Source organism: Rhinatrema bivittatum, chromosome 3 (genome assembly GCF_901001135.1).
Source record: "Rhinatrema bivittatum chromosome 3, aRhiBiv1.1, whole genome shotgun sequence".
In the NCBI taxonomy this organism is placed as follows: Eukaryota; Metazoa; Chordata; class Amphibia; order Gymnophiona; family Rhinatrematidae; genus Rhinatrema; species Rhinatrema bivittatum.
The window spans coordinates 553,329,029-553,449,414 of NC_042617.1; the positions used below are offsets into that span (position 1 = coordinate 553,329,029).

The window sequence follows — 120,386 nt, forward strand, 5'->3', positions numbered from 1 at the left end:
GCATATAAAATGTCTGTACCATATCTACGTCTCACCTGACTTCTAGTGTATACATATTGAGGTAGATTTTAAAAGATGTGTGCCTGCGTCCATGTGCACGTGCTCATAAATGTGCTGATTTTATAACATGCTTGCGCCAGCGCACGTGTTATAAAATTGGGTGGCTGCGTGCACATGCGCCGATCTTGCAATCCGTGCATGCACGCACAGGCGGCGTGTGCAGGAGGGGTAAATGTTTGCAAATGACGCACAATGATGCAATCGGCCCTTCCTTAGTTCCCTCCCAGTCCACTTGGACTGGGAGGGAACTTTCACACCTCCCCTACCGAAACCCCCTCCCTCTTCCCCTCTCCTCCCTCACCCCCTAAACCCGTCCCAGTGACTTAAATTTTTTTTTATTTACTACTTACTGCTCTCCTGGAGAAGTAGTTTGCATGCGTCAGTCTACTGCTGGCACGCGCTTCCCTGGCCTCCGTCCTATACACACCCCCAGCCCGCCCCTTTCTCAGGGCCCGGCGCTTGTGTGCGATTGCCACTTACGAGTGTGGCTGGGCCCTTTTAGAAAACGCGTGGTTAACGCAGGGCCCGGCCGTGCACATAAGTGGCGATTTTTAGGTGCGTGGCCGATTTAAAATTCGTCCGATTGAGTTCCTTCAGTCTCATCTCGTAGGACTTCTGTACAAACCTTGCACCATTTTGGTTGCCCTTCTCTGACCTCTCTATATCCTTTCTGAATTACAGCCTCCAGAGCTAAACACATTATTTCAGGTAAGGCCTCACCAATGACCTACCGAGAAGCATTATTAACTCTCTTTTTCTATAGTTACTCCGCTCCCTAAGCATCCTCCTGGCTCTGACTACCACTTTATCACATCGTTTCGCTACCATCCAACTCTATCACACCAAGGTCCCTCTGGTTGGTGCACAACAGCTCTTAACCACCTACCACTCCCATTGATCTGTGCATCCCTAGTGCATGACTTTGCACTTTTTGGCATTGAATCTTAACTGCCAAGTATTAGATCACTCCTCAAGCTTTCTTAGATCACTTTTCATTATGTCTCCCCCTTCAGGAGTGTCCTCTCTGTGGCAGATCTTAGTTTCACCCACAAAAAGGCAAAACATTTTCCTCCATCTCCTCTGCAATATCACTAACAAAGATACTGAACAGTTAGAGCCCTAGGACAAATCCATGAGTCACTCCACTTACATTTCTCTCCTCAAAGTCATTCCATTTACCATTACCTTCTGTCTTCTAATCACTACTAGTTCTTTGGATCCACCCATAAGCTATTCAGTTTATAGATGAGCCTCCTATGCAAGACAGTATCAAAAGCTTTGCTGAAATCCAAGTAAACCACATCCAGCACGTGTGCTTGATGTAATTCTCTGGTCACCTATACAAATATATGAGATTCATTTGACATGATCTGCCTGTGCTTTGATTAGACAGGAGATTACTTAAATCTTAATAAACAAAAACCATGCTGCCTTATTTATTTTTAACTTTTCATACCGACGTTCCTGTAAAAAATACAAATCACATCGGTTTACAATGTAACTGCAACATTCGCTCGGGTGCGATACAATGAACCAGGGGAATCAAAATAAAAGAGGCAAGGGGGACATCCATCTATACATCTAAGTATAGATCTATACAAGATCTATACTTAGATCTTGCAATCCACCAGCCTATAGTTTCCAATTTCCTGTTACCACTTTTATGAAGAGGGACCACATCTGCCCTGATCCAGTAATGCGGGACCATGCCTAATTCCAAAGATATATTAATCCTTCGGCTGATGAGCCAGAACATCTCTAAGCTTTCTTATTATCCTAGGATGCATGCCACCCAGACCCATGGCTTTGTCCATTTTCAGATATGGCAGCTATACACAGACACTCTCCTCCGTAAATGGGTTATCTACCCCGGTCTCATGTGTACATCTGACAACTATCACCAGTCCTTTTTTTAACACCTTCTTCAGTGAAAACAGATTTAGCTTTTCTGCTTTTTCCTCATCTTCTCTGAATCTTACAATAGCACCTCTGGCCTTCCTTTTTTCACTAACTTACCTAAGAAAATTTGTCGCTTCATTTTATATTATACATCCCTATTTCAGATGTATGACCACATATGTGATACATAGACCAAACCACGATGTACCCGCTCACTAAGGCATATTTAACCCTGTCTTGGACTAGGTGTTATTAGCTCATACACTATTTCAAGAGCTCAGTTAAAGGGATCCATTTGTGAGTTACTGACGGAGGAGAGGGTACTATTATTATTATTGTCATTTGCATCGTGCTACCAGATGTAGACACATACATAAGAGACATTCCCTTTTCATTGGGGCTTGAAATCTAATCAAGATAGATGAGACAGACAAAAACAAGAGGACTTGAATTAAAACAGCAAAGCCATGATTGGGAAAAACTAAACCAGCTGAGATACAGGTGATATTAATTGAAGAAGGGATAAAGGAAAATTGGTTCTTATCTAATTTTCGTTCCTGTAGTACCACGGATCAGTCCAGACAGTGGGTTGAGCCTCCTTTCCAGCAGAGGGAGACAGAGAAAAACTTGAAGGGTATCCTATATCAGGACAGTGCTCCCCCTTGCGTCCCTTCAGGACAAACATTATCAAAGCAGAAAAATGCAACCTCAACTAGAAATAGGATCAAGCAAGCAAAAATATTTAAATCCAAATTATAACTGGAAAATTTGAAGAAATGCAAAGTAATCGCTCTTATACATGCAATAGATACTTCCGGTGCCTTGCAAATTGGCATATCTGTGAATGAGAGGACTTCGAGCGGCTGACAAAAAGAAAAAGTCAGATTCCCTCCACTAAGAGCGAGCGTCTGGACTGATCCGTGGTACTACAGGAACGAAAATTAGCAGGTAAGAACCAATTTTCCTTTCCCTGTACGTACCCGGATCGGTCCAGACAGTGGGATGTACCAAAGTTTCCCTAAGTACGGTGGGACCCAGATAGTCCAGCTCGAAGCACCTGTCTGCCGAAGGAACCAAAAACTGCCTGCACATCGAGGCGATAATGACGAGCAAAAGTATGAAGAGATTTCTAAGTAGATGCTCGGCATATCTCTTGTGGGGAGACCAACTGGCTTTCTGCCCAAGAGGTAGCCTGCGTTCGGAGTGAACGGGCTTTTAAACCCTCCGGGACTGGGCAGACCCAACAAACATAAGCCAAAGCAATTGCCTCCTTTAGCCAGCAAGCGATGGTAGCCTTTGATGCCTTATTCCCCCTATTGGGTCCGCTCCATAAGACAAAAAGATGATCTGAGACCCGGAACTCATTTGTGACTTCTAAGTATCGCAGCAGGACTTGTTTCACATCAAGGCTCCTTAGGTCTCTGCCTTGTGTGGTCTTCAGTGTCCTCTGGAAAAAAGGCAGGTAGTTCCACTGACTGATTTAAATGAAAGGAGGAAACTACCTTCAGTAAAATGGATGGTACAGTCTTGAGTGAAACACCTGAATCAGAAAAACGAAGAAATGGCTCCCTGCAAGACAAGGCTTGGAGCTCGGACACTCTCCTGGCTGAACAAATAGAGACTAGGAAAACTGTCTTAAGAGTCAACTCTTTGAGCATGGCCCATTTGAGGGGTTCGAAAGGCACTTCGCAGAGGATCCGAAGCACCAGATTGAGAATCCATGATGGACAGGTGGGTTCAAAATGCTTTGCTCTCTTGAGGAACCGAATGACATCTGGGTGGGCCGTCAAAGCGTAACCATCGACCCGCCCTAAAAGGGAACCAAGAGCCAAGACTTGCACCCGAAGAGAATTGAAAGACAACCCTTAGAGGCCATTCTGTAGAAAAGAGAGGTCATAGGAAACTGGGGCCTTGTGCGCCAGGATTCCTGAGTCCGCATACATAGTCTCAAACACTCTCCAAACCCGAATATAAGCGAGAGGTAGAAGTCTTACGCGCGCGCAAAAGAGTGGAAATAAGCTCCTCCCTATAACCTTTCTTTCTCAGTCTCTGCCTCTAAAAAGCCAGGCCGCTAGACAAAAGCGAACCGCCTGATCAAAAAATACTGGACCTTGCCGTAGAATGTTTGGGAGGTGACCGAGGTGGAGAGGACCCTCCGTCGCGAGATTTACTAGATCCGCGAACCATGGTCTTCGGGGCCATTCTGGTGCCACGAGAATGACCGGCCCCTTGTGAAGTTCTATTCTTCTGTGTACCTTCCCCACCAGAGGCCAGGGTGGGAACACGTAGAGGAGTATGTCGTGAGGCCAGGGTAGCACCAGAGCGTCCTCCCCTTCCGAGCCGTGCTCTCTTCTGCAATTAAAGAATCTGGGAGCCTTCGCATTCCTCAGAGTGGCCATTAGGTCTAAGTGGGGCGTGCCCCAATTGCAAACGAGAAGATCCATCGCCTCTTCGGACAACTCCCACTCTCCGGGGTCTAGGTGTTGACGACTTAAGAAGTCGGCTTGGACATTCTCCTTCCCCGCAATGTGGGAGGCTGCCAATCGAGCCAGATGCCATTCCGCCCAGGAGAACAACTTGCTGGCTTCCAGGGCTACTAGACGACTCCTGGTTCCACCTTGGCGACTGATGTAAGCTACTGTGGTGGCACTGTCAGAGAGAACCCGAATCACTTTATGATGGATCAAGAGCAGGAACGTCTTCAGCGCCAGGCGAACTGCTCAGGCTTCCAGGCGATTGATGTGCCATTGAGACTGAGCTGGGGATCATTGTCCTTGTGTAGACTGAGTCTGGCAAACTGCTCCCCAGCTGGAGAGGCTGGCATCTGTCGTAACAATGATCCACTGGGGGGTTTCCAGGTGCATCCCCTTTAGCAGGTGGTCGAGCGAGAGGCACCACTGAATGCTGGAGATGGTAAAGTCCGAGAGCAGTAAAGGCGTCTGAAACTCCTCCGAGACTGGCTTTCAGCGGGACAGTAAAGCTTTCTGTAAAGGACGCATATGTGCGAAGGCCCATGGAACCAAATCTATAGTGGAAGCCATAGAGCCCAGGACCTGCAGGTAATCCCAGGCTGTGGGCATGGAGAGAGATAACAGATGTCGAACTTGAGCCATGAGCTTGAGCACCCGGCCCTCGGGAAGGAAGACTTTGCCCGCGTGAGAACTTCCTCAAAGAATGAAATTGGCTAAAAAAAAACTAAGAACCGCAGGTTCTGCCACCTTCATCTGCTGGAGACAGAGAAATAGTGAAGGGACGCAGGGGGAGCAATGTGCTGATATAGGATACCCTTCAAGTTTTTCTGGCTCCATCTGCTGGAAAGGAGGCTCAACCCACTGTCTGGACAGATCTGGGTACGTACAGGGAACGTTAACTGCATAAACCCGAAAGAAATGAGGCTTAAGAGTCTATATAGAAAAAACAACCAGTGGGGGCGAGGGAAGGGTCCGACTAATTCCTTCCCAAGAAGTTGGACTTGTAAGACTGAGTCATGAAAACAAGCTTGATATTGGTGATTTTAGGAAACATACCACAGCTATCAATGTATTATTTGCAGTGTGATCACAGAGAGCGCTTGCTGCCAATGTTTCATTAGGGTGGTGGGGGGGGGGGGGGGGGGGGGGGAGAGAACAGGACACGACACATTTGATTTAAGCTTACATTGCAGACTTCTTCCTGACCACAGAAAGTAGACCACCACCAAGTTTTCTGTCATAACATATCAACTGTAGTGCCCTGAAACATCTGACAAACATCCATACTCCTACCAAAATACCATATGAGAGGGCTTTATAGCTTTTTTGGCGTCTAACCTACATATTTGCCTAAACAGCATTTTTAGATAGCCTACCCTCCTGCTTTATTGGTCTTACAGCTTTATAAGACAGCAGCTACTTGTCTTAAAGGAATTTTAGTATTAACAGTTTTACTGTGGTGAGAATTCTGCACAACGGCACAACACAGAAGATACACAGAATTCTCTCCTGCATAGTATTTTATGTTTATCAAGCAGAATTTAGCATGGGCACCTGGAAGTGGCGACAGTGTTAGCTAACATGGCCTGGAAGAGGTAGCTTGGTGCATACAGGCTGGAAGGTGGCGACTGCTACTGCCCTGTCCCTTGTTGCTGGAGTGGAGGAAGGAGAGAGCTGGGGGACAGGCGAAGAATTAGGGGTGGGTCAATCTGGAAGGGAGAAAAGTTGTGTGTGCATGTTGGGGAGGTGGGGGAGAGGGTGGAAGAAAGCAAGCTAGGAGAGGAGTTTGAGCCTGGGAAAGAGGGGAGGAAGACAGCAAGCTGAGGGTCAAATCTGGGGAGGGTGAGGAAGTGAGCAAGCTAGGAGTCGGGGAAGGGAGATGGGGGGGGGGGGGGGTTGCAGGACTTTATTATATATCATTCTGCACAAAAAGAACATGTTCTGAATAATATAAAATGCAACACAGAAAAAAAGCTATTACTCAAAGACAGCGATTATAGTATATAAAAATGTTTTAAATAAATAAATACATTGACAAATAAGCATGCAGATTTTTGAAAATAATGGTTGCAGAATTTATTTTTTGGCGTAGAATTCCCCCAAGAGTATCTTTGACTAATGCAGCTGCCAGTTTCAACAAATTCAACACTTAAATGAATCCTGAGAAATCAGTGTGTTTGAAGATTCTGAACGCTCCTTCGATGTCACTATAGACAGACATGATTTAGGACTGCGGTGGTGCTGACATTCTGAGAGTCTTGGATAATCTAAATAATGAATATCACATGACCTTCTGAAAAGTAATCTCAATAAAAACACTTTTTTATTTTTTTGGAAAGGATGTGGTTATCATGGCATGAAATTACCAAACTGGCAAATGTTTTGCCAGTCCCATGCTGTCAATTCCACATTAGTTATGGAGTGGAAAGGTAGACAGGAATAGTTGCTCTCAAGTGCTGCTCCCACATAAGCCCTACTGGTTATTAGTGTAAGTGCTTCTAAGCAAGGAGCCATAAAAGGAGGTGGAGAACAGCAGCCTGCTCCCCCCACAACCTTTTCTACTCATAGTGGCATTTGGCACTATGGAGCAAGATGGAAAGGAGAGGGGGCAGGGTTAGAGAGAGAGAGAGAACAAAGGGGGAAGCAGGGCGGGAGGTGAGTGAAAGACAAAACAATGGGAGGGAAAGGAGAGAGGAGCGAGAGAGAGCAACGGTGAGAAAGAAAGAGCAAAGACGGAGAGTGAACAAAGAAAAAGCAAAGCTTAAAACAGGAAAGGATGCAGAGATTCAGAAAGGAAAGGGGTGAAGAGGGAGAGAAATGGAGAACAAAGGGGGGAAGGGAGCGGTGAGGGGAACCTGAAGCTCCACGCTGCTGCAGGGAGGAAAAGCTGATGCTCAGCACGGAGGAGGAAGGAAGAGGAGCACAAGCAGACGGGGAGGGAGGGAAGAGTAAAAAGGAGACATTTAAGAAAGGAAAGCAGCAGAGCATTAAATATTGCTTTCTGCATTAAGAGTAATTGCCACTTTTACAGTCATGGCGTCTGAATACTAAAACATGGGATTTTACCATGTCTGTTGAAGGAGTTTAGTGTGTTATGTACTAAGCCTCTAATATGGGCCAAAAGCTTTGGTAAACAGCACTACAATAATCACTGTAAATGTATATTCAACTACATTTATGTTCATGGAAATAAGACATGAAACTTTAAACCTGTTACTAGTAATCTGTAACCTATCGTTTAAAACAGCCACCATGCCTGATGACTGGAGGATGGTCATTGTAACGCCAATTTTTTTTAAAAAGGGTTCCGGAGGGGGGTGATCTGGGAAACTAAAGATAAAAGGCATTCTGAAAAACAAAATTATTGGTCATGCAGCTAGATCTGGATTAAAAAGGGAAGAATCAACATGGTTCAGCAAAGGTAAGTCCTGCAAAGCAACTAGATTTTTATATGAAGGTACAAACAGACAGGTGAGCCAGTTGATTCAGTGTATTTGGATTTTCAGAAGGCATTTGGACAAGAGTCCCTCATGAGAGGCTGCTTAAGAAATTAGAAATGCATTGAACTGGAGGCAATTTCCTACTGTGGACTGGTAACAACCTAAAAGACAGAAAACAGAGGGTAGGACTAAATAGTCAGTTTCCCCCAATGAAAAAAAGGTCGCTAGTGGAACACCACAGGGATTTGTGCTGTTTAACATTCATAAATGATCTGGAAAAGGGAACAAGTGGGGCGAATTTTGCAGACGACACAAAATTATTCCAATTGTTAAAACAACAGAATTCGAAGAACTGCAGAAGGACCTTGCAAGACTAGGAAGGCTGGACATCTCAAGGGCAGAGGGCATTTAATGTGGAAAAGTGCAAAGGAATGCACCACCCATGAAAGTTATTCTTGGGAGTCCTTGAGGACAATACATGAAAATCTTCAGCTCAGTGTGTGGCAGCGGCCAAAAAAAAAGCAACTAGAATGTTAGGCGTGAACCAAAAAGGAACGGAAAATGAACTGGAGAATATCATAATGCCTCTGTATTGATCCATAGTGCGACCACACCTTGAGGACTGTGTGCGGTTTTAGTCGCACTATCACAAAAAGAGATTGCAGAATTTAGAAAAAGATGCACATAAGTACAACAAAAATGATAGGGGGTGAAACCGCTCGCCTATGAAGAGATGCTACATAGATTAGGGCTCTTCAGCGTGGCAACGAGACAAGCTGAGAGAGGATATGATAGAAATGTATAAAGTCATGAGTAGGGTGGAATGGGTAAATAAAAAAAATGGTTACTTACCTTCTCAATTAACACTGAAACAAGGGCAGACTCCATGAAACTAACAACTAGCAGATTTAAAACAAATTGGACAAAGTATTTTTTTCAGTTCTCAATTAAGCTGTGGAATCTGTTGCCAGAGGATGTGATCAAGACAACTACCATACTGCGGTTGAAAAGGGTTTTGTACAAGGTTCCTGTAGGAAAAGTCCATACTGCATTTATTAGCCAGGTAGATTAGGAAAGCCATTGCTGTTCCTGGTAGGGATTGACCAGAAAAGATCTATTTTTCCAGGATCTGCCAGGTACTTGTGAACCAGACTGGCCACTGTCAATAGACAAGATGCTGATCTCGATGGACCTTGATGTGACCCCCACAGGGCATATCTTGCGGTTCTTTTGCTATTGAGTCCCTCATCTCTGCGTACTAACCTGCAGGAAATTCAATTGTTTACCATTAGACAACAAAACGTCAGAGATCACAGGAAGTGGTTTGAGGACAAAATGCAGTACAACACAACCCTCTGACTACTACAACTGCGGCATAAAGAGACAGGCAGAATGGAGAGAGAATACTCTCTGGTCATCAGGCCAAAGGAGGATATGCAGGCAGGAGCGTGCAAGGATATTTCACTTCTGAACCACCCTGCTGGGCCTTCCAGAGAGGGGTACATTCTGAACTCAATGACACTATGGTCTTGTGTAAGTAGGGACCTTCGTTTTCAGTTCTAATTTTATTTTGCCTGGGAATTTCAATCTTAGAACAAAAATGAATTCAGTGGGAAAAATGACTCTGATATAACACATAGGAGAAAAATCAGTAAAAAGTCATTTTTCTACTGATTTCTTTTTTGTTCTAAGATTGCAATTCCCAGGCAAAATAAAATAAACAGTGAAAACGAAGGTCCCTATTATAAGGAAATTAAAGATGAGACTGAGGTCCCATGCCATAACTGGCTGAGCTAAATAATAAAACCAGCTAGAAGAATTGATATCTGCTGTGGGATGACTGGGTTTTTATTTAAGAATATTGAGATAAATTTAAACAGGTTGGTTTATGAACTGATTTTTTTTTTAGAAATTTTGCACTTTAAAATGTTTACTTATCTGTGGTTTTCAAAATTTTGCTGTAATTATTTAAATGCACAAAAAAAGATCATTATACGATTATATGAAATGCACGAATATCTAAGTTCAGTAGCACCAGATGATGGTCCTGTACGGAGTAAAACCTAAAGAAAAATGTAAACAACATATACAGCAGATATCAGTTCTAGCGGTTGGATTTAATCATCATCTGGCGGTGGCGTTCTCTTTTCAGTAGTTTCTTGCACTAAGTGTTATTTCTGGTGGAATCATATTAGCAGGGCTTACCACATATTTTTAGCATCCATGGGAAAGATATTGCTGCTTAGTAGATCGGCTCCTACGGTCACCCATGACTGGTTACCCCGAGGTCATCCAAGATGATGATCTTTTCCGTTTGATGACTGCTACCTCTTCCCCTTCAAAATGGCATTTGGCCTTTGGATATGTGCACCCTCAATGCTTGAATTTTTTTAAATCGTGTTTCATCTCGTCTCTCCCTTCTGGCATATCATAGTAAAATAGTAAGTGATGGCAGTGAAAAAACCCAAATGGTCCATCCAGTCTGTTCAGCAAAACGCTTAGGGTTGTAACTACTGATTTTTGCAGGTTACCCCCGCCCCCATACAGAAAAGTTATTGTCGGACACCCCGTTTCATGTCCATCCTCTAGCCACGATGTGTTTATCCTGTGCCACTTTTGAAATAGCCACACTTCTCCTTCCAAATCTTCCCACAATGTCACTCATACAGTGAAGCTGACAGGGACCAACACCGATCACTGCAGCTTTCCACTGTCACTTTACTTTCACCAGAGTGGACACCAACGAGTACCATTTTCTACATCCCGTTGCTCAACCAATTTTGCCCAGTTTGAAATTCTTCTTCATGTAACAGTAGAACCCGTGATTAACTATTTCACTGTTGCCTCTCAAAATGCTATTAGCTGCACACATGAAATGTTGATCCCATCTCATGATCGGAAAGCACTACCGTGCCCTCAATGTATGGATTGTGTGTGATGAGCGCACGAACATGCTGAATCAAAATGCTAGGTACCTGGGATCCTGCCACACACAATTCTTGTGTCGCTATGCTCTCTTCCAATTAGACAAGGGTATGCACAGCCAGGGTTTGCTGCTGGATGAGTATTCCGAATATTGCACAACCACATCTCATCCACATAATAAGGATGCAAAGACACCATGCCTTGCAATGACAAGCCCATTAGGGATGCTATCTACATAGGAATGACACTTACACAGGACCCTCATCTCATCCTTACTGGATCTCTTCCACATGGGCAGGGGTGCCTATATCAGACACAATTGTAGCACCCACCTGAAACCCACAGAAGGTCCAGCATAATACTTATTCCCTTTTGCTTTTCCAACACAATGCCAAATATGGCCCAATAACCATAACAGAAAGGATGTACGAGGCAAACGTAAGTCATGTGTCAATGAGCACACATTTATACCGCTGGAAACTTGGTTCAGGATTTTGAATAAATCAAGTGGTGTCTTATAGTACCCCCCCCCCCCCTATCAAATGGTTAAGATAATGCTTGCATGCCATTTGCTTCATAACATTGTGCTCAGATACTGGATTCCAGCTTATATTAATCTTGCCTGGGATTACCCCTTGACCCTCTTCTGCAGTCCAAGTCAACTCACAAGTAAGATGACAGAAGATTACTTCTCTAAGCATGTGAACTCTTTACATATCTAGCTATTATTTCAGAAGAGGGAAGAAGACACAAAGTAACAGATGTAAAAACTAAACCTTTATTTTTCAGAGAACTGCTGCCCTGCTCTGCCTTCTTCTGAAACAATCTGCAACTTCATGACTTCCAGGGTGATAAAGATCACTTCCTCAGCCTAGGTGGCTGACCACTGGCATTTGGGAGAAAGGAGTAAGCAAGATCCATGCAGAGCTTGTAGCCTGAATGAGATCACAGGGTAATGATGGCAAGGTGGAGAGACACAGAAGTGGAAGAGAAAGGAAGTTAAGTGAAAAAGTGGATTTCACATCTCCTCCACACCTCTCCTCCTTTCCTGCCAGCCATCCTGGCCATGATACAGCTTAAAGACAGTTATGTGCAAGACTCATAGCTTGGTGTGACAAAGTCATATCGACAGTAGGGAACAAACCTCTCCCAGATTTACATGGGTGAGAGGGGGTGTCATCGACTGGGGATGATGCCTACAACTCAAACTCAAAAAGTAGTCAAAGGATGAGAGACAATACAAATTTAAGCTCCTTTAGCAAGATACTGGGTAAGACTGTACACAACAAAAGGTAATAAAGATCAATAGAGAAAGTGAAGCAAGTCACACATGGTCACTGTGTTCTATTGTTTTTAACCTGTTTTGCATGAAAGCACAGCATACACAGTACCAGGGGCAGACATAGCATCAATGATCTGCATGAAGGCGACCCATAGGAAACAGTCCATAGGCAGGTCACTGCAGCAACTCAAGGGCCAAAGGGAGCACCAACAGCAAACAGTCCATAGGCAGGGTCACTACAGGGCACACGGACATGTAATCCAGCTAAGTAATCTCAGGCATCATCGTGGAATCTCCATCAGGTAACATCAGGGATCCACGCTGACTCTAGAACCAGTTCTTCAAGGGATGACAGTAACAAAAGCCGCCCATGACTTCACGTTCAACCAGCAACTCCAATCTGCAGACACAGGAAGTCATCACTGTCAGACAGTAACTCCTGGGAGAACATGTAAGGGAGGCGGCAGAGACAAACTTCTGAGAAAGGTATCCCACAGTCACCCAAGGGTCTCCCAGGAAGGCAGGACTATGGTCCACAGTATCAATAGCCTGCTGGTTGGGAAAAGATGAAGTGTCTCACAGAACTCATGGCATCAGAGCAACTCCAGACAGCCCAACCAGTATATCATTTCATTGGACCCAACAGATGCAGGTAGGCATCTCATGGATCTCAACTTTTCCTGGTAGGGAATGCACCCTCTGATAGTACCTCCAAGGCAAACAGTATGATCCAGTGTCCTCCTCTTGGCAGCTGCCATTTTGTTAAAAAAAAAAAGGCATGTTTATGCTAGATAGTGGGGGTCGCACAGGCTCTACAAACAAGGCACAGCAGGAACGATGAATCCAGAAACCTCCCGCTCTTGTCACAGGTGGTTTAGGAGGGGTCAATAGGTGGCCTCTTCCCCCCATAGAAACTGCGCCTCCTGCTATGTCCACCCCGAGTCCTGGGCTCCCTCCGACGGGGGCTGCTTCGCAGTGTCACAGTGTTCAACGTTGACATAGCAGAAGGGGTAGACAGGGGCTGCTGTGGCCGCAGGGCCTCAAAGCCCTGGACAAGGATATGATTGAGGTCTCTGATGGCGGCTGTCACTTGGTCTGAAGACGCCTGTATTCGATCTCCCACCTGTGTCAGGACAGTTCTAATTTCACCGAGGGCTTGGTGAAACTGACGTACATCCCAGCGTAATTGGCGAACCTCAGTACGGAGTCCCCTCATTCCAGTGCGAATCGTGCTGTCGTGACGTTGCTGCCCAGCGAGGATTTGGTCTTCCACCATGGGGTTGGGGGCAGCCGGCTGAGATTCCAACAGCAGAGATGGGATGCTCTGGTCAGATGTGCGTGGCATTATAAGTGGGCTGGGGGAGGGTGCAGCTGACCAATGGAGTTCCATTGGCAGCACATTTTCACTCCCTTCCTTCTCGTTCAGTTGCTGGATTTGTGGTGGCATATCTGAATCTCGGGTTTCCCGTCCCTCAGAGAGCTCCTCTGTGCTGGAGTCACTGGAATCAGACACATCCTGTGCTCTGGCTGAGGACGGAGTGGCTCCAGCATGTTCTTGCTGCCTACTGGGACCTGTGGAAGAAAAAGGAGAACCAGAGTTGTAAAAAAAAAACACAGAGAGCAGCAGACTTGCCTCCCCTCCCCCTTCCCAGAGACTCAGTCTGCCAGAGTCTACCACCTAAATCATGTGGATTAAGTCCTCCACCCCGCCATGCCTTCCCCCCAACACCACTCACCAGGGATAGGATTTTCCACCCTGCAGCGCTGGCAGCCTAGGAAAACCACAACCCAGAATAGGGAAACTCCCATCCTTGTGAGAAAAAAACGTAGGGATCTCACCTGCTTTCTCCACAGCTGTTGCCTCAGCCGTGTCCAGGTCACCCGACAATCCTTCCACAGTCTCCGATCCCAAGACGGCCCAGAAACACTCTTCCAGCCGGGTTAAGCGAATGAAGCAAGGTCCACCTCCTCCGTTTTTCTGCTGGTGTTGGTTTATCTTGGCTACCTTGTCCTTAAGTGTCCTCTTACAATCACGATATCGATGCTTGCACTGCTTCACTGTTCTAGGTGAAACCCCCAAACTGCTGACTTCAGTGGCAATAGCCTTCCAGATCTTACTCTTGGTAGCCAAGGACTTTCTATTGGCCTCTCTTCCAAACAGGATGTTGTAGTTGTCAATTATCCTCTCTAGCAAGAGCTCATTTTCTTGGGCTGTGAATCGGAGCTGGCGTATGCGTGGCCTGGGCGGAGGAGGTCCAGTGCTGGGTCCTGCTTGATTTGCCACTTTTGTCCACTGCGTCAGGTGCTGCAGTTCCCTCCCTTCCTCTCTGCTCCTCCCACTCATTGGTCCTCTCCTGTCCTCACTCTCCTCCTGTCCTATCCTTTTCTCCACCCACTTTCTCATCTTTCTGGGTATTTCCTGTTCCTCTCCTCCCATTTCTTCCTCCTGACTACTTCCCTCCCACTCCTCCTCCTTCACCTGCACACTCCACCACTGCTCCTCTGCCTCCACCTCTTCCTTCACCTGCATGCTCCTCCACCGCTCCAACTCCTCCAGCTGCTCACTTCTGATAGACCTTCTAGTTTCCCCATCACTAGTCAGCCCATCATACCCACTCACTCCACCCCTACCACTCTCCATCCTCTCCATTTATTCCTCTTCTGCACTCTCCAAATCACCAACAGACCAGAGACAGATAAGCAAGAATAAATCCACAAACACTTGCACATCTCAAGCATCTGTGAAGATCAGCATTAGACAGTGGGATGAGAAACAGTGAAAGGAAAATCAAAAGGTCCCATAATCAAAAAAATGCACAAACTACTCTCGGTCTTCTGAACCTACCTGCACAAAAGGCACCGCAGTGTCTACACACTGGAACAACTGTCATAGTACTCAAAACACATTGAATTGCCTTCCCCCTTTCCTGCTAATCTCTCTGAATCTGTAAATCTGGCAACTGTAGCTTTCTTTTTGGCTAGTGCAGACAGTACTGAAATGGCATGCCTTGATATTCTTAAAACAGGGTGCACACCTTTTAATCCAACGATGTGATATTCTAAAAAAAAAAAAAAAAAAAAAAAAACTTTGGGGAAAAAATGAAAGACCTAAGAAAAAACCATGCATGCATAACACACAGCTAAGAAACGGGCAAGTTAAATATTTTGATTACTGTAGGTTGAACTGCTGTTTTAAATTTCTTAAGCATTTTTCTTTATATTCTGTAATACATGCAACGTTACCAAATAACAGTTTTCCTATAAATCAAATATAAGTACACTACTTATATTTAATGCTACTTGCTATTTTTCCACCACAAACACGGCTACTAGTTAAAATTTGGGGTTCAAAAAGATGACAGATCTGAAAGTGGCTCACCGAAATACAATGAGCTGCAAAAGTTGAGTAACGATGCCTGAGTGAATACTGTCCATGTAGGAGTAATAAATAATTACCACGACCCACTGAACTAACTTGTAACCCAGGGTTCCAGATAGCTAAGCATTCTTAATGCATTAACTATACACCGTAATTAAGGCCTCAATTATTCGGTGGTCGGCTCGAATACAGTTTTTTTTTTTTCCTTTTTTAACGCAATTGCTGCGAGGTTCCGAACGCGTTCTCTCATCTGGCAATCATCGGGAATTTAGTATTGAGGCCCAAGTCTCCAGTGTTGCGAGCAAAAGCCCATCTCGGGTGCATCGAAATGCTCGAGCGTGTGTGTCCCAGGCCACTTCTGGAACCTGCGAGGGGGGGGGGGGGGGGGGGACAAGCATCGACAGCTAATAGCGCCCTGTTCCAGCCGTCCCTGCACGCTTACAGCCGGGACCCACTCCCGCGCGGTCACCTGATCGCTCGGGTCCCGGCGACTCCTCGCACGTGCACTGCCGACTCCCCCATCGCTACCCGAGCCGCGCTTTCCTTTACCCGTCACCCCCCTCACCCGCTGCCGGCGGGCGGGGAGGTGTCAGTCGCAGAAAGATGACGTAGGCTTGAAGCTTCCCTATCAGAGACGTGGTGGGCGGCAGCGCGCCTGCGCAAAGACTTCACCGGCTGCGAGAGAGAGAGAGAGAGGAAGCAGAGTGGTGGGGAGGGTATTGGATGGCGCGGGATCCTGGCTGAGCGGTAAGGTGTATTCGGTCTGTGGAGGGGCTGGTGTGTGCAAGGCTCTTCTGGCCTGCTGTGGATTCATGCTGTGCCGGGCTCTCGGGGTTAGGAACCCTGGCTCCTCTTGGAAACTCTGAAAAAATTATTGGAGCCAGGGTTTGTACTCCTGCTGTAAAATTGTTCCAGTTCTCCTGTTGGGACCCACTGCAGCTTTCAGTCTTCTGCAAGTGCTGATACATATAAATTCTGAAATGCGCCTGCTGTGTTAGTGTTTGTTAAGCCAGACCGCACGGTAGTTTCACTACATCAAGAGGGTTTACACGGGGAGGCGACTTGGTGACAGTATGTCATGTCTGGCCTTTTTCTTTGATTTGAAATGCTCTGACAGGGGAAATGCAGGGGGCAGGGTTCCCGGGAGTGTCAGTAATATTTAGAGAGAACTCCAGAAGCTGGCAATTGTGCCACAACCCTGAGAACCCTGCCTCCTAAGGTGCGTATAGCACCTCCCTTTCCTACTCTCTCCCGACCCTCTTTTTTTTCCCTCTCTTCCGCTCATTCACATCCCTTCTTCTTTCCCTTTCTTCCCTGCTTTCATATATCCTACTTTCTCTCTTTTTTTTTCACCTCTCCCCTCCCTTCCTTCTTGGGTTGCCTCTAGATTTTCGGGACAGGTTGACCTGTTTTTTTCCCCCATTACATATAGGGACCCTAGTTCCCTCCAAGTTGAGCGCACAAACAGTTGCTTATACATTTTGGAGCATTGCTCACAGGTCAGGGACTTGTAGTTCTGAGCTCCCTATTGCATGCCCTTAAAAAAGCAAGACTACAGTTCCATGCATGCAGTCAGTCAAAACAAGGACTGGAACAGCCTATCCTGAAAATCTGGAACCAGTTGATAATCCTACTTCTTGCTTACAACCCCCTCCCTCCCTCCCTCCCTCTCTTATTCCCTCCCCTCTCTCTCTCTCTATACTCACTCCTGCATCCACCTTGCCTCTCTTCAATCTTCTGATGGGGATTGGCCTCCTGCCAGTGGTTCTTTCAAGTGCTGCAGATCTGGCCAGCTCTTCTACCACTGGTGGGGTCTGGCCTCCCTGCCTGTGGTTCTTTCCAGCACTGTAGATTTGATCAGTTCTTTACCACTGGCAGGGCCCGGGAAACCCCACCAACCTTTGTTTTGCTGCTGACACTTCACCTGAGGGCAAACAAAATCAGCAAGCAACTTCATGCTAGCTGGATTCAGCTGCTGGAAGAACATGGATGGTGATCCACAGGTTGGATCTGGTCTGCAGGCTGTAGTTTGGAAGGCCCTGACATAGCCAGTCAGGATTTCAGGATCTCTACCGTGATTATGCTTGAGAGACATTTGCAGCACTGTCTCAAGCATATTAAAAACATAAAATGCCATACTGGGTCAGACCAAGGGTCCATCAAGCCCAGCATCCTGTTTCCAACAGTGGCTAACCCAGACCATAAGAACCTGGCAAGTACCCCAAAAACTAAGTCTATTCCATGTTGCCATCATTGTGGATATTCTGTAAACCAGACTGACTAGGGGGTTCTCCAGGAATGACTTGAGAAATACCATGCACTGCTGCCTAAGTAGGCATAGTTTAAATAAAATGTAAGCACACCTTTGCTAGAAAAGTTTAAAAAAATATTCAGAATATGAGAAGGAATTTTATTGCTTTTGTGTTTTAATTTTGAGCTGAATGTTTCCCTGTTTTGGACCCAACAGCTTTCTTCCAGTTTCCAGCTCAGTTAGAACCTGCACAAAGAGGGCCAGCAATGCCCTGAGCCATCCATTCTCTCTGCTTTCAGGTTTTGATGTGCACATGGTTTCAATTTCTTGCAGTGGACAGACTGTTAGCCTAAAAGTGACCAACGCTTTTAAGAAATGTATAGCCTGATTAAAATATACTGAGAACATAAGAAATGCCATACTGGGGAAGACCAAAGGTCCATCAAGCCCAGCATCCTGTCTCAGATAGTGGCCAATCCAGGTCACATGTACCTGGTAGGATCCCATAAACTAGTCCAATCCTTCTCGCTTACTGGTTACATTGCTTAAAGTGAAGCAGAATGTATTGCATTTTATTCTGAGATGCTGTTCTTTATTTTAGTAAGAAGTGAATCATGTTTACTTGTGATATCTGCGGAGAAGTGATCCTCTTAGAGGCAGACATGAAGACTCATCTTGTGGTGGCTCACATAGAGCAGGAGTTGTCCTGCCCTTTCTGCTGCCTGTCTGGAGTGAGCTACGATGAAATGAGCCTGCATATTGACACAGCACACTTTGAGGAGAATGAAGCAAAATTGGGGAGGGAAATGGAGGTGCTCAGCTTACGATTCAGGGAGTGCGAGCCAACTGTCATTGGAAAGGAGCAAACTGCGCATAACCCAAGCAGTGTCATAGAGTCCCCTGCTGTCTGTTGTTTTACTTATTCTAAACCACCTGAAGAGCTGGACCACTCTGAGCAAAGAAAAGCTATCTGGACTGAGCACAGACCCTCATCACCCAGCAAACCATGTTCTGGAACAATGGTTGAGAGTGATAGAGAGTTCCAGGAGAGCAATCAATCAGTGTCTGGCAGCTTGCACTCTCCTGTATGTTATCAAAGGAAGACTATAAATGGCCAGTCTGAACAAAGTCCACCTGAGTGTCCATTCTGTGGACAGATAGAGACATTCTGTGAAGACCTGGAAATTCATGTTAGCACAAAGCATGCTGATCTCCTAGACACACCAGTTAAAGGTAAGGAATAGCTAGAAGTGGCATGATCCCATTCATGTGCAAAGTAAAGGTAAAATGAGACTATTGGCATATCATTTTTAGCTTATAGATTGCAACATTTATTTCTCCATAAAATGCATGTGCTTTAATGTTAACAGATAACACTGGATCAGTGTTTCTTTGAAAATTAGTCTCCTTTTGTTAAACTCAGTACTTTCCAGTCAGTCTCGCTTAGTTTAATGATTAAAATAACTTTACCTCCTCATTGATGTCAGAATTAGATTGGGATATTCAGGATGATATATTTCAAAAACACCTGGCAGTATTCTGCTAATACTTTTTAACTGCTGTAAAGCAGATTTATGCAGCACAAATGCTGAGAACTGGGACAGAAGTTCTAAAAATAGACAGCAAAAATGAAAGTAAAAGTTTTTCAGGGAACTCTGCTGTCTGGTAATCCCCCAACATGTGGGAAATGTAGCCAAAGTCAAAGGTTCATGCACACATTTACCTTCCACTGAATACATATACGGAGCTTACCCACTGATGTGGACCCAGAACTGCCTTTCAAGACAGTATTGAAGGTTGCTGCCAAGCTCAGCTCCGCATATAGCAGAGCCTGAGCTGTTCAGTGTTAAGAAATGTACACCTTCTATAAAATTGATAAAATGAAACTGTTTTCAGGAAGTGATACAGAGCAGCTGTACATAGACTGTCCACACTTCATTTTATCAGCACCTTTTGGGCAAACTGAAGTTCCATCTGCTGCTAACTTGTTAAGCTGATTGAAGTACACATTTTCCATGTTGCTTAAGCAAATTATCTTGATCACCATAAATTGTATACGGTCTGCTTTTTTTTTCTTATTTTGATGTGACTTTCTGCTTGACCTCATGGGATGAAGTCATTGATCTACAACCCTGGAGTCCATTGAACTGAAGTTATATTATCTTAGGATGCAGAGTGCTGTGTATTTCCTTGTCTGCTGTGAAATTTGTGTCTTGTCGACTTTAGTGTAACAGAAAATTAGCCTTAAGACTATAATTTGTTTTAATTGGATCTTTTTTTCAAAGTTGCAGATTAACAAATACCTTTTCTTTTGCACACAAGTGTTTTATTCTCATTGGTATCTGAAATTTTGGAATGCATGACAGTGCACTGTGATTTTGAAGAGTAGTTTTGTAATGCAGGATTCATGCTTTGTGTATGAATAATTTCGAGTTACCATAAGAAGTGCCATAGTAGATTAGACCAAAAGTCCATCAAGCCCAACATCTTGTCTCCGATAGTAGCCAATGCATGTTACAAGTACCTGGCAGGATCCCAATTAATAGATCAATCCTTCCTGCTCTTAATCAGAGTTAAGCAGTAGCTTTCCCAAGTCTATATGGCTATTAATTGTTTGTGGCCTTTTCCTCCAGGAACTTGTCTAAATCAATTTTAAACCCTGCTATGCTAATTGCTTTCACCACGTTATCTGGAAACAAATTTCACAGTTTAATTGTGTGCTGAGTGAAAGAATGCATTTTCCGATTTGCTTTAAATGTGCTACCTATTGGCTTCATGGAATGTCCCCAAGTTTTAGTACTATTTGAAACGGTATCTGTTCACCATTCATTCCACTCAAGATTTTATAGACTTTAAAGTATTACCTACTCTTTAAAAAAAAAAAAAAAAAAAGTGCAGAGCCAGGCACAGTAAAACATATACAGCTAATAAAACAATATGAAATAACATGTTATTACTGTAATTGTTTGTTTCTTCTTGGTAATAACTAGAGTCTTAACCAAGGGAAAACTGCTAGTGCATATGCCCGTTCATATATTCTTCATTTGGATCCATCTTCCAGTTTTTGAAAGCTGTCCTTTTCACTTCCTTAGCATTTGGGTAGGTCAGTCCCAACGAATGGGTTATGTACCTCTGCCAGCAGGTGGAAACGGTTTAAAAAAAAAAAAAAAAAGCTGATGTCACGGCCATAGGGTCCCGCCCCAACATCAGTCCGTCAGTATTCTGTCTCCAGCAGATAGTGGATATGCATGTCCCTTCGGGGGATTGGGTGTGAGTAAAAAAAGAAAAGAAGAAATTGAAAGATAATAGAAAGATGAGATGTCTGTATAGCACTGCTTGCTTCCTGAGGTGATACCATGCGGTCCCTCCCTCAGTTTGGTAGCCTTAACTGCTGTGGACCAGAAATTCTAATAGCGATTGCAAGCCGGGAGAGGCTCGGCGGTGAAGGCCTTAGCCCTCTTCTCCCCTTAGCCGGGACCCATTCCTGCTTCAGTCAGGAAAGGCTGAGCTCAGGTAAAAGGTTTTTTTTTTGCTTTATAAAATATAATACAGCAGTGAGATGAAAGCAGGAGAAAGAGTCTGTTACCTTAGCATTCGCCTGTCCCGCTCACGTCTCGAAATTCGGTGAGGTGATGCAGCAAGTTGAGCAGCAGCTTGGCTAGGACCCAAATTTTTCCCTTTGGTGCGTGAGATGCTGCAAAGGTGATTTCACGCCTTTTTCACTGTGGGCATTGGTGCATTTTTGCGCGCCCGGTTGTGCACCCAAACTTTCTTTTTTGGGCCAAAACAGCTATAGCACCACTTGCCACCTGAGGGGATATCGTGCGATCCCTCCCTCAGAGTGTTTCAGGCCGGTAGTCTTGAGGGGCCTGGACCTAAAGTGCAATTATTAGTTGCAGGCTGAGAGAGGCTCAGTGGTGAGGGTTTAGCTCTCTCCCCTTGTAGCCGGGACCTGATCCTGCTCTCAGCCAAGGAGGGCTGAGTGCAGGTGAAAATTTTTCTTATTAAAAAAAAAAAAATTAAACAAATTATAGGCTAGCCTCTCACGCCTCTTGGGCGTTCCGTGAGCTGAGGAGGCAGTTCAGCCATGGCGAGTTGATTGGCCATTTGGTAGGCCCTGCTCGCAGGCGTCTACCTTTTCAGCGATTGGTATGCCGCAAGGTGTTTGCGCACATTTTTGTGCTGTGGGCCACTCGGCGTGTGTTTGTGCGTCCTGCTTAGGCACCTTGGTTTACTGGGTGCCTTGCGGCCTAGGCACGTATACATTTGCCCATACCTCCTTCTTTTTTTTTTTTTGGGGGTGTCCATTTTGGTGCGGGTTTTATGTGCGCGTATTCCAAGCGCAAGCTTTAACCATTCTGAATGCTTATAACTATGGTGCCCACGATGAGGTACTTAAGCGCTTACCTGTTGTGCTGTTGTGCTGCATGCCCTTTAGGGTCATTCAGTTGCAGCTTTCTTTCAGTGTCACTGCTGCCTGGATGCTTGGGGCGATTTACCCCCTTTTGGATTTTGCTGGCGATGGTCCATAGCCATGGTCTGTGGGGACTGGGACCGAGGGTGACACGACGAGGGCATCCCCTCCTTTGTTATGGTCCATGGGCCAAGTTGTCATGAGCTGCTAGCTCTTGGAACTTCAGCGATATTCCGGCTGGTGTGGGGGAGACTTTGGGCCTTCGCCAGGACTTAAGGAAGCAAAAGAAGCTGCTCCTAAACTGTCCTCTTTGGGCGGTACCACCATCCTGACCATGTGGTGGTTCATGGGTCCTGTGTTCGGTTGTTGACTCGGGGAAGAGGTCATGATCCGGGCCTTCCTCTTTCTCCCCATTAAGGGAGAAAGATAATCACAAGAAGTAAGAACAAGAATTCCTGCCGGCACCCTGGAGGAAAGGAGAAGCAGAGGTGATATGATACAGACTTTCAGATACTCGAAAGGTTTTAATGATCCAAACCTTTTCCGTCGGAAAAAAAATCAACAGAACCAGAGGTCACGATTTGAAGCTCCAGGGAGGAAGACTCAGAACCAATGTCGGGAAGTATTTCTTCACGGAGAGGGTGGTGGATGCCTGGAATGCCCTTCCGGAGGAAGTGGTGAAGACCAGAACTGTGAAGGACTTCAAAGGGGCGTGGGATAAACACTGTGGATCCATAAAGTCTAGAGGACATGAGTGAAGAGTGGGTGGCTCGCGGGAATAACGGCTACTGCCTGGAGATAATACCCTTATTCAATAAACATAAACACGGTTAATACGACTCCAACATTGCTCTAAGCTTCAACGGCAAGAGGAATGTGGAAAAAAGGATTTGCATTCACAAAAAAGTGGGGAGTAGCTTGCTTATTACGGCGGTTACTACTCCAAACCAAATAAGTCTGTTACTTCACTTTCAATGCATATCCAGCATAGCTCTCTGCTTCAAAGGCAGGGGGAATAAAGAAAAGTGGATCTATATACAAACAACAACAAGGACTGAATTACATAGTCTGGGTAAACAAGCACGGGTGCTTATTGCCGCGGTTACTACCCCTAACTAATTAAGCTAGATATTTCACTTAGAGGCAGTTCCAACACTGCTCTCTACATTAATGGTGGGGGTGGAAGGGAAATAGAACCAAAAGGTTACTAAGAGCCAAGAGAAACAGATGAGTATAAGAAAAAAAAGTGCGAAGCTTGCTGGGCAGACTGGATGGGCTGTTTGGTCTTCTTCTGCCATCATTTCTATGTTTCTACAGGAGTTACCAATTTTTTCTTAGGAAAATTAATAATCCTGATATTCCCATGACAATTGACATTTTCCAGATTTTCTGTCTTATTTTGTAAATATAAATGACCAGAAGAAACAGCTTCAATAGATTTTTATAGAACTATTTCCTTGGTTTCCCACTCTCAAAGAAATTTCCAGTAGGTGAGATTATGAAGCTTGAAAGGTATTGGATAAATCTTATTGTTTAAGACAAATTGAATAACTTGAGTAGAAAGTTTTTGTTATAGCTTTCCATATTATATCCAAGGTAATATCAGGGGGTGTAACAATAGATGTAGGCATTACTTCTTTGTAGATAATCCCTCCATAGCAATTAAAGCAGAAAAAGGAGTGAGCAGGGATTCAGCCCCGTGGGTGCACCAGCCAGTTTCCCCATGCAAACTTTTAACCTTTTGCAACTGCTCTTTTTTTTTGGGGGGGGGGGTCCCCCCTATCCCTTCCCTGCTGGGCACACACCCCTGCAATGCATCTTTGGTGCGTGAGGATACAGGATCACTTGTAGGGGAGCTCCTAGCTACAGGATCACTGCCTGCTGCGCTAAGTGATGCGCTCCTTCAAACTGGAAATGGGACCACTCTGCTATGTCCCTGAAGATACTTTGTTACTTTTGGAATGATTTTGTGTGTGCAAAATGTTGTAAAAGTATTTTATGGAAAAGATAGAACAGAGTCTGATGATTACTTTTATGTGTGACAGTAAGTATTCAGAAAGTATACCTCTGAAGCATGAGAGAAATATATGTTGTGTTTTTCCCTTCTGGCTTGAGTGCTGCTATTCCTTGTTCTCCCCTTTGATTGCCATTGGATGATTTGATTATGATTTAAAGTGTGGCTTTTTTAACTCCTGGTCAGAGGTGGAATAAAGTTTCTGGGGTTAGCCTTAGTCTATGGTGCAGGGAGCTGGGGTCTTATACATGGGAGTTATGTGCAGAAAATATGATTTGTCCGCATAACACGTTTTCCATGCAGAAGGCATGGTTTATGCATGTAAGCTATGTTTAGTAAGCATGTTTTTTGTTTTTTTTTGTGCGCACATTTAGGGTTGGTATGCAATTCTTAACTCTTCATGGATTAGCCTATTTTATTATCTGACAAGTCTATTTTAAAAGACCCGCGTGCACAAATACCGGGGGTTACATGCGTGGCTGGGCCCTGCGCTTGCCGAGCGCATTTTAGAAAGGGCCCGGCCATGCACATAACTCCTGATATGCGCAGAGTGCCGGGCCTGAAGAAAGGGGCGGACCGGGGATCTGGGCAGGGGGCAGGCTGGGACGGGAAATTGGGGCTAGCTAGGGTAGGTTTAGGGGTCAGGGAGGAAGGATAGGGTTAGGGAACTGGGCAAAGGCCTGATCATGTCGCCTTGTAACTCTTGCTTTTATTTTTAAGAGTTGTTTTTACCTTTTTATATCTTTTATTTTACTTGCTGTTCTAATTTTATCCTGTATCAGTTTTTTTTATTAATTGCTAATTATTTTATAGTTGCACATCTATTTGAAATTTGTTTTTAGTGGCGCTATACCTACAATTGTATTTTACTTTTTTTTTTTATATTGTAAACCGTTGTGATGAAATATCCGATACGACAGTATATAAAACTTAAACTAAATTAATAAAAGTGCTTTATGTTGACAGCTTGATTCTCTTAGCTTTTAGTTTTTTTTCCTCTTGTTCCTTCATAATTAAGGATCTTTTATACCTATCCCATACCTTCTTGAATTCTCCTGCTGTTTTGTGCCCACCACTTCCACATAAGGCTATTCTATGCATTCACCATCCTTTCCATGAAGAAGTATTTTCTAAAGTTACTCCTTAATCTATCAGCTTTGAGCCTCATCTTATGACCTCTTGGGGAACCAGAAGGTAGCTCCTCCATCCTTTTCAGAAACTTTAGTTGCCCTTCTTTACCAGTTCTTTGATAATCTTATAGGATCCAGAACTTACAACAAAATCAAAAAGGTCTGGGCAAACCTCAGAGAAGGCAAACTGAGATGGTGCTGGCAGAAATGGCCGACTTTGTCAGTGTCTTTCTTATTATTTATTTTAAGATTTAGTGTTGGGCAATTCCTTTATAAGAACAGTGTTGAAATCTGATCAGATTGGGACAATGAGAACATTTCTTTTATGTTAATTTTAGGTTGTTTTTTTTTTTTGTTTTTTTTAATGGAGGTTTGTGAAGGCTTTGGACGCTTAACGCTAATTCTTGTACTTTTGTTGTAAGTATTGGAGATGATACGCAGTTCTCGCATCATGTTTCCTGAAGCTTGCAGCGGTGACATTCAGTGCCACTTAATGAATGTTCTGTCCCACAGGAAAGTCTCAGCAGTTGTATGAATGTCCAATATGTGCGCTTCTCTGTGCAAACTGCCAGATTCTTCAGGAACATGTTGAATTGCATTTGGAGGAAAACAGCTTTATAGAAGGTACGTTGAAATGATCAAATTTGATCCCTCTTTTATGGTTTCATCTCTCTCATGCTATAGCGAAGGGAAGACATAGATGCTGGTGACAAGTGCATAGAGCTGTAACTACAGGTTAGGAGAGTTCTAGGGCATAGCTGTTGAATCTTTTTGTGATTTTGAGCAATTTTATTTTGTCGCCATGTATCTCAATTTCTGCATGTTGTCATTGTCATAATCATAATTTATTTCTCTTTGAAATCTACAAGATTTTTTTAGATAGTCCTAGTTATCCATTTGGGGTGTTGAAATCCAAGGGGTTGGTACACAGTGGGTAGGGGGGCCTGATTAAAGAGAGGGACCATAAAGTAATAGTGTCTGATGATCTAAAGATAGCAAAACAGTGTGAGGCAGTGGCCAGAGCCAGAAGATGCTAGGGTACATTGGGAGAGGTATAAACAGATGAAAAAAAAAGAGAGGTGATAGTATCCTGTACAGGGCATTGGTGAGACCTTACCTAGAATATTGTGTCCAGTTCTGAAGGCCATTTCTGAGAGAGGGTATAGAAAGGCTGGAGGTGGTCTAGCCAAAGGCTATTAAAATGATAGTCTACACCAAAAGTCATAGAAGATGACACTGAAGTACCGAGATGTTCTTCCTGGAGGAAAATGGAGGTAGTTGGGGATATGATAGACATTCAGATATCTCAAAAGTACAAATAATGCACGAGAACCAACATTTTTCAGAGAAAAAAAGGCTCTAAAATAAGACTGGTATGAGGCTTTAAAGAGGTAGCCTCAGGAGCAATATCAGAAAATATTTGTTCACGAAATATTCCATGAGTACATGGAATGGACTCTTAAGGGATATGGTAGAGACAAAAACAGTAACTGAGTTAAGCATGAATGACAGAGGCAGGTGGCACCTTTATAGACTAACCAATTTATTGATTCATGAGCTTACGAGGACAGAGTCCATCTGATGAATCTGATTCTGTTCTCAGAAGCTCGTTCCTCAATAAATTAGTTAGACTATAAGGTGCCCACCCGCCTCAAAAATGACAAATATGGCTATCCCTCTGAAGATCTGAGTTAAGCATGGGCTAAGCACAGATGCAAGGAAGTGAAGGAAAGCTAAATAGCAACTGGGATCTATGGCTATGCACCAGGAATGAAATTGGGCAAGGTACATGGGCTTTACTGCCCTTATTTGGTGTCATTTTCTGTGTTTCTATCTAATCTGGAAAGTGTGTTAGGACTGGGTGCCATTTGGATTTAAAATAGAACCATTTTATACATCACAGTGCTGCCCTAGCTTCCCTAGGTGGGTTCAAAGGCCTACATAGTGTATGCAAATTTTAACTGCAGTGATTCAGTCTGGTGGGGATACGCCTCACTCCATTTCTCACAGTACCACAAACTACATACTTCACACACACTTGTTCCCACTGAATTTTTTGAAGGCTGCTTAACTGTGCTATGTGGACCCCGGATGAAGGTATCCATGACCCTTAGTTAGTTGCAGTGAAGTGTTCCATGAACCTGGATATCTTGACCTTGTAACTGGGCATACTGTGAATATTGAATTGATTTTTACCTTGTCATATTTAGACTTGTTGTTTGGGACTGTGGACTGTCCCAGCATCATACCTTTCAGGACTATGCAGTTGGTGTTTATATCCATGAAGCTGAAGATGACCCGTGCACTATTTGTGCTAACCCTGTTGTCTAAGAACAAATCCTGTATTGAACTAGCAGACTAAAATATTGGTCTCAGTAACTCAGACTAGGAACCTGATAAGTATGGATGACGAACTGGAAATGGAGATGTGTGAGTCATGTGCGGCAGAAGCCAAAAAGATTTGGATGAATCAAGCTCTTGATGAAATTGGAAGGTCCTGCTGGTCTTTGTCCCATCCACCTAACATTCTGTATGGATTGAGACAGGCTATGTGCTAACTTATATCTGATATGTTTTGCTTTCAAATATGTATACTACATACATGGCTCAATTGTTTCTATCAACAAATTAATCCATAAGAGAGAATGTAATGCTAAAGCATAACTTATGCGCTAGAACATCAAAAACTCCCAAATCAAAATCATAAATGTATACCATCAAGCAATAACTAAAAGCATATATCTAAATAAACTCAACAATGCACAAACACAGAAGAGCCCACAACCAAACAAAACAATAAAAGACAAAACACACAATGACAAATATAAAATTACTAAAAACAAAACAGTCTGCCTATCCAAAAAAGGTCACAATAAGAGACCTAAAAAATGTCAAAAAACACTGTGGCTTGAAAAACATCCAACATAGTGCAAGCCTGAAAAACAAGAGGAATCCTCTAGATCACCAGTTTCAAGATTCACAAAAAAAAATTCCAAATGGTCCAAGCTTGAAAAAAACAAAACGGTGAACTAGAGGATTCCTCTTGATTTTTCAAACTTAGACTATTTTGTATCTTTGTCAAGCCATAGCGTGTTTGTCATGTTTGAGGTCTTTTATTGTAACTTTTTTTTTTAATTTATTTATTTTTTATTTTGGTGGGGTGGACTGTTTTTTGTTTTCTTTTTAGTGATTTTGGTTGTCTTTCATTGTTTGGGGTTGGGTTGAGTTTTTATTTAGATATATGCTTTTGCTTTAAGGTTTGTTTTAAAATTTGTTTAGCTCTTTTATATGTATACTTTGTTTTAATTCTATCTTCTAGGAATGAGTATTTTTGTTATATCCCAATCAGTTTTTGTAATTAGAATGTTAATTAACAATATTGAATGATTAACAGTTTACTTTTTGGTTGGAGGGCCTAACTCTACATTGGGCAAAGTGGTGGATAGAACTGGTCATGGCGTGGACATGCACTGGTTATAAAATCCCCCCACTTGTGCGGCTTATACCCAGATATGTGCGACTGTGCTTGCCCTGTTGCAAAACAGGCTGTAACATATGCGCCCCCAGGCTATTTTATAACACATGCACATATGTTATATAATAGCCACATTAGCATATGCCTGTGTGTCTCTTTGAAAGTTACTGTCCCGATGTAGCTTTGGCAAAATGGACATCACATATTGTTGAGGACCGTTCTTTTAACAAATATAGGCATGATCTAACAAACCTGAACAGAGCATGTGAAAGGCTTTTGCTTGGCTTCATGGCTTTGCATTCACTAAATATATATACTCTGGCTAGGGTGTGAGTCCTGGATGTGACTGGGGTTTCTGTTTGCAGTTGACATCTCAAAAGGGACTGGTTATTTGGTGCATCAGAAGCAAGGTTGTATCATAATTTTGTAGTAGGACAAGTGATATGGAACATTCAGAAGAGAGGTTCTGCTCTGATTTCCATGTCACGGTGGGTCCACAGGTCACATGCATCATGGAAACTGTTGCATATCATTTCCGTATAGACTTCAGTGTCCATGATCAGTAAGTCCTTGTGAGATACCTCCTGGGTCAGTAAGTCAGCTGGGAATAATAATAATAAGAAAAACCAGTTTTATCTAGGAAGATGATCAGGTCCACATTATGCTTTTGAGCTGGGGAAAGGGGGCAGCTATTTTTAGTCTTATTTCCTATAGGGAAACTGATCTTTATAGGATCATGTCTGTGTCTGTGTCTGCAACCCCCAATAACTGCTCACTATTCATCTAATTTCATGTCACAGAGCATCCTGTCAGCTCACACTTTTTATGGGAATATGGCTAATTATGAATCATTAGTTGCATAATTCTAAAAAGCAGCTCCAGGCAGCGTACAGTCAGACCTGAAACATGTCTTAATTATAAATAGTATATGAAAATTAAAAAACGGGCTATGCCAATGAGCCAAAGGAGCTCACATAGTTTGAGTCTGTAATGTAGTTTTTTTTCTCTTGTGGGTCCAGCTGCAAATGTAAGCAGATGTTCCAGAGATGTGGAACTGACCAGGCGGCTCCAGGATGAGGAGGACAGACAGAGAAGATCTCAAGAAGTGAAACAAGAACAGGAAGAGTTCCAGAAGCTGCAGGTGCAAAACTGTTATTGCTAAATGATTTATACAGACTGGACTGCCATGGGATCCTACATCAGAAACCAATTACCCTTGAAGAATACCATAGTGCTTGTTAGAAATACTACAGATCACCCGGAGAAGCCACTAATCTCCCCCAGCAGGCCAATGTATTTCTTAGGGAGATTATTTTCAGAATTACATGGGGGTTGCACATGTAGAGTTAATATATATGCCTACGTGGATAACATGTACACATGTACATGCTATTTTATAAACTTCTAGAGTACAACGTAAAATGTTAACACAGGAAAAAATTAAAAGGGGCAGTTTAGGGCATTCCAGGGTGGGGTTTGGAGGTGTGCATACGAGTTGCTGTTTTTGTAAGCAGCATATGCGCATGCATTGCCAAACTTGTCCGTACACTTGCACACCTGCTAATTGACTCAAGGACTTGAAATTGCACTTGTCTTATGTCTGTAGTTTTTAGGTGGGAGGTCAGGGTGAGCTGGTGGAGATGGGAGAAACTGGTGATTCCAAGTAATGGTGCGAGTAAGTATTTTTGGAAGCGGAGCATGTGCACACTTTTAGAAGACACCTGCCTCCCTCCGCCCATGCATTGCTGCTGTTATGTGCGTAATTTTATAGAATGGGTAGAGAGAGAGCGTATGTGTTCCTGCATTACAAATATGCGCATGTATGTTCAGGGTAGAAATACACAGTATTTTATAAACACTGGCTCCTGCCTCACAGTTTTGTAAAATATTAACATAAATCATTTTTAAAACAAGTGCCCCTATTTCCCATCTTTCTTCCTTACACTGCTGAATTTTTTATTTATTTATTTTTTTTTTTATCTAGGCAGGGTCATGTCGTCTTTAGAGAGAGGCTTCTTCAGAACAAATCTGATAAACTTCTGTTTTCACTGTGGGTTCCAGCTTTTATGAGTTTGTGCCAGTGTAAAATATTGAGGGAGAAGTTTCATTGGTACTGGCTGGATCCAAACAAGTTACACACACACACACACACACAGGCCGATCCGGAAAGGTGCGTTCGGCCAAACGCACCTTTCTGCAAACCCTTCAAATGTGCATTTTCTGCGGGCAAAACTTGCCAAAGCAGCAAGGAGTTTTGTGTGCAGAAAACGCGCATTTCCAAAAGGGAGTACTGCTTAGCGCTCTTGCATGGATATCCCATGCAAATGAGACTGCATCTAGCCAGTGCGTCTTTTTAATGCTGGAAAATTAACCCCTGGTTAAAGATTTCCAGCATTTTGGAAAAACATTTTTTTTTTTTTAAGTTTAAAAAAAAAAGTTTTAAAAACTCTCTGGGGTAAGTGCCAGCAGCTACTGCTGCCAATTACCCAGATAAATACTGATTTATGCCTCTCTGGCAGCAGGAAGCAGCCGCCAGATAGCCATATAACTACTTATACGGCTAAGTAGCAGCATCCCGTAGCAGATATCCAGATAAATACCGATTTATACATCTATGTGGCGGCTGCTTCCCCCTGCCAGATAGACGGATAAATCTGAATTTATCCAGGTATGTGGAGTCGGTGGATGCCTCCCTGACAGGCTATCCGGGTAAATGAATGCCTCACCCTCTTCCCTAGTTAAAATGTATGTTTGACCTGTGCTGAATGCATATTTTACAGTTTTTACACTTTTAGCATTTCATTAGCTTATTTCTTTGTGAGTATAAAAAAAAACAAACTCAAAAAACCTTGGTGTTAAAAATATGCACTGAAAACCAGCGCATATTTTATTTGCACCAAGATTATTGCATTGACCTTACAGTTAGAACGTGCGACTCTTATTTGAAGAAGTAACTTGCGAGAGCATCGGAAAGATTTGCTTTGCAGAACTGTGGTGGAGGGAGAGGTAAGGGTACGGGGGGGGGGGGGGGGGGGGGGGGTAGGGGCATGTACAATATGGAGTTTGTCACTGGATCCAAAAGTTCTGGGGGTTTCCTTTCTGTTCCTGATGGGGGGGGGGGGGGGAGGGAATTGGCCTTTCATGGATAAGGATCCCAGACAGAGTTGGCAGTTATTAGTGAGGCACAGAGGACAGGCTAACATGAAGAAACCTTGTTGCTCTGGCTTTATGCAGCACTGACTGTGTATAAGCTGCTGTATGTGGTTAAAAAAAAAAAAAAAAACAAAAACCCAAAATGCAGATAAGGCCAGTATAGGGACATGATGAATGATTCGCTTTGTTGCAAGGGAGAGAGATACTGCATTAGGCTGCCATTTGTAGTGTTAGTTTTGGGGGGATATTTTTTTGCTTTGGTTATTGGCGGTTTTTTTTAAACTTCAAACACATTGCCAATTGTAGCACTCTACAACTGTAAAATTAAGTAACTGTGTCATTAAAACTGTGACTAAAAATGCCATCAGAAACTGATATTTTATGCATTGTGAAAAAAACTAGAAATTGTGCAAGAAATCCAGAGTTCAGTATTCAAGTTATCTGGCTGATTTTGGGAGTTAGCTGCACAAATCTTAACATAGTGCAAGCTGCCTATCCCAACATACAATAAAACAGTCAAAATACCATGTAATAGTGTTGGGAAAATAGGTCGCAGCTTTATTAACTAGTGACAGAGATAGTCTCCCCTCAGTAGCTGAGCCACCCATAAATACTAGAAGACTCCAGGCATTGAACCGCTGTCTGCCTTGGCACAGCAAGACAGCCTTCGCCCACTAGGCCCCTGCCATATATCCAAGCAAGGAAGCCAAAACATCCGGGCTGGCTAAGCCCAACCGGAACTATCAGTACTGTCCCGAAGGACACAATGAATAGTTTGTCTAGCAATGCCCCTTCATCAGCCTGGCATGCAGAGATAGTACAGCAGAAGTTGGAGGTGGAGATAGGGTAGATGGCAGTCCTTTCTCCGATTTCCCCCATTCAAGGTAATGATGCTTTTGCCTTTGTTCGTAGTCCCCAAGAAGGAAGCAAGTGAGTTTTGACTTATCCAAAACCTGTTTTACCCTCACGGGAATTCGGTGAACGATCACCTGCCCGCGGAAGACTGCACAGTCCAGTATGTCTTGTTGAGGCAATGTGGAAAGTGAGCATTAATGGCGAAGTCGGACATTAAGTCAGTGTTCAGATTGTTGCCTGTCCACCACTTTTTTGGGTTTTCGATTTGGAGATTTATATTATTTTGACAAGTGTATGCCCATGGGGTGCTCCTGTTTCTTGCACCTATTTCGAGCTCTTTAATACTTTTATGCATTGGGTTGCAGTGAGTAGGATGCAGATTCCCAACATAGTACACTAGCTTGATGATTTCCTATTCGTAGGCAATCTGCGGTTTGGATTTCTGCGCATGTATGTTGCTTGCATTTTAGTCTTTGGCTGAGGAGTTCGGCATGCCGCTGGTACATGAGAAGACCATAACATCATTCCTGGGTATAGAGCTCGATCTAGATGCTATGGTCTCTAGATTACCCCATGACAACTGGACAAGCAACCGAACATGCTTCAGCATGCCTTGTCGGGCAAGAAGTGCATGCTGGTCGCTCTCCACTCCATAACTGGTAGTTTGAATTTTGTATGTTGGGTAATTCTCATGGGGAGGGCATTCCTAAGGAGGTTAGTGGATGCCACGGCGGGGGTTTCTCAGCTGCATCATTACATCCAGATCTCTAGGTCCATGAAGGAAGATGTGTTGCTATGGATCACCTTTTTGAAATAATTTAATGGCGTATCCATGTGGCATATAGCTCCGGTATAGAGTTAGGACCTCAATATCCACATTGACACACACGGTGGTTGGGGGTTTGAAGTTTGTCAGGGAGTCTGATGCCCTGCATCATGGCCGGATAGCTGAATCGCGGGTGGTTTAGCAAGGAACATCACATTCTTAGAATTATTTCCCATTTTAGTCACCTTAGCCATTTGGGGTGATAGGCTGCAGAATAAGGTAGCTTTTTGGTGTGACAATCAGGCTATAGTTTTGGTCATTGATAAACAGTTTGCGTGTTGCCCATGGGTTGCGATGTTATTGAGGGAGGTTATGCTGCAATACATACGGTTTAAATATGATACTTAAGACAAGGCATGTTCCAGGAGCCAGACGTGGATTCTCTTTCCCAAGCTAAATGGGATCTGTTTCATATGTAGGTTCCGGAAGTAGAGGAAGACTGAGTCCTGGTCCCAGTTAATCTATGGGCAATTGGAGCACAACTGAGTGGGAGCCACTGAAAGGGTCGGTCATCCCAGCAACATGAGCAGTTATATCAAGGTGTAGGATTTCCTGAAAGGGCTAGGGTGGTCCGGGGGAGCGGTGCCAAGTAAGCACATAGTCAAGTACATCTCTTTGGCCAAGAACATGGGGTATCGAGGGGAGCGGCAATCACTCAATTGGCAGGATTCGCCACCTTTGCAAAAGCACAGAGCTGGGGGGACCCACTTAGTGGCTTCATGGTCAAAGAGCTGGCAGGGTGGGGAAAGAAAGCAGAGGACGTAAGCGATGAGATGCCCCATAATGCATGAACCGTTCGTCTGTGGCACACACTGCTTGACATTTGCAAGTCCAGTTTTGAGACAAGGTTATGCAGTGCGAGTGCTAATGCTTAGCAATTCTTGTTGTAGGTCTGCCCCAGGATTACGGACAAAGGCAAAAGCATCAGCATTTAGGGCATTTCGGCTTAGTGAACTGGTGGCTTCAACCTAAACCAATTCGGATTTGAACGGTATTCTTGTGAACCAGTTGCAGGATCAGATTGCCTGGGATTTAGTCCATAGGTCTAAAACTGACCAGTGGGGGAAAGAAGCAGAGGTATGCCTGCGCCAGGTAGTCATGCCCATTGCGTAACCTCAACGACTATTTGCAGCTGAGGCCCACGGGGGGGGGACGGGGACGGACACCAATTAGTTCATGCTGATGGTGTACTTCGAACCAGATTCCAATTTTTTTCTGAATTGGGGTAGCTAACGATGCGGTGCAAGCGGGCCTGATCATTGATACCATTCAGAGGATAGCGTCCTGGAGGTCATCCGCTGTTGATTTGTACGTCAAGCTTAAATTATGCAGCGCGAGTGCAAATGCTTAGCAATTCTTGTAGGTCTGCCCCAGGACTGAAGGACCGTCTGGATTTTGGGACACTCCTTCATCCATTGGGCAACCAGGAGGACGCGGGAGAGGTCTTATGGCACGCATTTGAATCTTGCCCCTTGCAGCATGCAAATTTTGTGGATGGGAAAGCGTGGAATATTATGAGAAGTTACTACCAACCTTTTGATGCAAGTTGGAAGCGCTCGCTAGACCTATTGTCCTAGTGCACCTGGGTGGCAATGACCGAGGGGGGTATTCATGCAAGCAGTTGATCGCTGCAATTAAGAGGGACACTGCAGAGATTAGGGAGCTGGCACCCACGGCTCGATTGATATGGTCTGACATCATACTTAGAATTAAATGGCGGGATCAGAAGTTATGGGGCAGGGGGAAACAGAAGATGAATAGGCAGGTGGGGGTTTGGGTGCAAAAAACAGAAGGGTACTAGGTGAGGCACGAGTGGGCGGACAAATTTTGTGAGGGGCTCTACCGGCCAGATAAAATACATTTGTCTGACATTGCTCAGGACCTCCTTTAATAATGACCTTTTGTACGCATTGGAAGGAGTTTTGGGTTTGTAGGTGGGGTCAGGCCACAGTACTCGGTGGATGGGTGGGGCCTTGGACAAGTGAGGCACTGTCCCAGGCTTGTGGTGGAGGTACTCAAGCTGGTAGGCACCTTGGGTGGGTGGGGCCAGAGTTTTGGGTGCACATGTCCTTTGGGGTGATACTGATAGTTCCGGTTGGGCTTAGCCAGCCTGGATGTTTTGGCCCCCTTGCTTGGATACACGGCAAGGGGCTGGTAGGCGGAGGCTGTATTGCTGTGCCAAGGCGGACGGCATTTCGATTCTTGGAGACATAGTATTTATGGGTGGTTAGGGTACTGAGGGGAGACCATCTCTGTCACTAGTTAATAAAGCTGTGGCCTGTTTTCCCAACTTCTCGTTAACATTAGGTCTTTAATTTTTTAAAATGGATATATTTCATTGATAATACAACTTGGGTCCCATTCACTTAACAGAGGCAGTATGGAATGGATGGTTCAGGAGGATACAAACAGCAATCCCTGCGGAGCATGGAACGAGCAGTGGCAACAGGAAGAATGGAACCCCTGGAATATCACAGAAGGAAAGCATCCATGATGGAATCTTTAGCTTTTGGTATAGATGATGGGCAAACACAAACCTCAGGTAGGCAAAAGCTTTGAAAGGTTATGCCTTCCATATAAGATAGTGTTTCACAGATATGGGCACCAGATTCTTTTTCTGTGGCCACATAAGCAGCCTCTGGTTCCCTGCCCACTGACATTACAGTACTCTGGCCAAAAAAAAATCAATTTGCCTTTCAGACAATTGCTCTTTCCTTAAAATGAATTTCTTTGTGCTGCTGTTGCTTCCATGACTCTGAGTCTGAGGTGCTTGGTGCTTATATTCCCATTCTCTCAAGGGCTGCATTGCTAGTAAATATTTGTAACCTTTCCCTTTATATTTCCTCTTGTCCATCTTTGAAACATCTTGTGCTTGCCCCCACTTCTTTACTCCACTGTATCTGCTGCTCCTTCTCTCTCACTCTTCAATTTGATTCCACCCCCCCCTAACTTTTCTTGTTCTCTTGTCCCCATTTCAACTTTTCCTGCACCTTCACTGCTCATATCCTCTTTATTATCCTTGCTTGCCCCTCCATCTCCCTGACTGCATCTCTCTCATCTACATCTCCAGGTCTGTAATTCCCCAACCCATCCATCTTATTTCCTGCTCCTACCTCTCTCTTTTTGCTTTCCCTCTCCTCTTCCTTCCCTCAGCATCTCTTCTCACTTCCTCCTCCCTTCTGGCCCCTAGAGCAGCACAAGCCCTGAGAACATAAGAACTGTCATACTGGGTCAGACCAAGGGTCCATCAAGCCCAGCATCCTGTTTCCAACAGAGGCCAAACCAGGCCACAAGTACCTGGCAAGAACCCAGACATTAGACAGATCTCAAGCTACTATTGCTTATTAATTACTGTAATAGCAGTTTTTGGATTTAACCTCTAAGAACTTATCCAAACCATTTTTTAAACCCAGTTACACTAACTGCCATAACCACATCCTCAGGCAATGAATTTCAGAGTTTAACTATGCGCTGAGTGAAAAATAATTTTCTTCAATTTCTTTTAAATGAGCTACTTGCTAACTTCTTGGCGTACCCCCCTGGTCCTTCTCTAAGAAAGTAAATAACCAATTTGCATTAACTTGTTCAAGTCGTTTCATGATTTTGTAGACTTCTATCATATCCCCCCTCAGTCGTCTCTTCTCCAAACTGAACAGCCCTAACTTCTTTAGCCTTTCCTCATAGGGGAGCCATTCCTTGCCTCTATCATTTTGGTCACACTTCTCTGCACTTTCTCCAGTGCAGCTATATCCTTTTTTGAGATGCGGTGCCCAGAATTGCACACAGTATTCAAGATGCAGACTCACATTGGACCGATACAGAGACATTATGACATCCTCCATTTTATTTTCCATTCCCTTCCTAATAATTTGTAGCATTCTGTTCTTTTTTGATCACCACAGCACACTGAGCCAATGATTTCAATGTATTATCCACTATGACACCTAGATCTTTCCTCTGTGGTAACTCCTAAGAGTAGAACCTAACTTTCGGACCGATACGCTACAGTGCGCACTGTTAGTGCGCGTTTTGGATGCGCTAGCTTTACCCCTTATCCAGTAAGGGGTAATAGCGCATCGAAAACACGTGTCCAAACCCCCCGAAACTAATAGCGCCCGCAACATGCAAATGCATGTTGATGGCCCTATGAGTTATTCCCGCGCGATCCAGAAAGCAAAATGTGCAGCCAAGCCGCACATTTTACTTTCAAAAATTAACACCTGCCCAAAGGCTGGCATTTCTGCCGGGGAAGTGTACAGAAAAGCAGGAAAAACTGCTTTTCTGTACACCCTCCGACTTAATATCATATCAAGTTATAGACATCAGGTTAGTGATGCAGCCAACACTATAGAGGGTAAGGTCCACTTGGACTAAAGCAAATCTCCACAGCAGGAACGCTCCTCAAATCAAAGTAAAAAAAGGAACCTCTGAGATAAACTGGCACAACCCAGGATTAAGGCTACCAATACTTTTTTTTCATAGTGATATTAAGTCGGAGGCCCCAAAAAGAAAAAAAAATTAAAATCGGCCCGTGGGTCGGAAGACGGACGCTCAATTATGCCGGCGTCCGTTTTCCGAACCCGTGGCTGTCAGCGGGTTTGAGAACAGATGCCTGCAAAATTGAGCGTCAGCTGTCAAACTTACTGACAGCCGCCGCTCCTGTCAAAAAAGAGGCACTAGGGACGCGCTAGTATCCCTAGCGCCTCTTTTTACCGCGGGCCCTCATTAGCATATTCTTCCCCCTGAATCGTGCGCACAGGAGAGTGGCCTGTGCGCATGCCGGAAACGTTTACTGTATCGGCCCGTTTGTTAGGTTATTTTTTCCCTATATGCATCACTTCTTGCACTGGTCCACGTTAAGCATCATCTGCCATTTGGAAGCCCAATCTTCCAATCTCACAAGGTCCTCCTGCAATTCATCACAATCCGCTTGAGATTTAACTACTGAGGACACTGAATTTATTTATTTCTTAACCACCTTACCAAGGATGCCCATGACAGATTATTGAACGAAAACCGCTCTCTGTTCCCATACCCCACCCCCGACCTCTTCTGCAGTGCACTTTTGTGTAGAAGAGGCCAGGACACTGGGGAGAGGGAAAGTAGATCTATCAGTGTCCTTGCGGCCTGTGCTGCTGCAGTGAACCAGGGCTAGGAGAGGGAAAACATGGCTGTTGATGCTTCCAGGTTGAGAGTGGATGGTTAATGACTTTGATCTTTGGCTTACCAGAATCAGATACTGACTTGGAGCTTTCCATGTTTTACCCAGCTCTGCTTGGGAGCAGTGTGCGTCCTTGCAAGAGAACTGCAGCATAAGCAGAACTTTTGTTTCATATTAACTAATCTGTTGATTAATGGTGAAAAGCAGGCTTTAAGTGGGAGTGATGTGATCTGGTGGTTTAGTGCTGAGTTATATGTTGGGAAATAACCTTGGTATATGAGGAGGTTTTTTTCTCCTCTAGAACGGACTCATTTTGACCTTGGGTGATTCACTTTATCTCAATTTATCAAATGTAAATGGATAATAGATTATTACTACTAACAGTGAAGTTCCATCTACACTGTTCCTTTTGGAAGATTTCATGCTTCCTGGGTACCAGCAACATAGAAATTTATTGCCAGTTCAAACAGCCTGTATATTCCTGAAGTAATAAATTGTACTGTGTATTAGATCTGCTTTTTGTTTTTCTCCCGTCTGGGTCAGCCATTGAGATGAAAGCCTTAAACTGAATCACATAATAGCTCTGACTTAAGATGTGCAAGTCTGATCCAGTATCACCATAAGTTGAATCTTTTTATTTTTTTTTTTACATTTTGTAACTCCTGGCCCTCCTGTTTTTCCCTTTTTATACAAGGGGTAACACTTCTAACTTCAGCTGATTCATTCATTTAAGGTTGAGGGATATGGATTCTCTGATAGGGACAGGGTAAACCTTTAGGGCTGTAAAGGGGATCGCTCTCATACGACCAGTCCACTCCAAGTCAGTTTTCCAAACTGAAAAATAGCTTTTCTGAAATGACAAGCAGAGTTGAATTAGCCATGACATGTGGGTGATGTCCTCCAGCAGTGTTGAACGAGCTTTTCTCTCCTAGCTTATAGAGTTTTTGCTCTACTCAGCATGCGTGGGAGTTCCTGCAAACTGCCTTATCAGCCACTCGGTCTTTTTTTTTTTTTGTCCGATCTTCTGCACATACATGTTTGGTACTGTTGGAATCAATATGGCAAATATGTGGCTCACTAGTTGAACAGGGAGACATCAAACCAACAACAGGGTAATTTAAAGTACACATTGTATATTCAGCGTGACACTGTTCATGATTGACTTTTTCAGCTCTTGGGATGTTAAAAGCCTTTTGATACTTTAAGTGTGGAGATTATTTGTTTTGATTTTTTTTTTTTTTTTGGTTCCTTGTGGCATCTGCAGCCTATGCCAGTTACTTAAGCACATTTGTATCTGCGCAATTAGGTTCTTGCCCTTTCTGATCTTAATGGCAGTGAGAGGAATAATACTGGCAGGCTAGACAGTATTCCTGCTCCACTTTGTCTAACATTTACTTAAGAATGAGCTTATTTTAAGGGACATTCTTGCTGCAAAAAAAGAAAAAAATTTGGAGATGAGCAGATATTAAGAGGATTATGTCGGCAAACTCATCCCTGCAGGAGGAGAAAATGGTGCCAGAGGCCTTTGCATTAGCGGAAATTTGGTCGGAGGTGTTGGTACGTGAACTGAAGCAAGCTGTTTCAGCTGCATTCCATGATCATCTACAAAACTCACAATCATTGCTGGACAAATTTATATGAGAAATTTGAAACCAATCAACAAGCTTCTGCTGCCCTTGACCTTGACATGAGCATCTGGACACCGTGGATGAATTTCTGGATACTGTTCCTAGGTATAATAAAATTGCTGTCTGGTCTATGCATGTTGTCGTTGCTCCCTTCTCCTCATTTAACTAGCAACACAATAGAGTGATGGTTTATGGGAAGACATTAGGGAAGATATTATGTTACAAGCCTTTACAATGCTATATGGGTACCTCTTTTCTGCTGCCATGAGAGAAATACAATTTAAATTGCTACATAGGATATATTTTACCAGGCTTTTAGGATACAAAATTAAATTCAGAGCTATGTTTAAAATGAACTTTCAGGAGGATGGATTGGGTCATATGTTTACAGGATACCACAAGTTAAAAGCCTTCTGGTGACAAATTTTTGTCACTCTTGAAAAGGTTTTGGGGATGTCTGGAATAGTTGGGCTCTCTTATTTAAAAGGTTGTTCTTGAAGATCTTCGCTTGCTAGATTGGGGGGGCTTTAAATGAGATGGCCCTGACAGCCACTATATTGGTTGTGTGGTCATGTAGTGTTTGAAAGACTGGCACTGAGTTTTAATCATTGGTTTCTCCAAAATTTGTTTTGCATTTTTTCAATTTTTCAAAATTTTTTAAGACAATGTTAAGTCAATTTAAAGGCAGTAAAATTGGACTTATCGTAGCAGATTTTGCAGCAGGGATATCATGCTGGCATTGGCCCGACACGGCTCATGTTTCTGTTGAACCTTCTTCAGGGGCCGCGATATGCCAATTGATTCCCGGATCTGCGAAAAGGGTTCTGCTACTCGGCTGCAGCTATGTCTGGGGAGATATCCTCAGTGCGAAAGGACAATGCATCACCTGGAGAGCAGATCCTTGCTACAGGATCCTTTCCTGCTACACCTGGTTGGTGCTCTCCCATCATGAGACCTTCTTCCAAGGCAGCACCAGGGCTGCCAGTCTGAAGTTGGGACTTGACTACTATGTCCCTGAAGGTCTCATCTATATACCTCTCTGTCTGCCTCAGCTCCTCCAGGTCTGCCACTCTAGCCTCCAGAGATCGGACTCGTTCTCTGAGAGCCAGGAGCTCTTTGCATCGCATGCACATGTACAACATTTCACCGGTGGGTAAAAAATCATACATGTGACAATGCAAAAGACTGGGAAGCCCCCTCTTGCTGCTGGACTGCTGCCTTCATCTCAATTTTGATCAGTTCCAAGTTTTAGGTTACTATGGGAGTAGGAATGTGTCTAACTTCCTTTAAATGTATTAGTGAATTCATTATGTGTCTGGTAGTGGCCAACGGGGTCTGATTGAATTCTCAAAGTTTTTGTTGATGTGGTTTTTTTTTTTTGGTTTTTTTTTGTGAAAGTGGCACCTGTCTATAAATTAAGGGATGAGCTAGGGGTGGGTGGGTTGGGAAATACAGTCTAACTTCAGTTAGTCAGCCTGAGTGACTCACTGCTCCCTTGAGTAACAAATGTTGGTCCCTATTCAAACCCAATCACACTACCTCAACACCTTTCCAAGGTGTGAGTAACTAGGCTGAACTATTCAACTTTTTTACTTTGATATACACTGCTCCTAGCTTATTTCTAGCTTCTGGCTACTTTTTGGGTTGTTGGGGTTTTTTTGTGGTTTTTTTTTTTTTTTTCAATACAAGCACTCAGTATTAAATACAAACACTCAACTCTTTAAAAGTCTGGAGGATTTAGGAAAGAACTGTTAGGCCCTGACTTCTAATGTAATGGCCATCCTACAATTTCAGGAGCCAAGGCTGGGGACCAGATGAAAAGATACCAACAGAATGAGGCTTCCCTCTGGGAGGTTTAAAGGGAAGTAAAATCTTCAGTAAAATAAATGAATTACCTTCTGAGATGCCCTGGTCACAGTGGTTACTCACAAAATGATTCCAGTTAAAGGCAGAACAGCTTTGAATGACCTTCAAGATAGCCTCAATTTTTCTATCTTAAAACCAAGCCTTTTTTTCATGGCTCTTCAGGCAGCCACCTATGGGGCTTATGTTGCCTGAGTGGTAGTTCTCTGGACCCAGCAACTTCCAGATAGTGAAGCCTCAGCAAGACTAGATTCTGGCATAGCGTTCCTTGCAAACACTATTCAAATGGCCTTTTGGGCAGGTCTCTCAGGTGTGAAGGCCATGAAGTTCCTCTGGTTACACAAATGGTTGGCGGATTCGATAGCCAAGTCTTACTTCTGAAAGTTGCCATTTAAAGGAGGCCTGCTATTTGGAAAAGAATTGGAAAGATGAGTTAAGGAATCTAAGCCTCAGAAGACAAAGCTCTGCCAGGCACTCAAGGCCCAAGACACCAGCAATTCAGGGAGTTCAGAAGGTTCAAATCAATGAAATACAAGCCCCTGCAGATTAGCAGGAATGCCTCATTCCTTTTATGAAGCTCAAGTTGCCCATCCCAGTGATATACAGCAGGTCCATTCTGTGATACCACCAGTAGGTGGATGCTTTATTTTTCTCACGGAGTAGACCCACATAATAGCAGACTGGTGGGTGCCAGACATTATTTAAAGGGGTTATGCCCCAGAATCCTTTTGAACCAATAAAACAGTCATCCTTAAAGATGACTTCCCTGGTGCCCATTTGTTCTATCAGGTGTATCTTAGAGCTACAGGCTCTATCACTTAGACACCCTTATTTGGTATATTTTTGCCAGATTTGGTTACTTTTCACTCAACATCTTTTTTGCCCAAAATAATGTCTCCCTTTAACCTAATCAGTTAGTGTCCCTTTCAACTTTCAAAGATAATTGAAAGGATATGGATCTCCATTTGTTGGATGTCAGGCATATACTACGGAGGTATCTAAAAGTGATGAATCCTTTTTGAAAAACCAAATTTTTCGTGCTATATGGTAGTATGTGGAATGAAGATGCAGCCTCTAAAGCAACCATAGCCAGATGATTGAGATGGCACTACCAGTACAAGGTCTTACCTTCCGGGCTTTCAGTGTCCATGAGGGTCTTCACGAAATGGCTAGCAGTAGCAGCGGCTCTCCTTGTCATTGGGGAATTTGTGCTTTTCCTTATCTGGATGATTGGTTATTTTTATTTATGTATTTATATTCTTCTTTTTGGCACTTCAGACTGGATTACATTCAGATACTGCAGGTTTCCTTATCCCCAGATGGCTTACAATCTAAGTTTTTGTACCTGAGGCAATGGAGGGTAAAGTCATTTACCCAAGGTCACAGGAAGCGGCAATGGTGTTTGGTTAGTGACTAAGTCTTCACAAGCAGAGATGTTGAACTCTCTGTAGCAGATGATCTATCTTTTTCAGTCTTTGGGGTTCATTATCAACTTTGCCAACCTTGTTTTGCCCTGAAGAATCAAATCCATCAAAGTATGGCCATACTCCCTGGAGGACAGAGTTCCTTCCATCAGAGCTGGCATTCTGCCTCTGAGCCTTGATCCAGAGCCTACTACAGTGAGAATTCCCAGCTTGAGAAGTTGGTTGTTCTGGGGCACATGGCAGCAGTGGTGCCTGTGGTTCCTATATCGCACCTCAACCTAGGGGTTCTCCAGTGGCGCCTCCTGCTCAATGGAATTAGTTGCTTCAGCCCTTGTTCCCAGTGAGGGTCACCACAGATATGAAAGTCTGTCAAGTGCTGGCTAAGCCCAAATGTCCTGGAGAAGGGAGCCCTCCTTCGGGTTCTACTGCATCAAGTTACGTTGTTAACTGATGCATACATCGGGATGGGGTGAACACACAGGCGCTTTCTGAACCCAAGGAGTTTGCTCTGAAACAGATGTTCTGTTGATGGTCAGGCTTCTGGAGTTTTGAACAATCAGACATGCGTAGAGTTTTTTTCACATCTTTTTGTAAAGAATTCTAATCCAAACTGACAAGTAGCAATCTTCTGCATGAACTAGCAAGGGGGCTCAGAGTCATGGACTGTTTACCCGGAATCCCTAAGAATCTGGGAGTGGGCTTGCAGCCATAAAGCCCTCCTACAAGCAATTGGGATCTAGAACAAATTGGCAGATCACTTCAGAGTGTTTTTTTACATTTTTTTTTTAATTTATTTTTTTTACATTTATTGAGATTTATAAACCGCCTAACACTTAGGGGCAGATTTTCAAAGGGTTACGTGCGTAACCCCCAAAAAGCTGCCCCTGCACGAGCCAAGCCTATTTTGCATAGGTTCGGCGGCGCGTGGGCGGGATGCCGACCTGGGGGCGTTCCAGGGGCGGGACCAAGGCCTCCGGAACAGCCACCGTGCTGGGGGATGGCGTGCCGGCAGCCAGCCGGCATGCGCAAGTTACGCCTACCCAGAGGCAGGCGTAACTTTCCCAATAAAGGTAAGGAGGGGATTTTAGATAGGGCTGGGGGGGGCGGGTTAGATAGGGGAAGGTGCGGAGGGGCAGAAGGAAAGTTCCCTCCGAGGCCGCTCCGATTTCGGAGTGGCCTCGGAGGGAATGGAGGAAGGCTGCGTGGCGCGGCGTGCGCAAGTTGCACAATTGTGCACCCCCTTGCGCGCACCGACCCTGGATTTTATAACATGCGCGCTGCAGCGCGTACATGTTATAAAATCGGGTGTAGATTTGTTCGCGCCGGGTTGGGCGAACAAATCTATGCCCACGCGCAGGTTTAAAGATGTGCCCCTTAAGGTCCAGGCAGTGAACAAAATAACATAAGTTAAAACAATATAAAAACAAAACATAGTAAAAATCAAGAAAATTTAAAAAATTAAAATATATTACACAAATAAAAGAAATCAAAACAGTTAATCGCAGAAGTCAAAAACAAGCAAATTTAACCACAGGCTAAAGTAAATAAAAAGATCTTAATACATTTTTCTAAATTGAGTGAACGAATCACAAAATCTAATTTCTAACGGAAACGAGTTTCATAAGGTTGGTGCTGCGACCAAGAAGGCACATTCACGAGATATGTGAAGCTTTGCAAATTTTGGCAATGGAAACTTCAAGTAAGCCTCTTGGTCCTCCACAAGTGGTTTCTAGATCACAGTGGCAGACAGGTTATTTGTCATGGGATAGGAGGCAATGTTTGATTGTGGATTGAGAATTGGTTAAAAGATAAAGTAGGGCTAAATGCTCAATTTTCTCTGTGGCAAAAGGTGGAGTGCCATAGGAATCTGTAATGGGAATGCTGCTTTTTAATGTATTTATAAATGATCTAGAGATGGGAAGGAATGAGGTGATCAAATTTACTGATACAAAATTATTCAAAGTTGTTAAATCACAAAAGAATTGAGAAATTGCAGGAGAACCTTGCAAGACTTGGAGATTGGATATCCAAATGGCAGATGACATTTAATATGGACAAGTGCAAAGTGAAACACTATGCAAGGTTCCACGTTGGGAGTCACCACCCAGGAAAAGGATCTAGGTGACATTATGAATAATATGTTGAAATACTCTGTTCAGTGTGTGGCGACGGCCAAGAAAGCAAATAGAATGCTGGGAATTATTAGGAAAAGTATGGAGAATAAAACAGAGAGTATTGTGTGTAGTTTTGTTCCACCATATGTAAAAAAAAAAGATAAAGCAGAATTAAGAAAAGTACAGGGAAGAGTGATCAAAATTATAAAGGGGCTGTAACAATTCCTGTATGAAGAAAGTCTAAAGAGGTTAAGGCACTGCAGCTTGGAGGCGAGATGGCTAAGGGGAGCTATGATAGAGATCTATAAAATAATGAATGAAGTAACATGGGTAAATGCAAATCAGTTGTTTAATCTTTCAAAATGTACAAAAACTGGGGAACTCCCAGTGAAATTACTAAATAGTACATTTAAGACAAAAAGGAAAACACATTTTTTACTTGACACATAATTAAACTTCTAGAATTTGTTGGAGGATGTGGTGAAAGCTGTTTAGCTGGATTTAAAAATGGTTTGACAAGTTCCTGGAAGAAAAGTCCATAAACCATTATTAAAATGAACTTGTGAAATCCACTGTTTATCCCTAGGATAAGCAGCATGGAATCTACCAACCTTTTGGGATCCTGCACAGTACTTCTGACCTGGATTGGACACTGTTGGAAACAAGTGACCAATCCAGGTCAAGGCAAGGCAAATGTAAATTTAATTTTTTTTTCTAAATTACCCAAAATATACAAACCAAGGAATCCTGGATGCCCTGTTTCTAGCATCAACACCCTCATGGTAGGAGTGTCTGAATATATGCCACCAGCACTGCGAGCTATTTTCGTGATATCACTGATTTTCTGAGGAAGCTCCATTCTATTGGCCACCTCCCAGCTCCCATTCTGGCAGCCATGGATGTTGAAGCCTTTTACACCAATGTCCCCTAATAAAGACTGATGACAAGCTATCAGGAATATCATCTCGGCTGTTCACACTGCCATTTTGTCCTTGCACACAACTACAGATTTGAAGAATATTTGTACCTGCAAGTCAACAACATTGCCATGGGTAACCCACATGTCTCCGTAGTACACCAATGTTTTCATGGCTAACTTAGAGCAATACTTCCTCAATTCCTATATCCAGAAGCTACTCCTCCACCTAAGGTACATTGATGACATCATCTGGACTTGAAGCACTTTGTTAAATTCTTGATGGAATTTTTTTTAAACTCCACCTCACCATCAACCTGAGCCTAGAACAATTGTACATAGCAAGTCCACTTTCTGGATACCACTGTCCACCTACATGAGGGACACATAAGAATTACATTATACTGGAAACCCACAGACTGCCACACACATCTATATGCCTCCAGCTTCCACCTATCCCTTACCACCAGGTCCATTGTCTACAGCCAAGCCATAGGGTACAACCCCTACATCTGAATAGAGACAATGGCTTTATGGCACACTACAGATATCTATAACCTTAACTATTTTCAGATCATCCTGTCCTTTCACACTTACCTCAGTTGTAGCTGAACTATAATCCTATTAACTAACACTCCCTTTCCACACCCTGCCCCACATTATTCAGTGCCTTCTGCATCCTTCCCCCCCCCTCCCACCTCCCTGATCTATCAGTATATTTTACTCACCTCTACTACTCCATGCATCTGATGGAATGAATTCTGGTCCTTGAATGCTAATACTTCAACAAATTGGTTAGTCTAAAAGGTACCACCTGCCGCTCTCATTATTTTGCTGCACTAGATTAACATGGCTACCTCTCTAAAGATGGCTACCTTAGTGGCTCATCTGCAAGTTGTGCCTATTGGACATTTACAAAGCTGCAACTTGGTTGTTAGCTCATACCTTCATGTCCCATTACGGTCTAGACCAAGGGTGGCAAATTCCAGTCTTCAAGTTACAAATAGGCGTGATTTTCAGGATATTTACTATTAATATGCATGAGATTAGATTTGAAAGCGTTGCCTCCACTGCATCTAAATCTCTTATGCATACTCATTGCGGATATCCTGAAAACCAGGCCCATTTGTGGCTCTTGAGGACTGAAATTCTCTACCCCTGGTCTTCCCAATCTATCAAGAAGTGATGGTAACTTTATGGGAAGCAGTTTTGCACATCCTGTACCCCTAGTAGTCCACTCTCCAAGGATGGGGGGGGGGGGGGCAGGTTGTCTTTTTTTTTTTTTTTTTTTTTCCCCCCAGAAAGTGCTCCACTGCAACCCCACTTTTCATGACTAATTCAGCCCTGCTTGTCGATGGAGAAAGCAACTTTTGCTTACCAGAAATGGGGTTCAGTGTAGGCAGCAGGATGACTTAACCATGCTTAATACTTGCCCACCTACCTGGAGAGTTGACTAACTCTAACTAAAGCTAAGCTTGGCAATTTACTGAGAGGATCAAGAGGTAGTGAGCAAACAGTAACTCCCTCATATGCTCAGTAATGTAAAATCTCTGAGCTAAAAGAAATGGATTCGTTCATCATCGTATATTACCCGCATATCATGGCTAATTCATCTTGCTGTCTACAGAGAACCCTATTTACAGTAAGTAAACTTTTCTTTTATTTAAAAGAATCAAAGTTCAGTGTACAAAGAGACACACTGTCTAGAGTACAAGATTCAAAATGGGGAAAAGTTTTCTTGAAATCACAAAAAGGCAGAGGCAGTTCATTATGCTTGAGAAACTTTCTTTTTTTTAAAATTTTTAATTTATGTAATTTATAATACTTTCAAGAACAACTCTTGATAAGAAAGAGTATACCATCCAATCATTATACAGATATTGAAATGATACACAATATCTTCACAAAGATTAAACCAACAAATTATTTATAGTATCTCTTTACATGAGATCCACAAAGGGAGGGGGTGAATCTATCCAAACTTAAAGGAAAATAGTACAAAGAGCTATAACAAGATATAACCGGATAATTACAGCGACCTTTTTACTCATGAGAGACTAGATGCCTCCAGCTGTTAAGGGAGTCTTTCCTACCAAGAAGTGAGTTAACTGGGGTGGATCAAAAAAAACATAAGTATTTTGCAAATATTTGACCACGTATTTGCATGGAAATTTGAGGAAATATCTAGCCCTCATTAATAAGACCTGTGGTCTCAAAGGGAGAAAGGCCTTCCTCCTCCTCTGTGTCTCTCGAGAGACGTCTGGGAAAGCTCTCACTAAATTTCCAAGGAATCTTTCATTTCTATGTTTTATACTCAGTTTTAACAACCTTTCCCTATCAGTCTCTGATGCAAATATCACAATCAAAGTTGCGGGAGTAGCCAGTTCTGTATCAGATGTTTCCAAAATCGTTGTTAGATTAAGAGGCTGATCAATTACAGGTCTCCGAATCTCTGCATCACCATCTTGATTTACTGCTTCTGTTCTGAACTTTGATAAATAAAATATCTTCATAATCGTTGGAATCATATCTTCAGATATTTTCAATATTTCAAACATATATTTATTGACAACTTCTCTTGGAGATCTCATAGGTAGTTGTGAAAAGTTTTTATATATCTTAAATTTCGATTTTTTATAAAGTTCTCAAGATTTTCTATTCTTTGAGCAGTACTCTTATTATCCTTCATCAGCATTAATTGTGTTTGTTTGCAGCTCTTTTATCTCAGTTCGAATAGTAGCAGTCTGTTGTTCCAATTCCAAGTTTAAATTTTCAAAAGTCTCCATTTTCTTTTCATGCCTTCTTACTTGTTCTGTTACAGGTATTAATTGCTGTAATATATTAGTTCTCATCTCATTTATGGCTTCCCACAATGTTTCAAAAGAAAAGCCTTGCGGTCTTACCATTGGTAAAATTCCTTCGTGGGAAGGAAACCAGCAACTGCCGAAATTTCTCCTCCTGAGGCTCCTCTTTCCTCACCGCCTTACCCCTGATCTTCCAAGGGGCTAGAAGCTGCCGCCGGCGCTGCTCTGGGCGCTGCTCCGGGCCCCGCCGGTAGGAAATCCTGCACTCTTTGGTCGCAGATTTCCTCCCCCATTATCAGCACATCTCTCCCGGCAGCTGGATTTAATGGTGGGGTCCTCTCCGCGGGACTCAACGGTGAATTAGAGCCAAGCAGTGAGGGGAGCTCAACTTCCCCCTTCTCCTCTCTGCAGCGGCTGGCCTCCCGCTACTCTGCCGCTGCGCGTGACATGGGCGTCCATCGGACCGATTGGGGTACTCACCGAGGCTTCCGCGGGGTAAGGAGTTCTCTGCTTGCACTTCCTTCCCATATCCAAGGTAAATTTTTCGCAGGAAAATTACTTTTTAAAGTTTTAACTGAGGACGCTCAGGCACAGCAACTCATCTGGCGGCCATCTTGGGTCTGCCCCCCTCCGAAGCCTCTGCTTGAGTAACTTTCTAAACAACATAGACTCACTTATTTTTAAAAGACCTCTGACTCTCAGACCTCCACAAGAATGTTAGAGAGTTTTCCTATTGTACCAGCATTACTCTCAGATGATTGGCTTGATAGGAAACCAATCCTCTCCCTGTTTTCTACTGGCTGGATGTCTCTGAGTACACTGTATGGAACAAAAGAATACCTCTCTCCTATGGATCAAATTGAGCCCCAAAACGGTGCAGCTCCTTTGCAGTCTCTTCTCAGGATCCTTTCATGATGTCTCTCTTAAAGTTTTAGGACTCTTCCTAACAGCTATGACTCATTGGGTGATTTCATTATTCCTCATTGACCCACCCTTTAGGGAATGGACCCTTCTGTCACTCCTAAGTGTCCACCTTTTTTTCTGAATCTCCCATCTTTTGGAACATTCCTCCTTTTTGTAGAATAGTGGGGCCTGGTTAGCCCTACACATTATTTAAATGATGTCAGCTTTCAGGAATCAGAACTACAGATCTTTAGCTACAGAAGATAATTCTATAGTGATACAATATTTGTTTTTTAACTTAGATTCCTAAGGGGGAAACTGATCTTTGAAGATCATTAGGCCTGTATACCTGTCTACTGACCCCTGCCCCCTCCAAAAACATTTTTAACTGTTCATAAAATTGTATTCACATTTTTGCCACAGATGATAATAGTACTTATAACTTTCATGTGCTTTCCCCATCCTACCTCTCAGTAAAGTTCCTATAATAGACTTTTGGGATTTTTTTCTAATGTTTTGTTTTAGTTTCTATTGGGGAAACAGACCAGTTCAATTCAGGTTGAGTCTCTAATAGGTCATTGAGCAGCTCTGTCCTTTTTAGTACTGTAAGGGATTTTAGTCTTACATGATTTATCTGCCATTTAAACCAGATAAATATGTTCACAAATTTAATTTTAAGAAAGCAGAATTTCTACACCTTTCTGGAGATTGAGAATAATAGTTTTATTGCTGCAGCTTAGGCATACAATAGTTTTTATGGTAGATGTAATTTTGTTTTATTTTATACAGAGCAATGCTCTTATGGCAGAAGTTACATAAATCAAACTGCTTTAACTCAGTCAGCTTGCACTTATCAATTTGCAATGCCAGCTAATTATCCCCAGCTAAAGGATTAATTAAACCAGCTTATCTCATCCTCCACTGTTGTGGTCGCTCTCTCCAAAGAGATCCTGTAAGCTGTCTTAGAAGGAAGGCAGCTCAACTGCCATGCAGGCAAATGACAGGTAGTGCCACAGCCTCAGGAAGGCAAAACCCAGAAGGTTGACAGATGTCTGTGAACAATGCCTGTAGGAAAGGGAGGAATAGCTCACTTTCCCAGGGTGTAGGCAGCACAAGGCCATCAAGCATTCCACAGTTGTGGCAGGGCTGGTCAAGCTTTGAACCCAGTCTTCAGAGCTGATTAGTTCATGGCTTAGAATTCAAGTGATAAATTTATTTTATTTATTTATTTATTTAATATTTTTTTGTTATACCAAGTTTCATGACAGGCATCACATCAACCCGGTTTACAATTAACAAAGTGTGAAAGCATAACATAGCGTAATAAACAATATTCTCAATAAGAACCTTGAACTTTTAAATACAGAGAATCAGAAAAAGGATGTGAGAAAGTTACAATAAAACGGGGAAAAATTAACTTGGAACTGGAAGAGGGGAGAGAAAGAACAGAGCAATATTTACATTTCAGACAATTAATGTAATAGAGTAGCAAGATGAGTAAATCAAGATGAGTAAATCACGGTACATCACTATGAAACGGAGTAAATCACGGTACATCACTATGAAACGGAAATAAGTAACCGGATGGCTAAAGATGCCATAGAACATGAATAAATAAGACACAGTGTATAGATCCAATTGTGCTGTTGCGTGAAGGTTTTATTCAGGACTTGGAAATGCTTTTTTGAAAAGCCAAGTTTTTAGTCTTTTCCTAAATGTTAGCAAGCATGGCTCCTGTCTCAAATCTGGTGGGATAGAGTTCCAGAGGGCTGGACCCGCTGAAGAGAAGGCTCTGAGACTCAAGGATTTATGTTGGAAGGTTTTGGCCTTTGGAATTTGGAGTGACTCTTTGTAGTATTCCCTGATGGGTCTGACAGAAGTGTATTTTTAAAGTGGTATTTGTAGGTCGATTTGCGTGTGTTGGTTGATAGTTTTGTAAATGATGTTGATGGTCTTGTACATGATTCTATAGTGGATTGGTAGCCAATGGAGGTTTCTGAGGATAGGGGAAATATGGTCAATTTTCCTGGAATTTGTAAGGACTCTGGCTGCAGAGTTCTGCACCATTTGTAGAGGTTTGGTATAAGAAGCTGGGAGGCCTAGTAGTAACGAGTTGCAATAATCTAGTTTGGAAAAGATTATTGCTTGCAAGATTGTTCTAAAGTCCTGAGCATGGAAAAGTGGTTTAATTCTTTTCAGAATATGCAATTTGTAGAAGCAATCCATGGATCCTTGGTGGTTTGGTTAATGAATGGTTTGAGGTTGAGACGATTGTCTAGGATGGCTCCTAGATCTCTTACATGGGTTGTTTGAAGGAGTGTGGGTGGTTTTGGAAGTATGTTATTGTTGTCCGGTGATATGAGCAGGAATTCTGTTTTCGAAGCATTGAGCACAAGATTTAGACTGAGGAGAAGTTTAATTTCTAATAAGCAAGTGTCCCAGTATTCCATTGTTTTTGAGATTGATTCTTTTATGGGGATCACGATCTGTAAGTCGTCTGCGAAAAGGAAGTGTTTCAGGCTTAATTTTGTAAGTAATTGACATAGTGGTAGCAGGTAGACATTGAAGAGCGTGGGTGAAAGTGATGAACCTTGCGGCACCCCTCTATTAGAAGGGTGGTATTGGGATTCTTTATTGTGAATTTTGACTTTGTATCCTCTGTTTTCTAGAAATGTTTTGAACCAGTTTAATGTGGTACCTGTTAAACCAATGTTTGCCAGTTGTTTTAGAAGGAGGGCATGGTTGACGGTGTCGAAGGCCGCCGAGAAGTCGAGGAGGATTAGTAAATATGCTTGGCCTTTATCAATACCAGAGAGAAGGAAGTCCGTGAGTGAGAGTAGAAGCGTTTCTGTGCTTGCTGCTTTGCGAAAACCATATTGGTTTGGGGACAGAATACTGTGGTCTTCTAAGTAGTTGGATAGTTGGGTGTTTACCAATTTTTCCATAATTTTGGCTATTAGAGGGAGGTTGGAAATAGGGCGGAAGTTATTGGGATCACATGCATTTAGATTTGGTTTTTTTAGTAATGGCTTGATTGAGGCAGTTTTTAGGTCATCTGGGTAGATACCATGTGCTAGAGAGCAGTTTATGATATCTGCAAGGGTTTTTGCTATTGTGTCAGGGATGAGAAGAAGCATTTTAGAAGGGATTTGATCAAATGGGTGTGATGACAGTTTCATTCTCCTTAACGCCGTTTGTATCTCTGTGATTGTTATGGGTTCGAAAGCATTAAGCTGGATGTCTTTGTTTTGGGGGAAATATGTGTTATCTGGAGAAGTAGAGTTTGGAATCCGCTGATTAAGGAGATCCGATATTTTTTTGTTGAAATGAAGGGCAAGTTCGTCTGCTTTAGTCTGGGCTTGTTCGGGTGGGATATCTGGAGTGATGGGTTTGGTGAGGCTTGAAACAAAGGCGAATAGGGCTTTTGAGTCAAAGATGAGATGATGAATCTTCCGGGCATGATAGTCTCTTTTGGTTTTCAACGTGGTACTTTTGTATAGATGGAGTGATCGTTTTTAATCAGAGAGAGAGGTCGGTGAAGGGGCTTTGCGCCATTTTCTTTCTTTTTGCCGAAGTAGTTGTTTGAGCTTTCGTAGTTCCTCTTTAAACCAGGGTTGTTGTTTAGATGCATTAGAAGACATTATTTTGGTTGTCAGTGGGCAGAGAGTGTTTGCTATAGATTTTGTTATTTTGGACCAGGATTGGAGGGCAGAGTTGGGTGTAGAGACATCAATGTGTGGTAGTTCCGCGGTTAGAAGTTTGCTGAGTTGTTCCGAGGTGCAAGGTTTTCTGTATAGGAAAGCGGGTCTTGAGTTGAGGTTAGAGTCTGATCGAGGTAGAGAAAAGCTGGTGGAGATTAGAGAATGGTCTGACCATGGGACTTTTTTGCAACTTGGTTGTTTTGTAAGAGAAATACCGGAGTTTATAAAGAGGAGATCGAGAGTGTGGCCTGCTTTATGAGTGGGTTTGTTGATTTGTTGGCTGAAACCCATCGCTGACAGTGCGGTGAGGAGAGCTTCACAGTTTGTTGAAAGGAGGACTTTGTCAACATGTAAGTTAAAGTCGCCCAGGATTATAGCAGGGGAGTCAAGATTGAGATGCAAAGTTATGGTTTCGATAATAGGTGAGGAGTCTGACTCTAGTAAGCCTGGAGGGGCATAGACTAGAAGGATTTGGAGATGTTCTGATTTGAACAATCCTAGTTCAAGTTTAGTAGCTGTACTGATGGGGTGGTGTGTGAACCTTAAGGATTTTTTAGCAGCTAGGAAGATACCCCTCCTCTTTTTTTTTTTGTCTTGGGATGGAGAAGAAATCGTAAGTCTGTGTTGGTAGTTGGTTAATGAGTGCGATGTCTGTGGATTTGAGCCATGTTTCTGTTATGGCGCAAAAGTCTGGGGTTGTGTCCTGCAGTATGTCGTTAAGTATCAGAGTTTTGTTGGTGAGCGATTGGGCGTTGAATAGGATTATGGTGAATAGGGAGAGACCTAGGAACTGTGTAGTGGGGGAAATCATGATTGGGATGAGTGATTTGTAGGTGCGTGGGCGGTATTGCATTATTGTTAAAGGTTGGATCGGTGCTGGATGGGAGCTGCTGAAAACTGGAAGTGCTGCTAGAGATTAGATGAGTGCTGATAGAGATTGAATGAGTGTCGCTGGAGATTGGATGAATGCCTCTGGAGACTGAATGAGTGCCTCTGGAAACTGGATGAGTGCCTCTGGCGATTGGATGAGAGCTGCTGGAGACTGGAAGAGTGCCTCTGGAGATTGAATGAGAGTCTCTGGAGGTTGGATGAGTGCTGCTGGAGGTTGGATGAGTGCTGCTGGAGGTTGGATGAGTGTCTCTTGAGACTGGATGAGTGCCTCTGGAGACTGGATGAGTGCTGCTGGAGGCTGGATGATTGCCTCTGGAGACTGGATGAGTGCCTCTTGAGACTGGATGAGTGCCTCTTGAGACTGGATGAGTGCCTCTTGAGACTGGATGAGTGCCGCTGGAGGCTGGATGAGTGTCTCTTGAGACTGGATGAGTGCCTCTTGAGACTGGATGAGTGCTGCTGGAGGCTGGATGAGTGTCTCTTGAGACTGGATGAGTGTCTCTGGAGACTGGATGAGTGCCTCTGGAGACTGAATGGATGCTGCTGGAGGCTGGATGGGTGGTCGCTGGATAAATGGATAGGGATGAGTAACGGCCCTGGCTCTGGGACGCTCCAAGGAGCGCGCTAAGGGGCAGGCCCCTTAGGTCGCGCTCCTTCGGGCGCGCGACGCCACCGAGATGCGCCGGGGTTTAAAGGGAGCAGTAGCCGCCCTCTGATTGGCCTGATGCCTGCTTAGGGGCGCGGCTCACTCACCACGTTGTGTCCTGCGGGCTTGGTTCTCGGCTCGGGAGCGGCAGAAGTTTTAGTTTCGTTTTCGTTTTTGTTTCTCCTTTGCCTCTGGTCTCTCCTGCACGGCTCACTTCGCAGAGGCTGGTGAGCAGGCTCTTGCCCCGGATGGGCCGCGCCGATCGCGCAAGCCTCGGCAGGGGGGAGGAGGCGGTTGGGTGCGGGTGGTCGCCGTGCTGTGGGCCGCCGAAAAGGACGCCGCCGAGATGCGCCGGGGTTTAAAGGGAGCAGTAGCTCACAAGTAGTATACCCGTATTTACATTTCAAATATTTCAAATTTTATTCCTTATATTAATTAAAACACATAAAACATACCCTATATTTCCAAACACTCACACACTCATTCATTCATCTAAACATCATGCTATACACAATGTTTTAAAAGTAACAATACATCACTATTTCACATTAACATCAAACACATAAATGTTACATGAATATTGCAACGATCCCTAATTACAATGTAAACATATCCATTTAATACTGTTACAATGTAAACAAATTACTTCAAAAACCTTCTTGATCTTAATTTAACAAATATCCCGACAGGAAGCTCCTGTTTCACCCGTTGGTTTCTTCAGGGGATTATTTTTATGCTCACATCCAACGACTTCTGAATAATGTCTTCTTAGACATATAACTCCACTTCCAAATCAAAGTTTATGGGGAACCTTAAATCAAAAATTTATTATATTAAAAAAACACCCATTTTTTATTTATACACCCACCATCTACTACTGACATATATTCCATAGACAAATATTAACCACACTGAATAAAGCTCAAACCAATTTCAGTAAAAAATCAACCTAGTCATTGTTACTGTCATCACACTCGCCTATATTTTTGTTCCTACACCAATTCTTTCATTTCCAATTCCTCATTGCAATTCCTCATTTCATTATTGCCATCTTTCTCTCCTTAGTTACTTTTTCACTGTATCAATTCAAAAATAAAATACCATTTATAATCAATTCGTTAACCAACTATGTTGTGTGTGTTTCCTATTCTATCAATCTACTAACCTGAAGCCATATGTCTAAGAAGACATTATTCAGAAGTCGTTGGATGTGAGCATAAAAATAATCCCCTGAAGAAACCAACGGGTGAAACAGGAGCTTTCTGTCGGGATATTTGTTAAATTAAGATCAAGAAGGTTTTTGAAGTAATTTGTTTACATTGTAACAGTATTAAATGGATATGTTTACATTGTAATTAGGGATCGTTGCAATATTCATGTAACATTTATGTGTTTGATGTTAATGTGAAATAGTGATGTATTGTTAATTTTAAAACATTTTGTATAGCATGATGTTTAGATGAATGAATGAGTGTGTGAGTGTTTGGAAATATAGGGTATGTTTTATGTGTTTTAATTAATATAAGGAATAAAATTTGAAATATTTGAAATGTAAATACGGGTATACTACTTGTGAATTTATCAGTTAATAATACCTGTAGTCAACCTAGCATAGGAAAATATATTTTCTGACCTTAGAATTCAAGTGAACAGCAGCAAGGGAATAGAGAGAAAGTTCTGTCTGCAAGTAAGCAGCCGTAGCAATAGTAGTCCTGGGAAAAATATTCTGTGGTCTGTGTAGTCCAGAGACTTGTTTTCTGCTTGGGACTTCATTGCATGTTCAGATCCATAGGGTCCAAACATTGATCATGATTGGATGTTGCCACCAACTATAGATATGTGATTGGTGGGCTTCTGGTATGACTTCATCTCGGTGAGAATGTATACGTATGTTCTCATTGGTAATGAGGGATTCAGTGGTCATTTGCTAAACCAGTGGTTCTCAACCTTTTTCCCATTGTGACACACCTGACAGACCACACTGCTCATTAAAATTCACAGTGGAAATAAAAAAAAAAAAAAAAAAAGGGGGCCCAGTATTTTTATTGTTAAGAATGACAAGGGAAACTACACACCAGCAGAAAACTTCACCTGAATCACATGTGCTGACCCTCACCTAACAAAGAATAAAGAGACCAAAATGCATAACTAGAAGCATGCAGACAAAAACTGAATTGGAAACCACAACAAGCCAGAGTCTCTGTATGCAGTGTAACAAAGGAAAAAAAGAAACATCACCCGCCCTTATAAAACAAATCAAGAATATAAAATCAATAGCAGCAAAACCATACTAACAAAAAGAACAGATTATTTCAAAACAGCTGATGAATGGAATAACCAATAATTAAAAACTCATATCAAAATTTTCTAGATACCAATAAAATATTTCAAAATACACAGGCCCAATAATGAAGAATAAAATTGATATGAAAAATGTTTTGATCTGCATACCTGGGAACGTTTGATATCCAGGTGCCCTGAGATTGTTTTGAATTAGCAATTCTCTCTCGCTCTCTTTCTCCCTCTCTCTCTCTCTGGCTCTCAATTGCTCACTTATACACATGCTTTTCCTCTCTCACTTATAAAGGCTCTTAATTACACATTTACACACATTGTCTTTTTCTCTCACACACAGACTCTCATTCACATGCTTACACACATGCTTTTTCTTTTTCTCTCATTTACACACAGGCTTTCAATCACATACTCACATGCTCCCTCACCTAAACCAGCTCTCAATCAACAGACACACAAGCTCTTAATCATACATACACAGGATCTCAATCACATACACACATACTCTCACACAAATAGGTTTTCAATCACAAACTTGCTTACACATACAGGTTCTCAATCATACACTTACATTCATGTTGTCTCTCACACACAGCCTTTCAATCACACACATACTCTTTTACATATACAGGCTCTCAGTCATTCACATACATGCTGTCTCACACACACACACACACACACACACACTCACACACACATACACACAGCAGCCTCCTCCACTTCCAACCCTAAAGGCAGCAGCAATCTCCTTCACTTTCAGCCCTCGCGGAGAAAAGAGTCCCATTGGCCGCGGGGTTGACGAGTTCCTCATATTACTTCGAGCCGTGCTGCTCATTCTTCAGGCTGCACCTCTTCTCTTCTTTGGGCTGATGCCCCCACTATCATGGTCTCTTCTTCCTGCGCAAGCACCTGCTGCTCACCACTTCCTCTTCCGGGTCACGGGGGAGGGGGTGGCGGGAAGAAGAGAGCATGCCGGGTCCGCTGACTCCAGCTGTCCTGCCGGGTTCTGCCCAGGCTATCTGTATTTTAAGCCTGGGCGGAGGACCTATTTCGCTCGGGTAGGGGGAGCAGCTGGGTCAGTGGTGGACCGGGAAATGTGGCTACACACCTGCGTGTGCTTGGTGAAACATTGGTTGAGAACCATTATGCTAAACAATACCCACTTCGTAGCTAGCATGTACTAGCAAATTGTGAAGTGTAGACAGACATCTAATAGTAGAACAATGGCAGTATTTTCTCTCTGTCTAGTTTCTTCTCAGTCTTTAAAAGTGAAACTGTAGAAGTCACCACGTGGCTTGGAACTCCATTTTGTCTTGCCACTTAGGCCTGCAGGCTTTTGGCTCAATTTGTGTTGCTCAGGCCTGCAAGTTAAAGTTAGCTGTGCATCCTTTCTGGTTGATACCCTACAGTAACTGTAGTTCTCTGATCACAATTCTGAAATGCAGCAACATACCACACAATTCAACACTCTCTATAAAGAAGAAAACTAATTTGAAATTGGGGAGGATTGAGCAAATTGCGGTAATTTTTTAAAAAATTGGCCTGCCATTGGTTAGCAATCATAACCATGTGTAAATTCCTGTACCAATAAAGGACACTGAGCATTTCATGATGCCCAAACTGAGCAAGCCATTGAGGCTGTGGAAATTAACTGAATTTTCATTGCCTTTATCTATTTTCCCTTCCAATTTGCTTTAACAGGGAGAACTAAGTTTGCATTGGATGAATATTGCCTTCCTCCATATGTAAGTGAATAGGATGTTCATTTTCCCTGTTTCAGGAATTATAGAGGCACTGCACAGGTATTACCAGAGTGACAGCAAAGATGTTCGGCGTGTCTGGCTTTCCTCACCCCTGGACCATTACCATTCCTCTTTGGGAGACAAAGGCTGGGGTTGTGGCTACAGAAACTTCCAAATGCTGCTTTCTTCCCTTTTACAGAATGCTACATACAAGGACATTTTACAAGGTAATTACTTTATAGAAATGTCTATGCAAAATGTATTATAGCCATGGTAGTAACTGTGCTTGTATTAGTAATATGAAGCATAACTGATTGAATATATTTAGGAGTGAACAGCAGCAGGGAATGGATCTCCCCATTAGAATCTGTTGGGTGGTACTTCCAAGCAACCTTGATTGGCCACTGTTGGAGACAGGATGATGGGCTTAATGGAGCAGTGATTTGACCCAGCATAGCCTTTCTTATATTCATATTGTATAAATGCCTAATATCCAGAGCAGTAGTTCTCAACCCAGTCCTTGGGGGCACATCTGGGCAGTCAGGTTATCTTGATATCCACAATGAATATACATGAGACTTGCATATAATGGAGGCAGTGCACACAGATCTATCTCATGCTTGTTCATTGTGAATATCCAGAAAACCTGACTGGCTAGGTGTGCCCCAAAGACTGGGTTGAAAACCCTAATCCAGAGGAGGGGTTCTTAAATCTGTCCTTGGGGATTCCCAGCCAGTTGGGTTTTCAGGATATTCACAGTAAATATACATGACATCTTCATAATCTGAACCCATAGACTTGAAGCACTTAAAAAAAAAAAATTCCACCAAGAATTTAACAATCTTTACCCCACCATCAACCTGAGGCTCGAAAAATATACACAGCAAGTCCACTTTCTGGATACCACTCACTATCCAACTACATGAGGAACACACAAGAACCATATTATACTGGAAACCCATCAACTGTCATACATATCTACGTGCCTTCAACTTCTACCTACCCCCTACCCTCCAGGTCGTCTACAGTCATTTATCTCATACATATTCATTGTGGCTATCCTGAAAACCCAACTGGCTAGAGATCCTCCACAATAGGGTCAGGAGCTATTGTCCTAGGGCATAACTGGCTAACTGATGTAATGATGAGGTTCTCAAGCATTTATTTATTTATAGAGTTTTATATACCGTCATTCGGTTTCGCCATCATAACTGTTTACAAGATTCAAAGTAATATAGTATGTTAATGAGTTAGCATTGACAATATGATCAAATTACAAGTATAGCAAAATTAATGTAAGTTATACATTTTTTTTTGGGTTAGTTATACATTTTTCATGTGGTTGTAGGAGGTGGTATAGGGGAAGTTCCCAAGGTTCATAGAGATGAGAGGGGTAAGTTGATAGGTTCACATAAGGTGAGAGAGATGGACATAGAAATGATTGGTATTGTGGTATATAGTGGTGGGATGTGTGGTAGTCAGTGAGTGTTTTGGTAGGCTTTGAATACCATAGGTGGTAATGTACAGTGCTATTATGTATTTGCAGAGAAATAAAAGTTGATATAAGTCAGAACTTATCCAGCTAAGCGACACAAATATCAACCTCTAAACTGCTACACTTAGAAACTTCTTTCCATTATTCTTTGAATTCATGTTAGTTTCTCAAGCTTTTAACCTTCACAGCTATGTGAATGTTGCTTCTATAGCTCATCTAATTTTGTTTGCCCTGATGAGTAGCAAATGGAGCTAAAAATCAAATCAAAATCTCACTTAATATTGGGCCATTAGCCTTGCTTCCAGCCCACATTTTTTTTTTTAATATATGGAGAATAATACCAATATCAGAATATTAGTAAACAAGGTGATTGTTCATCCTAAAGAAATTTATGGAAATATGAAATTTCACACATTCAAGCAGCTCCTCAGAAGTTGCATCACTAACCTTAAATGCAGGAAGGGCGATTCAATATAGCTCCAACATTGTCAACTTCTAGATGCAAATTGAACTTCTGGAAATAGGTTTAGTCACAGGAATTTGATTCAGTACTTCACCTATATATTAAAACAAGATTAGTGGCTCTATAAGCAGATCAGAGTAACGTGTGGAAGTTCATAGTTTGATACACTGTATTGCATAGTACTTGCTTCACTCAACCTATCTTAAGCGGTTACTTCCATAGGACTTATGCCAATGGTTCCCAAACAACTCCTCGGAATCCATTTAATCGGATTTCAGGATACCCCTAATGAATATGCATAAGATGTATATTTGCATATATAAAACTGGTTCTTAGACCCAATGTAAACAAAAATCTCATTTAGAATGGCTTCAGGGGAGGAGTTCCTAGTATTGATTTGGGTACTTTTGACTTATGCACAATGGTTTTCAGACCAGCCCTTGAGAACCATCTGGCCAGTGTGTTTTTCAGGATGGTGATAATAAATATGCATGAGAGAGTTGCTTACAATGGAGTTGGTTGATGTAAATATTTCATGTATATTCATTGAGGATATCCTGAAAACCAGTCTGGTTGGTTAGTCCTCAAAGAAAGGGATTGAGGACCACTGTCCTTGCACACTTACTGCTTTTATTCACCACATCATTAATAACAGATCTGAGTTTTTTCAAATGCACTAAAGTAGTGTGGGTACCATGTTAATCCACTTAGAAATGGGGAGGCTGATATTTAGTTTTACTTAGCCGGATAAGTATAAGTGCTGATATTTGGAATTATTCGGACTGAACCATATAAGTTAGACCTGCAATAGAGCAGGTCTAATAGCCAGACTTAACTTACCTGGCTAAGTATCCATTTCTTAGTTAGATGGATAAGTGTTTTCTGGCTAATTTATTTAGATGGCCAGCATTGGACCATTGTAATAAAGGTCACAAACAAATTGTATCAAATGCTGATACTGAAATCCAACAGGATGTATGTTCTCTCAAAACCCGTCCACCTCCCCATGGATCCGATTCTCCAGGTTCTCTATATTCGCTATGAATGCACTGAAGTGGCTCCATGTGACATGAATCAGGCTCAAATGCTCAGCTGAGCATGCCAAAAGTTTCTAGAATTCTTTTTTTCAAAATCATTTTTATTTAAGACAAGGAACATACAGCCATTCTAGAGCAATCTGCTCACTTGACCACAAATATCTTAACATAGCAAGCAAACAAGAGAACGTTAACAGGACAATTTCCTAGCATGTAGCCAGGTGGACTCAGGGCCAGTGGGTTATGTGCTCTTCTGCTAGCAGATGGGAGATGGTCGGATTTCAAAGTTGACATCACCCTAGATATACCCCTGCAGTGACCTCAGCTCCTCAGTATCTCTCAGTCTCCTAGCAGATGCGGACACTATCCCACACACTAGCACAGTGTTAGGAAAATTTACAGCAAGAGGACAAAAATTACCTTAAGGAACATCGAGCCCTGCTCTCCTGCGGTGATACCTAAGGGTTCCTCCCCTACTTGAGAATTCCTGAGGTGATCTACGATATCCCTCAGAGGTGTGCCTTGGTCTGGTAGCTGCTTCATGGCGTGGACTTAGATCCCAGAGTGGCTGAAAGGAAGCGGGTGCATAACCGAGCGTGGCAGTGAAGGTAAAACCCTCTCTCCCCCTGTAGCTAGAGACCGTCCGGTACACGATCGGTAAGCGCCGACACCAAGTAAGCAGAAAACTTTAAATTCAGATCTTCGGTCTCCAGAGCTCGGATTGTCGTACAGATTCCTCTTTTCTTCCGGCAAGGTAAACAGGGAGTACCGATTGGGTTGAGCAGCCTTGGTTGGGCTAGGCCCCAATCCGGTGCAAGGGTTCACACATGTGGAGACCCTCAGGGGGGCACCTGCGCCATCTCCCTTCTCGACTAGCGGTACGCGCGGGGCAGGCTGGTCGGCCGATGCGCCTAACTTGCGCACGTCCAATACAGATGTGCGCACAACTGTGCGCACTCCGTGCACATAACTACAGCCGCACTTACAATTACACACATGCATTGAAGCTCATTATCTGTGCGCCTAAAAATAGAGGCAATGGCACCGGCATCCAAGAAGGCCAAAAGGCACTCTTTGCACAGCCTGCCACATAAAAGCCGCGCAGCCTGAACTGGAGTCCTGCCTGTGTCAGCATTGTGAAGAAGCCCAGGGGGAACCAAAGCCTGGTCCTTCACCTTCTGAGGATGGGTCCGGAACCACTACATATGACAGCTCCCCGGATCTATGCAACTCCGAGATGACTTCTTCACAGGAGGGCACGTCAGGGACCCCTACTCAGATGCCCCCTGGGATTAGCATGGACCCAGGGACCTTTTCCTGGTTAGAATTTTTCCAAGGGCTGCAAGCCTTCGTTCAGGCACAATCAGCCTTGACTGAGACCCAGGCTCAACCCATGCCGGAAGCACAAGATCCCGGTCCTACTCTGATGCCTCCAGACATGCCTCACCTAACCAAGAATTTTCCTGACAGGGACCCGGACACCTCAGATGATGGCAGCTCCCTGGAAGGAGGAGAAATCCCTCCAGGCCTGGAACCATAGTGAACCATGCTCTGCTTTTTCCACAGCCCTTGTTTCCCAGACTCTGAAGACTCTGGGTATTCCAGGCACGGACCCTATGGTGGAACCAAAGAAGAACCCCATCTTGGTGTCCCTTCGTAAAGCCTCATGCTACTTCCCAATGATGGAAGCCATCCAGGAACTGATTAACCTGGAGTAGGATGTCCCGGAGGCCAGCTTTAAAGGAGGTCGGGCCTTGGAAGCCTTATAACTTCTGGAGCTAGCGACCAAAGAACGCCTGTGTTTTCCAAAAGTGGACACCATGGTCTATGCTGTCTCAAAGCGAACAACCATTCCTGTTGAGGGAGGGGCTGCATTGAAGGACACTCAGGATAGACGATTGGAATCCATTCTTAAGCAGGCCTTCGACGCAACAGCAATAACACTGCAAATTGCTTCCTGCTGCGTGCTGTTAGCACATTCCTGCTTGCTCCCCTCGAGAGAGGCAAATAACTCTGGAACATATACCGGTGAGACGATGGAAAGTGCAGCAGCCTTCCTGATGGACGCAAGCTCAGATCTGGTGCGTACCTCAGCCAGAGGAGTAGCCTCGGTAGTGGCGGCCAGAAGACTACTATGGCTACGGAATTGGTCTGCTGACACGACCTCTAAAGCAAATCTCACAAGAATGCCCTTTAAAAGGATCTCTTATTTAGAAATGAATTGGAGAAGTTAGCCAGCAAGTGGGGCGAATCTCCAGTGCCTCGGCTACCGGAAGACGGGTAAAAGATCCCAGCAACCCTCCTCCAGAAGAACCAGGGGCAGAGGCTTGCAACGCTTTAGACCCTGCAGGAAGTTCCCAACCCTTTTGGAATCGACAGTCCAAGAGAGGAACAAGCCCAGGGGCAGGCTCAAGCCATGCTCCCCAATGAGAATGGGCCGACCCATCCACAGGAAGAGGAAATAGGGGGTCGACTTTCCCTTTTCTACCAAAGATGGGTTGAGATCATGTTGGACAAATGGGTACTAAACATCATTCGAGAAGGTTATTCTCTGGAGTTCCACAGCATCCCTGGGGACAAATTTATGTAGTCACCCTGCCACTTCCATACCAAGAGACTGGCAGTGGAAGCCACTTTGACAAGACTACTCAGTCTGAAGGCAATAACTCCGGTTCCTGTGCCCCAACAAAATATGGGGCGCTATTTCATCTATTTTATCGTTCCCAAGAAGGGAAGGATCATTCCGAGCCATATTGGATCTCAAGAACGACAACCGTCATCCGAGGATACTACACTTCCACATGGAGACTCTTTGCTCCGTAATAATGGCAATAAAACCAGGAGAGTTCCTAATCTCCCTAGACCTCTCCGATGCCTACCTTCACGTTCCAGTCCATCAAGATCACCAGCATTTTCTACGCTTTGCGATACTGGGTCACCATTACCAGTTCCAAGTGCTACCCTTCAGCCTAGCAACCGCCCCCAGAACATTCTCCAAAATTATGGTGGTTGTGGCGGCAACACTGAGGAAGGAAATGATCTTGGAACACCCTTACCTGGACGACTGGCTGATCAGGGCAAAGTCTTCGGAAGAGAGCTGGCAGGTGACCAGCAGAGTCAGGAACCTACTGCAGGAGCACGGTTGGGTCGTGAATACGGGCAAGAGCAGTCTGCAGCCATCTGTCTCTAGAATACCTGGGGGCCCGTTTCGACACCAAACAGAAGAAAGTCTCCCTTCCTCCCCCAAGGAGAAGGAAGCTGATGGAACAATTACGAAGATTGATGACCAATGCACGCCCCAAGGTATGGGACTATCTTAAAGTCCTAGGCCTCATGGCATCAACCCTGGAGGTTGTTCCATGGGCAAGGGCCCATATGCGACTGCTCCAGCGCTCCTTACTATCTCGCTAGAACCCACTGACCCAGTACTACTCAATTCGCCAGCCACCAGCAGAGATACGTTCTCAGCTTCAGTGGTGGCTATAGGAAGTCCACCTAAGCAGAGGAGTAAGCCTATCCCCACCAAACTGGATCTTGCTCACCACGGATGCGAGCTTGCGAGAGTGGGGAGCTCACTGTTAGGAACTGACGGCCCAGGCACAATGGAGCAAAGAAGAGGCGAGATGGAACATAAACCGCCTGGAAGCTCGAGCAGTCACAGCATGTCTGTGTTTCAGCCACAGACTCTGAGGCAAATCGATTCGAGTAATTTTGGACAACCAGGAGCCAGCAGGTGTCTCTGCAAATAGATCCTCTCATGGCATGGGCAGAGATAAACCTGCAAGGTAGCTCAGCCTCCTACATTGCTGGAAAAGACAACATCTTAGCAGACTTCCTCAGCAGAGGGAGTCTGGACCCGGGGGAATGGACCCTGTCAGCCACAGCCTTCCAACTGATAGTAAATCTCTGGGGTCTCCCAACCATGGACCTATTGGCCACCTCTCTGTGCCAAAGTTCCCAGGTTCTTCAGCCGCAGGCGAGAGCCACACTTCCAAAGGATTGACACTCTTGTCCAGAATTGGCCAGAGGAAGAATTACTGTATGCTTCCCCCCCCCCCCCCCCCCCCCCCCCCCCCCCCCCCCCATGGCCACTACTGGGCAAGGTCATCCGCAAGATAGAACACCACAGGGGACTAGTTCTACTAATGGCCCCGGATTGGCAAAGGTGCCAATGGTACGCAGACATGCAAAGACTCCTTGCAGGGAGTCCTATGTGCCTACCTCCACACAGGGACCTTCTCCAGCAGGGTCCGATTCTTCATGAAGATGTCTCGATTCTCTCTTACGGTCTGGCCCTTGAGAGGACTCACCTGAAAAAGCGTGGTTACTCGAAAGCCGTGATTGACACCCTGCTCCGCGCGTGCAAGTTCTCAACGTCTCTGGCATACATATGGATCTGAGAATATTCGAAGCCTGGTGCGAGGACCGCAGGACACTCCCGCGGACAGCCAAGATCCCCATGATTCTGAAGTTCCCACAGGACTGTATGAAGATGTCCTTTCATGGATTGCAAACTGGCTAAAAGACAGGAAACAAAGAGTAGGATTAAATGGACAATTTTCTCAGTGGAAGGGAGTGGACAGTGGAGTGCCTCAGGGATCTGTATCGGGACCCTTACTTTTCAATATATTTATAAATGATCTGGAAAGAAATACGATGAGTGAGATAATCAAATTTGCAGATGACACAACATTGTTCAGAGTAGTTAAATCACAAGCAGATTGTGATAAATTGCAGGAAGACCTTGTGAGACTGGAAAATTGGGCATCCAAATGGCAGATGAAATTTAATGTGGATAAGTGCAAGGTGATGCATATAGGGAAAAATAACCCATGCTATAATTACACAATGTTGGGTTCCATATTAGGTGCTACAACCCAAGAAAGAGATCTAGGCGTCATAGTGGATAACACATTGAAATTGTCGGTTCAGTGTGCTGCAGCAGTCAAAAAAGCAAACGGAATGTTGGGAATTATTAGAAATGGAATGGTGAATAAAATGGAAAATGTCATAATGCCTCTGTATCGCTCCATGGTGAGACCGCACCTTGAATACTGTGTATTCTGTGTGTTCTGGTCGCCGCATCTCAAAAAAGATATAATTGCGATGGAGAAGGTACAGAGAAGGGCTACCAAAATAAGGGCAATGGAACAGCTCTCCTATGAGGAAAGTAAAGAGGACTTTTCAGCTTGCAGAAGAGACGGCTGAGGGGAGATATGATAGAGATGTTTAAAATCATGAGAGGTCTAGAACGGGTAGATGTGAATCTGTTACTTACTCTTTCGGATAGTAGAAAGACTAGGGGGCACTCCATGAAGTTAGCATGGGGCACATTTAAAACTAATCAGAGAAAGTTCTTTTTTACTCAACGCACAATTAAACTCTGGAATTTGTTGCCAGAGGATGTGGTTAGTGCAGTTAGTATAGCTGTGTTTAAAAAAGGATTGGATACGTTCTTGGAGGAGAAGTCCATTACCTGCTATTAAGTTCACTTAGAGAATAGCCACTGCCATTAGCAATTGTAACATGGAATATACTTAGTTTTTTGGTACTTGCCAGGTTCTTATGGCCTGGATTGGCCACTGTTGGAAACAGGATGCTGGGCTTGATGGACCCTTGGTCTGACCCAGTATGGCATTTTCTTATGTAAAGAAGGGGTTGTCACTCAACTCCCTCAAGGTCCAAGTAGCCACCCTTTCCTGCTTCAGAGCTGAAGTGAACGGTATTAGTCTATCAGCTCATCCGGACTTGACCCGTTTCCTAAAAGGGGTTAAGCAACTTCAGCCACCCCTAAAGTGGCCGGTGCCCCTATGGAACCTCAATCTGGTATTAGACTTCCTAGCGGGGGATTCCTTCAGACCAACGTGCAGTCTATCATTACACCTCTTAACACTGAAGACGGTATTCCTGGTGGCAATATGTTCAGCTTGTCGCATCTCCGAACAGGCACTATCCTGTCGGGAACCATTTCTGAGGTTCACTCCTGGAACCATACAACTTCCTACCAAAAGTGGTTTCCGAGTTCCATTTGAACTAGGCCATATCCCTACCATCTCCAGATGAACATAAAGACTCGGAAGACTCACGCCTCCTTCGCCATCTAAATGTCCGCAGATTCCTAATGCGATACCTGGAAAGATTGGAACCGGTGCGCAAAATGGATCGCTTGTTCATTCTTCACAGCGGAAAGAAGCAAGGAGATGTAGCCTCGCGGGCAACCATAGCCCGCTGGATCAAGGAAGTAATCAAAGCCTAAATAGAGGCAGAAAAGCCTTTACCACTGCAGGTTAAGGCTCATTCTATTAGGGCCCAGGCAGTATCTTGGGCAGAAACCAAGCTGCTATCGCCTGCCAAGATCTGTCGAGCGGTGACGTGATCTTCTCTACACAGCTTCTCCAGGTTCTACCGCCTGGATATTCAGACCCAAGAAGACGCAGCCTTTGCAAGGGCGGTACTAAGTGGGCCACGGGCAGCCTCCCACCCTGTCCGGGAGTAGCTTTTGTACATCCCACTGGTCCTGAGTCCATCTGGCTACACGCTAGGAAATGGAGAAATTACTAACCTGATAATTTCATTTTCCTTAGTGTAGACAGATGGACTCAGCATCCCGTCCACAGCTGCCCCAGAGAAGGAGGACCTTGGAAAGCGAACCTCAAGTCTAAACAAATACGGGTAAGCCGTTGCCTACCCCTTGTTTAAGACACCCACAGTCAGTCTGGTGTCGGCATTAACTTAGTTGAGTGCACTGGCGGTCTCCAGTTTTTGAAATCCAGTTGAATCAAGTTTAAAAAGTTTAAACAAGTTGTTTATGCAAAAATATATATCCACAATGGCTTTTCGAGGAGGATGCTGAGAAGCTGAGGTCACTGCAGGGGTATATCTAGGGTGAAGTCAGCTTTGAAATCTGACTGTCTCCCATCTGCTAGCAGAAGAGCACATGACCCACTGGTCCTAGTCCATCTGTCTACACTAAGGAAAATGAAATTATCAGGTAAGTAATTTCTCCAATATAGTATATTCCCATTTCTTATTTTATAAAATCAAACATCCCTTCCCATCTCAAGAATAGATTGTAGTAAAGCATAATACAGTACCTTCAATGCAATGAAATGAAATAAAATATGTAAAGTTACACAACATAAAATAAAAGATTACCACATACTCTCCACCATACTCATTCTCACCATCATCCCTTGCATCCCTATACCCCTCTTTTTACCCAGTCCGGCTCTTAGAATTCTGTAATATCTTCCAAGATGTAGATTAACCCAAATCTTTGACTCATTTTCACATTATGTGGCAACAAATCAAAGAAGCTTTGCCAACTAAACACATAATCTTCTGGCACTTTGTGCAAGAAAGCACAAATCATATCATTCTGTTTGTATAATAACAGACATTGGCTCACACCAGACTTTGGCAGATTTGTCCATTCCTTTGTCCATTCCTTCAAAATACATTGTGCCACCAATAAAGCTACATTTATAAACCGATATCTCTACACTGAGCTTTGTGAGATAATGTCACCCAGTAGTGAGGACTAACAGCATGCCATCCTTGGACAACACCTGCTACAGATAAGCAACTTTGCTTTTCTCCCATAGTGATTTTCTTAGCATTGACTAAAGCATGTCCCTGTCGACTAGAGCATGTTATGTCACTGATTTATGTCTTGAAGGTAACTTATCCATAATGAATATGCATATGAGAGATTTGCACATACTAGATCACTAATGTATGCATATTTATGGTGGCTCTTCTGAAAAGCACCCTTCAACATAGACACTTCAAGATAATCTACAAACAGAACTAACAAACTTAGACCTATCTAACGCAGAAAACGCCACCTCATCCTGGCTCAACATCACAAAAACAATAGCAGATAAGATAAACCCCGTGTTAAAGAAAACACTAAAAAAACCCAAAACACCAGAACCATGGTACAACAAAAATATCAAATCAGCCAAATGTGAACTCCGGGGGAAAAAAAAAACCCCTGGAGGAACAACAAAACAACCACGCTACTGAACGCATACTGATCATACTTAGCATACTACAAAAAACTTATCCACAACGCAAAAAAAGACTTCTACTCAAAAAAAAAAATAAACAAATTCCAACACAACCAAAGAATGCTCTTCAATATCATACATTGCCTAACCAAATCCACCAATGACCAAACATCACCAACCTCAAAGCTCTCAAGCAACGACTTTGCAGACTTCTTTAGCGAAAAAATAAAAAATCTCATAAGCAACAACCTCAACAACAATGCTCAAGACCTAAAAATACAAATCAATCAAACAACAAACTGGCCCAACTTTTATCTAGCATCATCACTGGAAATACAAAATATCATCAAAAAAATGAATCCAGCTAAGCACCCTATCGATAGCATACCCATCGAGACGATCAAAGCCAACGAGCCATCAGTTACTAAAACATTAACCAACAGAAGGTAACTACCCCAACTGCCTAAAATCAGCAATTATCAAACCCATACTGAAAAAGAACAACTTGTATCCAGAAAACCCACTAAACTACCAACCCATATCAAACCTACCATTCATTGCCAAAATTATTGAAAAAATCGTCCACTCCCAACTAAGTGACCACCTGGAAAGGAACAATATCCTACTTCCCATGCAATTCGGCTTCAGGAAACAACTAAACACCGAATCAGTACTCCTATCATTAAACGACACCGTGCTCAAAGGATTTGACAAAGGCCACAGCTACCTTCTAGTCCTACTAGACCTATCAGCAGCCTTAGACACTGTAAACCATTCAATTTTGATTGAATGTCTATCCGAAATTGGTGTAAAAGAAAAAACTCTACAATGGTTCTCATCCTATCCATCACAAAGGACCTACCAAGTGTCAATCAACGACACCCTCTCAAAGAAAATAAACCTTGACACTGGAGTTCCCCAAGGCTCTGCACTATCGACGACACTCTTCAACATTTATCTTCTCCCGATATGCCACTTCCACTTAAACCTTAAACTGATTAACTTCATAAATGCTGATGACATCCAAATACTTATCCTAATACCACAACTCTCTGGAAGACACCTACAAAAAAACAGCCAACTACCTCACCAAAATAAAGCAACTACTAACCGACATGAGACTTATCCTGAACATTGATAAGACAGAAATAATCATGCTGGATAGAAAGAATAACTCTACGCACATACCAACACTCAACATAACGAATCAAAAGTCAGCAATCTCCCCTGTCACCCATGCCCGCAACTTAGGAGTAATAATTGACAAGGAACTATCATTCAAGAACCACATCTCCGCAAAAATCAAAGACGGATATCACAAATTCCTAACCCTATGACACCTAAAACCTTTCCTTTTCCCCAACGACTTCAGAACAGTCCTCCAACTACTCATCTTCTCCAACCTGGATTACTGCAACTCCCTGCTATTCAACCTACCTCTCACCACAATCTTCCAAAATACAACCACCAGAATACTCACAGGAATGAAAAAATATGATCACATTACTCCAACTCTCATATCACTACACTGGCTCCCAATAAAATACAGGATAGACTATAAAATACTATCCATAATACCCAAAATAATATATGAAAAACAAACAAATTGGCTAAGTGCATCCATAAAACTCCACTCACCAAACCGAAATCTCCGTTCAGCTAACAAAGGTCTTTTAAAAATTCCACCTGCTCGTCACAAACTTACCTCAACTCGGAAGAGAGCCATATCCCTAGGAAGCTCCGAACTATGGAACTCCTTCCCAACCGAACTGAGAACACAACAAAATATAAAAACCTTCAAAAAAAGAACTAAAAACTTGGATGTTCACCAAAGCCTACCAAAACACCTTATGATTCTATACTACACCCTCCCTCCCTGCGCATCTTACAATACCACCGTCCCTGTATGCAGATTAGTCCAATAAAGAAGGTGGTATCTGGTAAATATTATAATTTTATTTAAAAATCATTCTGTTGCTGCTTATATTTTTTTTCTGAGATAAGCAGCAATCATAAAATTTGCAAACTTAGACCATTATACTTTTATTTATTTAACATTTTTCTATACCGTTGTTCAGTGGGGACCGTCACAACGGATTACATTAAGGTACATAAAAATGATGCTAATGTATATTAAGTTACACAGGTGCCTTTTAGGAGGTAATTTTAACAGGAGTTATATGTGTAAATGTGACAATACTGTAGCAATCTTAAAAATCCATTTATAAGTGCAAAGTGCACTTGCACGAGTAAATCCTATAGACAATTCAATGACATGTAACGTTTTTCAAAAGCCCACTTACACGGGTAAAACCCAGTTGAACATCAGGCCCTTAGTGTTTCTTGGTTAGTTCAGACAGGAACAATGGTTGAATTAGCCTAAGATTCAAATTTGTGTGCAGTAACAACTCACCGATGCTAGTTTATAAAATCTACCCCTTAGTGTACAAAGTGTGCGCACACATGGACCCACTGATTTTTAACATGCGCGCGCATGTTATAAAAAAAAATATGTGGGCTGCGCTCACACGAGCGCCAGATTTTATAATCTGCGCACATAAGGGGGGAGAACCTCTGCAATTTCTGCGAGGTGATGCATTCCGGCCTTCCCCAGTTCCTCTCTCCTCCCTACCCCCTAAATCCTACCTTTTTTTTTTTTTCTTTGTTGTGTGCGCCGGCAGCCGGGTCTTCGGGACAGCGAACAATGGTGCTGTCTCAGCCCGCCCCTTCAAAGAAGCCTGGCACTTGTGCACGTACCGGGCTTCACACGAGTGGCTGGGCCCCTTCGAAAATCGGCTCGGCGCGTGCAAGGCCCAGCCACGCGCAGGGCGTTTAAAATCCGGGCTAAAATATACAGGTAGGGAACAGAAGGAAAGATCTGATTTAAAAAGAGGGGTTTTTTTTTTTGTCTGCAGAAGGACATTTTGGGAACCTGAAATTATGCATGCTGGGATAGGGAGGAGATGATGGGGTGGTAGTTGTATTCTGCGGACAAACATAGTTGCAGTACAAAACTAGCAGAGAAGGGTCAAAGCACAATATATATAGGAGGAATTGATCACTGATTGATATGGTTTGAAACTTTGGCTAGGCTTTTAATGCACATCAGTTTCAGACTTGTGTGAGTTCACCCATGTTTTCCTGTTTTACATGATGTTCACTGTATGATACAGAAAAATATATCATTAGCCCATGTAAAGATTTATTTATTATATTTTAATTTTTTTGTCAGAACTATTTCTGAAATGCAGCACAGATCAAATTTAAACTTTTTTATTTTTATCCTGCTTTTTTCAAATGCTCAAAATGGTGAAAAATAGTACAAAATATAAAAACAATCAGATCTTCTGTCTGAAGCTTTAGGGGGGAAAAAGAAGGTGCCCTTTATTTTCTCTTGTTCCATCAGATTATGCCTCAATACCTTGTATTCCCAAAATCCAGTCCATGATAGAAGATGCCTGGAAAGAAGGCTTTGATCCACAAGGGGCATCCCATTTTAACAGCAGATTACAAGGCAGCAAAGCTTGGATTGGAGCATGTGAGATCTATTCACTCTTAACCTGTCTCAAACTGAAGTGAGTACTGAATCTTGGAAAATAAAGCATCCTCTATGTTCTCTCTCTTTACTGGCATTATATACCAGTAGGGGGGCGTATTGATTGCTTGCCGAAGTTTTAAGTCAACAGCTCCTTTAGTATACAATTTCTTAAATTTAAAACATGAGAGTTCTCTGCAAATCTGTATTTTTTTTCTGTAGTCACATTTATTTCTTCTGTTTTCTTTCCTAATATTGTACCAGGTGCAGAATCCTTGACTTTCACCGTGCCACTGGCCCCGGGGGTACACATCCTCGCCTATTTCAGTGGGTATGGAATTACTATTGCCCAGGCAGAGAAGAAGGTCCAAAAGTGGTGTGCACCCTGAAACCTCCAATCTACCTTCAGCACCAAGGTACTCCAGAGTAAATGGAGGGTTTCATTTGTGTAGATTGGGAAAGGCAGAAAGCACTGGAGACTAAATAATGGCACCTCCACAATGTTTCTGCCAGCTGCTTGTGATTCTTCTATATTGCTGACATACGCCTGTTTCGATCTAGAGAGTTTTCACATCACTGTAATGCTGGCTCTTATAATCTCAGAGGTCCAGTCACTTTATTTAAAATTAGTTTTTCATATTTTAGTGGGACGTAATGCTACCCCAAGGCAGAGCAATTCGAGTGATTTGGATTCTTTATTTGACGTCTTACTTCAATGTGAATTATATTACTGATCTATGATAATCATGAGGCAAACCTTTATTTGAAATTTATAGCTGACTGAAAAACTGGGCTGGAGCAATAGGTTTTCTGCTTTTGAAGTGCTAGAGCTAGAGTCCATGGGGAAAGAAGCATGTAATTTTCATTTGTGTTTGTTTGTCCTCTGCTTTTTAAAAGCAGGAGAAATGAATTTACAGGAGCAACTATCATAATACGCTCCCTTGTCCTGACAAATGCTGTTTAATAAGTTTATGTTGCTGCATGAAATCTTTTATGGCCTTTTTAAATAATTGCTAACATTATGGTGGTGAAAAGTAACCGTTTTCTTCCCAAGTAATTCATTCTTCAGAATTCTGTCCTTCGTATCTAGCTTTTTTTTTTTTTTTCACCTTTCTTCTCTGTATCTGCTCCCTTCCCGAGTCTTTGTGGCTCTTTCCTCCACAGGGTAGTTGAGATCTGACCTATTTTTCTGCCAACCCCTGCCCCCCTCCCACCCAAAGCCAGAACCCTAATCCCACACTCCGGATATCTTCCTTATTTCTCTTTCGGCCTTGCCATCTTTTCACTCTGCTCTTTAGATCAGGGGTGCACAAATGCAGGGGTGGGGGGGGGAGCTGCAAATGAGCTTCCAGGGGGCCGCCAGCAGCCGGGACAAAAAGAAAAGTCCCCGCCTCCACTGTCTGGGGCGTACTGGAACGTCATACCATGGGGAAGATGCATGCGGCCGCCGGTTGACCCGATCCCACCGGCAGCTGAAAAACAGAGAGAGGCCGTGCAGCTGCCAGTGGACCTCATCCCACTGGCAGTTGAGCAGAGGACCCCTTTCCCGTCCGTGCAGGTTCGTGGTATTAGAACTCGTGAGAGTAGCACTTTCTCTATGCTGATGTCGCGATACATGAGATCAGCATGGAGGAAGTGCTAGTTCCGCAATTTTTTTTTTTTAATATTGCTGGGCCTGCACAGAGGAGGAAGCAGCAGAACGGGTTTCAGTGCCAGAAGCAGAGATGAGCGATTGGCTGTTCCCCCAACAGCGACGTAGCAACAGTGATAGCGGCAGCAGGAATGAAAGAGGCTCCAAAGTGGCCAGCAAAACAGAGAAAGGGGGCCTGCCTTCAGTGTGTGTAATGTGTATGAATGAGAGCTCGTGTGTGTGTGTGTGAGAGAATAGGTGCCTACTTGGATGTCTGTCTGTGTGTGTATATGAGAGAGAATGAGGCCTGCCTAGGGGTCTGTGGGGGGTGAGAGCCGGTATGTGTATGAAGGAATCTGGGGGAGTAAAAGCTTTTGTGTGCATGGGGGGGGGGGGGGGGGAGAGGGACTTAGTCTGTGTATGAGCATGTATGTATGTGGGAGAGAGAATGAACATGCAAGTGTGTGTGAGCGAAAGAGAATAAAGTTTGGGTGTCCCCTTAATTCTCAACAATCTCAGGGTGACTGGAAATCAAGTACCCAGATATGGGCAGCAGGGGCTATTTTTATCATCCCTAGTTTTAATTGTTGTGTGATGTTTGATGTGTGTACTGCTTTTAAATATTTTATTGGTGCCTGAGAAATTTAAAAAAGTTTCTCCTAGGACAAGCAGGATGGTAGCCCTCACATGTGGATGACATCATCCGATGGAGCCCGGCACAGAAAACATTTGTCAAAGTTTCTAGAAGCTTTGACCAGCACACCAATCATGCCCAGCCTGTTTCTATCCGTACGTCCACGCGAGGTCCCCCTTCAGTCTCTTCTTTTCCGTGGTACAGTTGCCTTGTGGTTGTGGTGCTCTACATTTTTCATGCTTTTCTTGATAAATTTTCGGGTTTCTGTGCATCTCCTCGCAAGGTGACCGCCAGACATCGACCGCACGCCAGTTGTTTTTGTCAGTAAGCCTAGTGCCTGCAGACCATGTCTATCACGGATCCATATGAGGTTTGCATCCTCTGCCTGGGAGCCTCGCACAACGTCCATGGGTGCCATCTGTGTGATCAGATGATCCCCAAAGGGCGTCGGGCACACCTAGATAAAATGGAGAAACTTTTCGGGGCTCCGAAGTCTGCTTAGTCTACTCCTGTGTTGGTCCTGACGACTCTGAGAGGTTGCGGGGAGCCTTCTGACACGCTTCCCCTGGCTGTTCCTCTCGTCAGAACCTCCAAGGATTGAGAGAATGGTGATAGATCCTCCATGGTCTCACTGGTCACCCGGACATCGGGATCATCTGCTTCCTTAGCGCCAGGGAAAGACCAGGCCGAGCACTGCAAGAGATCCCGCAAACATAACCACTGGTCGCAGTCGATGCATGGCTCCGGTTCCGGAGCGGCCCCGACGGCTGCTGGGCTGCAAGCGAAGTGACACTGGCCATCAGAGGCCCCATCCTCCGATGCCCCCGGTAGTCCTAGGTATTCCCCCACCAACACCAGTGCTGGGCACCATGCCACCTTAGAGACTTAAGGAAGAGCCGGTGACGCCTCGTCCCCCTCCATCAGTCCTCACCACCCATTTGTGGGGTTTGTCAGGGCCATGGCTGAAGCCATTCCCTTTCAGCTGCTCACGGAGGAAGATGCGCGGTATAAAATGCTGGAAGTGCTCCAGTTCGTCGCCGCTCCTAAGGAGATTATGGCTGTAGCTATCCATGATATTTTTAAGGGCCTTCTCCTCCGCATGTGGGAGCACCCCTTTCCATTTCCCTCATCAATAGGAAGTCCAACACCACCTACTTGGTGCAGCAGACCATGGGGTTTGACAAGCTGTACCTCCTGCAGGGGGACCATGATACTCATGGCGCCTGCTTGGCCCCGACAGGTCTGGTACCCGCTTCTGCATGACCTGTTGGTGCGGGCACCCTTCCGGCTGGGGACAGCACCTGAACTCATCTCGCAGAATCAGGGCACTCTGCGCCATCCGAACCTTTGGGCGCTGGCCCTCACGACTTGGATGTTGAGCGCGTAGTCCTCCAGCCTTTGGAGCTCTCGTACTGTGTCCCAGGTCCTGGTAGCATCTTGAAAGTCTTCCACCAGGAAGTCCTACAGCTTGAAGTGGAAAAATATTTTTCCATCTGATGTGTGGGTCATGATTTGGATTCTTTCTCATGCCGCTTTCCCTGGCTGTTGCATCTGTCAGAGTCTGGACTTCAGACCAAGTCAGCATTGTCAGCGCGTACCATGAAGGTGTCGCTGGCCCGCCCATTTCGCTCCAACCCTTGGTGGGCCATTTCATGCGGGGCCTCCTGCAGTTGAAACTCCCTCTGTGGCATCTGGTATCGTCCTGGGACCTCAACATTGTCCTAGCATGGCTCATGCGACCTCCTTTTGAGCCACTGCAGTCCTGTGACCTGAAGTTCCTCACCTGGAAAGTTATGTTCCTGGTGGCTATCACTTCACTTCATAGGGTCAGCATGCTTCAGGCTCTGGTTACGTACAAAGTTCTTCCACGATCGTGTGGTCTTTTGTACGCATCTTAAATTTCTGCCCAAGATAGTGACTAATTTCCACTTCAATGGGTCCATTCCGAGGCCTCATTTCCACCCAGGGGAACAGGCTTTTCATACCTTGGACTGTAAAAGGGCCTTGGCTTTCTACCTGGATCACACTGCAGGCCATAGACAGTCCACCCAGCTCGTCGTATCTTTTGATGCCACAGGCTAGGAGTGGCAGTGGGTAAGCAGACCTTGTTGAACTGGCTGGCGGATTGCATCGCCTTCTGCTATGCGCAAGCAGGCCTCCCGCTAGTCTGTAGAATAAAGGCTCACTCTGTGCGGGCTATGGCGCATTTACATACGGTCCCAGACGTCAAAATCTGCCGGGCCGCAATCTGGAGCTCTCTTCACACGTTTGTGGCCCACTACTGCTTGGACAAAGATGGGCATCAGGACAGCGCCTTTGGTCAATCCATCCTGCGCAATATGTTCCAGACCTGAGCCCAACTCTTTGTGCTTCTATGGGAACCAGATAGTCTCCTGCTGACCTACAGCGCCACAGTTGTGTTGCGCCCATTGGCACCTTGTTCGATCGCTGTTGGTCTCTCCTGTTCACAGGAACAGTCTGGAGCTTGGTATTCACCCACATGTGAGGACTACCATCCTGCTTGTCCTCGGAGAGAGTGCAGTTGCTTACCCATAACGGGTGTTCTTCTAGGACAGCAGGATGTTAGTCCTCAGGAATTTCGTCCACCTCCCCACGGAGTTGGGTTCTCCTGATTTGTTTTATTTTTTGCTTGTATTTTTCTATGTTACGAGACTGAAGGGGGACCTCGCGTGAATCGCAGCAGGCAGGGCATGCTCAGTGTGCTGGTCAAAGCTTCTAGAAACTTTGACAAAGGTTTTCCGTGCCTGGCTCCATTGGATGATGTCAACCACATGTGAGGACTAACAATCTGCTGTCCTAGGAGAACACCTGTTACAGGTAAGCAACTACGCTATATGACTCTAATAGATGTTCTATTTGTCAGTAGTTTTTGAAATATTGATTCTTTTATTAGTATGATTCTAATTATAATTGATGCTTTATGTTTCTTGGTTTTAATGTTTTATGAGGAATGTTGATTGTTTTTCCATTTACACAGTAGATAGTCTAGCTTCTTAAGGTATTCATTTCATATTTTGACTGCAAATTACTTTTCTAATTTGTGATCCCTTATTCTGTATTTGGTGACGTTCTCTCTCTGCTCTGTGCTTGTGACCAATGTGAGAGATTTTGCTAGCGTTTAGTGTCTGTGGTAGGGATCTATAGCAAACGAGTTTGTTTCATTTTGCCAGTAGGTGCTGTATTGGTATTCTGAGACCCAGTATAATAAAAGTGCTGCTTTTTTCACAGGTAGGGTTCTTGTTTGAGTTCTTGGTGTTACTACTGTTATAAGTTTGCTGTACAGATTTTTGAGTGTCTCTGTGTAGGGTTTTGTCTTAGTTCACAGTGAGTGGCAGTTTAAGCTGCTGTAACTGTGAGGTGCCTGTTTGGATGTGATGTGGTATCTGCCTCTCTTTGTGTTCTGTATGTATTTGATTGCTCCTGTCAGCAACCTGAAGAGAATGAAAACTGGGATTTTGAGCTGCTGGCTGGCAGCGTGATTGCCTGCTATTTGGCAAATGGAAGATGACCTGGAACCAGGTGGAAAATGATTTTAGTTGCTGCATTCTGAATGTATTATCTAAAGCAGGCGTGAGCAAACTTTTTAAGCCTTGCCCTCCCCCCCTTCTATCCATACAATTTGCTGATCTCATCTTTTCTAAACTCCGCACACCTCTGGTCTACTGTCCACTTAAGTCCTTATTTCTCTCAGTGCAGCTTTCTTTCCGTTCTTTTTGTCTCCTCAGCTCACTCTTGCCCTTGAACCTCTTCTTTCCCCTTCTCGAGCCCCACATACTAACACGGCCAGCAGAATGGAAAGAACCCTTAGTATGTTAGGCACCTTGGGAAGTGCCTCCCTGTTGCAGTATGCTAGAGTCCTCTGTTCACCTTTAAGGTGCGCTTCTTGAGAGAGGCACCCTATATCACTCTTCTCGGGACCCAACGTTTCCTTTCTGTTGGGTCCCTGAACCTTCCAGTAATAGTAAAGGTATTCCTTTAAGTTACAGTTTTTGTTTATCATTGTTCTTTTTTTTGTGTGTCAGGTCACAGCCGTACTATTGTTGGAATAGAAGAGAGGAAGAATAGATCCTTTTGTCTTCTTATATTCGATCCAGGATGTCCTGCCAAAGACATGCAAAAATTATTAAAGCAACAGATTGATGGATCTGATCTTAAGCTACTTCGCAGATTTATTGGTGGTTTAAAGCACAAGCAGTACCAGTTAGTGACTGTAGATGGAGTACTTTCACTAGAAGAGAAAGCTGTAAGTATTCCAATGAAAAATCAACCACTCAATAAAATGAGGACTAGCGCCTCATTTTATAAATAACCCCATGGAAACCAGTTGGCTATCAGGCGAATGTTAAAAGCCCTGCACACACTAAAAGCGGGAGATACGTGCTCAAGTTGGGCTGGTGTGCGCGCCAAGCGGATTTTAAAAGTCGCCTGAATACGCATGTATCTCCCGCTAAAGTTAAGGGGCGGGACATGGGTGGGGCCTGGGCATTCCTGGATTTCACAATGAAACCAGCGTGCAAGTACTTACACGCACAAGCTCGCGCCAGGGTCCCCCTGCCTTGTTAGTTTACTTCTGCTATGGATGGTGAGTAAATAATAAAATTTTTAAAAATCTAGGCATGTCAACGGGATTTTAAGGGTTGGGGCTGATAGGAGAAAAGGGAGACTATTAAACTAAGAGGGTTTGGAAGTCCTGTCCCTTACCTGAACAACTGATGAAATTGGCAATGGCGTGGACGCACGCCCCTTTTAAAATCCCCCCCCCACTCACGTGGTGGGAGAGTTATTTGTGTGCACATGCACGCGCCTACTTAAAATCGCATGCACATGTGCATGCACTCAGCCTATTTTATAACATGCATGCATATACGCGTATGTTATGAAATAGATGCATCCAGGGGCACAAGCCAGCAGATGTTTAAAAGTTACCGACTATGTGCGTTAACACATGACAGGATGTGCATTCCTGATTGTAGCACATTCCATATCTTCATTGTGAGGAATGAGGCCAAAGCCTAATATCTACAGCATTTTCAATTGCACCTCCTGCAGTTTATTATTACACTTATAGATTATTTTGGGATTAAATGAAACATTTGCTTTTCAGAATAAAATATTAATTTGTAATCCTTTTTACTGTATGTTCAGTTGCTTCATATTTCATCGGTGCTGAAGCACATTGATAAAAGTATCTTCTGTTAATCTGTCTCAGGTTATGTTGCTAGTATATTAAATAAGTGAAGCTTACACACGTGATAGTGTTTAATCACAATGCTAGACATTTTTCAGTCACAAACTCATATAATATTCTAACAATAATTTTCTTAAGGGAAGTGCACTTTTATAATACTTAATGTTATGCAAAATTCATTTTTAATTTTGGAGACTCTTCAGTGCATTTTCAAATATGTATTTTATATTTGATTACCTGCCTTTTCTCTATCAACAGCAGGGCTGAATTAGCCAAGACGTAGGTAATTCATCTGGTGGCATCAAGGGGACCTCTCTCTCCTAGCTAGTAGATCTTTTTCTCCACTGAGCATTTGTGGGAATTACTGTGTTGCTGTTGTCTCAATTTTTTTTCTTCTAAGCACCAGCACGGACGTGTACCTCTTTCTTTTTCTACAAAAACTTTTCTTTTTTTCATATAAAAGCTGTCTCAGCAGCTCCTAAACAGCACTTTTCAGTGCTACTTTGTAAAGAAAACTTTTTTTATTTTTTTTTTTAATGTCTGGAAAAAAGAAAGCCACAGGATTGTATTTGGTAGGAGGATGTTTCCATTGCCTGGGACTAGATCACAACCAGAGCAACTGTTTCGACTGCAGACAGATGTCCCCATGTGCCCAAAGATCGAGGGCCTGGAAAATGGAGAAACTGTGTAAATCAGTCAGAAGCCACAGTCAGTCCTCTTTCCAAAACACAGCCTCAACTGCTTCCCCAGGAATAGAGCTCTTGAAAAAAATATCTTCCCCATTGGTAGAATAGGCTGAATCCTCTGGGTTGAGTTATCTGAAATGTCATGTATCAGATGCACATCACTTTGTGGAGCAGCTGGTGCCAAAGAAGCATCAAGTTTCAGGTGCATCAGTGCCATCGACAAATCAAGCTCTGGAATATTGATCCTTAATACCTTTGGCCATTAAATCAACTGAATGGATTGTTCTGTTGTTGACGCATCATGTTGCAGAGCTTCCCATGCAGCCGTATGATGGCCTATAGTGAAGGTTAACAGAGGCAGAAGGGAATATAATACCCTGCCCCACCAACTACCAGGGCACTTATACCAACAAAATTAATGGAACAAGGGATATATCTGGAGACCCCAGATCCCATTTGTTCTCTTGCCTCTCCTATCTAATCAGCCTCCAATCCAAATTTTGTAAAGCCTGAAAGATATGCAGGATTCCATTCTAGTATCGGAGAAGGATGGTGGACACACAACAACCCTCTAGTTAGAACTCTCAGCCCTGCTATGGTCCAGAGCCATAGAACTGGTCCCCTGGGCTCAGTGCGGCCGGGGGTTCTACTCCAGGTATTTTCTCATTCCAAAGAGAACAGGTGGCCTCTTGTTTAAGGCTCGACCTCCGAGCCTTAAACAAGTTCCTCCATAGGGAGCGGTTCAGAATGGTATCCTTAGGCACCTTACTTTCGCTTCTTCATCAAGGGGACTGGCTTTGCTCTTGCGATCTCCAGGACTCCTACGCCCACATCGCCATCTTTCCACCTCATCGGAAATATCTGCGCTTCATGGTAGTATCAACTTTCCATGTTAAAACCATCATGTTATCTATATTTTTCCCAAGACCACGCGCACATAAAGGTGACAGGGCATTTCATACAGTAGACTGTAACGGAGCATTGGCTTATCACAAAAGAACAGCCACAGTATCAGGTTTCACAACTATTCATCGCTTACAATCCTATCAGACTGGGCATCATAGTAGCTAAACGTTTATTGTCCAACTAGCTAGCAGACTGCATTGCACACTATGCTGTATGCTAGCAGAACCTACAAATTAGACACTATCAAGGCTCATCAAGTTAGAGCCATCGCTGCATCAGTGGCTCATCTGCAAATTGTACGTCTCAGACATCTAGAAAACTGCACCATGGGTGTCCCATTACTGCCTGGACAATCTCTCAAAGAGTGACAGTAAATTTGTTCAAGCAGTTTTGTATAACCTATTCAGCCAGTAGTCTACTCTTTACGATTGGGTCTGGATTGCTTATTCAGTAAATGCTCCGCTGCAATCCTCAGCGTGGGACTCCCCACATGTCATGGCTAATTTGGCCCTCCTTGTCAACGGAAAAGCAAGTTAGCATACTGTAAACAGTGTTATCCATAGACAGCGTTATCCGTAGTCAACAGGATGAGTTAGTCCTGCTAAATACCTGCTTGCTTCCCTGAAGAGTTGACTAGCTAAAATTAGCTCTAAAATCGACTGAGAGGGCTCACAAAGAAATACCTATGCAGGAATTCTGCACATGCTCAGTCGAGCAAAAACTGTATTAGCTAGGAGAGAGGTTCGTTCAATGCTTCTGGATGACGTCAGCCACGTATCATGGTTAATTCATCCTGCTGTCTATGGAGAACACTATTTATGGTAAGCAAATTTACTTTCACATTAAGCGCTCAAAGTGAGGTACAACAAATGCTACACCAAATCTAAAAATACAGCTAAATCAGTATAATCAAAAACTATATCATAAATACATCATAGAAGACACAATTAAGGAACAACTGATAAAAACTAAATTAAAAAATCAACTCTTGGCATTATATTCCCTACAAATAAAAAATGAGGCTAGTCTAAATACACAGAATTCAGTGGTGCAAGCTTTCATTATGTTTTATTGTTTATTCTTTTCTATTATGTCACTAAGATGTCTATTTCATCATTCTAAACTAGAGCTCCCTTTGTGGGGAAACAAAAAGTCATTGATTCCGAATCATGATTCTAGGATGTTGAAACCATTTATTTATGGCAGCTGAATTGGGATGTGACAGCAAACACATTTACTGGCTTGGCTTTTATTCTGTCTTCTTATGAAGGCAGAAGGACACGCATAGTGTTTAGTTGATTCCTTGCAACTGGCTTCCATGTATAAGATAAACCAAAAAAGATGAGACCATGATTTCAAAACTGAGCAAAACAGTTGTTCAAAAAGCTGACTGCGTATGTGCCTCTTTCTTGACAAGTCAACAATTTCTAACTTCAGATGGGCACATACACTAATAAAATCTATGCTTTTAACAGAAAATAAATGTATAGGTGATTTAAACAAATGTGCACTTGGCTATTGGCTTTGTAATGCTTTGGGATAGTAATAGGTGACTACAGAACAGTGTGAACTCCAAATATCGACCAGCACACCACTATGCTCCATACTGGTATGTAACCGAAAAAACCCATCTATAAGAAAAGGCCCCTCCCAAAATAGCCACCTGTGAGCTTGCACCTCAGTGCACTAATAGTCTCCTTCCAAAATTCCTAAAATTAACCAGGTATTATAAAATGCATGTTCTTTATGTGTATAAACTAAACCAATTGTATTACTTACCTTGTATAGGAGAAAACAAACCATTTACAATTTCGGTTTCTTTACAAACTGCACTGTATATCAGCAGTTTAGGACTAGAAAGTTTTTTTTATAGGTTTCTCAAAAATAGAAAAATCAGTGGGGGAGAAAATATGATGAAATGGTGAAAAGAGATTCAGGAGAGCAAGTCATTATCAGTCACATTTTTGCAGAAGCTGTAATGGTGAAAAATTAGAATGGGTTATGTCTGCTTATCGTCTTAAAAGCCTGCCATTGCTTTTTTCACATTTTATACTGTACTTGATCACTGACATTGGTGGAAATAAAGGACATTTTCCTACCCACCAATGAGGTTTCTCAGTGTTCCACCAGAATAGCCCAGACCATGCGTTGTCCTCCCTTCCACTGGGCAGACACAGGCCAGAGATCTCCTTTCTGTTTCATGGGTGTGTTTATTTCCTCTGCTTTAGTTATGATACATCTCCAAGCTGTCAACAAAATAACTGTAGCTCTGTTTGCTATGCAACAAGTTCAACATATTGAAAATGAGAAAATGACATTTATAATTTATAAATGACTTTCTTCTTTTTCCCCATCCAGCCCCTCCTTGTTACCCCCTATAAGTAGGCTATTTATTTAAACTCTTGTAGTCCACAATTTCCAAAGAATTCTGTTCAATTCTGAAGGGAAGCAGATTTACCAGTCACATCTGTGTGAGCTTGCTAGGTGTTGAATTGCCAAGTAAACTCCAGAGCTTTTTTGTACAGGCAAAAGCCTTTGAGCATATTTGACTGTTCCCATGCTGTAGCCTCCCCACAGCTCTCCTTGGTTCCTTCTTGTCTGCCAAACACATGTTTCTAGTGTCGCCACATTCACACCAGGAAAAAGTTGTTCTAATTTCTGCTTTGGTTAGTTTTGCCTGAAAAATCTTTTTTTCCTAATTATAACTTGAAAAAAAAATGAATTTTTTTCAATATCTCTATTGCCAGCCCTCACTTTTTTCTCTTCAGTGGTATTGCATCAGCATGCTGCCCAATTGATTTGTTTTCTTTCTTTCTTTCTTCAGACCATTGTCTATCAAGAGGAAACATTTTTTGCCTTTGATTTCATACTGTTTTTTCTTCATGACACCTGAGAAGCAGATTAACAGCTTCAAGTTCTGTCACAAGTGCAACCATCAAATACCCATTACCATTCATGATCAAGACTGCTACAAATATTTGATGTAAGACCACAACAATTCTGGTTGTGAATTCTCTAAGATGTGGCCTCGACAGGTTCTGAGTCCTCTGTGCCAGTGAGCTTAAGTCCAGCTCCTAAAAGACCCAACACAAGCATTGAACTGCTGGGGACTAGGCTTGTGCCCAAGAGAGCCTCAACCTTTCAGCTTCTCAGTCTAATGATAAGCCTAGAAATCGAGAAAAATCTTGCTCCCCCACTGAAGTCTAGGCCAGGGGTCAGAATACTTGTGGAAGCTGTTGGTGTAAAGATTCAAGCAGCAGCTACAGTGCTTTGATACGGCTCTTTGCACAGCTCCTAAAGCTCAGAAGTGCATAAGGTGAACTCTACCACCTAGGTACAGATGCTGCTTTTGTCCAGAGAATTGACTCTGCTGAAGAAAAGGAGAGTGAACTATCCACAATCTAATGGGTTGCTGAATCTGAGATAACATGGTTTTATGAAAAGTTATTCAGCAACTAGAGAAATTGGATCAAGGACAAGCACATAGCAGTTTTTTCCTGGATTTCTGCAAAGCATAGGAGGTTTATGAACAAAATGAAAAGCCTTGGGAATGTGTCCCAAGGTAGTAGAATGGATTACAAATTGATTGACTGACAGTTGACAGCAAATAGTTGTAAATGGAACATAATCTGAGGAGAGAAGAGTGATAGATGAAGCGCCTCAATCTGTTCTGTGCCCGTTTTTGTTCAGTATCTTTGTGAGCAATACTGCAAAAGGAAAGGTTGGTTTGGAGCATTATATAAAAAAAAATTATTATTTTTTTTTTTTTTTTTTTTTATTGTCAGTTAAACAAGGGCAGAGGAGGGTGATGAAAAAAGGCTACAATGTATGGCTTGTAGCTTGAAAATTTGAACATTGACCTCCACACCTTGCTATTTGTTCTCTTGTATTTAACCATATGCAGATGATTTAATTTTAGAGTGTAACATTTTCATCTGATCGTCAGTCTGTGTTAGACGTTATTGGCCCATGTGACAGACTGGGGCCCATGTGACAGACTGGGTTTTGTTAGACAGGAATGATTCAAACCATTTCAGAGTTGTGCCTTGAATGCCAGTGTCCCTTGAGTGTTGGATCAGGAGTTGGTGATCAGTATCGAAGGCAGCCAAGCAGATCAAAGAGGGCAAGAAGACTGTCGCACCCTTGGTCTGCATTTAGGTGAATACTATTGATAATGGCTAAGAGGCAGAGTCTGTACCAGGGCCTTTTCTGAAGCCAGATTGGTGGAGGTGTAGGATGTCGTATTCTTCTAGAATGACTTGGAGATGGAGGTACACCACTTTCCACAACCTTGGACAAGAAGTATAGGCTAGAGACTGGGCGATTATTTGTTAATTTTTTGGGGGTCAGAGCCAGGCTTCTTTAGGATAGATTTGATGAATTTTTTTTTTAAATGTGGAAAATTGGGAACCTTGGGATAAATTGGTGTTTTATTATGTTGGTTAGCCAGGGAGATGGGTTTTGCTTCAGGTTACAAATGAATCTTGGGGATAGATAAGATCTATTGGGTTTAGATTGGTTGATTCTCTGTAGAGTTTTCTCAACATCCTGAGGGAAACTGTCCTGAAGTCAGATAGAGGGATAGAGTGCTATAGGTTTGTTAGGACCTGGGCATCGTTTTGGAGAAGGGGGACCTTTTCCAAAAGAATGGGCTCCACCTTAACCAGAGTGAAACCAGGCTGCTAGCACTAACTTTTAAAAAGGAAATAACTTTTAAACTAGTAGATGGGGATTGGGGGGGGGGAGCCAACAGTCGCTCAGAAGCTCAGGGTTCAGAATGATATATCTTTGAATGATATTAAAGGAACAGGGAAACTCTGGCATCCCAGTAGAGAGGTTGCAATAAATGCTAAAGTGGACTAGGAGCTCTTAAGTAAAGAGTAGAATGAGCAGAAAGATTCCAAATTACCCCTATCAACTGATAAGCAGGTTATTAATACAAGCAAAAAACATACTTTGAAATGTCTTCATACAAATGCTAGAAGTCCTAAAAATGGGCCACAAACAGCACCAGCTGCTTTTGCACCTTATTATAATCATTTGAAGTTGTTTCATGTAGATATTTATATTTTTACCATCTATAGTTAACAACTTTATTATATCCCAACAAATTAATTTTTCATACATTTTTAATAATTTTGCTATTTGTAAATTTTAATTCCCATATCATATCTTATTAATAACAATACTTAGCTCCCACTGTAGCGTTCGAACAATGCCCAACATGGACTATGTTTCAGCTGTCACCAGCATTCGTCAGGGGACGCCTTGTGAATTTATCACATATCCTACAAATAGACAAAACAGATTAAAAACACTCATATTCTCACTCCAAGGGTATAATACCAGTCTAATGTTTTTCACAAGAAATGTTTTCATGACTATTACTAGTTCTTTACTTACATCAAAATAAATTCTTTAAATTACACATCTGTTCACATCAATGGCGCCGCAGCGTTCAAACAACAACCAAACCCTTCTCTTCCTCTGTCTTTTATCTACGTCATACACCAGAAACTCTACTTGTCAATCACAATCAACAAATAGCTGATTCATTTAAAAACCCAAAAGTCTTAACTAAAATACTGACCAATTGATCTCTTTATTTAGACCGCCCGGGGCCACCGTATCAAAATAATGAATCAACTTTTGTTCTCTTTTTGTAATAACAAATTATCAAAATAACCCCCCCCCCCCCCCCCCCACTCGTTCACATTCCTTGGGTTGATCAATCGCCACAAACTTCATATCTGAAAAGGCATGTCCTAATAACAAGCAATGCTGCACCAAAGGTGCCTCAGTCTGCTCTCTTACAATCGCGCTCCTATGTTCCACCATCCTAACCCGCAGACATTTAGTTTTACCAATGTAGAGGAGTGGGCAGAGGCACCAAATACCATAAATGACCCCTCTCGTAGAGCAGTCAGTATGGAATCTCAAATGAAAATTGCCCCCTTTAAAAAAGGGCAACACATCACCACTAAATGACTGATCACAAACAGAACACTTATTCCACAGGTAATGTCCCGTCATCGAGCTTTCAAATTGTCTCCTGAACTCGTCCCCAAAATTGGAATGCACAACTCTATTCCTAATATTCTTGCCTCTCTTTAAGGCGAAACGGGGATTCTCTTTGAAGATTTTATGTAAACTTAATATGTGCCAGTATTTCCTGATGCTTTTCTGTACTTGATAAATACTAGGAGAAAACGGTAAAACACATACTAATCTAGGATCTATCTTGTGCTGTGCTGTACTGTTCTTTTGGGCATCAGCAGGAGATCCCTATTCGCCCATCGGGTTCTTTTATAAGCTTTCTTCAAAATTCTCGTTGGATACCCCCTCTGTTTAAACCCCTCTGTCATCTCTCTTGCTCTCATCTTATAGTCATTGACATCCGAGCATAAACGTCTTAATCTTAAAAATTGTCCTATGGGCAAGTTTGATCGCAAATGCTGGGGTTGGCAACTTTCATAGCGCAATAGTGTATTGTTGTCAGTGGACTTGCGATACAGTGTAAATTCAGAACCCCAATCATGCACCTTTATGAAAGTGTCCAAATATGATACCCTGATCTTACTGAAGGTAGATGTAAATCTTAAATTGGGATCACAAGTGTCCAACCACTGCATAAAATCATCAAAAACTTCAACATCCCCCTGCCATACAATCAGGACATCATCACTGTAACGTTTCCATGATTTGATATATGCACTGAATGGATTACCTGATAACCAGCGAGTCTCAAAATCACCCATAAACAGGTTAGCCACATCCGGCACCATTGAGGCCCCCATTGCTATCCCTTTAGTTTGTAAGTAATAACTCCCATCAACTAGAAAATAATTATTCTGTAATGCCATAGTTGCTAAAGTTATCACAAAATTAACCGGTATCCAACCAACAGACATAGTTTCCATTAGGGTTGTACTAACGATCTCATTGGCACCATCCTGTGGTATATTTGTATACAACGCAACCACATCTATGGTCGCTAAGGCCAAATTCTCACAAGGACATAACATTTTTGCCAAATCTTCCAACTGCGTAATCATGTCTGAAGAATCTCTCACAAAAGATGGTAATGATTTTACTATAGGTGCTAGAAATTTATCCACAAAGATGGATAACGGCTCTAATAAGGAGCCTCGTTAGGACACTATAGGTCTTCCTGGTGGCTTTGTTAGTGTTTTATGGATTTTAGGTAGAACGTACAGTACTGGTGTTTTAGGAACGTCCACTGTCAAAAACCTCTGTTCTCTTGAGGTAATCCAAGATCTTGTAAAGGCTTCCTCTAACTTTGTTTGAGAGGGGCTAAGGTCTCAAAAGCTATGGAGAATTCATTGTTCCATTGATGGTACTAGTCGTACTGGTGAGCATGTTGATGAATTCACTTAGTTTTTTGCATATGACTGAGGATAGTTTTCTGATGGTAGGTTTGAGAATAGGAGCCTGAAGGATTTGTTTTGGGCGTGGGATGGTGGTCTCGATTAGGTTGTGTTCTGACCATGAGATGAGGACCAGAGATATTGAGTTGGGAACAAAATTCACACTTGAGGAATGGAAAATTGGGGCAATGAAACAGCCAAGTTTGTAAGTAGGAAGTTTGATTAGTTAACTAAAGCCAAGGCTGTCCGTGTTTTGGAAGGTGGTGGAGTGCCCTTTGAAGGGAGCTTCTGCATGATAGTGGTTTTGTCAATGTCACATAGGATTCAGAGCGTTTCTTTGAGTGGTAGGTAAGAACAATTTTGAGGCCCTTATTGCCTTGAAGTATGATCTGCCTATGTGCTGGCTCAATAAGAAATACACGGATTTCCCTCTTCCACACAGCCAACTTCTCTCCTTAATCAGTCCTCAGGCAAAGATCTTTTAAGTTTTGAAATTATTTATTGTACAGATAATTTTCCATTACTTACAATTGTTGCTTCCAAACGTATATATGCCCCAGGCAGAGATCTTTGTAGCTGGAGATAGGCAGGAGAAGGGAGATGGAGTTTCTTGGGATTCAGGATGAGAAGGCAAGGGATTTTGAAGCTGATTAGTCTTTAGAATTAAAGCGATGAGAAGAGATGTAAAAAAGCTAATTGTATTACAGAGGCTGCAGGCACTTCTAGCTTTGAGGCAGCATGCTTGAGACTGACTAACAGTCTTATTTATTTATTTAAGGCTTTTATATACCGACTTTCTTGATACAGATCAAATCAACTCGGTTTACATCGAACTAAGCAGAACTATAACCAACCATTCAACCAACTATAACCAACCAGTCTTGGAGAGTGATTACAGGAAACGTCCCCACAAGCTGGGGCTAGAGGGCAAGATCCAATGGCAGCGAGCCTATGATCCATGTGACGCAGGGGAGAGCATGAAGGGCAGTTCCTTGAGCTAATAAGGCACTTAAGACTCAAGTTAGATTGAGAGAGCATGCAGACCTTTCCCAATGAGAGAAGCAGGGGGGAGAGATTTTCTCTTAAAGGCAAAACTCCCCTTAAAGGCAAGGCTCCAAAGGCTTTTATCATGGGTTACAAATAAAGACTGCATTAGACATAGTTAAACTACAATGTATATGCAGGTACACCATGTACCCACTGCTGGGGACAGAACAGCCTATTTTCTTGGTAGTCACTAGTTTGAGTGCCAAAAAGCATGTAAAGATGATAGCCACGCCTCCTCCTCAGCCCATGAGACGGGCGGTATGGAATATTTGATAGCCAAATGGGTAGAGTTGAGCAAGGCTGATTGTATCACTTTTGTTTATCCAAGTTTCTGTGAGGCATAGGATATGGATTCAGGATTCAGGAGCTTGAATTCTTCAGTTAGTCTAGGACAGCGGTTCTCAACCTGTGGGTCGCGACCCCGGCGGGGGTCGAATGACCAAAACACAGGGGTCGCCTAAAGCCATCGGAAAATACATATTTCTGATGGCTTTAGCCGCTGAGAAGTCGCGCTACCGTCTGCAGCAGCGCTATTCAGCTGGAACGCACGCCGTTATGGATGCGCGTTCCAAACTGAATGCCTGCGCGCATGCGCAGACGTGATTGCATCATCCGTCCGGGGCCTAAGGGGCGGGGGAAGCGGGGGGAACGCTCCACAGTCCATAGCGCATTACATGTGTCCGGCGCTTGCTGACGTCATCAGTGGGCGGACGCAGCAAGCGCCGGAGGACAGAAACCTAGGAGGCAGAGAGGCAAGAGGCGGAGAGCCAAGAGAGCCTGCGAGACAGCCTGCTGGTGTAAAAAAGGTTAATAATGTAAAAACAGTACACACACCATACACACAATACTGTGTAAGGTGCTTTGTGTGTAATCATTTCTGAATTGGTAAGCAAGAAGCAAGCACAACCATCTCACTGAATTTGGCAGCATACTGTTGCAAAATATTGCACTGTTGTTTACTGTTACATTACTGTTATATTTAAACCCATGCTATGCCATGGTGAAATGTTATTTATTGGAATTAGTAATAAATATTTCTCAACATATGTTATATGTAAAGCCTGTTGCTAAGTTATTGTTCCCTGTAAACCGAGGTGATGTATAGCATACGTACCTCGGTATAAAAGATTCTATAAATAAATAAATAAATAATTTAAATATTGTTTTTGTGATCACTATGTTTAAATTATGTTTGATTTGTAGCAATGAGAATAAATAATGCATATCAGGTATTTACATTCCGAATCATAACTGTAGCAAAATTACAGTTTTGAAGTAGCCACCAAAATTATTTTTTGGTTTGGGGTCACCGCAACATGAGGAACTGTATTGCGGGGTCACGGCATTAGAAAGGTTGAGAACCACTGGTCTAGGATGTGGTAGGATTTGTTAGTGGAGTGAGTATTAAGGAGGCCAAATTGTAAGAGGAGAGGTGATTTTGATTTGATTAGTTTGGACAGATATTTTGGACTTTAGGGGTATGTAGTGAAGATTGCATGCATGAGACTGGGTGCATTCCAAAACCCTATATGGATTAGACAGATTTGTTGAAGCACATTATAGTGGATTGTAAAGGGTCACTCTATTTCTGTACAGTATGGTGGTTATTTTTTTCCCTCCTTCCTGATGATTTATGAAGAGGGAAGAAAGGTTAAACATTTGTGGTTAAACAATTTTGGTAAGAGTGGAGGATGGTCATGTACTGGAGGTTATGGAGCAGGGGAGGAGAGGGTAAAATGGCATGTCAAAAAGGAAAGGGAGCTGAATAAGATTAGTCTGGCTTGTGATAGGTGAATCTGAGTAAGTCAAGATGGTGGGACTTGGAGGGTTACTTAGTGTTTGCTGTCAGAATCCTCTAGTTGCCAGTGGGGATTAGAAGTTATGCACAAAGAGGCATACACTTTGGCGATAGGCTCGCTGTTTATGTCAGCAGGGGAGGAGTTAATGATTGTAAGTTATTTATCCAATTTGCCATTTCTTTGGCTGCATAGACTGTTGCAGTTGAATTTCAAAACTTGATTTGAATGCTACCACTAAGAGGGATTGCCGTTTTTCTGTTCTCCGTTTAGTTCCCAGCTTGGATTATTGGATTGGATATAGACAGTGGATTGCCTTACTTGGAAAGAAGTTTCTTTTAGGAACTTTCCACTATTTTGTCATTTCTTGTTAAGTGCAGAATGAACCGATAGTGACAGCTCACCTATAGTAGATTTCTTGCAACTGCCTTCCGTGTATAGGATAAACCACAAAAATGTACATGTAGAGTCCAGAATCGGATCCCCTGCCTTTGTTTTTAATTTAGAAAGAATGTAGAAATTGCTGCCTTTTGAAAAGGGGCTTAGTCTTTTCTCATTGAATAATCTGGAATGCTAAGAGTATTTGGCTCCATCTGACTCACACTCTTGATATTATGGGGGTCGATTTTTAAAAGGAGTTCACGGTTCCCGGCATGAGCATATCGTCGTGTCTTTTATAACACACATGCGTCGGCGCACGCGTGTTATAAAATACAATATCTATGCACACATGCGCTGCGGATTTTAACATCCGCACGCACATGTGTAGGCTGATGGCCTCCGGGGGGGGAAATTTTCAAAGCCCATGCGCAGCGATGGGACTAGGGCTTCCCTGGTTCCCTCCCAGTCTGCTCCAATTAAGGAGGGACTGGGAGGGAACTTCTCTATACCCCTACCTAACCTTTCTACCCTTTCCCCTCTCCTCCCCGACCCCTAACCCCTCCCTAGCTACTTACTGCTCCTCTGGAGCAGTAAGTAATCTAACAACAATACAGATTATATATCTGTATCCAAGTTCCATCTACCTGTTCATTGTAAGACATTAACTTGTCATTGTTTCTGTTTAGAATATAAACCGAATTGATCAGTAATTCTGTTATTGGAAAGTCGGTATATAAAAGTGCTAAATAAATAAAATAAATAAATAAATAATCCTTGGAAGAGAGGCTGGCCACTAGTGCACTTGCCGATAAGAGGCTTGTTTTGCAATCCTTTTAGGTTTTGTTTTATTTATTTATTTATTTATTTATTAGACAGTCTTCGTTTTATGTAGAGGATGAATAAATTCAGACAAAAATCAGACGACAAAATTCAGACGACAAAATTCAGACAGAGGAGGTAAAACACATCCTTTAGTATTTTTGTCTCCACTTAATGGAAGGGAGGCAATTCTCAGTGGAACATTTGAGAAAGAAAACAATTTCTAAACTGTTCATGAGTAAAGATGACTAAACTGCCTTCCTTTTTTTTTTTTTTTATAAAGGAAAACTATATGCACCATGCTGTCATTAAAAACTTGAAGGATCTCACTTTGCTCTAAGTATATGCAGTTAGTGTAATGTAAACACTACAGACTGAAAAGTATGATGGATTTTTCTTTCTTGACTGTAGTCTAACTTATTTTATTCTTTATTTCAAGGTTCACAGACAAGCTTCTAGAATCTTCACAGCTGAGAGAATTCCCTGAAGAATTTTTAATTTTATTTTTTTCCTTGCATCTATAATGCAGCAAATTTGGGACATTTTTTTTTTTTAAATACATTTTCTCATGTTTCTACTTTATTTACATACTAGTTACATTTATTATATGTCTGGGTAATATCAATGTAGTAATACTAATAATAAATCATTTAAAATGCAGATCCCCCTAAATGTTGGCCAGAGTACCAGGACTGCAGGCCTTTTACTATTGAATGCTATTTAACAGCAATCCAAAATTAGTGCTCACAAGGAAGAGGCAAGAATTCATAACCTTCTGCAGGGCATCATTTTACTGGAGACACTTAATTGCAATTGACTTTCTTATTGAAAATATGATTATACAGTTCTACCCAAAAAATACACAAAGAATGTGATAAAATAAATCCAACATATTTGAAAAAGTTTTTTTGATGGAACGATATATTCAATTTAAAGTAAACATAAGAAATTGGCAAGAAAAGGTCTGCTGTAAAATGAAAGACATGCTTTACGGAGGGTTTTGCAACATTCCCACTTTTGGTATGTGCATTGTTTTTTAGATCATTTTAAAAATTCAGCCAATGTAAAGTTGTATTAAACATATGATGGCATAATTTAGCATGATTGGGGTATTTTTTTCCATTTGTTCGTATGTGATTTTCAAATTAGAGCTCTAAAGTAAACTTAGGAAGCCTTTTTTTTGAATCTTCACATCAGGAATCTCCGTAAGTTGTGCTACCTATGCAGTTTAGAAAGCTCATACTACGCCATTATTGGACCTTTGTCCAGTAAAAAAAAAAAAATTATAGAGAGATATATCATAAGCTGTACAGAATTCGGTTTTCTCCTGGTCATTATGGCTACTACAAGGCTGCACTACAATCTTCCCATTGGAATTAGTTTGCCGAGAAAAAAATATAATCGGAGCGAAGTACTAAATTCTCTTTCTGATATTTGTATGGTGTCTTGAACAAAGGTCCCAAAGCACAAATTGCAGGTGCACTGGCTGTCTGTCTTAAAGAATATACAGTCTAGGTGGCTACCTGAACCTCTACAAATTTTTTAGCTATTAGGCAATTTCCTTTTTGGACATATAATGGAGCATTCATGGTGAATTCTCTAACATCTTCCACTTCACCTGCAGACCTGCCTAGAAAGGGTTATTCACCCACATGCATGGTGGCCCCTTTGTCTCTCAAAACTCTCTGTTCCAAATATATTTGCTCCTATTTAATACTGGAATGGTGCTGTTATACCTCCTATTATAATCCATGGAAGTGAATTTTTATTCTTATTCTTTTCCTTTTTATGGCAAAAACTAGGAAACTTACCTGTCTCCCATAATGCTGTTTTGATCAGTCATAATTGCATTATATTTTTTCTTTGTCATCTGAAGGAATATGGGAAAAATACTTTGTATGTAAAAATGCCTGCATTTTTTCCCTTAATGAAACCTCTTTTAAAGGAAAATACTACTTTCTCTACAGACGCAAGGTACTTGCCTTACTACCTACAGTACCTTTCGCAACATGTATGCCATCTGTATTATTCTCATCTAAACATTTCATTTTTCTTCATTCTTCAACTCTCTCTGACCTTCCCAGATGCTTCCACTTCTTACTCATTATGCAGATCACACATATGAAATAAGAGACCATTTGTCAATAAAATGGAACAATTAAGTATTTCCAAAAAATGGAAAGACCAACTTGAACTGTTACATGTGGAAAATTTCCCTGTTGACCTTGTGCCAGGGTTATATGATAGGTTGTGATTGGATTCCTGGCTCTGGCCTACTGCTTGAAATACTGAAGGGATAAGCTTTTCTCCTTCATTTGGCAGCCACAGTAGGATCATATTGTGTGGCTGAAAGAGAAGGGATGCGTTATCCACCAAGTAGTACTTAACACCCATCTTTAAACGCCTTAGACAATATAAATCATATTTACCCTGACCCCTATACCCAAGAGTGACAATGGGAGTCATAGATGCTGAGGACATTTACCAAGAAAGAGTGCAGTTCATAGCTATAGTCAAACTATAAATAAGGCAACCCTCAAAATTTGGTTTGGTCTCATTAAACAAGTTTTGAGACCTGTCTTTAAGGACAAGTTTAATTGCCTGTAATCATTTGGAGAAGATTGAAAATCTGTACCATGGGAGAAATCTTTGCTTTTTAAATTTCCCAATGACTCTATTACTTTCACCATATGAAATGCTTAAAAAATATTTGTGGGAGGTCCTGGGCTATACAAATAACATTTCCTTAGTTTCTAACATGTATTACCGTTCAAGAAAGAAAATGAATGTTAATGTAGTCGAAAGGGATTTTAGATCAGCTATCTGGTAATGAAGCAAGTATATCTACTTTCCTTGAATCCTTTTTGGATGATATTGCTGTGAGAGCTACTCTGATATCTTTTTGCTTAGAAAGAGATAAGGAAATGGTATGCCGCAAATATTTTTCCTTTAAATGGTTTTTGTTTTGTGGCCAGGAAATTCAGATTTTTCCTGCTATCTCGACTGCTACTCAAGCCAGAAGGAAACAATTCCTATTGCTAAAACAGTTTTATCAGTGGGTGCAACATTTTTCCTCAAATACCCATGCAAATGTCTGGTATTTTATCAAGGTAATAATTTTGTTTTGTTTTTACCCAATCACCTAGTAAGGTTTTGGAGCGATAAACATTAGGAGGTGGGATGTATTATATGTATTTATTGCCCCTCTCTCTCTATTGATATTTTGTTTTCTCTAATTTAGCCTTAATTTTGAGCATCCTTTTCTAATGTGGACTAGAGAATGTAATGTTTGATTCTATTATGCATGTTGAATTTTGCATTTTCCTAGCATGTAGCCAGATGGACTCAGGGCCAGTGGGTTATGTGCTAGCAGATGGGAGAGCGTCAGATTTCAAGCTGACGTCATCCTGGGTACATATACCTCTGCACTGGCCTTACTTCCTCAGTATCACTCAGTCTCCTAGCAGATGCGGACACTATCCCATACACTAGCACAGTGTTAGGGCAATTGCAACAAGAAGATAAATTTACCTTAAGATCGAGCCCCGCTCTCCTGCGGTGATACCTAAGGGTCCCTCCCCCAGTTGAGAATTCCTGAGGTGATCTCCGATATCCCTCAGAGGTGTGCCTTGGTCCCGGCGTGGACTTATCCCCCAGAGTGGCTGAAAGGCAGCGGGTGCACATCAGAGTGCGGCGGTGAAGGTAAAACCCTCTTCCCCCCCCCGCAGCGGGAGACCGTCTGATGCACAAGCGGTAAGTGCCTAAACCAGGTAAGAAGGAAACTTAATTCAAGTCTCTGGTCTCCAGAGCTCAGATCGCCATACTGACTGTGCTCCCGGCGAGTTAAAAAGGGAGCAGCCTTGATTAGACTAGGCCCCGATCCGGTGCAAGGGTCCACACGTGGAGACCCTTAGGGGGGCGCCATCTTACACGCAGGGGTCATTGGCGCCATCTTCCCTTCCCCTCGGCGATACACGCAGGACAATCTGGCGGCCGATGCGCATAACTTATGCACATTACATAGTCTGAGCCGTGCGCACTCCATGCGCATATCTACGGCCATGCACAAATCCGCACCATGAGCATAACCACGGCCGCGCACAATTCTCACGCGCAGTGAAGCTAATTTGTGCACCCAAGCATAGATTCAATGGCACCGGCGTCCAAGAAGGCCAGAAGGCACTTTCTTTGTACAGCCTGCCATATAAGAGCCGCGCAGCCTGAACAGGAGTCCTGCCTGTGTCAGCTTTGTGAAGAAGCCCGGGGGGGACCAAAGCCTGGTCCTTCACTGTCTGAGGACAGGTCTGGAACCACTACCTACAATAGCTCCCCGGACCTATGCAACTCCGAGATGACTTCTCCACAGGAGGAGGGCACCTCATGGGCCCCTACTCCATCTCTCTCCCTGGCATGAACATGGACCCAGGGACCTTCTGGTTAGAATTTTTTCAGGGGCTTGCAAGCCTTTGTACAGGCACAATCAGCCCTGGCTGCAACACAGGCTCAACCCCTGCCGGAAGCACAAAATCCTCCCAGCCTTACTCGAATGCCTCGCCTAACTAATAGTCTCCCTGACAGGGACCCGGATACCTCAGATGTTGATGACTGCTCCCTGGAAGAAGGAGAAATTCCTCTAGGCCTGGAACTATACCGAACCATGCTTCGTTTCTTCCACAAGGAGGAATTACCAGCCCTTGTTTCCCAGACTCTGGGGTATTCCAGACATGGACCCCATGGTGGAACCAAAGAAGAACCCCATCTTGGTGTCTCTTCGTAAAGCCTCATGCTACTTCCCAATGATGGAAGTCAACCAGGAACTGATTGACCTAGAAAGGGATGCTATGGAGGCCAGCTTTAAAGGAGGTCTGGCCTTGGAGCCTTGTACCCTCTGGAACCAGCAGCTAAGGAACGCCATGGTCTGTACTGTCTCAAAGCAATCGACCATTCCTGCTGAGGGAGGGGCTGCATTGAAGGATACTCGGGACAGAAGATTGGAATCCATCCTTAAACAGGCCTTCAACGCAACAGCAATGACAGTGCAGATTGCCTCCTGCTGCGCACTGGTGGCACATTACTGTTTGCTCCTCTCAAGAGAGGCAAATAACTCCGGAACGTATACTGGCGAGATGATGGAACCTGCAACAGCCTGCCTGATGGATGCAAGCTCAGACTTAGTGTGTACCTCAGCCAGAGGAGTAGTCTCAGTAGTGGCAGCCAGAAGACAGTTATGGCTGCAAAATTGGTCTGCTGACGCGACCTCTAAAGCAAATCTCATGAGAATGTCCCTTAAAGGATGTCTCCTATTCGGAAGTGAACTGGAAAAGTTAGCAAGTGGGGCGAATCACCATTGCCTCAGCTACCGGAAGACATGGGTAAAAGATCACAGCGCCCCTCACCCAGAAGAACCAGGGGCAGACGTTCTCGACGCTTTAGACCCTACAGGAACTCCAGCCGTGCCCCCAATGAGAAGGGGCCGATTCTTCCATGGGAAGAGGAAATAGGTCGACTTTCCCTCTTTTACCAAAGATGGGTTGAGATCACGTCGGACAAATGGGTGCTAAACATCATTCGAGAAGGTTACCCTCTGGAGATCCGCAGCATTCCCCCGGACACATTTATTATGTCACCCTGCCGCTCCCATACCAAAAGACTGGCAGTGGAAGCCACTCTAACAAGATTACTCAGCCTGAAGGCAATAACTCCATTTCCTGCGCCCCAACAAAATATGGGGTGCTCTTCCATCTATTTTATCGTTTCCAAGAAGGAAGGATCATTCCGGCCCATCTTGGACCTCAAGAATATCAGCAGTCATCTGTGGATACTACACTTCCACATGGAGACCCTTCGCTCCATAATAATGGCAGTACAAACAGGGGAGTTCCTGGCCTCCTTGGACCTCTGAAGCCTACCTTCATATTCCAGTCCAACAAGAGCACCAGCGTTTTCTATGCTTTGCGATACTGGGTCATCATTACCAGTTCCGAGCACCCTTCGGTCTGGCAACCCCCCCAGAACATTCTCCAAAATCATGGTGGTCGTGGCGGCAACACGAAGGAAGGAATGGATCTTGGTTCACCCTTACCTGGACGACTGGCTGATCAGGGCAAAGTCTTCAGAAGAGAGCCAGCAGGTGACCAGCAAAGTCAAGAACCTAATGCAGGAGCTCAGTTGGGTCGTGAACACGGGCAAGAGAAGTCTGCAGCCCTCCCAGTCTCTAGAGTACCTGGAGGCCTGTTTCGACACCAAACAGAATAAAGACTTTCTTCCTCCCCTGAGGAGAAGGAAGCTGATGGAACAGATAAAATGATTGAAGAGCAATGTGCGCTCCAGAGTATGGGACTATCTTCAAGACCTAGGTCTCATGGCATCAACCCTGGAAGTCATCACATGGGCAAGGACCCACATGCGACCGATCCAGTGATCCGAACCCACTGTCCCAGGTCTACTCAATTCGCTTCCAACAGAGAACATAAGAAATTGCCATGCTGGGTCAGACCAAGGGTCCATCAAGCCCAGCATCCTGTTTCCAACAGAGGCCAAACTAGGCCACAAGAACCTGGTAATTACCCAACCACTAAGAAGATCCCATGCTACTGATGCAATTAATAGCAGTGGCATAAGTAAACTTGGTTAATAGCCATTAAGTTCTTGGAGAAGTTCATTATCCAAACCTTTTTTGAATCCAGCTACACTAACTGCACTAACCATATCCTCTGGCAACAAATTCCAGAGCTTTATTGTGCGCTGAGTGAAAAAATTTTCTCAGATTAGTTTTAAATGTGCTATGTGCTAACTTCATGGAATGCCTCCTAGTCCTTCTATTATTCGAAAGTGTAAATAACCGAGTCACATCTACTCGTTCAAGACCTCTCATGATCTTAAAGACCTCTATCATATCCCCCCTCAGCCGTCTCTAGTCTAAGCTGAACAGCCCTAACCTCTTCAGCCTTTCCTCATAGGGGAGCTGTTCCATCCCCTTTATCATTTTGGTTGCCCTTCTCTGAACCTTCTCTATCATAACTATATCTTTTTGAGATGCTGCAACCAGAATTGTACACAGTATTCAAGGTGCGGTGTCACCATGGAGCGAGAGGCATTATGACATTTTCCGTTTTATTAACCATTCCCTTCCTAATAATTCCTAACATTGTTTGCTTTTTTTGACTGCTGCAGCACACTGAGCCGACTATTTTAAAGTATTATCCACTATGATGCCTAGATCTTTTTCCTGGGTGGTAGCTCCTAATATGGAACCTAACATCGTGTAACTACAGCAAGGGTTAATTTTCCCTATATGCAACACCTTGCACGTATCCACATTAAATTTCATCTGCCATTTGGCTGCCCAATCTTCCAGTCTTGCAAGGTCCTCCTGTAATGTGATTTAACTACTCTGAATAATTTTGTGAATAGTGATAGGAGTATACTACCGTCCACTTGGTCAAGATGGTGAGACTGACAATGAAATGCTAAGAGAAATTAGGGAAGCTAACCAAACTGGTAGTGCAGTAATAATGGGAGATTTCAATTACCCCAAAATTAGCTGGTAAATGAAACATCAGGGCATGCTAGAGAGAGAAAGTTCGTGGATGGAATAAAAGACAGTTTTATGGAGCAATTGGTTCTGGAACCGACGAGAGAGGGAGCAATTTTAGATCTAATTCTCAGTGGAGCAAAGAATTTGGTGAGAAGTAAAGGTGGTGGAACCGCTTGGCAATTGTGATCATAATGGGGTAGATTTTAAGACCTGCACGCGGGCGTACATGTGCGTGTGTTACCTGGCGTGCACACATGTACGTCCGATTTTATAACATATAAAAAAAGCACCAATCCAAGTACAGATCCCTGAGGCATGCCACTCTTTACTTTTTTACACTGTGAAAACTGACCATTTAAACCTACTGTTTCCTGACTTTTAAACAACTTGTTATCCACAAACAATGTCACCTTCTATCCCTAGATATATATGATCTGGAAAGGGGTATGACTAGTGAGGTGATTAAATTTGCAGATGACACAAGATTATGCAGAGTAGTTAAATCTCAAGTGGATTGTGATGAATTGCAGGCGGGCCTTGTGAGACTGGAAGATTCGGCTTCCAAATGGCAGATGAAATTTAATGTGGACAAGTGCAAGGTGTTACATATAGGGAAAATTAACCCTTGCTGTAGTTACACAATGTTGGGTTCTGTCTTAGGAGTTGCCAACCAGGAAAGAGATCTAGGCGTCATAGTGGATAATACATTGAAAGTGTCAGCCCAGTGAGCTGTGGTGATCAAAAAATAAAACGAATGTTAGGAATTATTAGGAAGGGAATAGAAAATAAAACAAGGAATGCCTCTGTATCGCTCCATGGTGAGACCGCACCTTGAATACTGTGTACAATTCTGGTCATTGCATCACAAAAAGGCTATAGCTGCACTGGAGAAAGTGCAGAGAAGGATGACCAAAATAAAGGGCTTGGAACAGCTGCCCTAATAGGAAAGGCTAAAGAAGGTAGGGCTGTTGGGGGGGGGGGGGATATGATAAAGTGTACAAAATTATGAAAGGACTTGAACAAGCTAATGTAGATGGGTTATTTACTCTCTCAGGTAATAGGACCAGGGAGCAGTCTATGAAGTTAGCAAGTAGCTCATTTAAAACAAATTGAAAAAAAACTATTTTTCACTCAAGGCATAGTTAAGGTCTGGAATTCATTGCCAAAGGATGTGGTTACAGCAGTTACTGTACTGGGTTTAAAAAAGGTTTGGATAAGTTCCTAGAGGATAAATCCATAAACTGCTATTATCGTAATTAACAAGCAATAGGAGCATATGATCTGTCAAATGTTTGGATACTTGCCAGGTACTTGTTGCCTTGATTAGCCATTGTTGGAAACAGGATCCTGGGCTTGATAGACCCTTGGTCTGACCCAGTATGACATTTCTTATGTTCTTATGATATATTCTTGCAAGGCTGGATGAAATTTAATTTGGACAAGTGCAAAGTGATGCATACAGGGATAATTAATCCTAACTATATATACACAATGCTGGGTTCAGTATTAGGAGTTATCACCCAGCAAAAGAACTTTGGGATCATTGTGGACGATAAGTTGAAACCATCTGTTCAATGTGCATAAGTGGCCAAGAAAACAAATAGAATGTTATGAATCATTTAACATATAATAATGCTTCTGTTATTGATCCATGTTGTTAGCATACCTTGAATATTTTATGCAGTTCTGGTCCCCCCATCTCAAAACATGGTAGAACTAGAAAAAGTGTAGAGCTAGAGATGTAAATTTCCCAGACACTTTGAATTCAGGGGAAAAATGGAGAAAAACCAAGAAGAAATGGAAACATTTGGAAATAATTATACATGTGTAACAACACCGTGCATGATGTATATACAGTGGCTTGTGTTAAGTGCCCCCCCAAAAAAGCCAGTAAATGTGTGAATTACAAAATAACTCAAATTGTTCCAGACAGTATGTTTATTGCAAAACAGTGTAAAAGTAAATTTTCAAAGTCACAATTCCTCTACATTTTTTGTAAAATAAAATTAAAAACTGAAAAATGCTGCTTGCATAAATATTCAACCCCTGTGCTGTGGAAGCCCCAAGTTTACACAGACGAAAGATATTGCCCTAGCAATTGGTTTTCAATCAGCCTCTACCTGTGAATGATTATAAAAAAAAAAAAAAAGTCAGCCTTTCTGGATAAAAGACCTTCCTTATTCCAGTCCCATTGGTCACGGTGAATCTGGTGAATCTGAAGGAAAGCTGTGAAAATAAAGAGCATCCTAAGGAAATGAAGATAAGTTATAGACATGCACAAGATAGGAAAAGGTTTCCAAATATTCTCCTAGGACAAGGATGGTAGTCTTCACAGATGAATGATATCCTCAGATGGAGCCTGGCATGGCCAGCATACCACTGTCCATGCTTGCATACAGGGTTCTCCCTTCAGTCTTTTTTTTTCCCTTTCCCCACTAAATGATTGCCTTGTGGTGGTGGAGCTCTGCTCTATACTGTATTTCTTGATTTTTATTTTTTTTTCTGTGCTCTGGGTCCCTCGTCCAGTGGCATGCTAGGTGTTTCTTTTTCCCTTCATTGCGGTCAATTCCCAGCATCTCGCCAACCTCGGTGGCTGCCGGCCATCTGCCGCTTGCTGGCTGTTTTAATGGCAGCTGGTTTTCGACGGTGCCCCTAGTGCCCGCGAACCATGTCTGTTACTGATCTGTATGAAGTCTGTTTCTTCTGCCTGGGGGCATCGCACAACGTTCATGGATGCCATCTGTGCTATCAGATGACCCTCAAAGGCTGTCGTGCCCAGCTGGGCAAAATGGAAAAGCTTTTTGGGTCCAGAAATTCTGATCCATCTACTCTGGTATTGGAGGCTTCAACACATAGAGGTCGAGGGGAGCCATTAGATATGCTGTCCCTTTCCACTTCCCCCGTGGGCCTTCTCTCTCTCAAGAGGAGCTGGAGATAACATCGGAGATAGCTTATCGCAGTCCAAGACGTTGGGGACCGGGCCGAACATTGAGAGAGGTGCCGCAAACATAGTCACCGGTCACCATTGACACATGGCTCTGGGCCTGGTGCGGCATTGGCAGCTGCTGTGCTACCACCAAAGCCACCCCATGGGGAAGAGGCTTTGTCCTCTATCAGAACCAGGAGTCCCAGGAATTTGCCACAGATGGTGGTGCTGGGCACAAAGCCTCCTCGGAGCTCTGAGGAGGCTCTGGTAACGTCTCCTCCTCCTCCTCCATCTGTCCTAACTTCACTGGCTTTCAGGAGGAGTGCAGGGTTCAGCTGGCAATATTCCAAGTGCTGTGGGGTATCAAACTGCCACTGACACCGGTCCCCATGCTGATGCCGGAGCCTGTGCCGTCTCTATTGGCACCCCTGCTGGAGCGTCTGGATGTCCTTTTTAGGCATCAGTACCCATAGAACCACTGGTTCCTCAATGGATTCTGATGTCCCCCTCTGGAGTGATACTCATCACAGTCCTCCAAGGAGGAGGACTTACTGTGGCCGTCAGAGCCTCTGGACCTGTGGCCAGAGTTTCCCATTCCCAGGCCATCAGATCTCTGTGCCCTCAGCACCATCGATGCCCCTGGTGCCCAAACTGAGAGGCCTGGAGGGACCATCCATACCAGCCCCAGTGGACCTTAGTGAGGAAGAGGCCCCATATGACCCCTGAGGGGTGATACGTCAGAGTCCTCTTTGGAGAACTCAGGTGATCTTCTTTCAGAGCCTTCTCCAGATGAGAGGCGCAGATCTCCCCGGAGGATCTTTCCTTTGCAGGCTTTGTCCAGGCCATGGCGGAACCATCCTGTTTCAACTCCTCATGGTGGAGGATGCATGACATAAAACGCTGCTGCTTCCTTTGGAGCATCAGTTCGTGGATGCTCCAAAGGAAGCGGTGGCTATTCCGGTCCATGATACTTTTATGGAGCTTCTCCTTAGGATCTGGGAACATCCTGTGTCCGTTCCTCCATTTAATTGAAAGGCAGATGCCCTCTACCTGGTCCAACAGCTGTTGAGGTGGGAGATGGTGCCTCTCAAAACCCAATCTGTTATGGTTGAGTGCACCCTTAAAAAAAAAAAAAAGCCAAGCACACCCACACCCACACCTCTGCCCCTCCAGGTCAAGATCACAGGGCTTTGGATGCCCTGGGTAAGAGGGTGGATCAGGGTGCTATGCTCTTCACCCGTTTCGCCTCCTACCACCTATATATGACCCAATATAACCAGAACCTGTGGAGGCAGGTCCAGGAGCTGTTGAAGCCCCTGCCCCAGCAGCAGCAGGATGTGTTCTCAGCAGTAGTACAGAAGGGGCTGGAGGCAGAAAAACATGAGGTGAGGTCTGCTTATGATGATTTTGAAATGGCAGTGAGAGTGGCTGCTGCAGGCATTGGAGCCCTCAGGATGGCCTGGTTCCATACCTCAGACCATTGGCCGGAGGTCGATGGTCTGAGGTATGGAACCAGGCCATCTGCCGGAGGTCCAAGAAAAGACCATCGGCCGGAGGTCCAAGAAAAGCTGACAGATCTACCCTGTACGGGTGAGAATCTATTCGGAGATGAGGTCAGGGATTTGGTGGCCCAGTTGAAAGACCATGAGACTCAACACCTGTTGGCTAGTACTTCTGACCCGCCATCCTCAGAAAATCCTCGCAACAGGGTCGAAGTCCTTCTATCACTAGAGAAAATATCCTCCTGCCTCGTGACCTCGCACACACCGTGCTGTTTCCAGGGGTCGTTCCTCTCAGCAGTGGAACCCCAGGCCCACTGCTGACATGGGCTTTGACTCAGTGAGGGAGCGTGAGTCAGATTGTCATACCCTTGGCACCCTGCCCTCCGGTCGGAGGCAGGTCACGTCATTTTGCATACCACTGGCCTCACGTTACATCAGACCAGTGGGCTCTCACCATCTTTTGACGAGTGTATTGGCTGAACTTCAACGATGTCCCTCCGGACTCTCTCCTATGTCCATTATGGGCTCTTTCCGCTCCTCAGGGAATACTTTTGACAGAGCTCTTCACCCTTCTAAGGCCATAGAACCCATTCCCCCTCCACCAGCGGGGCAGAGAGTTCTGCTCTTGGTATTTCCTGTTACCAATGAGAACTGGGGGGGGTCTATGCCCTATTCTTGACCTGAGAGCCTTTGAACAAATTCCTTCAAAGAGAGAGAGGTTCAAGATGGCCTCTTTGGGCACCCTGATTCCACTCCTAAGAAGATGAGACTGGCTCTGCTTCCTCAACCTGAAAGATGCCTATGCACATATCATGATCTTCCCAGTCCCAGGAAGTATCTTCACTGTGTGGTGAGGCAGGATCACTTCCAGTATAGAGTGCTGCCATTTGACCTTGTCAGCCCCCTGGGTCTCCACCAAGAGCCTGGCAGTAGTGGGGGTGCACCTCTGATGTCAGGGGGTGCATATGTTCCCCTCCTTGGATGACTGGCTGGTCAAAAGCACCAGTCAGCAGGGGATGCTTTCCTTTTACGTCTGACCATCCAGGTGCTACAATCTCTGGGGTTTATCAACTACCCCAAGTTCCACCTCAACCCGTCACCACATCTGGGCTTCATCCCAGAACTTTGGAGCACATGTCTGTCACGCCACCTCTCCCGGTCTCCCTGCCTGGTGGGAGAATCTATCCAACCTGGAACAGGTTTCCCTGCCTCAAGTGGCACTTACCACTGATGCCTCCCCCCTGTGCTGGGGCGTGCATGTGGACGACCTCCATACGCAAGTTTAGTGAATGGCTCAGGAATCTGTCAGATCAACTTCCTGGAGCTTCAAGCTATTCACTCAAGACCGTTTGTCCCTCAAGATAGTCCTGATCCAAATAGACAATCAGGTTGCAATGTGGTACATCAACAAACAAGGAGGCACTGGGTTGTTCCTCCTGTCAAGAGATGGTACAGATTTGGTCCTGGGCTCTGTCGCAGGGCATGCTTCTCAGAGAAATGTACTTAGCTGGAACAGAGAATGTGGTAGCAGACATGTCTAGCATTCTGGCCTCATGAGTGCTCTGATCTGTCAGTGGGGAACTCTGGACATGGATCACTTTGCCTCCCCCTACAACTGCAATGTGAGCAAATTCTGCTCCCTGTTCAGAACAGACTGACTTCAGCCTCGGATGCCTTTGGCTGACATTGGGGCACTGGTCTCTTGTATGCATATCCTCCTCTTCTGCTGGTCATGAAGACTCTCTGAAGCTCCAGCAGGACCAGGGGACCATGATTCTTGTGGCCCCTTACTGGCCCACACAGGTCTGGTTCCTGCTCCTTTGGGACCTGTCAGAGAACCCATCCACTTGGGAACCTCTCCCGATCTCATCACATAGGATCGGTGTAGACTGCTCCATCTAAACCTCCGGGCATTAGCCTTAATGGCCTGGATGCTGCGCGCCTACTTCTGCAGTCCCTGAACCTCTCTGATGAGGTGTCTCAGGTCTTGGTAGCTTCCAGGAAGCCTTCCACTAGGAAGTCTTATCAACTGAAGTGGAGGAGGTTCTCCATCTGGTGCGGCGTTCATGGCTTGGATCCTTTCGCCTGCCCCACTCCGCAGTTGCTCTACTATCTGTGGCACTTCTCGGAGGCTGGGTTAAAAACCAATTCTGTCAGAGTATACCTGCGCCCCATCAGTGCTTACCATCAGGTGTTGGTGGTACGCCCATCTCTGTGCAACCCATTGTGGGGCGGTTTCTGCGGGGCTTGCTTCAGCTTAAGCCGCCCCTTTGGCCTCCTGTTGTGTCCTGGGACCTCAATGTACTGTTAGCGTGGCATCTGTGACCTTTTTGAGCCTTTGCGCTCCTGCAATCTTAAGATCCTCACCTGGAAGGTTCTGTTTGTGGTGGCAGTCGCTTCATTATGCAGGGTTGGTGAGCATCAGGTGTTGATTATGTATCTGCCCTACATAAAATTCTTTCATGATAGGGGGTGGTCCTGTGTACACACACTAAGTTCCTGCCTAAGGTGGTGACTGAATTTCATCTTAAATCAGACCATAATTCTACCCATCATTTTTCTGAGGCCACATTCTGACCAGGGAGAAAAGAATCTACACAGTTTAGACTGCAAGAGGGCTCTAGCTTTCTATCTCAAACGCACATCAGGCCACAGGCAGTCTTCGTACCTCTTTATATCATTTTGACAAGAACAGGCTGGGCGTTGTGGTAGGCAAGCAAACTCTGACTGGCTGGCAGATTGTAACTCCTTCTGCTATAAGCAGGCAGGCCTTCAGCTTGGAGGCTGTGTAAAAGCTCACCTGTGAGAGCCATGGTGGCATTGGTTGCTCACTTGTGCGCGGTTCCCATTGCCAAAATCTGCCAGGCCACAACGTGGAGTTCCCTACACACATTCGCTGCCCACTACTGCTTGGACAGGGATGGTTGACATGACAGCAGCAGCATCCAATCAGTCCTTTGCAACCTCTTCCAGGTTTAAACCCAACTCTCCCTACCTAAGGTCCATTGTTTAGGTTCAGACTGTCTCCCTATGTTACCAACAGCAACACCGTTATTTTTGTGCCCGTTGGCACCTGGATCGGTGCCTGTTAGTCATGGTTGTTGCCAGGAGCAGCCTGTAGCTTGGTATTCACCCATCTGTGAGGACTACATTCCTGCTTGTCCTAGGAGAAAGCAGAGTTGCTTACCTGTAACAGGTGTTATCCTAGGATACCAGGATGTTAGTCCTCAGGAAACCTGCCAGCCCCTCCATGGAGTTGTTTTGTTTTTATTTTTTGCTCCTGAATTCTATGTTACAAGACTAAAGGGGGACCCCACATTGATGTGTGGATAGTGGCATGCTGGGCATGTTCAGTGTGCCAGTCAAAGTTCTAAAAACTTTGACAAACGTTTTCCGAGCCAGGCTCCATCTGATGATGTCTCCCATCTGTGAGGACTAACATCCTGCTGTCCTAGGAGAACACCTGGTACAAGTTAGCAATGGGATACTTGCATATCCCATTGAGTACTGTTTGATCAATTGTGATGAAATGGAAGTTGCGTCATACCACCCAAACACTGCCTAGACAAGGCCATTCCGCAAAACGCAGCAGAAAGGCAAGAAAGGAGTCTGGTGAGGGAATCCATAGAGAGGCCAGCAATCCCTCTGAAGAAGCTACAGAGTTCTGTGGCTGAGACTAGAGATGCACTAATCAACCATATCAAAAGCTCTGCATACAAATGGCCTGCATGGGAGGGTGGCTAGAAAGAAGCCATTACTGAAGGAAAACTACATCAAAGCATGTCTAGTTTGTATCTGGGTCACACTGATGCTTTCTAGCAATGTGTGGGATAAGGTTTTGTGGTTAGATGAGAAAAATGGAGTATTTTGGCCAAAATTCAAAACACTATGGCGTAGATTTTAAGATGTAGGCGGGCTACCCGGCGTGCACACATGTACCCCTGATTTTATAACATGCACGTGCAGGCATGCACATGTTATAAAATCAGGGGTCGGCACGCGTAAGGGGGTGCACAATTGTGCACCTTGCCCGTGCCGAGCTGCACTGCCTTCCCCTGTTCCCTACGCCCCACCTCCCCTGCCCTTTCCCCCCTACCTTTTTCTTTTTTTTCCTTTTGTTTTAAAACTTACTTCAGCCAACTGCTGGCGTGTGATCCCCAGCACAGCAGCAAATGGCTGCTGTGCCGGGAGCCTCTGGCCCTGCCTCTCCACGCCCCTTTTTGCAAGCTCCGGGACTTACGCACGTCACAAGGCCTTTTGAAAATAGGCCCGGCGCGTGTAACCTTTTGAAAATCCGTCCCTACGTGTGGAGCAAATATAACATCGCTCATTCTTTAGCAAACACCATCCAAGCAGTAACGTATGGAGGTGGAGATATCATGTTGTGGGGATGCATTTTCTCAATGGGGATTGAGCAGCTTGTAAACATTGAAGGATGGATGGATGGAGCAACATACAGAGAGATACTGCATCTGCTTTAGTCAGCTAAAAATGTAAAACTTGGGAGAAAGTTCACCTGGCAGTAGGACAATGATCCCATGCACAAGGCCAAAGCAACATATGAGTGGTTGAACAACAAAAACGTGAATGTTCTGCAATGGCCACGTCAAAGTCCAGATTTCAATCCAATTGAGAATCTGAGACATTATTTGAAAATTGCAGTCCATAAGTTTCATCCACTAACCTGGAGCAAATCTGCCAGGAAGAATGGGCAAAAATCACTCCCAAGCAGTGTGCAAAGCTGGTAGAAACTTACCCCAACAGAGTTAGCTATTATTGCAGCAAAAGGTGGTTCTACTAAGTACTAGTCTGACGGGGTTGAATACTTATGCAAACAGCATTTTTCAGTTTTTAATTTTACCTTACAAAAAATGCAGAGAAATAATGAATTATGACTTTGAAAATACACTTTAAGCGCATACTGGTTTGCAATAAACATTGATGGTACTTTGAAACAGCCACACGGGCATATATGTGTGTGCGCCGGGTAGCACGCGTACATCTTAAAATCTACCCCATAGTGTTCTGAAAATAGTTTTAGTAACACTAATTATTTTCTGATTCGGGCCATTCTTCACTTAAATTCTTTTCCCAGATTGGTTCAGTGTGCTGTGTATATTCTAACTCCTCTCTTGCTTCAGCATTGATCCAGCAGAAGCTCAGCCCTTCGTATGTCACCTTTTCCTGTGTTGTGATCTTGGCCAATGTTCCCTCTAAGACTGAGGTGGCCATCTCCAGTCCTTGAGAGCCAAAACCAGACAAGGGTCCTGGATATTCATAATGAATATGCATGAAATAGATTTGCATGTACTGCCTCCACTGTATGCAAATCTATCTCGTACATAAGGTATGCATTGTGCATATCCTGAAAACTTGGCCTGTTTGTGGCTCTCATGGTCTGGAATTGGCCCTCCCTGGAGACAGGATACTGGGCTTCATCAATGTTTGTGATGACCCAGTATGGCGTTTGCTACAAGGCCTGCACCAAAAGCCATATGACGTAAATGTGTATATCCTAAAGAAGAGGAAAGAGTGGAACATGACAGATGCATTTAAAATTACTCAAAAGTATAAATAAGGCACATGAAACAAACTTTTATTTTTATTAATGTAATGGAGACTCCAGTTCTGATATCAATAAGCCCTGGGTACTCTCTGTAGTGTTCAGTACAGGTTAGGGAAGGAGGAGAGGAACCATTCAACTGCAGCACCTTTATTTATTTAAAAATGTTTATATACCGCCTTTACAATTCAAAAAGAATTAATCAAAATGGTTTACAACAAACATACATAATAAATTAAAAGAAAATAAAAATTCATAAAATAACAATACAAGACTAAGAAAGACAGTCATGCCCTGTAAAATTAAACAAAAACTAAATTGAAATGGTATTATAGCTCAAAGAAAAAATGTATCTGGCAGAAAAATGATTGTAAAGAAAAAGTAAATGGATATTAACTTTGGGAATTTATGAATAAACTGTATGCTTTCTGAAATAAGTATGTTTTTAATGATTTTTTAAACTGTTGTGTAGAGGAAATAAGATGAAGAAAATCTGGAAGTGCGTTCCATAATATAGGGCCAGATATTGAAAACGCCCTTTTCCTTGTTAACTCGTGTTTTGCCAGTTTAATTGTAGGTACATCTAAGAGATTTCTGGATAAAGATCTGAGTGCTGGAATAGCTGTCCCGTTTGAGAGGTTATTTAATAGCTCTCTACTGCAAGCTCTGAGGGCAGTGTAGGATGGAGAAGGTGATGATCTGATGCCAGGATCTTCCGCTGTTCTCAGTTTTGGGACAAGAAGATTTTTAGTAAAAAAAAAAAAATCTAGGAGAAAGTTTTGGCTGCCCCTCTTCCTGTCCATCAGAAGAAACAACTAGAGCTGCTGTTCCAGCATGGATCCCCCTCCCATCAGGAATTTGTCTGACTCAAGAGAACACTGAAACCCAGTGAGTAAAGAAATAGAAGACATCCATCTGGAGTCTTCAGCCTGAGGAGTGAGAGAGTTGGGCTCTCTGACCAGAGACTTATTTTTTATTTTACCGGTTTGGAAGGGTGTTCTGCCCATCTAAGGGATATGCTGCCCACCTGGGTACTTTTTTTTTTCTCTCCAAGATTGGAAGGTAGAAGGTCCCTTGTCCTTATGTAATAGAATCCTGCACAGATAGAGGAAAGAGACTGTAACAGACTAAGAGATCCTGTGGTGTTGTGGATTGTTTGTGAAATTCTCATTTGAGTTTTAAAACAGTAAAAAAAAGTTTAATTTTGGATATTTAACCAAGTAACTCCTATGTGGTTATTGGCACATACAGCATATACAGTGAGGAAACAGTGCTTCTCTCCCAGGGACAAAGATGAAGGTACAAAGAGTGAACCCTAACACTCTGGGACATGGAAGTAAACTTCCTGCCCACCAAGCAAGGAGCTTGACCTCGGGGAAGATATAGATAGGATAGCTCTAGACTGGCATGATTCCAGACCTGAAGAGAAAATAAATTATTTTATGGCCCCACCAGCATGCAGTAAGTCCCCTGCAGTGGGGTTATGTTAGTAAAAAGGATGTTCTAAATTATAAGTCATGGAATGAAGCTCCAAGGGGATAAACTCAGGTGTAATATCAGAAAATATTTCTTCACTGAAGGGGTGATGGATACATGGAAAACTCTTCCAGGGAAGGTAGTAGAGGCAAAATCAGTAACTAAATTCAAGGAAACATGACGTAAGCACAGACTATCTGTAGTGAAAAGGTGAAGAGCAAGCCAGAGATCAAACGAGGTTGATAGCATTGCAACAGGAAGTAAATCGGGAGGATTAGATGAACCTTACAGTCCTTTTCTGCTGTAATATCCTATGTTTCAATGTAACCCAATTTTCTGAATTTCAGTAGAAATTTATTAAAATATAAAATAGACAAGGCTGGGAAATATTTTCTAAGTGTTTGCAAATAAAAGGTCTTCATTGCAACTCGGACATAGAAAAATATTCAGCAAGCATTTATTAGCTGCCTTAGGTGAGTAAAAATAATTCTATCCTAAGTTTTAAAACTGTTGCTAAGAGGCCTCATGCAGCACAAAAATTATTAATGTACTCCGTTTATTAACAGATTTTCATCCTGCCCTCGCACTCTACAGTGAGGTCTATTATCTGTTTTTTTGAACATGCAAAGTCATTCTGATATTGACATTTGGAACTAGGCAGAGAAAGCACACAGAACATTCTTATGATAATGAAATCAGCATGGTCAAAGGACAGGAAATAAAAATTCTTTGCTTACCTGTGCTTGTTGCCTCATTTCAACCTTTCAAAGTCATGTGACCTAGCTCCATATGAACTAAAGGGGAAAGGGCGATATGACGAATGTAATAAAGCATAGCACTCCCAAAGTATTTTACCACACATTGTAACTCAATACTATCACAAGAATTATAAGTAAACTAAGGAAAGGGAAAAAGATAAATGCATAAATGAGTACAAATTAGGGATGTGCATTTGTTTGTGACAAAATAGGAAATATAGATGATATTTTTGGGGGAAGGGCACATTAAAAAAAAAAACAAAAACACCCCAACCCTTCAAATTTAATTAATTGCAACTCCCCACCTTCCTGACCCCCAAGACTTGCCCAACCACCTCCCCAATACTTACCAAAGGTCCCTAGTGGTCCAGCGGGGGCCCAGGAGTGATCTCCCCCTCTCGGGCAGTCTGCTGCCACTAATCAAAATGGCACTAATGGCCCTTTGCCCTTACCATGTGACAGGGGCTAACGGTACCATTGGTCGGCCCCTGTCACATGGTAGGAGCAATGGCTGGCCTGTGCCATTTTTAGTATAAATGGTATCTACTTGTTGTTGAAACAAATCTCAGTGAACCTGGAAGATGTACTAGGGCAAATTGACAAACTAAAGCGTAGCAAATCACCTGCACCAGATGGTATACATCCTAGAATGCTGAAATATGAAATTGCAGACATACTGTTGGTAATCTGTAAACTATCATTAAAATCAGTTGTGGTACCTGAAGATTGGAGAGTGGCCAATCTTTCGCTGTTTTTTTCAAATGGATTCCAGGGGTGATCCGGAAAACTACAGTCCGGTGAGCCTGATGTCAGTGCTGGGAAAAATGGTTAAAGCATTTTAAAGAACAAAATTACTGAGAATATAGATAGACATAGTTTAATGGGACAAAGTCAACATGTATTTAGCCAACTTTTGTTTCACCAATTTGCTATTTTTTTTTTTTGAAGGCAAGAATAAACATGAATAAAGGTGAGCCAATTGATTATAGTGTATCTGGATTTTCAGACCGTATTTAACAAAGTGCCACGAGAGACTCTTGAGAAAAGGGTTATAGAAAGTCTCCCAATCTGACAGCTTTAATGATGGTTGTTTGAGGTTTTATCTTAAAATTTTTCTACTTTATGAATCTGAGTCTCCTTAGGTCCAGAACAGGATCAAAAACCAATCTCTATGGGACAATTAAGTAGTGGAGAACAAATCCATGTTCCTCTTTTTCTCTAGGACCTATGAACATCCAGGAACAGCTGTTAGCTGACAGGCTCCAGCCCTTTAGTTCTTTTTAGTAGGTCTCTTTACATACTCAAACTGAATAAAATCTGGGCCTAGAAAGGCATCCAAATCTTATGCTGTATCCATCTAGAGTCCAACACTGACTAAGCTTGTGATGAGAAAAGAGGGATACCCTGATCTCAAGGGCTGGACTCTAAATGTTCCCTCTGGTCTCAAAAGCAGTGTGAGGATTGGGGCTTGGCTAACCTGCCATGACATTCAGAGATGGAACATCTTCTGTTACTGTACTCTCTCTGAGACTTGGCCTGGAAAGATCATGGACTTCTTAATGTGTGCTCAATATGCCAGCACATCTGTGTCCATGTCCTTGGTGGGTTCTGGTAAATAGTGTGTCACAGAAATGTATGCTGGGGGGTTTCCTTTTCCTGGAGAAGAGTGAGGGTCTCTCTTGCCAGCTGGTTTAGCTATGGCCCATGTCAAGAAAGCTGGTTCTGTGGGGGCAACATGCCTTTGGCATATTGAGGTGGTGGAGGAAGAGGTAGTTGACAGGGTGCTGCTTATCCTTGCACTACTTTTTGGAGTGGCCACTCCTTCCTGTTCTACATCCCCACTGTGCCTCTGCCTTTCGTACTCCTGTTCATGCACTCTTCCTTCCAGTATTTCCTTCATGAATGTGAGATACTAGAAATAGATAGTAAGAATCCCTTTTACCTGTGGATCATAGAGTTCAACAAGCATATGTTTGTTCTTTTCTCTCACTTTCAATCTCACTTGCACCTTCTGCTGTAAGGAGTCCACAAACTGCAACACCTCTGTTTCCATTCTTTCTTGATTAAGGAAACCCTCTAAGTTTTCCTCCACAATATTTACTATGTGGATGAGCCCACCCAGGTTGGAGCTTCTGGAAAAAACATCTTCCATGGCATCCTTGAAGAATTTCAGGATTTGTATCAGCTGCTTCATCACTACCCCAGGGGACAATACACACCTATCTCTTCTAGGGACAGATCATGAAGGGATGTCTGCTGCTCCACTAACCTCTGCAGCATCATATAGGTAGAATTCCAGTGGGTGCCAACATCTTGAATCAGATGGTTATGAGGCATCTTGAATTATTTCTGCATCTCACAGAGAATCTACTCACTGTTCACACTTTAATGGAAATATCCCACTATTTTCTTGAACTTCTCTATCAGGTCCTTCAGGACTGGAATCCCATGTTCCTTGGGCCCCAGCCCCTGGATATCTCTCACTGCCAGGTGCAGCATGTGTTCAAAGCAACTGATCCCCTGAAACCCCAATCTTCCATTATCCTTATCATATTTGAACCACTGTCTGTCACAAAAAAAATGCCTGAAGAGCTCTGCCTCTCCTATCAAGCTGCCAGTCCTCCATCATCTTTCTAATGGCTTCTAGGATGTTGCACAAGAGATGAGGGCTATCAGTCACCTAGTTGTGCAGCACAGCCCACCTACACCCTGATGCTTGGTCCCAGATAGAGGTGCTTCCTGCCTCAATCGGCTCCCTTCAATGTGCCATAAATGAGAGGTAAGCATGCATAACATTTGTGCAGGTCCAGATGTCACTGGTGAAATGCATGCTACTGTCTTTTGCGTTATCCAGATACGTTTGCATGCAACTATGGGGATAAGTCCTAGATGGAACTTTATAATTGGGTGCTAAAAGTGTAATGGTATACCTGTAAAGGATCCTTCTCAAGATATGTACTTTGTTTCTATATATGTACATTTTGACTTACTAAGATTAAAGCCTGAATCATTTCATAGAGACAGACAATTAACTTTTACCTCTTACAGATATATCCTGTCAGATAGAAACATACACAAAGGCATTTCCTAGCTCAGATGCAAAAGCAGGAAACTGAAAGGGAGGAGTGGAATGGGTCAGTAAGATGAATCTGAGTTTAATTGCTCCAGATATCACAAAAAAATGTATTAGAGCAGGGTGTGAACTTGCCAGTTTGAAATAGACAGGGACTAGAGACCTGTACCAGAATTCAACACAGCATGGGAAGAGTCCAAAGTATCAATTGCAGATATAAAACCTTGGCCTTTAACAGGTCATGATTACCAATTAAGGTCTGACACTGGCAGCTTTGCCATACAATCAGATTTGAAATTAACTCTAGCCAATTGGTAACAACTTTCTGTCATTGCAGTTATCACTGTGATTGTCCTAAGCCTCAGTAATTCCTAATGAGATATCTGGAAGGCCAATAATCAGATGTCTATAAACTGGCTAACCAGTGAAAGAGGCCTAGCACCAGACATCAGCAATTTATGAGCCATATCCCAATGATGACAAGCTAAGCTCAGTCTATAAAGACTGCATGCAAAATCATCAACACAGAAATCTAAACTAAGAAGGTCGCAATGGACAACAGGAAGTTCTAGGAGCACAAGATATCACAGAGGCTCCTGGCAGCACAGCAGCATACCCTGATAAAGACTGATTTGGCCAGACTTATGAAGCAGCTAAATTTCAAGTGATATAAATCTTAGAAGGGGATTAAATAACTAATCAGCCTTACAGGATAGAAACTGTAGAAGGTAAACTTTGTTAATAAATTTTGGATGAATTCCTATTTAAAATATTAGCTCAGAGCTGGTGGAGTTATTGGAAAGTGTGATGTCACAAAGCCTATAATTTGTACTTGTTTACAGAGCCTGGGAGGTAGAGGGATCCACTAAGGATTGGCCCATTCATGCATTACAATTATAACTAATTAGCCTAGAGATTAATTTAGGGCAGTAGGAATCCAAGATTTTAAGATTAGGGAAACAACTGGTGAGACTATTGATAAAAAGCCCCTTCCAACAAACAATTGAGGAAGGAGATAGTTTTTACACCTGTAAAATAAGAGGAAGAATAAATAATTTATTAAACTCACAGAATAATGTTTATACTGTGTATTTTTTTTTCAACACTGAAAGAGAGGAAGTACAGTTTCTGCTATGTTCAGTGACCATAGCTTTATTTGCTTTTACTAGAAGAATTAAACAGAAAAATGGTTACAAATGCAATTTTGTATTCTGCTTATTGACAGAAAAACTCTACTAATAAAATTTGGGAACATTTCTTATATATCTGTGCTGGATAATGTGTCTTCCTCAGTAGTTTATAAAAGGTGCAGCAGATGCTTAAAGCCCAGGTTCTCCATTATCTGCAGAGGCGAATTAACCAGGACAGTTATTTCCCCAATGCATCTCATTACTATTTTGATGCTGCCAGCCTCTTGCCCTGGAACAATGATACATAACACTAAGCCATTCCCTTCATGTTAAATTGCTGCTATAGACACATAGCAGAAGTCTGCTGGCCTGAAGGAGCCATGGGATCAGCCTACAAAAAAATAATCCCCTTTCCTTTGGCTTTTACTTGAAGCAGACATAGTCCCTAGGCTAGTACTACAACATTTCCTTGAGGCCAATGCTAGTGGGTGCTATTTCTGCAGATGATATTTCATACCAGCATTTTTCAGATGCCTCAGTCCTTCTCTTAACTAATATCTTTACTGCAGAGAATACACTGAGTAAAATGTGGATCCTCCCTCACTTTAAAGTGAAACTAGATCAGGGATGTCTTATATGATCTCTTCTCTGCATCCTTGGGGGCTGATGCTGACACTGGAATTGAGGTTGAGGGTGGATTATGAGAAAAAAGGCCAGGGGCATCACTAATGCTCTCCACCTGAACTGCCTGTTCTTCCTGGTGGTTGTTTTCAACACCATCAGTATCATAATCTCTATCCTCCATCACTTTTCTAGAGACTAAAATGCTACTGATTAGAACTCCCAATTTTTCTTCAGATACTAGTTCTGTAATAGCTTCTAAATCATGGAATCCCAGGTATGATTCTTCCTCAGAATCATTTTTTAAAAATACTTCCTCCATTACTGCAGAAGCAGTAATCATGAAGAAGTGGGCCACTGACTTTGGGCATTGCACTTCTGCTGCCCATGTCCTTGTCTTTGCTCTGCTATTACCAGCCTTCAATGGCTACTCCACCCTTTGCTCCTGCTTTAAAACAAAAGGGAGAGCAACAGGTGGCAGTGGCACATTGACTCCCAATTTAAGTTTCTTCTGGCTTAAGCTGGCTTCCACTCCAGACCTTTTGTGGCTAAAAATGTCTTTTAATTTTAGTGGTATGACTGCCTTTTTTCTCCTTGCTACTAGTATAACTTGTACTTCTGATATGTTGGCCTGGCTCTATAGCAACACTCAATCCTCTGCCCTTTCCTCACACAATTTGAAATGCTTACTGGGGATGTAGATATCACAATAGGATTTATTGATACTGTACCAGCATTCACAATATCACTCTACTATTGTTAATGTCTGTCACACACACATTCAATCTAGTTCACAGAATGACTTCATGTCAATACTTAGCAAACACAGAGCCAACTTCCAAAACAGAGTTAGCAATAGCAGCTTACTAGTGATGGAACAAACTCAGGTTCTGTCTTTCTAGTGCTATCCCCCACAGTGTGTGCAAAAATGTTTTATCACAACCACCTATCCACACATTCACACACACAACACACAAACGCACATATATATACAGTGTATATGTGTGCACTGCTGACTGACTCCTTTTGCAACACAAAAATTCTGTTAGAAACAGAACCAAGAAAGCTGTCTGCAGCTAAACAAAGATCAGTCTTCACTA

General features: G+C 43.2%; 2 protein-coding genes across 3 annotated transcripts; one reads left to right on the top strand and one right to left on the bottom strand.

Moving 5' to 3' along the window:
• Nucleotides 1-11,552: 11,552 nt before the first annotated feature.
• LOC115088309 (myb-related transcription factor, partner of profilin-like) lies at nucleotides 11,553-16,058 on the bottom strand. 2 transcript variants are annotated; one of them, XM_029596449.1, is made up of 3 exons: nucleotides 15,457-16,058; nucleotides 13,917-15,136; nucleotides 11,553-13,649 (listed from the first exon to the last, which is right to left on the bottom strand). In XM_029596449.1, the coding sequence occupies exons 2-3, from the start codon at nucleotides 14,725-14,727 to the stop codon at nucleotides 12,952-12,954; spliced, it is 1,509 nt and encodes a 502-aa protein (XP_029452309.1). In that variant the 5' UTR covers nucleotides 14,728-15,136; nucleotides 15,457-16,058; the 3' UTR covers nucleotides 11,553-12,951. The 2 variants fall into 2 exon arrangements, with proteins under 2 accessions (XP_029452309.1, XP_029452310.1); XM_029596450.1 differs by having other exon boundaries at nucleotides 15,926-16,052.
• Nucleotides 16,059-16,074: 16 nt separating this feature from the next.
• Nucleotides 16,075-95,798, top strand: ZUP1 (zinc finger containing ubiquitin peptidase 1). The gene is made up of 10 exons (XM_029596448.1): nucleotides 16,075-16,203; nucleotides 18,309-18,940; nucleotides 25,779-25,889; nucleotides 29,760-29,881; nucleotides 35,948-36,116; nucleotides 59,701-59,889; nucleotides 74,076-74,244; nucleotides 74,469-74,620; nucleotides 80,512-80,732; nucleotides 95,140-95,798. Exons 2-10 carry the CDS (start codon nucleotides 18,322-18,324, stop codon nucleotides 95,185-95,187), a joined length of 1,800 nt encoding a protein of 599 aa, XP_029452308.1. The 5' UTR covers nucleotides 16,075-16,203; nucleotides 18,309-18,321; the 3' UTR covers nucleotides 95,188-95,798.
• The last annotated feature ends 24,588 nt before the right edge of the window (nucleotides 95,799-120,386 follow it).

What these genes read in the sequence shown, in the direction of transcription:
- ZUP1 (XM_029596448.1), top strand. Translation starts at nt 18,322, where the DNA reads ATGTTTACTTGTGATATCTGCGGAGAAGTGATCCTCTTAGAGGCAGAC. An exon ending in ATACAAGGACATTTTACAAG is followed by an intron (nt 59,890 to 74,075) that starts GTAATTACTTTA and finishes TTGTTCCATCAG; the next exon opens with ATTATGCCTCAATACCTTGT. An exon ending in TTTCACTAGAAGAGAAAGCT is followed by an intron (nt 80,733 to 95,139) that starts GTAAGTATTCCA and finishes CTTTATTTCAAG; the next exon opens with GTTCACAGACAAGCTTCTAG.
- LOC115088309 (XM_029596449.1), bottom strand. Translation starts at nt 14,727, where the DNA reads ATGGAGAGGATGGAGAGTGGTAGGGGTGGAGTGAGTGGGTATGATGGG. An exon ending in AACAGCTGTGGAGAAAGCAG is followed by an intron (nt 13,650 to 13,916) that starts GTGAGATCCCTA and finishes TTTCTTCCACAG; the next exon opens with GTCCCAGTAGGCAGCAAGAA.